This window comes from Bos javanicus, chromosome 1, assembly GCF_032452875.1.
Source record: "Bos javanicus breed banteng chromosome 1, ARS-OSU_banteng_1.0, whole genome shotgun sequence".
Taxonomy (NCBI): Eukaryota; Metazoa; Chordata; class Mammalia; order Artiodactyla; family Bovidae; genus Bos; species Bos javanicus.
The window spans coordinates 139,516,335-139,620,727 of NC_083868.1; the positions used below are offsets into that span (position 1 = coordinate 139,516,335).

Here is a 104,393-nt window from a genome sequence, read left to right on the forward strand (position 1 = left end):
TCCAAGGGATCTTCCTGACCCATAATAAATAAATAAATAAACCACCAAAGTAAAATGTTACAAAACAGAGTTTACTCTTTGCAGGTGAGAAAGTGAGGAATTTTTAACTGCTAAAAAGGAGTTCAGTTCATAGTTAAGTATGAAAGTTGCCCTCTAGATAGGATGAGATGAGCCCATAAGTATGTACCCAGTGGGTCAGAAGAAAGTTAGGAAACAAGAGCTGATTTTGACAATTCCTAGACAAGAGTCTACAAATGGGATGGATCCTTTATAATCCCTTCTTCTGGTCCTCTTACTTTCTGAGATGATAGGAAGACCACATAAGGCAAGGCAAATTACCACACTTTTGCAACTACACTATCATCTTGATTTCAGTTTGTCATAGATTGAGGGGGAGTGGTCAGAAAAGTTAGAAAGAAAAACTTCATAACTAGGTGAACAGATTAAATATAAGTCATGTCTATTTATAATTATTATAATAATATCAGAGCAAAAGAAGATGCTATTCTTTCAGGCATAATATATATGTATATAAATTTATAATGGTATTCTCAATAATTACCTTAGGGTAGGAACATATTGTAGACAGTGAGGGTATTGACAGATTTCCAGCACTTTATTCTAAAATAGAAAATGTATTATGAATATCTGCAACTGAAAAGGTTATTAAAATGTAGGTAGAAACAAAATATTTTCTAAAATAAATCAACTGGTAGACAGTTATGTCAGTTTTTATACACAAACATGAATATCCTACTTTTCAATCTGAAAAGTATGTAATCACTAACACACGGGTCACATTAACAACAAATTACTTCTATAAAAACAAGCTTTTGCTGTTGTTGTTCACTTGCTCAGTTGTGTCCAACTCTTTGTGACCCCATGGACTGCAGCATGCCAGGCCTCTCTGTCCTTCACTGTCTCCCGGAACTTGCTCAAACTCATGTCCATTGAATTGGTGATGCCATACAACCATTTCACCCTCTGTTGCCCCCTTCTCCTTCTGCCTTCAATCTTTCCCAGCATCATGTTCTTTTCCAGTGAGTCAGCTCTTTGCATCAGGTGGCCAAAGTACTGAAAATTCAGCTTCAGCATCAGTCCTTCCAATATTTAGGGTTGATTTCCTTATAAATCAATAAATATTAGGGCTGTTTTTCCAGTTGGCAAAAACAAGACTGGGAGCTGACTGAGGCTCAGATCATGAACTCCTTATTGCCAAATTCAGACTTAAATTGAAGAAATTAGGGAAAACCACTGGACCATTCAGGTATGATATAAATCAAATCCCTTATGATTATACAGTGAAAGTGACAAATAGATTCAAGGGATTAGATCTGAGGGACAGAGTGCCTGAAGAACTATGGATGGACGTTTGTGACATTGGTTGAGGAGGCAGTGATCAAGACGATCCCCAAGAAAAAGAAATGCAAAAATGCAAAATGTTTGTCTGAGGAGACCTTACAAATAGCTGAGAAAAGAAGAGAAATGGAAGGGGAAGAAGAGAAGGGGAAAAGGAAAGATATACCCATTTGAATGCAGAGTTCCAAAGCATAGCAAGGTGAGATAAATAAGCTTTCCTCAGTGATCAATGCAAAGAAATAGAGGAAAACAATGGAATGGGAAAGACTAGAGATCTCTTCAAGAAATTAGAGATACCAAGGGAATTTTCATGTAAAGATGGGCACAAAAAGGACAGAAATGGTATGGACCTAACATAAGCAGAAGATATTAAGAAGAGGTGGCAAGAATACACAGCAGAACTGTACAAAAAAGATCTTCACGACCCAGATAACCATGATGTTGTGATCACTCACCTAGAGCCAGACATTCTGGAATGGGAAGTCAAGTGGGCCTTAGGAAGCATCACTACAAACAAAGCTAGTGGAGGTGATGGAATTCCAGTTGAGCTATTTCAAATACTAAAAGATGATGCTGTGAAAGTGCTGTACTCAATATGCCAGTAAATTTGGCCACAGGACTGGAAAAGGTCAGTTTCATTCCAATGCCAAAGAAAGGCAATGCCCAAAAATGTTCAAACTACTGCCCATTGCACTCATTTATACGCTAGCAAAGTAATGCTCAAAATTCTCCAAGTGAAGCCTCGACAGTATGTGAACCGTGAACTTCCAGATGTTCAAGCTGGATTTAGAAAATTCAGAGGAATCAGAGATTAAATTGCCAACATCTGTTGGATTGTCAAAAAAGCAAGAGAGTTCCAAAAAAACATCTACTTCTGCTTTATTGACTACGCCAAAGCCTTTGACTGTATGGATCACAGTAAACTGGAAAATTCTTACAGAGATGGAAATACCAGACCACATGACCTTCCTCCTGAGAAATCTGTATGCAAGTCAAGAAGCAACAGTTAGAACTGGACATGGAACAACAGACTGGTTCCAAATTGGGAAAGGAGTACTTTAAGGCTGTATATTGTCACCCTCCTTATTTAACTTATATACAGAGTACATCATGTTAAATGCCAGGCTGGATGAAATACAAAGTGGAATCAATATTGCAGAGAGAAATATTAATAACCTCAGATATGCAAATGACACCACCCTTACGAGAGAAAGTGAAGAGGAACTAATGAGCCTCTTGATGAAAGTGAAAGAGGAGAGTGAAAAAGCTGGCTTAAAACTCAGCATTCAAAAACACAAGCTTGGGAAACCAAATATTTTTTTAATTTTGTAGGTTTTTCTTATGTACCAGGTTTAATAAACAGTTCTTATGAAAGTTTTGAATGAATTAAAATCTGGAGGACACCAAACAAACTCAGTTATTTTTGTTATTTCTTGTTTTACAGGGTGAAAGGGTCAACATTCATGTTTACTTAGTGGCTGTCCAGGAAACTCAAAAGATATTTAAGGATCAAGGATATCTTAATAGCTTCATATTTCTAAATTTAGGGCCTGAATTTGGGGAAACAATATTAAAATGAGATGTCAGAAGAGACTGGTCACAGAACAGGAAATAGTTGTTCTCGTGACATCCTTATGAGAAAAAGTGAAAATATGGCATTTAAAATGAACACCACAGCTGCTGCTGTTGAGTCACTTCAGTCGTGTCCAACTCTGTGTGACCCGGTAGACAGCGTCTCACCAGGATGCCCCGTCCCTGGGATTCTCCAGGCAAGAACACTGGAGTGGGTTGCCATTTCCTTCTCCAGTGCATGAAAGGGAAAAGTGAAAGTGAAGTCGCTCAGTCGTGTCCGACTCTTCCCGACCCCATGGACTGCAGCCTACCAGGCTCCTCCGTCCATGGAATTTTCCAGGCAAGAGTACTGGAGTGGGGTGCCATTGCCTTCTCCAAACACCACAGAAGCTAACATAAAAATTATCAAGAATATTAATTCTTACTAAGGAAGGATTTGTACTGCTTTATCTAAAATGGCCTAAGGAACTGCCCTGGTGGTCCAGTGGCTAAGACTCTACACTCCCAACGCAGGTGGCCTGGGTTTGATCCTTGGTCAAGGAACTAGATCCTGCTCGAGGCAACTAAAGATCTTTCGTGCTATAGCTAAGATCCAGTCCAGCCAAATAAATAAATAAATATTTAAAAAACAACAGAAATCTATTTTTTGAATATTAATACACTTTTAAAGTTTTACATTGTTTTTTTTTTTTTCCCACCAGATTTATACCAGAACTCTGTTTATAAATAAAATAAAATGGCCTTAGATATCTGCTTTGGAGCTGGAACATGGAATAAGATTTTCTGTACCACAGATCAAAGCAAAAATCTCTAGACAAAACACAGATGGCAATGACCTAATGACTTTCAAAAGTAAAGCTAGCAGGCAGATTCAGAGAGGGGTCAGAGCTTGAGGAAGTGACTCATGTAAGGTGAGTTTTCCTTATTATTATTATTATTTTATCTTTTCATCATTCCACTCTGACCTGTGGGTTGTCCTAGTTGTGCACAGTGTGTGAATAGCAAAAGACTGAAGATAACCCCTTCCCCATTTTTTTTTTTCCTGGCCGGAGTGCCCAGAAAAGAGCTTCCTTCAAAGCTGAGTGTGGTTTGCAGAGGCCTCCCCATATGCCTCCCCTGCTTGCCCATTTCCCAGGTAATGGCCCTAGCACAGAACTGTCTGAGGATCACATCGGCAGCTTAAGCTGAGAGAGAGACCCCATCTTTCTGGCAGGCAGGAATAATTGGAGAAAGAAGCTCTTATGTTCCAAAGAGTTACTTTTTCCTCTCTCCGTTTTCTCACTGCTTTGTCCTGAGTAGGACTCCCACTGTATAGAGCAGCAATGCCAGCAACTAAAACTCTTTCAGAAATTAATTTTTTCTGAACAAAAGAACAGGAAAGGAGTCACCAGAAGCTGGAGAAAGTAGAGATGATTCTGACTTTGAAAGCCATCTCCAGATTTTAACATAACCTAGAGTCTCAAAAGAGAATATTCCAACCGTCCAGGATGTATTGCATATTTACTCAACATAGCAAGAACCAGGAAAATGTGAACAATTCTCAAGGGAAAACACTATCAACAGAGGCCAAGTCCAAGATTATCCAAATGTTGGAATTATCAGACAAAGCCAGATAAACAATCTTTGAATGAATGGAAAGTTAGAAATTCTCAGTAGAGAAATAGAAAGTACAAAAAGTAATATGAAAACTTTAGAACTGAAAAGATTTGTTATCTGAAATAAAAAACATTCAGAATATATATTAGAATATATATGTAATATATATATTTCACATTATAATCCCTGGAGCAACCAAAAAATATTATATATATATAAAATATAGCCAAAAAGCCTATAGATAAAGTGAAATGGAAACTAAAAATGGTTGAAATAATCCAGAAAAAGACAAGAAGGGGAAAAACTGGAGTAATGAACAAAGGGATTAAAAAATACTTAATAAAATGACATCTAAACATATTAATAATTATATGAAATATAAATGATCTAAAAATACCAGTTAAAAGTTAGAGATGTCTGATTGGCTAATAAAACCTAACTCTACATTGGCCACAAAAAGCCAATTAAAAAAAAAATTGAACTATTGTTGATTTACAAAGTTGTGTTAATTTCTGTTGTACAGCAAAAATTCAGTTATATACATACACATAATTCTTTTTCTTATTCTTTTCCATTATGATTTATCATGGGATACTGAATATATTTCCCTGTGCTATACAGAAGGACTTTGTTGTTTATCCATTTTATATAGAATAGCTTGCATCTGCTAATCCCAACCTCTCAGTCCATCCATCCCCATCCCCACATCCCCTTGGCAATCACCAGTCTGTTCTCTATGTCTGTAAGTCTGCTTCTATTTAGCAGATAAGTTCATTTGCACCATATTTTAGATTCTACATGTAAGTGATATCATATATCTGTCTTAGAAAACCAATTTTTAAATATAATGACATAGGTTAAAAAGAGGAAAAAGATATGTCATAAAAATTCTAAGCAATAGAAATCTGGAATGGATGTACTAATATCACACAAAGTAGACTTTAGAGCAAAGAAGCTTACCAGGGATAAAGAGGGGCATTATACATTGATAATGAAGAAGGAAATGGCAACCCACTTCAGTATTCTTGCCAGGAGAACTCCATGGACAGAGGAGCCTGGTGTGCTATAGTCCTTGGGGTTGCAAAGGGTCGGACTGACTCAATCAGAGAACACACACACATGCACACTGATAAATGGTCAATCACCAAGAATAGTAACAACCACCCTTATGGCAGAAGGTGAAGAGGAACTAGAAAGCCTCTTGATGAAAGTGAAAGAGGAGAGTGAAAAAGTTGGCTTAAAGCTCAACATTCAGAAAACTAAGATCATGGCATCTGGTCCCATCACTTCATGGGAAATAGATGGGGAAACAGTGGAAACAGTGTCAGACTTTATTTTTTTGGGCTCCAAAATCACTGCAGATGGTGACTGCAGCCATGAAATTAAGAGACGCCTACTCCTGGGAAGGACAGTTATGACCAACCTAGATAGCATATTTAAAAGCAGAGACATTACTTTGCCAACAAAGATCCGTCTAGTCAAGGCTATGGTTTTTCCAGTGGTCAGGTATGGTTGTGAGAGTTGGACTGTGAAGAAAGCTGAGTGCCCAAGAATTGATGTTTTTGAACTGTGGTGTTGGAGAAGACTCTTGAGAGTCCCTTGGACTGCAAGGAGATCCAACTAGTCTATTCTAAAGGGGATCAGTCCTGGGTGTTCTTTGCAAGGACTGATGCTAAAGCTGAAACTCCAATACTTTGGCCACCTCATGTGAAGAGTTGACTCATTGGGAAAGACTCTGATGCTGGGAGGGATTGGGGGGCAGGCGGAGAAGGGGGCGACAGAGGATGAGATGGCTGGATGGCATCACTGACTCGATGGACGTGAGTTTGAGTGAACTCTGGGAGTTGGGATGGACAGAGAGGCCTGGCGTGCTGCAATTTATGGGGTCAAAAAGAGTCGGACATGACTGAGTGACTGAACTGAACTGAATTCAATGTGTATTTGGCCACCTGCTACAAAGAGCCAACTTGTTGTAATAGACCCTGGTGCTGGGAAAGATTTAAAGCAGGAGGAGAATAGGACAACAGAGGATGAGATGGTTGGATGCTGCAGTCCACAGGGATGCAGAGTCAGACACGACTACTGTGTAGTAAGTACTGTGTAGTACTCAGGTCAGACATGAGCTACTGAACAGCAAGAACAAATGTGTGTACATCTAAACCTGAAATACATGAAGCAAAATGGAAAAGAATTAAAAGTATAAGTAGATAAATCCATAGTTGTACTCGGACACTTCAACATTCCTTTCTCAGTAGTTGATAGGACAAATGAATCAGCAAGGATATAGAGGACCTGAATAACACTGTGAAGCAATTTGACATAATTTATAGAATATTCCACCAAAACACACACTGTTTTCAAATGCACACAGAACACTGACCAAGATACACCACATCCCAAGGGACATAACAAACCTTAATACATTTAAAAGAATTGAAATAATTAAAAGTATGTCCTCTCTTCATAATAGAAATAGACTACAAATCAATAATAAAAAGATATTTGGAAAACTCCCAAATACTTGGAAATTATAAGTAATCCATAGGATTTACTGAAGTGACAAGGGAAATTAGAGTATATTTAGAGCTGAGAGAAAAGGAAAATATGATCTATCAAAGCTGGTGAAATTCAGCTAACACAGCATAGAGGAACTTCTCTGGAATTACATAGTACAAAATTTAATGCTTTTAATAGGAATAAAGAGTTCTCAGTTCAATAATTTAAGCTTCCACCTTAAGAAACTAAACAAAGCTAAAAGTATATGTAAAAAATAATTTAGATTATTCTAAAATTTATATGAAAAGGCAAAAGACCCAGATTATCTAAGACAATTTTGAAAGAAAAAAAAAAAAAGTGGAAAGAGTCTACCCCATTTCAAGATTTATTATATAGCTACTACATGGTACTGGCAGAGGCAGGGGACCCACAGATAAATTGTACAGAACAGAACCTGGAAATAGACTCACACAAGTTAAGCCTGACTGCTCTGCCCAAAGGCAAAGCAATTCAATGGAAGAAAGGTAGCCTTTTTCAGGAAATGGTTCAGGGACAATTGTACATTCATAGGCAGAAAAGTAATTCTTCAAATGTTTCCCACATTATAAAAAAATGAACTCAAAAGGGATCCTGTACTTACATGTAAAAGTATACAACTTTTAGAAAGAAATATAGGAGAAAGCCTTTGGGATCTGGGCCAAGGCAAAGAGTTCTTAGACGGCATCGAAAGCAGAATCCCTAAGAGGAAGAATTGATAGACTGGACTTCATTGAAATGGAAAACTTCAGCTCCATTAGAGACCCTGTTAGGAGGATGAAAAGACAAACTACAGACAGGGAGAGAATATTTTCAAACCACACATCTGACAAAGGACTAGTGTATATAAAACAAAAATGCTAGTAAATTAGTTGGCACGATGATAAAGAATACGCCTGCCAATTCAACTGACACAGGAGATGCCAGTTCGATCCCTGGGTCGGGAAGATCCCCTGGAAAAGGAAATGGAAACCCACTCCAGTATTTTTGCCTGGAAAATTCCGTGGACAGAAGAGCCTGGCAGGCTACAGTCCAGGGGATGGCAAAGAGTCAGACATGACTGAGCACTGAGCACACTAGTAAGTTATACGCATATACATACACATGTATAAAGAATTCTCAAAACTCAACTGTAACTGTGAAGGTATTTTTATATGGGGTTAAATTTAAATCAGTAGACTCTGAGTGAGGCTGATTTCCCTGCATAATGTGGGTGGGCCTCATTTAATCAGTTAATGAACTGCCAGCCCATCTTGCAGATTTTGGACTTCCAGCTTTCACAACTGTGGGAAACAATTCCTTGAAAATTTCTTTCTGTTTCTCTCTGTCCACTTCTTACTGATTCTGTTCCTTTAGAGAACCCTAGCCAAAACATGGACGGAGGAGCCTGGTAGGCTGCAGTCCATGGGGTCACTAAGAGTCGGACACGACTGAGCGACTTCACTTTCTCTTTTCACCTTCATGCACTGGAGAAGGAAATGGCACCCCACTCCAGTGTTCTTGCCTGGAGAATCCCGGGGACGGGGGAGCCTGGTGGGCTGCCGTCTATGGGGTCGCACAGAGTTGGACACGACTGAAGCGACTTAGCAGCAGCAGCAACCAATACAAATAGTTGCTTGAAGGGAAAATTCCAAGGTTTTTTAATGCCAGGAAGGGGAAGACCATGGTGATTATGCTACTGAATCTTGTCTTCTGGAAAGGCTGAAAAGACACCGTAGCTCTGTATGTGCGTGTGTGCTAAGTCGATTCAGTCATGTCCAACTCTTTGCAGCGCCATGAACTACAGCCCGCTGGACTCTGTGTCCATGGGATTCTCCAGGCAAGAATATTAGAGTGGGTTGCCATACCCTCCTCCAGGGGATCTTTCCAACTTAGGGTCGAAGCCGAGTCTCTTATGCCTCCTGCATTGGCAGGCAGTTTCTTTTACTGCTAGTGCCACCTGGGAAGCCCCATAGCTCTGTACACAGGTGGTCAAAAGAAGTCCCACTGTTCATTTTCAATTAAGCCCAATGGATTCTGATATCTCAGATCCCTTCAGCTCACTGGAGCCCGTTGAGATGAAACAATATCTACTTTATAAGTGTTTACTTACCAACTATTGCTGTAAAGTGGGAAGATCTTCTTTACATATGTTTGAAACCCAGTGCCTAGCATACATTAATTCTCAATAAAAGTTACATCCAAGTTTTCCTTTAAGATTCAAGCCATAAAATTGCCACACCAGGAAAAGAAGACTAGGTCAAAAGGAAGGCAAGAAAAAAATATCAAAGAAATTGAAGACTTTCTACTCTCTCTGCTTAGTATGCTGACGTTAACTTTGGTCAGAAACAAGGACTTCATACCTCTAACTGATTCTGCCAACAGCCTGAGCAAGCCTGAACGTGGATTCACCCCCATGAGCCAGGGCTCAGTTCTAGCTACACTTAGATTTTGGCCTCGAGAGACTCAAAGCAAAGAAACCGGATGAACCCACTGGGCTTCTGATCTGCAGGATAATAAATGCATGTAATATGAAGACCCTGAGATTGTAGCGATTTGTTTTAGCCTCAAAAGAAAACCATATACTATCCATTTCCGCATGTGTGGGCCTTTGCTGGTGCTTCCACTGCTGCCAGGAACACATTTCCCCTATTTCTCCACTTTGTATGAAGTGTATATCCTGAGGTGGGGGGGTGGGAAAGGGTGGGGAAAGTCCAGTTTTCCTGGCTGTTCCTCTCAGCGGCACTTCCCTCATCCCACGGGCGGAGCAGAGTCATTCACATCGTCATCTTTGTGCCATAGAACTCGGCTCCTGCCTTGGTCCAGTACACATGGTCACATGCTTGTTTAATGGCCACTCCTTGCCCCCTCTGACTTTTAATGACTGGTGCCCCTGTCCCTGAGCTTCTCTGGTGGCTCAGATGGTAAAGAGTCTGCCTGCAATGCAAGAGACCCAGGTTCGATCCCTGGGTCGGGAAGAACCCATGGAGAAGGAAATGGCAACCCACTCCAGTATTCTTGCTGGGAGAATCCCATGGACAGAGGAGTCTGGCAGGCTACAGTCCATGGGGTCACATAGTGTCCTTAGCCTAGTGGCTGATAGTCTGTCAATCAGATATTATTGAGCGACTATGTTGTGTTGGGCAGATGCGTCTCAGGTGGGCAGATACAGTGATGCATATATCAAGCCTGAGCCCTGTCCTCATGGAGCTTGCAGGCTACACACAGTCAGGACCCAGCAACATCTGCCAAGCGGACTAAATCAATGCATATTGGAAACAGGAAGCCACAGTCCCCAGGAAGCAGGCTTGGCTGGGTCTCTCTGTCACGGCAGCCACATGCACGCACCAGTGAGCCTTCCTCCTGCTCTGTGCACTGACTGTGGGGCTGGTGTGGGACCGGATGCTCACTTTGGGGCTTTGCAGAAGTTGGTCCAACCCGGACATAGTAATCAGAGCAATGCTTTTCTTTCTTCTTTTAAATTTCCTTTTTCATAAGGGAACTGAAATGAGAATTTTATGCATATATGTTTTCGTTTCCTAAAAACTTTTTCACCTTTTCCTTGACATTGAATCCTCATGAAAAACCTATGGTTATATGAATCCCATTATTACAGGTAAGAATTCTGATTCTTCAAGAGAACTTCTTGATGGACCTGGAGGGTATTTCACTTAGTGAAATAACTCAGGCAAAGACAAACACTGCATGTTATTACTTATAAGTGGAATCTAAAAAATACAACAAAACAAAACAGACTCAGGAATATAGAGAATAAACTAATGGTTACCAGTGGGGAGAGGGAAGTGGGGAGGGGCAAGATAGGGGTATGGGATTTAAAGGTACATTTCACTGTGTAGAAAACAGATAAGCTACAGGGACATTTCATGCAGCACAGGGAATATTGCCAGTATTTTATAATAACTTTAAATGGTGTATAATGTATAAAAATTTTAATAACTATATTGTACACCTGAATCTAGTTTTCAAAATTTTTATAGGTTATACACCTTTTAAAATTATTATAAAACATTGACTATAGTTCCTGTGCTGTATGATATGTCAAGAAGCGGGTTCTATCTCTGTGTTGAGAAGATCCCCTGGAGGAGGAAATGGCAACCCACTCCAGCATTCTTGCCTGGAGAATGCCATGAACAGAGGAGCCTGGCAGGGTACAGTCCATGGAGTTGCAAAAGAGTTGGACACTGCTGAACATGCATGCATGCACATGTCAGTCTAATATATATTGTAAATCAAGTAGATTTCAATAAAAAAATTAAAAATGAAATTAAAAAAAAGATTTCTGATGTTTAGCCTTCCACATAGCATTTTAAGACTTCCCTCACTAAAGCAAAGCAAAGCAAAGCAAAGCAAAATAAACAAACCTAGGTCCCTTGATGGAGACTGCTGGAGGACTGGCCCAAGCCAAAGGAACAGAGGACCAGAAAGGGTTCTACTGGTGACCAAGGGAAAGGTGAGCTTTGGGACAATCAAGGGAAGAGAGAGGAAGGAGGAGTTGACACTGTGGAGTGAGCCCATGATTAATATTATAACTGATTATAAGGGTAAGGATGGATAACCTCCAGAGTCAGAGTTAGGTGGTGATTAAACCGATGGCAAGATTTTGGGATATAAGAAGGAGGAGGTACTCTGCTTGACGTCTTTTGTTGTGGAGCATGGGCTCTTGAGCGCAGGCTCATTAGTTGTTGCACACGGGCTTAGTTGCCCAAGACATGTGGAATCTACAGGCTTTGTAGGTGGCTCAGTGGTAAAGTGGAGAAGGCAATGGCACCCTACTCCAGTACTTTTGCCTAGAAAATCCCATGGACGGAGGAGCCTGGTGGGCTGCAGTTCATGGGGTCGCTAGAGTTGGACACGACTGAGCTACTTCACTTTCACTTTTCACTTTCACGCATTGGAGAAGGAAATGGCAACCCACTCCAGTGTTCTTGCCTGGAGAATCCCAGGGACGGGAAGCCTGGTGGGCTGCCATCTATGGGGCCGCACAGAGTCGGACACAACTAAAGCAACACAGCAGCAGCAGCAGCAGCAGTGGTAAAGAGTCCACCTGCCAATGCAAGAGATGTGTGTTTGATTCCTGAGCCAGGAAGATCCCCTGGAGAAGGGAATGGCAATCCACTCCAGCATTCTGGCCTGGAAAATCCATGGACAGAGGAGCCTGGAGGGCTACAGTCTATGGGGTCACAAAAGAGTCGAACATGACTTACCGACTAAACAACAACAGCAAACATATGGAATCTTCCCGGACCAGGGATCAAACTCATGTCCCCTGAATTGGCAGGGGAATTCTTAACCACTGGACCACCATGGAAGTCCTGTTGTCTTTACTTTTTAATGTACATTTCTTTCGGTTCATGTTTTCACCCTTTGCTTCATTATTGTACTGGGCAACAGGAAGCTTTGATGTGAGTCTTAAGCAGGAGCGCTATCTCAGACATAGAGTCCTTCAGCCTTACTGTGCCCAGGATCTCTCTATCCTGGATGCTCAGCTTCTTTTTGGCTACAGGAAAGCCCTGAGAAGGGTGAACGCTCCAGACCTAAGACCTTGGCTTCTGACAACCTGGTAGAGCATCTGGGAAAGTTCTTCCCTTTAGAGAGCATCAAGCCAGCCCCAAAGAGAGCTCAGGAGGGTGTCAGGCCCCCTGGCTCCTGTATGAAGACACATTTAGCTCCTAGAGGGCCCCACCTCTCCTCCATTATTATTACACTCCCAGGAGGAAAGAGATGGTGGTTCACACCTGAGGGAGGGTCTTCTGAGGTTCTATAACATGGCCTTGTGGTCCGTGGGAATTGAAGGTGATGGCTGAGGATGTCTGACAAAGATGTTCTTACTTCCAATGTTTTCAGGAGCTCCTGAGGAAGGTCAAGTGCAAAGACTGTGAGAAGGATGGTTCTGTCCTTGTTTGTCCTGTGGAACTCTACCAGGAGGAACTGGCTCTGTAAATTATCAAAGAGTAACTTCTTTCACCAATGGGGGACTTTTACCAATTTCAGAACAGATATTATTATCTCTAAAAATATAGATGTCATGAAATTTATAGTGTTCCCTTTTGAGGCTGGAAAATCTAGGTATCAAACACTTAAATCATTTTCTTACACTATAAAAGAAGATTAATGATGTGCCTTTTTAATGATTTTTTTCTAAGATTAAAACTTCATATTTGAAAAAATACTGGTTACCATTCCTATTTTGAACCCCAGCTGAATTACTTTAATGTCTCTGTCCATGACAGATAGTCCCTGTCCACTGCAAATTCTACTCTCTCTTTGTTTAAATAAATAAAATTGATTATTCAGTTTTCTAAGTTGTCTAAACTTGTTGATTTAATTCCAGTGGTTCAATTCATTCTAGAATTTTATTCACTAATGGCATGACACTGCACTTTCTTGCATGAAGGGGTTCTTTTATGGTTGGCAGTAATTCTATTGATAAGAACACAAGAAAATACCCTATTTATAGTTCTGTAGGTGGAACTTGGCTGACATAAGGTGTTCTGATTAGTGTGTATACAGCTTCCAATAGGATGCAAAGTTGAAATATTAATTGTACAATTCTATTGCTTTTGAGCAGATGAGCAGAAAGGAATAGTTCATAGGATCAAATAATTTCCAGAAGTCCTTTTGGTGTGACCAGGGCTTAAAGTATGTGTCAAGATGAACAAAGACATCATTCCATAAATATGGACCATGACCAGAGTCAAAATGATGAAGCAAGATGTCCCTGCTGGGCTCCCATCACTGGCATTCCCTTCCTTCTGCTGTCCCAGCCCAGTGGCCCCAGGCACCCCAGGGACTTCACCATGGCCAAGGCTGTCGTCTCCCATAGTGCCAGGCATGGCTTGAGCACCAGTCTCCTATTGAAGTATACCTGCCTGGAGTCCTACTACATGTCCTAATGTGCTGCCCCTTCTGCCAACAACACTTTACTTTTCAGCATAGATCTTCCATATTTTAGCCTGAATAACTGATAACTGGCTGTATCCAGTGGTGAGGGATGAGAAACCAAGAACAAAGAGATGCCAACTCTTCCTCCTCTTTGGTCTGCATGATGCTATTGGCGTGCTTTGAGTAGGTCACAGCAAGGCAGGCAGGTCTATCCTTAGGGTCTACAGGTGCATGATTTAATACTTACCTGGCAACACCATGTGAGCTTTGGAGGCTTTAAAACAGATGATATGAGGTCTCTGTTCCCAAGTGACGAGGTGACAAACATGTGAGCCAAGAGCCAGCAGCCCCAGCAGAGCAGTGTGGCAAGTGGTGCTGCAGAGCAGGGACAAATGTGGCAGGACACTTAAATCACTAACTCTGAGTCAAGCAGAGAAGGGGGCATTTGATGTGGGTTTTGATGGCTAAATAGGAATTTTCTAGGGATCCAGGGAAGGGAAGAATGGGCAGGAAAGTAATAAGGAATGCCAGAATATTATGTCACAGTGGCAGGTGGTCAGCATGGTTGGTAAGAGGGGCTGGGCAGTGCCTGGCTTGTATTGAGACTGGCTGGGCAGTTCAGTCGCTCAGTCGTGTCCGACTCTTTGCAACCCCATAAATCACAGCATGCCAGGCCTCCCTGTCCATCACCAGCTCCCGGAGTTCACTCAAACTCATGTCCATCGAGTCGGTGATGCCATCCAGCCATCTCATCCTCTGTCGTCCCCTTCTCCTCCTGCCCTCAATCCCTCTCAGCATCAGGGTCTTTTCCAATGGCTGGGCAGTTGGGGTCAAATTAAGAATGGTCTGTTTTTTTAAACCAATGGTCTTTCAATGTGGGCATGCACCTGGCTGGAAGCAAGCACTGTTTTCAATCAAAGGCCTGATTAATTAGGTAAGATTCTTCCAACAGTGGAGCTCAAGGGGAGGCCAAGCATTGAGTGGTTGTAAACACCAGCTAGAGATGTGGAGGCCTAGACTGGGGTGGAATCAAGAGACAAGCGTAGGCAAGATGGATGGACCTGGAGGTTATCATAGTATATGGACTAAGTCAGACAAAAACAAATATCATATAATATCACTTATATATTGAATCGAAAATATGACAAAGGAATTTATTTACAAAACAGAAACAGACTCACAAGACTTAGAAAACAAACATAATTAACCAAGGGTAAAGGAGGGTGAAGGATAAATTAGGAGTTTGATATTAACATACGATGGTGGTGGTTTAGTGAATTAAATTATGTCCAACTCTTTGTGACCCCTGAACTGTAGCCTAGCAGGCCCCTCTGTCCATGGGGTTTTCCAGGCAAGAATACTGGAGTAGATTGCTATTTCCTTCTTCAAGGGATTTTCCCAATCCAGGGATCAAAACTGGGTCTCCTGCATTGCAGGTGGATTCTTTATCAACTAAGTCATCAGGGAAGCCCATTAACATATACATACTACTATAAAATAGATAACTAATAAGGACTTACTGTACAGAACAGGGAACTTTACTCTGTAATAGCCTACATGGTAAAAGAATCTGAAAAAGAATGGATATATGTATAACTTATTCACTTTGCTGTACATCTGAAACTAACACAAGAGTGCAAATCAACTATATTCCAGTATGAAATAAAAATTAAATTAAAAAAAATTAAAAAGGGCGAAAACGACCAGCTTAAGGAAACTGGATTGGCTTTTGTGAGGGGTGAGAGGAGGGGCCTCAGGCATCCCACTGGGGTGTTGGGCTGGATGATGACACTGTACATCCAGGAAGGAGGTCGCAGGTGCTGCTGGCTGGTGGGGAAGCTTGTGAGCTCTGTAATGACGTCTGCTCTGACGGGTCCTTCCCGCTCAGATGGAAAGGCTCTCAAAGGTATTGGTCTGCCCTCTGCCTCTCACTCCTGCTGTGCCTACTTCACAGTTCTGAGAGCCTGGGCAATTGTCACAGAACAGAAAGACGGTAGAACCTTATGGAGAGAGGGAACCAGGGTCCCAGCCCTTCCCAGCATGCCAGATCTCTAAAGGGACATGGCAGAGGGAGGTACACTATGGCTGGGAGGAGCCTGCCCACAGATGTCTGTTGGCGGCATGATTTTGGCTTGAGTTGGCGTTTTCATGCCTGGGCAGTCTATAACGGGAGCCGGTCCATTGAGGGACTGGGTCTCATCCAAATGGGTGGGTCTGGAGCTTCCTACTCTATCACTTGCTTTTTTCTAGGACAAAGCATACAGGAGCTCCGTGTGTCCTTGGTTGCACTGGAGGTGGGGGGAGGCAAGGCGGAAAGTGCTGAGAAAAGCATGTTCTCCTGGTTCCACAGAGAGAAAGGTCCAGTACTTGGGAAAAACTCACACACCCACTCGGCTTACATAATACTCAACAACCCTGTTTCCAAGAGTAGCCACTGTTTTCTGCCCCGTGGACTTTGGGTACAGTGCCATCCACGCATGAGTGTCAAAAACCAAGTTCATGTCTCAAGTGCTTCAACAAGCTTCCTTTCATCTGTGTTCATGAACTTAGATGTCATGTTACCAAATGGATATCATGTAATAGCAGAAATAACAGATGTATCACACCATTATTCATTTCCTTTGATGTATTCTGCTTTAGAATATCATTCTCCAAAGTGAGGACCTTGAAACAACAGTCCTACAGTATGTTCTTCGAAAAGTGGGCTGTGTGTGTGTGTTAGTTGCTCAGTCATGTCTGACTCTTTGTGATCCTACGGACTGTAGCTCGACAGGCTGCTCTATCCATGAAATTCTCCAGGCAAGAATACTGGAGTGGGTTGCTTTTCCCTCCTCCAGGGCGTCTTCTCGACCCAGGGACTGAACCTAGGTCTTCTGCATTGCAGATAGATTCTTTACCATTAGAGCCACTAGGTTACATTATTGGACATATTTGGAAAAGACTGTCATCCTCACGCCCCTCCTGATCATTCATAATACAGGCTCTGAGAAGGCCTGCACTGAAAAACCATATGGACTAGATCTCCCAAAGTTGTTAGTACCTGAGACTCCAGACACTGTTTTAAATATGTTTAAACACATTTTTAATGCCCAGGGGACAGACTTGGGCAAATGCTGCCCTAGCATACACAAACCACAAAGACCTTAAACGTCATGTTCTTAAGTTCAAAAAAAAAAAACAAAAAAACAAAAACAAAAACAAAAACAACAAAGAAGAGTTGAAAAACCATGGGTAATGGACTGCAGGGCTGGTCCTGGACCTCAAAAGATGATCTTACTTTTTTCTACTCCGTGGAAGGGAGCTGGCACACCACTAATTGACACTGGTTTTCCTTGACCCACCCCTGCACACCCACCAGGGGCTAAAGGAAGAAGTGTTTGAAAGGTCGGAGCTGGAGGGGAAGCAGCTTACAGCTTACAGCTTTGGAAGCAAGCGGTGCCCTCAATTCCTTAACCCCCTCCCTGTTTTGTACATCACTTCCCTAACCAACATGATGGTTAGAATTGGAAGGAAACGTCCCTATGTTCAGGTCTAGAGAACCTGAGCGCTTGGGCAAAATCCTAGGGGTGTAAGATGGGATCTCTGGGACAATGGAAGGAAGGAAGTGGGTGTTGAGTGAGCTGGGGGCCCTGTAACGTCTTACAGAACAACTTCTGATCCTGCTTGTTTTGGGGTATTGGAGGTTCACACATACTGCCTTATGATCCAGCAATCCCATTGCTGGGCATACACACTGAGGAAACCAGAAGGGAAAGAGACACGTGTACCCCAATGTTCATTGCAGCACTGTTTATAATAGCCAGGACATGGAAGCAACCTAGATGTCCATCAGCAGATGAATGGACAAGAAAGCTGTGGTACATATACACAATGGAGTATTACTCAGCCATTAAAAAGAATTCATTTGAATCAGTTCTAATGAGGTGGATGAAACTGGAGCCTATTATACAGGGTGAAGTAAGCCAGAAGGAAAAACACCAATACAGTATACTAACGCATATATATGGAATTTAGAAAGATGATAACAATAACCTTGTGTACGAGACAGCAAAAGAGACACTGATGTATGGAACAGTCTTATGGACTCTGTGGGAGAGGGAGAGGGTGGGAAGATTTGGGAGAATGGCATTGAAACATGTAAAATATCATGTATGAAACGAGATGCCAGTCCAGGTTCAATGCACGATACTGGATGCTTGGGGCTAGTGCACTGGGAAGACCCAGAGGGATGGTATAGGGAGGGAGGAGGGAGGAGGGTTCAGGATGGGGAGCACATGTATACCTGTGATGGATTCATTTTGATATTTGGCAAAACTAATACAATTATGTAAAGTTTAAAAATAAAATAAAATAAAATAAAAAGAAAAGGGAGTGTCTAATGTTAAAGTGTTAGTCACTCATTCATGTTCAACTATTTTTGATACCATAGTCTGTAGCCCACAAGCCTCCTCTGTCCATGGGATTCTCCAGGCAAGAATACTGGAGTGGGGTGCCATGGTCTCCTCTAGGGGATCTTCTTGATCAAGAGATTGAATGTGGGTCTCCTGCATTGCAGGCAGAGTCTTTATCATCTGGGCCACCAGGGAAGCCCCTTCTAATGTTAAAAAAAAAGATGGAAAACAATGATGAAGTCTAAACGATGGAGTCTTGGCTCTCAATGATGAATGATACTGGGTGACTGTTATGAGTTTACTAATTGTCCATATACCGTCTTCGGGAAGTGACTGTTTAAGTCTTTTGTACATATTTATGTTCAATTGTTTGTTTTCTTACTGTTGAGTTTTGAAAGTTCTTTGTTTTTTTAAACTTCACCTTTTATTGTATGCAATTCAGAAGTTTTCAGTATATTCATGGAATTCTGCATCCATTACCACTAACTGTATAATATTTTCACCATTTCCAAAGAAATCACACATGCAGTAACTGATGGGTTTCCCTGGTGGCTCAGCTGGTAAAAAATCAACCTGCAAGGCAGGAGACTCTGGTTTGATTCCTGGGTTGGGAATATCCCCTGGAGAAGGACTAGGCTAGCCACTCCAGTATTCTTGCCTGGAGAATCCCTATGGACAGAGCCTGGCGGACTATAGTCCATGGGGTCACAAAGAGTCGGATGTGACTTAGTGACTCAGCACAGCATAGCACATGTAGTAACAGACACTCTCTATTGAGTTTTAAAAAAATATTTGTTTATTTTTGGCTGTGCTGGGTCTTCGTTGCTGCATGGGCTTTTCTCTAATTGCAGAGAGTAGGGGCTACTCTTCTAGTTGTGGTGCAAGGGTTTCTCACTGTGGTGGCTTTTCTTATTGCAGAGCATGGACTCTAGGCATGCAGGCTTCAGTAGTTGCAGTGAGGGGGATCAATAGTTGGGGCTCCCAGGCTCCAAAGTGTGGGCTCAGTAGCTGTGGTGCACTGGCTTATTTGCTCTGCAGCATGTAGAATCTTCCCAAACTAGGGATAGAACCTGTGTCTCCTGCATTAGCAGGTGGATTCTTTACCACTGAGCCACCAGGGAAGCCCTCTATTGAGTTCTGAAAGTTCTTCACAAATACTGGATACAAGTTCTTCCTCATCCCCTCACTTAGAATGAAGTGATTCTTCCTCATCCTCCCATCACATTCTGTTAAACTTCATTCACATCCAGATTCAACTCTTGAAATGAACAGTTACTGATGAGTTGGTCTCTCTTCTGCCACTGGGGCTCCTGAAGGAGAAAGAGAATGACTTTTATCTTCTTCTGTGCCCTCCTCAAAGGATGAGCAATGTGTGAAGACAACGCTCCAGAGTTTATACTTTTGAAATGAAAGTCTGCTCTTGCAAGTGGCCCTCGGGAGTAGATTCTCTACAATGACTCTCTAGGAGCAAAACTCAGGACATGTATAAGTCTCAATTGTAAAAGAATATTTGAGTGTGAAGTTGATTTCAACACCCCCCCAAAATAGTTTCAAGGCAGGTAGACAGCGTCTCTGACAATGATGTGCATACCTCCAAATAATGGCTTTATTGAGAGGAAGGCAAATTCTTCTGGAGGCAATGCTGACATAAGTGTTGGGGACTCTCATATAACCTTCCATCCTGTTGCCCACTGTTCAGATGAGGATACTGGAGGAGCCAACTTCCAAAGCCAGCATCTTGCAGAATTAGAATGAGCGGACTCTCAGTGACCCCACCTTTCTGTCACCTCCCTGACTTGGAAGATGCAAGGTGCAAGGTCTTTAAGATGCAAGGCAAACATCTGTTTGTAGACTTCAGAATCTGGTTATGTTTAGATGTTCCAGCATTCACTGGAGATGTCAAGGGATGCAAGGCAAACACCTGTTTGTAGACTTCAGAATTTGGTTAGGTTTATTTATTAATTTTTTCACTTTATTTATTTATTTTTTTGGAGGCTAATTACTATACAATATTGTATTGGTTTTGCCATACATTGACATGAATCTGCCATGGGTGTACACGTGCTTCCCATCCTGAACCCCCCTCCCACATCCCTCCCCATCCCATCCCTCTGGGTCATACCAGTGCACCAGCCCCAAGCACCCTGTGTCATGCATCGAACTTGGACTGGCGATCCATTTCACGTATGATAATATACACGTTTCAATGCCATTCTCCCAAACCATCCCACCCTCACCCTCTCCCACAGAGTCCAAAAGACTGTTCTATACATCTGTGTCTCTTTTGCTGTCTTGCATACAGGGCTATCAATACCATCTTTCTAAATTCCCTATATATGCATTAGTATATTGTATTGCTGTTTTTCTTTCTGGCTCACTTTACTCTGTATAATAGGCTCCAGTTTCATCACCTCATTAGAACTGATTCAAATGTATTCTTTTTAATGGCCGAGTAATACTCCATTGTGTATACGTGGCGCAGCTTTCTTATCCATTCGTCTGCTGATGGACATCTAGGTTGCTTCCATGTCCTGGCTATTATAAACAGTGCTGCAATGAACATTGGGGTATACGTGTCTCTTTCAAATTCAGGTTTCCTCTGTGTGTATGCCCAGCAGTGGAATTGCTGGGTCATAAGTTAGTTCTATTTCCAGTTTTGTAAGGAATCTCCACACTGTTCTCCATAGTGGCTGTACTAGTTTGCATTCCCACCAAGAGTGTAAGAGGTTTCCCTTTTCTCCACACCCTCTCCAGCATTTATTGCTTGTAGACTTTTGGATCGCAGCCGTTCCGACTGGCATGAAATGGTACCTCATTGTGGTTTTGATTTGCATTTCTCTGATAATGAGTGATGTTGAGCATCTTTTCATGTGTTTGTTAGCCATCTGTATGGCTTCTTTGGAGAAATGTCTATTTAGTTCTTTGGCCCATTTTTTGATTGGGTCGTTTGTTTTTCTGGAATTGAGCTGCAGGAGTTGCTTGTATATTTTTTAGATTAATTCTTTGTCAGTTGCTTCATTTGTTATTATTTTCTCCCATTCTGAAGGTTGACTTTTCACCTTCCTTACCGTTTCTTTTGTTGTGCAAAAGCTTTTAATTTTAATTAGGTCCCATTTGTTTATTTTTGCTTTTATTTTCAATATTTTGGAAGGTGGGTCATAGAGGATCCTGCTGCGGTTTATGTCGGAGAGTGTTTTGCCTATGTTTTCCTCTAGGAGTTTTATAGTTTCTGGCCTTATGTTTAGATCTTTAATCCATTTTGAGTTTATTTTTGTGTATGGTGTTAGAAAGTGTTCTAGTTTCATTTTTTTACAAGTTGTTGATCAGTTTTCCCAGCACCACTTGTTAAAAAGATTGTCTTTTCTCCATTGTATAGTCTTGCCTCCTTTGTCAAAGATAAGGTGTCCATATGTGCGTGGATTTATCTCTGGGCTTTCTATTTTGTTCCATTGATCTATATTTCTGTCTTTGTGCCAGTACCATAGTGTCTTGATGACTGTGACTTTGTAGTAGAGCCTTAAGTCAGGTAGGTTGATTCCTCCAGTTCCATTCTTCTTTCTCAAGATTGCTTTGGCTATTCGAGGTTTTTTGTATTTCCATACAGATTGTGAAATTATTTGTTCTAGTTCTGTGAAAAATACTGTTGATAGCTTGTAGACATTGCATTTAATCTATAGATTGCTTTGGGTAATATATTCATTTTCACTATATTCAGTCTTCCGATCCATGAACATGGTATATTTCTCCATCTCTTTGTGTCCTCTTTGATTTTTCACCAGTGTTTTATAGTTTTCTATATATAGGTGTTTTGTTTCTTTAAGCAGATATATTCAAAGTATTTTGTTTTTTTCGTTGCAATGGTGAATATAATTGTTTCCGTAATTTCTCTTTCTGTTTTCTCATTGTTAGTGTATAGGAATGCAAGGGATTTATGTGTGTTGATTTTATATCCTGCAACTTTACTATATACATTAATTAGCTCTTGTAATTTTCTGGTGGAGTCTTTAGGGTTTTCTATGTAGAGGATCATGTCATCTGCAAATAGTGAGAGTTTTACTTCTTTTCCAATCTGGATTCCTTTTATTTCTTCTTCTGCTCTGATCGCTGTGGCCAAAACTTCCAAAATTATGTTGAATAGTAGTGGTGAGAGTGAGCACCCTTGTCTTGTTCCTGACTTTAGGGGAAATGCTTTCAATTTTTCACCATTGAGGATAATGTTTGCTGTGGGTTTGTCATATATAGCTTTTATTATGTTGCGATATGTTCCTTCTATTCCTGCTTTCTGGAGGGTTTTTATCATAAATGGATGTTGAATTTTGTCAAAGGCTTTCTCTGCATCTATTGAGATAATCATATGGTTTTTATCTTTCAATTTGTTAATGGGGTGTATTACACTGATTGATCTGTGGATACTGAAGAATTCTTGCATCCCTGGGATAAAGCCCACCTGGTCATGATGTATGATTTTTTAAATATGTTGTTGGATTCTGATTGCTAGAATTTTGTTAAGGATTTTTGCATCTATGTTCATCAGTGATATTGGCCTGTAGTTTTCTCTTTTTGTGGCAACTTTGTCAGGTTTTGGTATTATGGTGATGGTGGCCTCATAGAATGAGTTTGGAAGTTTACTTTCCTCTGCAATTTTCTGGAAGAGTTTGAGTAGGATGGGTGTTAGCTCTTCTCTAAATTTTTGGTAGAATTCAGCTGTGAAGCCGTCTGGTTCTGGGCTTTTGTTTGCTGGAAGATTTCTGATTACAGTTCCAATTTCCATGCTTGTGATGGATCTGTTAAGATTTTCCATTTCTTCCTGGTTCAGTTTTGGAAAGTTGTACTTTTCTAAGAATTTGTCCATTTCTTCCAAGTTGTCCATTTTATTGGCAAATAGTTGCTGATAGTAGTCTCTTATGATCCTTTGTATTTCTGTGTTGTCTGTTGTGATTTCTCCATTTTCATTTCTAATTTTGTTGATTTGATTTTTCTCCCTTTGTTTCTTGATGAGTCTGGCTAATGGTTTGTCAATTTTATTTATCTTCTCAAGCTTTTAGCTTTGTTGATTTTTGCTATGGTCTCTTTTGTTCCTTTTGCATTTATTTCTGCCCTGATTTTTAAGATTTCTTTCCTTCTACTAACCCTGGGGTTCTTCACTTCTTCCTTTTCTAGTTGCTTTAGGCGTAGAGTTAGCTTATTTATCAGATTTTTTTTTCTTGTTTCTTGAGGTAAGCCTGTATTGCAATGAACCTTCCCCTTAGCACTGCTTTTACAGTGTCCCATAGGTTTTGGGTTGTTGTGTCCTCATTTTCATTCGTTTCTATGCATATTTGATTTCGTTTTGATTTCTTCTGTGATTTGTTGATTATTCAGCAGCGTGTTGTTCAGCCTCCATATGTTGGAATTCTTAGTAGTTTTTCTCCTGTTCAGTTCAGTCGCTCAGTCGTGTCCGACTATTTGCGACCCCATGTATCACAGCATGCCAAGCCTCCCTGTCCATCACCAACTCCCAGAGTTCACTCAGACTCATGTCCATCAAGTCAGTGACGCCATCCAGCCATCTCATCCTCTGTCATCCCCTTCTCCTCCTGCCCTCAATCCCTCCCAGCATCAGGGTCTTTTCCAATGAGTCAACTCTTTGCATGAGGTGGCCAAAGTACTTGAGTTTCAGCTTTAGCATCAGTCCTTACAAAGAACACCCAGGGCTGATCTCCTTCAGAATGGACTGGTTGGATCTCCTTGCAGTCCAAGGGACTCTTAAGAGTCTTCTCCAACACCACAGTTCAAAAGCATCAATTCTTTGGCACTCAGCCTTCTTCACAGTCCAACTCTCACATCCATACATGACCACAGGAAAAAACATAGCCTTGACTAGACGAACCTTTGTTGGCAAAGTAATGTCTCTGCTTTTGAATATGCTATCTAGGTTGGTCAGAACTTTCCTTCCAAGGAGTAAGCGTCTTTTAATTTCATGGCTGCAGTCACCATCTGCAGTGATTTTGGAGCCCAGAAAAATAAAGTCTGACAGTGTTTCCACTGTTTCTCCATCTATTTGCCATGAAGTGATGGGACCAGGTGCCGTGATCTTCGTTTTCTGAATGTTGAACTTTAATCTGACTTTTTCACTCTCCACTTTCACTTTCATCAAGAGGCTTTTGAGTTCCTCTTCACTTTCTGCCATAAGGGTGGTGTCATCTGCATAGCTGAGGTTATTGATATTTCTCCTGGCAATCTTGATTCCAGCTTGTTTCTTCCTGCCCAGCGTTTCTTATGATGTACTCTGCATAGAAGTTAAATAAACAGGGTGACAATATACAGCCTTGATGTACTCCTTTTCCTATTTGGAACCAGTCTGTTGTTTCGTGTCCAGTTCTAACTGTTGCTTCCTCACCTGCATGTAGATTTCTCAAGAGGCAGATCAGGTGGTCTGGTATTTCCATCTCTTTCAGAATTTTCCACAGTTTATTGTGATCCACACAGTCAAAGGCTTTGGCATAGTCAATAAAGCAGAAGTAGATGTTTTTCTGGAACTCTCTTGCTTTTTCCATGATCCAGCGGATGTTGGCAATTTGATCTCTGGTTCCTCCGCCTTTTCTAAAACCATCTTGAACATCTGGAAGTTCACGGTTCACATATTGCTGAAGCCTGGCTTGGAGAATTTTGAGCATTACTTTACCAGCGTGTGAGATGAGTGCAATTGTGTGGTAGTTTGAGCATTGTTTGGCATTGCCTTTCTTTGGGATTGGAATGAAAACTAACCTTTTCCAGTCCTGTGGCCACTGCTGAGTTTTCCAAATTTGCTGGCATATTGAGTGCAGCACTTTCACGGCATCATCTTTCAGGATTTGAAAGAGCTCAACTGGAATTCCATCACCTCCACTAGCTTTTTCGTAGTGATGCTTTCTAAGGCCCACTTGACTTCACATTCTAGGATGTCTGGCTCTAGGTCAGTGGTTACACCATCGTGATTATATGGGTCATGAAGATCTTTTTTGTACAGTTCTTCTGTGTATTCTTGCCACCTGTTCTTAATATCTTCTGCTTCTGTTAGGTCCATACCATTTCTGTTCTTTATCAAGCCCATCTTTGCATGAAATGTTCCCTTGGTATCTCTAATTTTCTTAAAGAGATGTCTAGTTTTTCCATTCTGTTGTTTTCCTCTATTTCTTTGCACTGATTGCTGAAGAAGGCTTTCTTATCTCTTCTTGCTATTCTTTGGAACTCTGCATTCAGATGCTTATATCTTTCCTTTTCTCCTTTGCTTTTCACTTCTCTTCTTTTCACAGCTATTTGTAAGGCCTACCCAGACAGTCATTTTGCTTTTTTGCATTTCTTTTCCACGGGGATGGTCTTGATCCCTGTCTCCTGTACAGTATCACGAACATCTGTCCATAGTTCATCAGGCACTCTATCTATCAGATCTAGGCCTGTAAATCTATTTCTCACTTCCACTATATAATCATAAGGGATTTGATTTAGGTCATACCTGAATGGTCTAGTGGTTTTCCCTACTTTCTTCAATTTAAGTCTGAATTTGGCAATAAGGAGTTCATGATCTGAGCCACAGTCAGCTCCCAGTCTTGTTTTTGCTGACTGTATAGAGCTTCTCCATCTTTGGCTGCAAAGAATATAATCAATCTGATTTCAGTGTTGACCATCTGGTGACGTCCATGTGTAGAGTCTTCTCTTTTGTTGTTGGAAGAGGGTGTTTGTTATGATCAGTGCATTTTCTTGCAAAACTCTATTAGTCTTTGCCCTGCTTCATTCCGTATTCCAAGGCCAAATTTGCCTGTCACTCCAGGTGTTCCTTGACTTCCTACTTTTGCATTCCAGTCCCCTATAATGAAAAGAACATCTTATTTTGGGTGTTAGTTCTAAAAGGTCTTGTAGGTCTTCATAGAACCGTTCAACTTCAGCTTCTTCAGTGTTACTGGTTGGGGCATAGACTTGGATTACTGTGGTATTGAATGGTTTGCCTTGGAAACGAAAAGAGATCATTCTGTCGTTTTTGAGATTGCATCCAAGTACTGCATTTCGGACTCTTTTGTTGACCATGATTGCTACTCCATTTCTTCTGAGGGATTCCTGCCTGCAGTAGTAGATATAATGGTCATTTGAGTTAAATTCACTCATTCCAGTCTATTTTAGTTTGCTGATTCCTAGAATGTCGACATTCACTGTTGCCATCTCTTGTTTGACCACTTCCAATTTACCTTGATTCATGGACCTGACATTCCAGGTTCCTATGCAATATTGCTCCTTACGGCATCGGACCTTGCTTCTACCACCAGTCACATCCACAGCTGGGTATTCTTTTTGCTTTGGCTCCATCCCTTCATTCTTTCGGGAGTTATTTCTCCACTGATCTCCAGTAGCATATTGGGCACCTACTGACCTGGGGAGTTTCTCCTTCAGTATCCTATCATTTTGCCTTTTCTTATTGTTCATGGGGTTCTCAAGGCAAGAATACTGAAGTGGTTTGCCATTCCCTTCTCCAGTGGACCACATTCTGTCAGATCTCTCCACCATGACCCGCCCATCTTGGGTTGTCCCACGGGCATGGCTTAGTTTCATTGGGTTAGACAAGGCTGTGGTCCTAGTGTGATTAGTTTGACTAGTTTTCTGTGAGTATGGTTTCAGTGTGTCTGCCCTCTGATGCCCTCTTGCAACACCCATCATCTTACTTGGGTTTCTCTTACCTTGGGCATAGGATATCTCGTCACGGCTACTCCCGCAAATCGCAGCCCCTGCTCCTTACCTTGGACGAGGGGTATCTCCTCACCGCCTCCCTTTCTGACCTTCAACGTGGGCTAGCTCCTCTAGGCCCTCCTGCGCCCCCGCAGCCACAGCTCCTTGGACGTGGGGTTGCTCCTCTCGGCTGCCCCCCCTGACCTCGGACATGGGGTAACTCCTCTTGGCCTCTGCCCTTCGGGCATGGGGTCCTCCCGGCTTCTGCCCCTGACCTCAGACATGGGGTAGCTCCTCTCGGCCGCACTTAGTGCGCCGGTCATCGCAGCCACCTGGATTGAGATTTAATCTTACTGCATTGTGGTCAGAAGAGATGCTTGGAATGATTTCAATTTTTTTGAATTTACAAGGCTAGATATATGGCCCAGGATCTGATCTATCCTGAAGAAGGTTCCATGTGCACTTGAGAAAAAGGTGAAATTCATTGTTTTGGGTGAAATGTCCTATAGATATCAGTTAGGTCTAACTGGTCTATTGTATCATTTAAAGTTTGTGTTTCCTTGTTAATTTTCTGTTTAGTTGATCTATCCAGAGGTGTGAATGGGGTAGTAAAGTCTCCCACTATTATTGTGTTATTATTATTTTCCCCTTTCATACTTGTTAGCATTTGTCTTACATATTGCGGTGCTCCTATGTTGGGTGCATATATATTTATAATTGTTATATCTTCTTCTTGGATTGATCCTTTGATCATTATGTAGTGTCCTTCTTTGACTCTTTTTATGGCCTTTGTTTTAAAGTCTATTTTATCTGATATGAGTATTGCTATTCCTGCTTTCTTTTGGCTTCTGTTTGCACGGAATATCTTTTTCCAGCCCTTCACTTTCAGTCTGTATGTGTCCCTTGTTTCAAAGTGGGTCTCTTGTAGACAACATATATAGGGGTCTTGTTTTTGTATCCATTCAGCAAGTCTTTGTCTTTTGGTTGAGGCATTCAATCCATTTACATTTAAGGTAATTATTGATAAGTATGATCCTGTTGCCATTTACTTTATTGTTTTGGGTTCAAGTTTATACACCCTTTCTGTGTTTCCTGTCTAGAGAAGATCCTTTAGCATTTGTTGGAGAGCTGGTTTGGTGGTGCTGAATTCTCTCAGCTTTTGCTTATTTGTAAAGCTTTTGATTTGAATAAGATCCTTGCTGGGTACAGTAATCTGGGCTTAGGTTATTTTCTTTCATCACTTTAAGTATGTCTTACCATTCCCTTCTGGCCTGAAGAGTTTCTATTGAAAGATCAGCTGTTATCCTTATGGGAATCCCCTTGTGTGTTATTTGTTGTGTTTCCCTTGTGGCTTTTAATATTTGTTCTTTGTGTTTGACCTTTGTTAATTTGATTAATATGTGTCTTGGGGTGTTTTGCCTTTGGTTTATCCTGTTTGGGACACTCTAGGTTTTTTGGACTTGGCTGACTATTTCCTTCCCCATTTTAGGGAAGTTTTCAACTATTATCTCAAGTATTTTCTCATGGCCTTCCTTTTTGTCTTCTTCTTCTGGGACTCCTATGATTTGAATGTTGGGGCATTTAACATTGTCCCAGAGGTCTCTGAGGTTGTCCTCATTTCTTTTAATTCTTTTTTCTTTTTCCTCTCTGTTTCATTTATTTCTACCATTCTATCTTCTACCTCACTAATCCTATCTTCTGCCTCCGTTATTCTACTGTTGGTTCCCTCCAGAGTGTTTTTGATCTCATTTATTGCATTATTCGTTATATATTGACTCTTTTTTATTTCTTCTAGGTCCTAGTTAAACCTTTCTTGCATCTTCCCGATCTTGTTTCCAGGCTATTTATCTGTAACTCCATTTTGTTTTCAAGATTTTGGATCATTTTCACTATCATTATTTGGAATTCTTTATCAGGTAGATTCCCTATCTCTTCCTCTTTTATTTGGTTTGGTGGTCATTTATCCTATTTTTTTACCGGCTGGGTATTTCTCTGCCTTTTCATCTTGTTTATATTGCTGTGTTTGGTGTGGCCTTTCCGTATTCTGGCAGTTTGTAGTTCCTTTTTATTGTGGAGGTTCCTTGCTGTGGGTGGGGTTGGACGTATGGCTTGTCGAGGTTTCCTGGTCAGGGAAGCTTGTGTCAGTGTTCTGGTGGGGGAGCTGTATTTCTTCTGTCTGGAGTGCAATGAAGTGTCCAGTAATGAGATTTGAAATGTCAGTGGGTTTGGTGTGACTTTGGGTAGCCTGTATATTGAAGCTCAGGGCTATGTTCCTGTGTTATTGAAGAATTTGCATGGTATGTCTTGCTCTGGAACTTTTTGGCCTTTGGGTTGTGCTTGGTTTCAGTGTAGGTATGGAGGCATTTGATGAGCTCCTATCGATTAATGTTCCCTGGAGTTAGGAATTCTCTGGTGTCGTCAGGATTTGGACTTAAGCCTCCTGCTTCTGGTTTTCAGTCTTATTCTTACAGTAGCCTCAAGACTTCTCCATCTATACAGCACCGATGATAAAACATCTAGGTTAATGATGAAAAGTTTCTCCACAGTGAGGGACACCCAGAGAGATACACAGAGTTACATGGAGAAGAGAAGAGGGAGGAGGGAGATAGAGGTGACCAGGAGGAGAAGAGGGGGAATCAAAGGGGAGAGAGCAATCTAGCCAGTAATCACTTCCCTGTGTGCTCTCCACCATCTGGATCCCTCAGAGATGTTCACGGAGTTACACAGAGAGGAAAAGAGGGAGGAAGGAACCAGAGGTGGCCAGGAGGATAAAAGGGGGAATCAAAAGGAGAGAGAGAGATCCAGCCAGTAATCAGTTCCCTAGGTTTTCTCCACAACCTGGAACACACAAAGAGATTCACAGAGTTGGGTAGAGAAGAGAAAGGGGAGGGAGGAGATAGAGGTGACCTGGTGGAGAAAAAGGAGACTCCAAAGGGGGAGAGAGCAGTCAAGCCAGTGATCTCGCTCCCAAGTAAAAATGGGTACTGAAGACTGGGTTCTTAAAGGTACAAAATTGATAAAAAATACCAAAAAGCAAAGATTACAAATCTAGCATAGAGGTTAGATTCTCAAAAATACAGTATTAAAGGAAAAAATAAAGTCACAAAAATTATAAAAAAATATATATATACATATATATATATATGAAGTTTGCTTTAAAAATTGGGCCTTTTTTTTTTTTCAAAGTAATGGTAGGTTATAAGAATAAAAATTAAAGGAGTAATAGAGGACTTAAAAATAAAAAAAATTTTTTAATTAAAAAAATGATAATAGAAAAAATATATCTAGGACTTTCTCTGGAGTTTTTGTGGACAGTGTGGGGTCAGTTCATTTTCAGATAGTTCCTTGATCTGGCTTACACTTCTCGAGATCTATAGGCCCCTTCCTATGTAGTCAGTGCTAACTGCAGGGTTTTAATCCTTTGCACCTGTCACTTCCAAAGCGGTTCCCTCTGTTTATTTTAGCTTCTTCTGTTTGCTGGCCTCTTCAGTGTCTAATTTCCGCCCTGGCACAAGGGGGTGGTGGTGGTCACTTTTTTAGGCTCACTTGTTCAGTCATGCTATGGGGATGGAGGAACACTGCAAACAAATATTACTGGCATGTGTGGGGAGTGCTCCCAGTGTCTCGGCGACACTGGGTTTGCCCCTGCTCACGGCGTGTGTGCTTTCCCAGTCAGCACTGCTCAGGCTCTAGGTTGCTCTGGCGGGAACTGTCTGAGGCTGGCCCTGGGTTGTATGCACTTCCCAGGTCTAAGCCACTCAGGTTCAGGTACTAGGGTACTCCACAAAGGCACAGACTCAGTTGGGCCTGAGTTTTGTGCCCTTCCCAGGTCCGAGCAGCTCAGGTGACAAGGTGCTTGGCGAGCGTGGTCACTGCGACTTATTGCCTCCCCCGTCCCTGCTGCCCGGTTTTCTGGGTGTATAACCAGAGCGCCTTCTCAGGTGTGCTGTTTGTCTCTCCTGGGGAGCTGATCTCTGGCTGCAACCCTCCTGGCAGATGTTGACGGTTCAGAATCCCAAGGAGTCTTGGTTAGCAATGAAGCCTGCTTGCAGTTTGGTAGATCATGCCTCTCTGGGGCTGCGATTGCCCCTTCCAGCTCTGGCTACCCTCACCTGCCTGTCTCTGGTGGGGGATGGGCCAGTCTGTAGCTGGCTAGCTCTGCTCAGTCCTTTGTTCTGTGAGCGGGCCTGGCAGTGTCTTCAGTTCAGTTCAGTTCAGTCGCTCAGTCGTGTCCGACTCTTTGCGATCCCATGAATCGCAGCATGCCAGGCCTCCCTGTCCATCACAAACTCCCAGAGTTCACTCAGACTCACGTCCATCGAGTCAGTGAGGCCATCCAGCCATCTCATCCTCTGTAGTCCCCTTCTCCTCCTGCCCCCAATCCCTCCCAGCATCAGAGTCTTTTCCAATGAGTCAACTCTTCGCATGAGGTGGGCAAAGTACTGGAGTTTCAGCTTTAGCATCAGTCCTTCCAAAGAAATCCCAGGGCTGATCTCCTTCAGAATGGACTGGTTGGATCTCCTTGCAGTCCAAGGGACTCTCAAGAGTCTTCTCCAACACCACAGTTCAAAAGTATCAATTCTTCAGCACTCAGCTTTCTTCACAGTCCAACTCTCATATCCATACATGACTACTGGAGAAACCATAGCCTTGACTAACTGGCCCTTTGTTGGCAAAGTAATGTCTCTGCTTTTGAATATGCTATCTAGGTTGGTCATAACTTTTCTTCCAAGGAGTAAGCGTCTTTTAATTTCATGGCTGCAGTCACCATCTGCAGTGATTTTGGAGCCCCCTAAAAATAAAGTCTGACACTGTTTCCACTGTTTTCCCATTTTTTTCCCATGAAGTGATGGGACAAGATGCCATGGGTTAGGGCTTTTGGCAGGATAGCTATCCCACAGTCTGAGTTGCTATCTCAAGCTAGTTCACTCAGATTGCCCTCGTGGCATTCAGACCTTTACCCTAAGCAATGCAGCCCACCCCTCCCTGTCCAACCCCTGCTTGCTAGTGGCGGATGCAAGCGTCTCCATTGCTTCTCTGCTGGGAGTTGCCTTTAGGCACATAATCTGTGGGTTTTAATTATTTATTTATTTTTCCTCCCGGTTATGTTGCCCTCTGAGGTTCCAAGGCTCACCACAGACTCGCAGGTGAGAGTGTTTCCTGGTGTTTGGAAACTTCTCTCTTTTTTAAGACTCCCTTCCCAGGATGGATCTCTGTCCCTACCTCTTTTCCTCCCTTTTTATCTTTTATATTTTGTCCTACCTCCTTTTGAAGACAATGGGCTGCCTTTCTGGGTGCCTGATGTCCTCTGCCAGCATTCAGAAGTTGTTTTGTGGAATTTGCTCAGTGTTCAAATGTTCTTTCGTTGAATTTGTGGGGGAGAAAGTGGTCTCCCCGTCCTATTCCTCCGCCATCTTAGGACCGCTTCCCTCCTGGTTAGGTTTAGATGTTCCAGCATTCACTGGAGATGTCCAGGGGAGCATGTCCCTGTGTGAATGATGTGCGCTATGTTGAGAAGTCAGTATGGTCAGAAGTTAGCATACAGCATGAAAGTAAGTGTTAATTGTTCTGTCCTGCCTGACTCTTTGCAACCCTATGGACTATTACCCACCAGGTTCCTCTGTCCATGGGGATTCTCCAGGCAAGAATACTGGGGTGGGTAGCCATTCCCTTCTCCAGGGGATCTTCCCGACCCAGGGATCGAACCCCAGTCTCTTGCATTGCAGGCAGATTCTTCACCGTCTAAGCCACCATGGTAGCCCAGTATACAGCATAATAATGTGTACTATGCAGAGAAGTTAGAGCTGACTCTCAACAGCTGAAAGTCCAAGGGGTCATTTTTTAAGAGTTCTTGGGTTTCTTATGTGTCATAAAACTTCATTGTTCTGGAATAATCCCCTCAATAAAATACTTACATGAAAGTACAAAATACAGAATATACTGATGCAGGTTTATATACACTCTGGCCATGCCCTGAGGGCTGAAGCACTCTATTTTTTCTGAGGTGGCTGGGGTCATCCAAACTCAGCCCTCCTCCCTAACCTGACCTAGCTAACTCTAACCCTCTCTAGCTGAAAGATTGTCTCTGTGGTGCCCCTCAGAGCGTGAAGCTCTTTATTATTTGGGAAGGTGTGGTCCTATCTATTTATAGGAATGAGCAGCCACACTTATTCCAATCTGTAGGGCCATAGCTTTGTCTTCTTAGGACCACATGGGCCAACCTGGCTCTAGCCAGAATCTCCTCACTATCTCTTGTATTGGCAGGTGGGTTCTTTACCACTAGTTCCACCTGGGGAGCCAACATACACCAAACTCTGAGCTAATTTCAGCCACTTTCTCTGAGCTCAGAATATCAGTTCCCAAACCCTTCACCTTGGTCCATGAGAACCTTATTTAAGGCTTCAGGAAACTGCTGATGGCCTGAAAAACCTCACTGGCTCAGTCATTCTAATTGGTAGTGAATTCCCTGGGAGCACCATTTTTCAAGCTTCAAAGAACTTCTAATCAGCTCTCTAATTTGCATGAGGGCCCAGGGACCATCCCACGGATGCTGGTTCCACCAGCTTCTTGAACTAGATGTGCAGGACTCCTTGCTGGCAGCTGTTCTCTAACACAAATGAGAAGTAGGCAACACACCCACCTCCTGTGATCACCAATGAAGGGAAGGATCTTTCCATGCCTCCCACAACACCTGAGACCCAACCTAACAGCATAAGGGGAGTTTTCTCCATCACTCCAGCCCCTCTGCACTCTCTGCCCTTGGTCCCTCCTCCCACCTGTCTATCCAGCAAGTATGGTTCAAGCATCCACTCTGTGCCAGGGTGAACTTGTGCTGGGGATGTGCTGGCCTGCCCTGAAGTCCCTGAGGTTCTGGAAGGGGAGACAAGCACACACAAGGGAGCAGATGGTCTTGGCAGTGCCAAGGGGCAGAAGGGTAGAGTCATGTGATAGGGAGTGATGAAGGTGGAGCATGTGGGCACTAGTGGTGTTCAGGGGAGGCCTGTCTGGTAGGTGGTACCCAAGTAGGATCTGAGTAAAGCCCGGGAGAGTCCCAGGGATATCTGGAGGAGGAACATTCCAGACAGAGGGAAGAGGAGGGGCCCAGACCCTGCCGTGGGAGTGACCTTGACCTGATCAAGAGACACAGGAAGTCGACTTTGGCCAGAGTCCCCACTCTACATGTAGTGAAGCCTTCCAGTCTAAGAAACGGCCCTTTTCCATGGGGCCATCACTGATAAACGTCTTCTGTAGGATCTGTGGGGTGCTGGGTTCCCTACCTTCCTATTAGAGCAGTGCTTTGCAATTAGGGGCAACTTTGCTTCCTTTGGGACACGAACCAGTGTCTGGAGACAGGTGTGTGTGTGTGTGTGTGTGTGTGTGTGTGTGTGTATTCGCACACACACCAGCATGCCTGGCAATGCCTGGCATCTAGTGGGGAGAGGCCAGGTTTCCTGCTAAATACCCCACAACACACAGGATGGTCCCCACAGCAGAGTTCTCTGAGCCAAAGTGTCCACTGCGCCGGGGTTGGGCGCTCTGGTTTGGGTCCGGATGGCGTGGGACTGGCAGTCACGTCCCTGGTGCAGAGAGGAGTGGAGGCGGGGGTGGGGGGTGGACACAGTGCCAGAGATGCCTCTGCTTCAGCGAAACCCTTTCTTCAAGTGGAGCGTAGTGCACTGCACTTACGGCGGGGTGGGGGAAGGGCGGAGGGGGAATCCACCCCAGGGTGACAGGCACAGCAGCCAGAATCCCCCACCTTCCCCCCACCCCCCTCGCCCCTCCTGGAGCTCAGCAAACACCAGCTAGCGTCAGGGCCTCAGCCAGGGGGAACTGGGATCCATCCAGAAGGTGGTGCTTCCCCTTTCCGGACAGGTGTGTCCAATGCTACGCGATTTGTGTACACAGACCACAGTCACCACGTGGTAGTGCTGAGCCACCGAGAGGCAAATTCCAGTCTCAGCCTTCGCTCTGCTTTTTCAGCATTCTCATCTCAGGGGAACACTGGCCTCCACCCCGGGTTCCATGTCCCCAGGCCCTTTTCTCTAGGTCCTGGACTTTCCTTGCTCCGCCGCACACCCCCTCCCCACGCCCTCAAGATTAAAATACATCTGCTCCATGTCACGGTCCCTCGGGATACCAGAAGCGAAGCCCTGAGCCCACGGAGCTGAGGTGTCTGTGACTTGGTACCCACGTTCAGAAAAAGGAGCGCGAGATTGGGAGGGACTTGGCTGAGGAAGCGAGAAAGAGAGAGAGAGAGAGGGAGGAGAGGGGTCCCTGGGGAGACCAGGCTTCACCTCGCTCACTCGTTACGCTCTGCCCGCCCCACCTAACCGCTGTGGAGCCTGCGTCCGCCTGGTCTTGCGGGATGAAAAGCGCTCAGCTGTGAGGCCGTTTCGTTACCCCAGGGAACATGCGGTATCCACCGAGGGCTGTGCAGGAGCGCGGGGGAGGCGGGTAATCGCATCACCCTGACACTAGTGCTGACTCTCATCTGATCAGCCTCTTCCCCGGGGGTCCGCCTGCCACCCACAGCTCCGCCCACTGGATCCCGGGAGCCACTTCCTTTCTCTGCAAGCCCGCAACAGCGGTTCTGCGCATCTTAGGCTTTGGCGCTGCAGCTCACTAAGTATTCGGGGGTCTTCTTCCTCCCTTCCCCCCACGAGAGCTCACTTCATCTTTGCGCCAGAACGATCACGATAACCGTGGCGAAATAAGGCCTGACAGTCTTCCGGGGTTATGGCAGATACGAGCTTAAGGAAGAGCAGTCAGTTCATTTGGCCTGCTGTAGGGCCTGAGCATTGGGAATTAGAAAACTTTCCCACGCAATTTTACTGTGAGGCCAGGGTTGACAACCCCTGAATTGGATGATCATGGACAAGTCCCCCGTTCTTAAAAAAAACAAACAAACAAAAAAAGCGAAAGCAGCTCAGTCTTGTCCGACTCTTTGCGACCCCATGGACTATACAGTCCATGGAATTCTCCAGGCCAGAATACTGAGTGGGTAGCCTTTCCCTTCTCCAGAGAATCTTCCCAACCCAGGGATCGAACCCACGTCTCCTGCATTGTAGGTGGATTCTTTACCAGCTGAGCCTCAAGGGAACATACATGTATATTTTTGTACATGAATATCTGTCTGTCTATATTTTCTCTGCCAGAGACAGCGGGGTCCCCTAGGCACCTTCTCATTCATCTGATCCCTTTCGCGCTCCCCATAGACTGTAGCCTGCCAGACTCCTCTCTCCATGGGATTCTCCAGGCAATGATATTGGAGTGGGTTGCCATGCCCTTCTCCAGCGGATTTTCCTGACCCAGGGATTGAACCTGCAGCTCCTGCATTGGCAGGTGGACTCTTTACCACTGAGCCACCTGGGAAGCCCACATGAGTATCTATCTGTCTATATTTTCCCTGTCAGAGAGAGCTGGGGTCTCCCAGGCACCTTCTCATCCATCTGACCCCCTTCACGCTTCCTAACTTCCCAGCGCCTCAGTTTCCTTATCTGTTAAGTGGGAACAGTGCCTACTTCACTCGGCGGTCCTAAGGATTAAACAGCCCCCGTAACTTGTCCTTCTGTTATCTGACCTCGAATCTGCCCATCACCAAACGGCTCTGAAAATGGCATCTCTTTTCTGAAAGAGCGGAGGCCCTCCTTGAGGCATCTGGGGTTTGGGGAAGCGCGGGACCGCGGGGCCTTCCCGCACAGAGGGTGTTTTGGTTTTTTCGAAGTTAACTTCGGGACCGTTTCCATGGTGGGCAGGGAGAGAAACTCAAGGCTCCCCTCTCCCCTCAAGGTATGTGTGTGTGTGTGTGTGTGTGGAGGGGTTCTGCTGGAGAAGGAAATGGCAACCCGCTTCAGTATTCTTGCCTGGGAAATCCCATGGACAGAGGAGCCTGGCGGGCTACAGTCCCTGGGCTCCCAAAGAGTTGGACACGACTGAGCGACTAAACAATAACAACAACAACAGCAACGGGAATTTGAACAAACTCCACCGCCCTGAATGTCCGGTGCTGCGCGAAAGATGCTCTTCCGCTGGGGGGCCACCAAAGCGGAACAGCGCAGACGGTGCCTGCCGCCTCCCCTGGCGCTGGGCGTCGGGGTCAAGTCACCTCCCGGAGCCCCGCGCGGGGCACTGGTGGGGACTCGGGGGGCCCAGCCATCCCCAGCAGCAGCGCCCCGAGTCCCCGCCCGCCTGCCGGCTCCTCACCTATCAGATTTCCTGTGCGCACCGCGCGCCGCTCCTCCCACCTCCTAAAGGCCAGCGCAGGGGACCGCCGCGCTCCGTCAGGACCCAGCTACTCAAGGGACGGCGCAATGCGGCTCTGAGCTCGGGCATCGGTACGGCCCCGCGCAGGCAGTGCGGGGCGCGCGGTGAGGCCCGGCGGAGCGGCGTGTGGCGCGGGCGGTGCGCGGGCGCGAGAGATGCAGCCCCTGGGGACCTGGAGGCGGGGGCGCGGGCCCGGTGCACTTCTGAGGCTCGCCTAGCCTACTGGGGGCTTGACTTCTCTCTTTCTGCTTTGTAAATTAAGGAAATGGTTACAAGACCATATTTGACCAAACTTGGTCTGTAACAGTGTACTCATTTAAAAAAAATCTACCCCCCCCTTTTTTTTTTTGGTTGTTGTTGTTGTTTTGTTGTTGAGAAGTTCTAACCTATTAGCAGATTTCTGTTATACAACATAGTGTTATCAACTGTCTTCATCCCCGGTGGTTCAGACGGTAATCTGCCTGCAGTGTAGGAGACCCAGGTTTAATCCCTGGGTCCGGCAGATCCCCTGGAGAAGGAAATGGCAACCCACTCCAGTATTCTTGCCTGGAGAATTCCACGACAGAGGAACCTGGTGGGCTACAGTCCATGGGGTCGCTATTGCCGCCTTGTTGTCAGAAACACTAGTTCCTTCACCGCTCTAGCTCCTGGCAACCATTCTTCTACTGTTTCTATGATTTCCACTTTGTTTTTTAAAAATTAAGATTCCACATATAAGTGATACCAGGTAATATTGGCAGCGCTTGTCTTTCTGTGGCTAACTTCACTTAGCATAATGCCCTCTTGGGTCATCCATAGTGTTACAGAGGGCAGGATTTTTTCCCCCTTTTTTAAGGCTGACAGCATGGAATGTCTGTATATCTTTATCTATATCCATATATACACATAAATATAGCATTTCCTTTATCTGTTTGCCTGTCCACACTAAGATTGTGTCTGTACCTTGGCTCTTGTGAATAATGCTGCAGTGAGCACTGGAGTACAGTTAGCTCTTTGAGATGATGTTTTCGTTTCCTTTAGGTTTTATACTCAGAGATGGAATTGCTGGATCCTATGGTAGTTCTGATTTCTTAAGGAACCTCCACACTGTTTTCCACAGTGGCTGCACCAGTTTGCATTTCCATGAACAGTACACGTGTTCTATTACTTTTTTCTCCACATGCTCGAGGACATTGTTATCTGTTGTTCTTTTGATAATAAGCATCCTAACAGGTGTGAGGTGATGGCTCCATTGTGGTTCTGATTTGCATTGCCCTGATGATTACAGTTTTTGAGCACATTTTCACATACCTGTTGGCCATAAGTATGTCCTCTTGGGAAGAAAGATTCCTTGCCTTTTGCCCATGTTTAAATTGGATGCTTTGTTTATTTCTTGTTATTGATAACTAGAGGAGGAAATGGCAACCCACTCCAGTATTCCTGCCTGCAGAGTCCCATGGACAGAGGAGCCTGGTGGGCTACAGTGCATGGGATTGCAAAGAGTCGGATAGGACTGAGAGACTGAGCATGCATGCATGCTATTGGTAACAATGTATTGATTTCTGAAGAGTTATCCCTACTTTCATTACATGCCCAGGAAGTTGGGTTACTGACTGGACATAGTGCAAGCAGAAGACTAGGGAATTAACACTGAATAGAAAGTCTCACAGTTAAAATGAATAAGCCAATCTAAGAAAAAAAAAATCAATTCCTTAGCACTGGGCCCAGACAGCTCCTGCAGAACGTGGGTGTTGTGGGGGTGCTGACAGGCAGGCGATGTGGTGAAAAGACATCTTTTCACTGAGTGCCAGTAGGGTTTTGATTTTGAGTCTCTTTAGCTCATTCCTAAATAACTTACAATTTTATAATCAACATTTTAGTAATATCTCTGCCAGTCGTGTGTGTGTGTGTGTGTGTGTGTGTGAGTGTGTGTGTGTGTGTGCACGCGTTATGCATGGTAAATAGTGCGCCTAACTTTTTAAGGAATCCTGTTTCTGTTTCACTTTCTTTGTTTGTTTGTTTTGGTATCTGACCTGTTGGGGATAAATACAGCTTCCAAAACCCTTTCCAAATCACCAGTAATCAGATATTGTGAAGTTATTTTTTGCTTTCTCTTTATATTAGCATGACAAACTTAAAAAAAAATCCTCATTATGTATTTGCCTTTTGTAAATAATTAGTAGTACCTCCCATTCCCTTGTGTCCCTCATTTACTGTTTCTGCCCCTGCACTTTGACTTGGAGGAGTAGAATTTAATGAAGATAGAGATCTGAGGAGAGTGTCATATTCTAGTGAGCACTAGTGGTGGGGCACAGCTACTGTGTAGAGTATCTTATAGACAGGAAATTCGGCTACTGTGTAGAGTATCTTATATACAGAAAATTCCTAGAGTCACATTTGTGGTTAAATTTATGCTGCTTCTGACCATCCTTACATGTAACAGAATATTTCAGTTAAGTTACATAGTGTGGTAGATGGCCATCTTCTATGGTGTTTCCTCCTCTTTTTTTGTAAACTGATGGGTTTTTATTTTTGCTTTTTAGTTAATTATCTATTTATTTTTGGCTCTGCTGGGTCTTTGTTTCTGCGGGTTTCTGTTTTGCTTTCTCTAGTTATGGCAGGGACTACTCTTCTCTGTGGTGTGCAGGCTTCTCATTGCTGTGGCTTCTCTTGTTTCGGAGCATGGATTCTAGGCACAAAGTAGTTGAAGGCTCTAGAGCACAGCTGAGTTATTAGTGTACTGCTGTACAGGCTTAGTTGGGGCATGTGGGATCTTCCCTGACCAGGGATCAAACCTGTGTCTCCTGTACTGACAGGTGACCACCCAGCCACCAGGGAAGCCCTGGTATTTCTTCTTAAACAGCTACATGTAAGAGGCAAATTGTTTCCAAGAGAGAGCATTTTGTATTTTCCTTTAAGTGAAATAAGTCAGACAAGGCAAATACTGTATGATTTATGTGTGGAATCTAAAACAAACAAGAGAAAACCTCTCCAAAACTGAACCCAGAGATATAGAGAACAGATGGCAGTTATCAGAGGCTGTGAGAGTAGGGGGTGGAGGTGGGTTGGGGGACATTGCCCTAATGGTGCGGGAGTGAGTGATGAGAATGAAGACAGAACATGAAAGCTAGTGCCATGGGTCGGAGACCTGCAACCTCTATTGGACTGAGGTTCAGAGTCCACTTGGAGTCCAGCTTTATTCCTAACTGCAGACTACAAGACTTTCTTTGATCTTATCTTTCTCCAAACACTACACTGACGTGGTCCAGATCTCCTTGTTTTCACCCGAGGCCATTCCCTCCTGGGCTAGTCTTGAGAACAGTCAGCAAGTGTGTAGGCAGTGTTCATGCCTGGTGTTGAACCGGTGTTCCGAGGTTCCGAGGTCCATTCATGATCTCAATCATAATCCTTCCTGGGTCTGCCCTTGGGGTTTGTAACAAGGCAGTTATGCTAAGAAAAGCATAAAAGATAATCACTAACACAGTTGATTAATATACACTGTTTTTGCAGGTGCTATTTCTATGGAATTTCTCAAGGTTGTGAAAGCACATTATTAGGAATTCCCACTACCAGGGTAGGGGGGTGTTAGGCAGAATGAGTGAAGACGCTCAAAAGTTACAAACTTATAAGAGAAATATGTCCTGAGAATGTTATCAATACATGGGGAAAAGTAAATCTCTCTCTCAAATCTTCCTTTTAAGGAATGGATGCATAATCTATTAAGATCTCTTTTTTATGTCTTTTCATTTTTTCTTTCTCTTCTCAAGTCAGTTCATCTTAAATAGTTCCTTTGTTAGGTAAAATTAAGCTCTGATATGTGCAAAGAGGATTTCAATATGAGGTCCATTGACATATAACTCCTATAAATGCAAGTTGAGTATAAAAATATTTCACTAAATCGTTACCTTAAAAAATTGAGAAGTACAATGCTGTCTTTGGAAAGAGTCTTCCACACATGGGCACCCTTTCTTCTGTAGGATTCCTCAGTTGGTGTTTTGAATAAACAAGGATCACAATTAATGTCTGATTTTCTGAGAGGCTGCATGCCTGTCCCAGTCTTCCTTGCAGGGGTGACAGACTCATCCTTTCATGAAACGACCAGTGTGCAGCCCTCCTTCCTCAGTCCTGCTTGCTCATCTGCAGGCAGTGGACAAGTGCAGACTTAGGTCAGTTCAGTTCAGTTGCTCAGTCCTGTCCGACTCTTTGCGACCCCATGAGTTGCAGCACGCCAGGCCTCCCTGTCCATCACCAACTCCTGGAGTTCACCCAAGCTCTTGTCCCATTGAGTCGGTGATGCCATCCAGCCATCTCATCCTCTGTCCTCCCCTTCTCCTCCTGCCCTCAATCCCTCCCAGCATCAGAGTCTTTTCCAGTGAGTTAACTCTTTGCATGAGGTGGCCAAAGTATTGGAGTTTCAGCTTTAGCATTAGTCCTGAAAGTGAAAGAGGAGAGTGAAAAAGTTGGCTTAAAGCTCAACATTCAGAAAACTAAGATCATGGCATCTGGTCCCATCACTTCATGGGAAATAAATGAGACTTAGGTCAGTTCGGACCAATTCTGGAAGGGAGTCGGGGGCTCCACTGCCGCCTACCTGGGCATGGATTTGGACTTGGACTTCAAGCCAGGCGCTGGTGTCCCAGGAGAGTCCTTTGTTTCTCAGGATGCTTGTCTATTTTGACCCAGCTTCCAATCAAATTTTCACTTGGTTCTCTGCCAGAAGGTAGATCCTTGTCGCGGATCCACATTCCAATGGTCTTGAAACTCAGCTTGACCCTGGTCAACCTCTCTCCCCAGATGCCTGGGAGGCTGCCTAAGATGAACCTGGAGACTTTGAACTACCTCATTCCTTGCTCTCTGAATATAACTGTCAACACCAGTCAGCCACTCACTGACTTTGTTGGGTAGAGGCCTTGTTTGATCTACTGCCACCCTGCCCCCAACTGATGCTCTTGGGTGATCCCAGCTTTGTAACCTCCTGTGGTGTTCTGTTGACCTCCTCTGCTGCTGCTCCCCACCTCCAGGAAAACCCTCTGAATGGGTAGGGGCTTCTTCCAGCCCTCTTAATTCCAGACTCTTCTCCTTTGCCCTTGGCCTGAGCTTGCTTCTGTGACTGGCCTCTTGTGGGTTTTGACAAGACCTCACTTATTAAGGGACTGAACCTGTGTCTGAAGAGGCAAGGGATGGGTAAGGTGGCTTCTAGACATTTTGACAACAAGTGTGATCTTCCTTGAAAACTGGATTAGGAGGTATGGGTATTGTGGAATGAGATGCACTTGGAAGAAGGTATCAACCAGAATTTTTATATCTAATTTTGAGTGGTTTCCCATAGTCCCAATAGAAGAAACAGAGTGAGAAGTGGAGTGGGACCACGCTGGGTAAAGGAAGCAGCTGGTCATTTATTCAAACATTCGTGGAGAGATAAAAATTATGGATGCTGGACCCAGATGCCCGAGTTCACATCCCAGCTGTGTCAGGTACTTGTTTGGTGATCTTGGGCAAGTTACTTCATTTCTTCCTGCCTCACTTTCCTCAGTAAAGAATCTGCCTGCAATGCAGGAGACCTGGGTTCCATCCCTGGGTTGGGAAGATCCCCTGGAGAAGGGAGTAGCTACCCACTCCAGTATTCTTGCCTGGAGAATATCTTGGACAGAGTAGTCTGGCAGGCTATAGTCCATGGGGTCACAAAGAATTGGACACGCCTGAGCAATTAACACTTTCACTTTACTCTAATGAGATGGGAGACAATAATGGTATTTATTTCCTTGGGGGATAGTTTTGAGATTAATGGTTTCATAGGTGTAAAGTTTTACAGTAGTGCCATTATGTAATACATGTTACAGAAGTTACAGCTATTAATGATATTTGCCTTTTATGTGCCAATCCTTTAGCCATGTTGTATACAGTTGCTGCAGGTCAAGGATGAGAAATAAAAATAAAGTAACAAAGCTAGTTTTCTTTTATTAAATTAAAAAAAAAAGCAATTGTCTCCCAAATGTGCCCAAACTATTTTGAGCAGTAGTAGAATTGCTGGACACTCCAGTACTCTTGCCTGGAAAATCCCATGGACGGAGGAGCCTGGTAGGTTCCTGGTAGGTTCGAGACCATGAGGTCGCGAAGAGTCGGACAAGACTCAGCAACTTCACTTTCACTTTTCACTTTCATGCATTGGAGAAGGAAATGGCAACCCACTCCAGTGTTCTTGCCTGGAGAATCCCAGGGACGGGGGAGCCTGGTGGGCTGCCGTCTATGGGGTCACACAGAGTTGGACATGACTGAAGTGACTTAGCAGCAGAATTGCTGGAATAAAATAACTAATGTCAGGGCTGTAGTATTTAATTTGATGTCTCAGTTTTGGTCTCTAAACCCTTTCATTTAACTTCTGACTCTCTGTAATTATTTCAAGCCATTCCTGGGCATTACTATTTAAGTTTTCAACTCTTTCTATGCTATTTCTCACCATTTCTAATTTATTTATTAGTTTTGTAGAGGTGTTTTGCTCTCAGGATGTTTCCTGAATTCTGTAGTTTCCCTTTGTAATCTCCTTTCTTTGCCTTGTCCTCTCATGTTTTCTTTCTTGTTTTGCTGATTTTATGTTCTTAATTTTTCATAGTGGATCATTTATTGGAAGAACTTTTTTTTCTTTTTGTAACTTAGAGTGTGGTCAACACTTTTAAAGCCTGAAGTGAGTGATAGGACACAGATAGCTTAATTTTAAAAAATGTTTTGGCCACACCTTGAGTCATACAGGGTCTTAGTTCCTTGACCAGGAATTGAACCCATGCCCCCTGCATTGAGAGTACAGAGTCTTAACCACTGGACCAGGGATGTTCCACAGACAGCTTTAAAAGAGTTAAGAAGTACTAATCACTCCAGTTTCTAATGAAATATTACAAATTAGGTTCAAGGCAAAAAATGCGTGATCTAGAGACGGAATCAAGGGTGGAGAAATAGCCACCCAGAGGTACTTCTCTTGTGTTGGCTATCACCAGCACCTGTTTGAGAACTTCTCACCCATTTCTGGGAGAATATTTCCTTCCAGGCTGGCTTCTGCACTTGGTTTTCCTTCTTTACTTTTGTCATAGTTGTGTGTATTTGCTCTGCCATTTCTTTTTATGTCAAGTATATTTAAGAAGGGCAGCTTCAGCTGTACCTTCCAACTTAATTTGAGTGACTTGTCCTTGATGGCTTCTGTCCTTGTGCGAGAAGTGTTTTCTTTCTGAGCTTCAGTTTGCATCCTGGACATCATGCTTTATCTGCTTTTCTGTTGCCTGAGGAGATCAAGGAGGAGAAAGTATAGCTGGTTGTTGTTGAGGCACTAAGTCATGTCCGACTCTTTGTGACCCCATGGACTGAAGCATGCCAGGCTTCCCTGTCCTTCACTACCTCCCAGAGTTTGCTCAAGTTCATGTCCATTGAGTTGGTGATGTTACTAACCATCTCATTCTCTGTGACTCCCTTCTCCTTTGTCCTTCAACCTTTCCCAGCTTAGGGGTTTTTTCCAATGAGTTGGCTCTTCACATCAGGTGACCAAAGTGTTGGAGCTTTAGCTTCAGCATCAGTCCCTCCAATGAATATTCAGTGCTGATTTTCTTTAGGATTGACTGGTTTGATCTTGCAGTCCAAGGGACTCTCAAGAGTCTTCTCCAGTACCATCATTCAAAAGCATCAATTCCTTGGCACTCAGCCTTCTTTATAGTCCAACTCTCAATTCCATACGTGACTACTGGAAAAGCCATAGCTTTGACTATACGGACCTTTGTCAGCAAATGCTGTCTTTGCTTTTTAATATGCTGTCTAGGTTTCTCATGGCTTTCTTTCCAAAAGGCAAGCATCGTCTAATTTCATGTTTATAGTCACCATCTGCAGTAATTTTGGAGCCCAAGAAAAGAAACTCTGTCACTGCTTTTACTTTTTCCCCTTACATTTGCCATGAAGTGATGGGACCGGATTCTATGAGCTTAGTTATTTTTTAATGGTGTAGCTGGAGTTGTGACTAATCATGATGTTATGATTGGTGGATTTAATATCTGTTTTTCCTGTCATTTTATTCAAAGTTGCTTGGAAAGTTCTTCTAAATTCACAATATGACAACAGCATTCTTGTATGTTTGTGTCTCCTTTTGCTCACAGGTGTGTTCCCTTTAGAGTACATTTCTAGAAGACAGTAAATGGATAAAAAGGCATGTTAACTCCATCTTTCTAAGGTGGTTGTACTAATTTATGCCCCCACCTGCTCAGTGTACAGTTCTGTTTCTCTGTAGCCTCCTCATTGCTTAGATTTATTGGACTTTTATGAACATATGGGATGCATGTATCTTTTTGAATTATAATTTAGTCTAGATATATGCCCAGGAGTGGAATTGCTGAATCATGGACTTTAAAATTTTTGTTAATTTAATGGGTGTTAAATTTTATAGTTTTTTTATGCTGATTTTAAAAAAAATATTTATTTTTAATTGAAGGATAATTGCTTTGCAATATTGTGTTGGTTTCTGCCATGTCAACTTGAATCAACCACAGGTATATATATGTCCCCTCCCTCTTGAACTTCCCTCCCACCTCCTACCCCTGTAGGTTGTGACAGAGCCTGGGTTTGAGTTCCCTGAGTCATGCAGCAAATTCCCACTGGCTATCTAAATAGTAACTCTGTTTTAAAGTGCATTTGCCTTATTCTAGTAGAGCATCTTTTCATCTATATATACATAATAATAAAAATGTATATGTATACATATATATGTAATGACTCATCTATGAATGGTCTGTTTATGTCTTTTGCTCATTTTTCATGTGGGGGTATCTTTTTGATCTAGAGAAGTCTTTTTTACACATTCTAGATCCTTCATGTCAGTAATATACATTGTAAATATCTACTACTAGCCTATGGCTTATATTTTTTCATTTTTAATTTGCTAATTTTCATTTATGGCTTGTGCTTTTTTTTCTGCTTTAAGAATTCCCTCACTTTTTACCAATAGCCTTGTATATTTTCTTCTAATCATCTTTACTTCTTGCTTTTTATGTTCAGATTTTTAATTCTCTTTGAATTTACTTTTGCTGTTGTTGACTTAAAAAAGACACACTGTGTAAGAGTTGGTAGTTAAGTTTTATTTGGGGCAGAAATGAGGACTGCAGCCCGGGAGACAGCACCTCAGAGAGCTGAGAAACTGCTCCAAAAAGGTAGTGGTGGAAGGTCAGTATACGTGATTTTGGTGAAGGGGAAATTCAATGCATTAAAGCACTTATCTTACAAAAGGTTTTCTGTTAGTCTTGGGTAGCTGATGTCACCATGAAGGGATTTAGTGCTTTTCTAGATATGAGATTGGGGATTGGGGCCACGAAACCAGGTCCTGAAAATATCTATCTAAAAGCCTGTTCCACCAGTTTTCATGGAGCACAAAGTACCTCATTCTCCACCCTGAACTCCCTTCAGGGCCTATTGAAGGCCAACAGCTGCAGCAGTGTAGGATTCAGTCTCTGCAGAGGCAGATGGCAAATGCCCTTGGCGAGTGGCAATTTGTAGTTGACAGTATGTTGTAAGCTAGGATTTCAAATTTAATTTTTCCATTGAATTATCACTAGCCCCAGATCTCATTCAGTAGTCAAGTCCTTTCCTTGGTGATTTCTGATACCATTTCTCTGTGTATATATGTAGATTTCCAGGCTGTCTCTTCTCTTTTATTGGTTATTTTGATCTGCTCAGGCTGCCATAGCAAAAATACCATAGACTGGGTGCCTTAAACAACAGAAATGTTTTTCTCACAGTTCTGGAGGCTGGATGTGGGATATCATGGTGTCAGCAGAGTATGGTTCTCATGAGAACCCTCTTCCTAGCTTTCAGATGGCAGACTTGTGGCTGTGTCCTCACAAGAGAGTGAAATCTTGCCCTTCCTCTTCTCAAAAGATCACCCTGTTGAATTAGAATCCCACCCTATGACCTCATTTATTCTTAATGACCTTCTAGAAGCCCCTGTCAAATTGAGTTTAGAGCTTTTTGTGGGAGGAAACAGTTGGGTCCATTTTTGTTGTTTAGTTGCTCAGTCGTGTCTGACTCTTTGCAACTGCATGGACTGCAGCACCCCAGGTTTTCCTGTCCTTCATAACTCCTGGAATTTTCTCACACTCACATCCATTGAGTAGGTGATGCCATCCAACTATCTCATTTTTTGTCACCCCCTTCTCCTCCTGCCCTCAATGTTTCCCAGCATCAGGGTCTTTTCAGTGAAGCATTTTAACTATATATAATTTGAAGTTTTTCAGCATTTTTTTATCAATTTCTCTATCATGATGAGGACCTTAGCACACTTTAATTATCAAACAACTGCTCTCCTTTATTTTTCAACTGTTTGTGGAGTTTGGCTATAATTTTTCAGACATGAAAAATTAGTTCTTTGCATGGATATAAATTAATTAAATTTAATCACATATTTGGTCTACTTCTGTGCCATTTTTGTATCCCTTATTGATAAAGGTGAAAGAGGAGAGTGAAAAAGCTGGCTTAAAACTCAACATTCAAAAAACTAAGATCATGACATCTGGTCCTATCACTTCATGGCAAGTAGATGGGGGAAAATGGAAACAGTGGCAGATTTTCTTTTCTTGGGCTCCAAAATCATTGTGGACAGTGACTGCATCCATGAAGTTAAAAGACAGTTGCTCGTTGGAAGAAAAGCTATGACAAAGCTAGACAGCGTATTTAAAAGCAGAGATGTCACTTTGCCGACGAAGGTCTGACTAGTCAAAGCTATGGTTTTTCCAGTTGTTACGTGTGGATGTGAGAGTTGGACCATAAAGAAGGCTGAGCACCAAAGGATTAATGCTTTTGAATTGTGGTGCTGGAGAAGACTCTTGAGAGTCCCTTGAACTGCAAGGATATCAAACCAGTCAATCCCAAAGGAAATCAGCCCTGAATATTCATTGAAAGGACTGTACTGGAACTGGAACTCCAATACTTTGGCTGCCTGATGTGAAAAGCCAACTCACTGGAAAAGACCCTGATGCTGGGAAAGATTGAGAGCAGGAGAAGGGAGCAACAGAGGATGAGATGGTTGGATGGCATCACTGACTCAGTGGACATGAGCTTGAGCAAACTCCTGAAGACAGGGAAAGACAGGGAAACCTGGTGTGCTGCAGTCCATGGGGTCGCAAAAAGTCTTAGCAACTACTTGATGTCATGTGGTGTGCAGTGTGGGCAAGCCTGCCCCACTCTGACGGAAAGGATTCCATGTTCCCACTCACCCTGACCTTGGCTTCTCTTCAACCCCTGATTCTTTTTATTTTTTTATTAACAATTTTATTGGAATATAATATCCACAGCATATATTTTTTGCATAGAGTTTACAATTCAATGAATCTGACATTCTTTTTTATTAACTTGTGTAAATTATATTTAAATTAAGTTGACTACCTTAGCCACAATTCCAGGACATTTAGTGCATCCTCCATGGTTTGCATCCATTTTTCCTGTCTAGTTGCTGAACGTTTCATCATTTCAAAGAGAAACCCTATACCCACTATCATTCACTTCTCCCCAGAGCCCCTGGCCCTTGGGAGCCCTCATCCTGACTTCTCGCTATGAGTTTGACCATTCTAGGAACCTCACGTAAGTATTTTCCCTTGTGTGACTGGCTTATTTCACTTAGCATCATGTCTTCAACCTTCACTCATGTTGTAAAGTGTATCAGAATTTCTTTTTTTTTCAAGGCTGAATATTATTCCATTGTATGAATATGCCACATTTTGTTTATCCATTAATTTGTCAGTGGGCACTTAGGCTGCTTCTACCCTTTTGGCTATTGTGAATAATGCTGCTATAAACATGGGTGTACAAATATTTTTTCAAATCCCTGGTTTCATGTCTTTTGAGTTTATACTCAAAGGAGAATTACTGGATCATGTGGTATGCCTGTCTTCTTATTTTAAGAATTGCCATACTGTTTTTCACAGTGCCTCATCATTTTATATTTCCACTAGCATTGCACAGGGAAGCTTCTAATTTCTTCACATACTTGGCAGCACTTTTTAATTTTTAAAAATCTGTGTTTTTATAATAGCCATCCTAGTGGGGTGAAGTAGTAGCTCACTGTGGATTTGATTTGCATTTCTCTAATGATTAGTGGGGAAAACCACTGGACCATTCAGGTATGACCTAAATCAAATCCCTTATGATTATACAGTGGAAGTGAGAAATAGATTTAAGGGACCAGATCTGATAGACAGAGTGCCTGATGAACTATGGACAGATGTTCGTGATTCTGTACAGGAGACAGGGATCAAGACCATCCCCATGGAAAAGAAATGCAAAAAAGCAAAGTGGCTGTCTGAGGAGGCCTTAAAAATAGCTGTGAAAAGGAGAGAAGCCAAAAACAAAGAAGAGGAAAGATATAAGCATCTGAATGCAGAGTTCCAAAGAATAGCAAGGAAAGATAAGAAAGCCTTCCTCAGTGATCAATGCAAAGAAAAAGAGGAAAACAACAGAATGGGAAAGACTAGAGATCTCTTCAAGAAAATTAGAGATACCAAGGGAACATTTCATGCAAAGATGAGCTCAATAAAGGACAGAAATGGTATGGATCTAACAGAAACAGAAGATATTAAGAAGAGGTGGCAAGAATACACAGAAGAATTGTACAAAACAGAGCTTCACAACCAAGATAATGACGATGGTGTGATCACTGACCTAGAGCCAGACATCCTGGAATGTGAAGTCAAGTGGGCCTTAGACAGAATCACTACGAACAAAGCTAGTGGAGGTGATGGAATTCCAGTTGAGCTATTCCAAATCCTGAAAGATGATGCTGTGAAAGTGCTGCCCTCAATATGACAGCAAATTAGGAAAACTCAGCAGTGGCCACAGGACTGGAAATGGTCAGTTTTCATTCCAATCCCAAAGAAAGGCAATGCCAAACAATGCTCAAACTACCACACAATTGCACTCATCTCACACGCTAGTAAAATAATGCTCAAAATTCTCCAAACTAGGCTTCAGCAATACGTGAACCTTGAACTTCCAGATATTCCAGCTGGTTTTAGAAAAGGTAGAGGAACCAGAGATCAAATTGCCAACATCTGCTGGATCATGGAAAAAGCAAGAGAGTTCCAGAAAAACATCTATTTCTGCTTTATTGACTATGCCAAAGCCTTTGACTGTGTGGATCACAATAAACTGTGGGAAATTCTGAAAGAGATGGGAATACCAGACCACTGACCTGCCTCTTGAGAAACCTATGTGCAGGTCAGGAAGCAACAGTTAGAACTGGACATGGAATAACAGACTGGTTCCAAATAGGAAAAGGAGTTCGTCAAGGCTGTATATTGTCACCCAGTTCATTTAACTTCTATGCAGAGTACATCATGAGAAACGCTGGACTGGAAGAAGCACAAGCTGGAATCAAGGTTGCCGGGAGAAATATCAATAACCTCAGATATGCAGATGACACCACCCTTATGGCAGAAAGTGAAGAGGAACTAAAGAGCCTCTTGATAAAAGTGAAAGAGGAGAGTGAAAAAGTTGGCTTAAAGCTCAACATTCAGAAAACGAAGATCATGGCATTCAGAAAACTAAGATCATGGTCCTATCACTTCATGGGAAATAAATGGGGAAATAGTGGAAACAGTGTCAGACTTTATTTTTCTGGGCTCCAAAATCACTGCAGATGGTGACTGCAGCCATGAAATTAAAAGACGCTTACTCCTGGGAAGGAAAGTTATGACCAACCTAGATAGCATATTCAAAAGCAGAGACATTACTTTGCCAACAAAGGTTCGTCTAGTCAAGGCTATGGTTTTTCCAGTGGTCATGTATGGATGTGAGAGTTGGACTGTCAAGAAAGTTGAGCGCTGAAGAATTGATGCTTTTGAACTGTGGTGTTGGAAAAGACTCTTGAGAGTCCCTTGGACTGCAAGGAGATCCAACCAGTCCATCCTAAAGGAGATCAGTCCTGGGTGTTCATTGGAAGGACTGATGCTGAAGCTGAAACTCCAATACTTTGGCCACCTCATGCGAAGAGTTGACTCATTGGGAAACACTCTGATGCTGGGAGGGATTGAGGGCAGGAGGAGAAGGGGATGACAGAGGATGAGATGGCTGGATGGCATCACTGACTCGATGGACGTGAGTTTGAGTGAACTCTGGGAGTTGGTGATGGACAGGGAGGCCTGGTGTGCTGTGATTCATGGGGTTGCAAAGAGTCAGACATGACTTAGCGACTGAACTGAACTGAATGGTTAGTGATGTTGAGCATCTTTTCATGCATTTATTTGCTGTCTGAATATCTTTTGTGGAGAAATGTGTATTGAAGACTTTTGCCCATTTTTAAATCAGGGTGTTTGTTTTTTGTTGTTGATGAGCCCCTATTTGTTAACAGGTAAGATATTTTTACTGTCATGAACTTTACTTTGGGGAAAGATATTGACTGGCACTTTGTTTATTTTCTGCTTTTATCTTTCTATCATAGTTCCCCATCAGTTATTATTTATTGCTGTCCTAGTTCGTCCTGTTCTCAGAGTTGACCCAGCAGATCTATTCCTTCTCTTCCCTTCCCACATTTCTTGTTTTGGACTCTTGTCTTTTTAACTGTTGATTCCTTGGATGGAGAGTTTTACTTAAGCCAGCTGTCCCATGTTGCTTTCTTTTTCTTCCTAAGGATTGTCATCTGCTTTCTGATTTTAGCCACAATTCCTCCACTGAAGCTGCATATCGGAAGTCCAGGAGCTTCTGACTCCACATTTTTTTTTTTTTGTATGATTGGCACTAATGATGATTTCTTCCTTCTTGAGGCTCCTTTGGTCCCTGGGACACTTCTCTGTGAAGGGAGTGAGCAGTGGGGTTTAGAACTATGGGCCTTTGCCTGGCTGTAGATGCCAGCTTTGAGCATGAACTCACTCTAGGACCCAGGCTAGTGACTTCATTCTGTGGGATTCCCCGCAGTGAAGGAGAACGTTAACACCCACCTCAGAGATGTGTGATGAACATGGAATGAGTTATCACATGAAACCTGCTTAGACACAGTAGTTCACACACAGGAAGTGTTAATTTTCAGCCACTACTGGGACAGTACAGTTGGTCCTCTGTATCAGTGGGCTCTGTATCATTGAATATTAACCAACTATGGATAGGAAATATTCAGGAAGAGAAATTATGAAAAGTATCTAAAAGCAAACCTTGAAGTTGCCTTGTACCTGCCAGTGTTGATGTAGCACTTGGATTGTATTAGAGATGCATCATCTCTAGTAATCTAGGGATGATTTAAAGTGTACAGGAGGATGTGCATAGGTTATATGCAAATACTTTGCATTTTATAAGAGAATTGAGCTTCCTTGAATTTTGGTGTCCGCAGGGGTGCTAGACCCAGCCTCCCGTAGACACCGAGGGGTGAATATAACTGGTTTTCCTCTTATGTGTCCAGTTGATCCCTTTTCACCTCCATTTGTTCCCCTCCTGACTCTTGTTTACTAAATAATTCTGTTCTTTGCTCCTCATTGTTCTTTTCCTAGACATTGTGTTGCTCTTGTCATTTCAATGTACACCTTTATGCAGGCAGATTCTCACCAGGTCACCTCTCTACCTTTTAAAAGGAGACTTCTTGTAGCATGAAACTGCTAAATAGACATATTTTGGGGAGGACATTTTGACCCTTGTCAAAGCACTCCATGTCAGCTGCCCCCTTACCGTCTCATACACAGCCATGTCAGTTCCACATAAAGCCTGGACAAATTTGATCTTTCACTTTTTCCATAAATTGCATTTTTTAAATTTTTTGAGTTTTTTTTTAATGTAGACCTTTCTTTATAAAGCCTTTGTTGAATTTGTTACAATATTGCTTTTGTATTATTTTTTGATTTTTGTGGCCGAGACGTGGAATCTTAGCTCCCTGACCAGGGATCAAACCTGCACCCTCTGCATTGGAAGATAAAGTCTCAACTACTGGACTGCGGGGCAGTCCCTGAATTGCATTATTTTGAAGATGAAATCACAAGTGTCACCCTGCACCATGCACCTTACAGGACCATGTTAAGTGATTATATTCCGAGCGAATGTAAGAAGAGATGGTGGGGCTTTATAAATCAAGCAAACTAATGTCATGGAAGTCTTAGGAATGATCTAGAATAGAGCCTGGAGCTTACTAGTTCCTATTCTGTGAGGTACTTTATTGACTTTTGCAAAAACTTTAGGAGGGAGGTAGTATTATCTTCTCTTTTAAGAAAATTTCCATTTCTCATTTATAGAGAAAATAGGCTTAAAAAGGTAGATATGCCTGGAGTCTCATAACTATCAAGTGACTGACTTAAGATTTGACCCAGTTCCTTGGGTTCCAAACACAGAACTCTTAACATCTTGATTGTCTTTTATATGTATCATTTCCCGTTTTCCATTTCTCATTTTATTCTTTCCTATCCCCCTTCCTATATTTCTTAGATACTCTAGAGCTTAGTTCCTTTCAAAGAGATGATGTGTGTGATTTCTCAATAATATCTCATTTTAATGTTTGAATGAATTCAATCCTGCTTTTAGCTTTATTCTCTCTCTTTTCTGTGATTTTCATTTGTTGTCTAAATTCTTTTATGAGCTGAATCCTTTTCTTTCCTTCTTTTCTTTAATAACGGAAATACTTAAGGCTATACATTTGCCTCTGAAAGCAACTAGAGCACATTCTAAAGGATCTTATTTAGTGTTCTTTTTTGTTTTATAAGTAATCTGTTATTACATCTTTAATATCTCCTTTTCACCTCATAGTTAATTTTTGTTTATTTCTAAGGGACTGGGATTTGATGATCTTTTTAAAAAGTGTTAGTTGCTCAGTCATGTCCAACTCTTTGTGACCCCATGGACTGTAGTCTGCCAGGCTCCTGTCCATGGAATTTTCCAGGCAAGAATACTGAAGTGGGTAGCATTCCCTTCTTGTTAAACTTAATGTTACTTCTTGGTTTTAGTTTATTGCTGTGATGATGGTCCATTGTTTTCCTCTTAAGTCTGTATACAGTTATATTGCTATTTAGAAATATGCGTAGTTATAATTATGGAAACGCTGGTTTGAAATGAAAATGAGCAGGATTTGAAAACAGTGCTTATAATTCACTTACTTGAGTCTAAATTTTGAGTTCTTGTTTCTCCAACTGATGTGCTTTGTTTCTTTTATTATTAAAATAAAATACATATTCTCAATAAAATTCTTAGGGCACATTTCTAGCTTTGGTTTTTATAGGAAAATGGTTCCAGCCTGCTCTGTAACAACCAGCATGCAGTGAAAAAATGAAGAGCTGTTGTTAAGTTGAACAGTAGTTCTAGCTAACAAACCCATCAACGTTTAACAATTTTAATGAGCTTTTCCAAAGTGTCATATTTTCACTTTGAGTCTTTTCACATTAAAATCTATGGTCTTCCTGCCAATGTTATATTTAATGAAGCTGTGTGCTTTCAGGCAGATTTGGATCAAAGCGAATGTGAGTGAGCTGGAAGCAGAATCCATTACAAACCCAAGTGTCTGAGGGGAAATTTCCTGAGCATGTGGGACTCAGTTCTATTCATTCCTTTGGGGCAATCTTAGCCACGGTCCGCAATGTCCCAGGGCAGTGAGTCATTCAGGACTACTTGGGAATTAGTAAGTTAGGTCAGTGAAATGTTTCTCTCACATATTTCTCCTTCTTCCACTGATTCATGGTGTCTGTGCTGGGTTTCCAAGGGAGAAACTGTGAAAGACACAAGGAAGTGACTGGCATTTGATCCAGGAAATGATGTTTGCATGTTAGTATTTTCTTTTTCTTTTCAGGAAAGGTGGTTTATGTAGATTTACTGACAAACTATGATGACCTAGAGGTGGCAGAGGAGTGTTGACTTAAAAAAAAAAAAAGTCACAACTTAGAAAGTGAGAATTATGTTTTATTTGGTGGGAATTTTTAGGACTTCAAGCCTGAGAGACAACATTTCAAGTGACTCTGAGAGAACTGTTCCAAGGAAGTGAAGAGGGGACCCAGGTTATATAGAAGTTTTGCAGCAAAGGGCAGGTAGTCTGAACATCAAAAGATTATTGTTAGTTAAGGAAAAGCAGATATCTCAAGGAATTTAGCACTTTTCTCTGTATGGGAAGATGCAAGAGTCTGGGCTCACTGAAATAATTTCCTTTCATATGCATCTTAGCTGTCTGGGGCCAGTTGTTGTTCAGTCACTCAGTTGGGTCCGACTGCAACCCCATGGATTGCAGCACGCCAGGCTTCCTTTACTATCTCCCGGAGTATGCTCAAACACATGTCCATTGAGTCAGTGATGCCATCCAACCATCACCCCCTTCTCCTCCTGCCCTCAACCTTTCCCAGCGTCAGTCTCTTTTCCAATGAGTTGGCTCTTCATATCAGGTGGCCAAAGTATTGGAATTTCAGCTTCAGCATCAGTCCTTCCTATGAATATTCAGGGTTGATTTCCTTTAGGATTGACTGGCTTAATCTCCTTGCTGTTTAAGGAACTGTATCCTGTTTGTGTGTGTGTGTGTGTGTGTGTGTGTGTGTGTGTGTGTGTCCCTCCCCCCATAGCCTTAGGGAGTGGGTGGGCTGCCAGATCATACGTTTTACTCTTCCTGGGTAACCTCAGGGCTCAGAAATTCACATTTGGAGGGCCGGAGTTGCTGATGGCTGTGACAATCTTGTTTATTGATACAGCAGGAAATACTCCATTTCTTAGGAAGGGGGGGCAGTTCTGGAGAGGTAAGATGTGGTAGGAAAAACTAAGAAAGGAGGGGACACAGCTGAATGGAAGTACTCCCATCTGTTTTCAACTCTTGAATGTTGTAACCATCTGTCTGCTCTTCAATTACTGTTCCTGCCTTTCGAGATTTCTTTAAACGGAAATAAAAACCTAGTGGGCAAAAATTATGGAAAAAACCATTTTCCTTTCAAAATATTCATAGAGAGAGGAGGAAGTCTGTCCTGACAGATCTAAATGCAGTATGGCTTGTGGGCGGAATTCTGCCCAATACCCCGCTATTGTGTTTGCAGCTTAGCAAAGCTTGCACAGGTGCATTGCTGATATTCAGGCAATTACTGCTTTGAGTAATTTTATTCATTTATTCACTTAGTAAATGCTGAAGTGTTCTAGGGATGACATATCAAGGGGCCAGAAGTGAGGGTCTTAAAGAATAGAAATTGCTTGTCTCACAGCTTTGGAGGCTGGAAGTCTGAGGTCAAGGTGTCTGCAGGACTGGTTTTGAGATCTGTGAGGGGGGAATCTATTCCAGGCCTCTCCTTTCATTTTTCCTTTAAAACTTTTTTTGTTTGGAGAATAATTGATTTACAATGTTGTGTTGGTTTCTGCTGTACAACAAAATAAATCAGCTATAAGTATACATATGTCCTCTCCCTCTTGAGCTTCCCTCCCACCATTCCCCATCACCACCCTCCTAGGTCATCACAGAGCACAGAGCTGGGCTCCCTGTCTTATACAGCAGCCTCCCACTGTCTGTCTGTTTTACATACCATTCAGTGGCTAAGTGGTGGTGACTCTTTGCGACCCCATGAACTGCAGCATGCCAGGCTTCCCTGTCTTTCATTATTTCCCAGAGTTTGCTCAAACTCATGTCCATTGAGTCAGTGATGCCATCCAACCGTCTCATCCTCTGTTACCTCCTTCTCCACCTGTCCTCAGTCTTTCCCAACATCAGGATCTTTTCCAATGAGTTGGCTCTTTGCATCAGGTGGCCAGAATATTGGAGCTTCAGCTTCAGCATCAGTCCTTCCAATGAATATTCAGGGTTGATTTCCTTTAGGATACACTGGCTTGATTTTCTTGCAGGCCAAGGTACTCTCAAGAATCTTCTCCAGCACCACAATTTGAAAGCATCAATTCTTTGGTGCTCAGTCTTCTTTATATAAGGTCTAACTCTCATATCCATATGTGACTACTGGAAAAACTATATGGGCCTTTGTTGGCAAAGTGATGTCTCTGCTTTTTAATATGCTGTCTAGATTTGTCATAGCTTTTCTTCCAAGAAGTAAGTGTCTTTTAATTTTGTGTCTGCAGTCGCTATCTGCAGTGATTTTGGAGCCCAAGAAAAAAAAATGTCTCTGTTTCCGCTTTTTCTCCATCTGTTTGCCATGAAGTGATGGGACCGGACGCCATGATCTTTGTTTTTTGAACGTTGAGTTTTAAGCCAGGTTTTTCACTCCTCTTTCACCCTCATCAAGAAAGAGGCTCTCTATTTCTTCAGTTTCTGCCATCAGAATGGTATCATCTGCATATCTGAGGTTGTTGATATTTCTCTCAGAACTCTTGATTTCAGCTTGTGATTCATCCAGCCCAGCATTTTGTATGAGGCTCAGATGGTACAGAATCCACCTACAATGCAGGAGATCCGAGTTTAATTCTTGGGTTGGGAAGATCCCCTGGAGAAGGGAATGGCAACCCACTGTGGTGTAGTATACTTGCTTGGAGAATCCCGTGGACAGAGGAGCCTGGCAGGCTACAGTTCATGGGTTGCAGAGAGTCAGACACGACTGTGACTAACACTTTCATTTTCACTCTGCATAGAAGTTAAACAAGCAAGGTGACAATATACATCCTTGATGCTCTCCTTTCCCAATTTTGAACTAGTCCGTTGTTCCATGTCCGGTTCTAACTGTTGCTTCTTGGCCTGCATACAAGTTTTTCTGGAGGCAGGTAAGGTGGTCTGGTATTCCCATCACTTGAAGAATTTTCCACAGTTGGTTGTGATCCACATAATCAAAGGCTTTAGCATAGTCAATGAAGCAGAAGTAGATGTTGTTTTGGAATTCCCTTGCTTTTTCTATGATACAACGGATGCTGGCAATTTGATCTCTGGTTCTTTTAGAAAAGGCAGAGGAACCAGGTATCAAATTTTACACATGGTAGTGTAAGTATGTCAATGTTAGTGTATGCGTGTCAGTGGTAGTATGTGTGTGTCCGGGGTAGTGTGTGTCTGTCTGTGGTAGTGTATGTGTGCCCGTGGTAGTGTGTGTGTGTCAATGGTACTGTATGTCTGTCTGTGGTAGTGTATGTGTGTCTGGGGTGGTTATGTGTGTGAGTGGTAGTGTCTATGTCAATACTACTGTCTCAATTCATCTCACTTTCCCTTTTCTCCAACTGTGAACAAGTCCTTTCTCTATGTCTGTGTCTCTATTCCTGCCCTGCAAATACCATCAGTACCACTTTTTTAGATTTCATATCTATGTGCTAATATGCAGTACTTGTTTCTTGCTTTCTGACTTGCTTCACTTTGTATAACAGGCTCTAGGTGCTTTGATGACAATTTTTGACATTCCTTGGCTTATGGAAACATCACCCTGATCTCTGTCTTCATTGTCACTCGATGTTCTGTGTGTGTGTGTGTATGTGTGTGCATCTCTTCACTAAGGACCCCCGTCATATTGGATCAGGGACCACTCTGCTCCAGTATGAGCTCATCTTAAGTAGGTACATCTGCAGGGACTCTGTTTCCACATCAGGCCACTTTCTGGGGTCCTGAGGGTTAGGACTTCATATGGATTAGGGGGAAGACAATTCAAATCATTAACAGTAATATTCATTTACACATGCAGTAAATGTTTAGTTTGATAGCCATAAGTATGTTTTCTAAGTCTGTGAGTCTGTTTCTGTTTTGTAAATAAGTTTATGTGTATTATTATTATTTTTAGATTCTGCATGTAAGTGATATCATATGACATTTGTTCTTCTCTGTCTGACTTAATTCACTCATTATGACAGTCTCTAGATCCATCCGTGTTGCTGCAAATGACAATATTTCATTCTTTTTAAAAGGCTGAGTAATATTCCATTGCCACTGGAAAGTTTTAAGTGCTTGAATGACACTGTTGGACTTGTGGTTTTGAGAAGTTCAGAGTCATGCAGCATAGAGGCTGGAGTGGAGGCGATTAAGTCTAGTGTTCATGAGATAAAGCAGTGAAAATGGGTTTGAGTTTGCTTCTTGTGGGCAGATTCAAAGACCCTTCAGCCTGAAAAAAGGAGTGGGATTTGAGATGTCTATGGATGTTCATAGGCTTTTGGATTTGGAGTATGGAATAGGCTTCCCAGGTGGCACAGTGGTAAAGAATCTGCTTGCCAATGTGGGAAATGCAAGAGACTCGGGTTTGATCCCTGAGTTGGGAAGGTCCCCTGGAGAAGGAAGTGGCAACCCATTCCAATATTCTTGCCTGGGAAATCCCATGGACAGAGGAGCCTGGTGGGCTATAGTCCATGGGGTGGCAAGAGTCCAACACAGCTTAGTGGCTGAGTGAGCATGTATCAAAAAGTGTGGAAAGACAATATGGATTGAGGGATGATTTTGAGTATAACCAGTGAAGTGGATAAGTGAGACTATGTTAAGTAAGAAGAGAGGGTCAAGAGCACACCTCAATTTTACGGGCAAGATGAGGACAAGAGCTAACAAAGGAGAGTCAGAATGAAAAATCAGAGTGCTTAGAGAAGAAGCAGATGAGCAGCTCTCAGTTCCAGTGTGTGGTATCTAATTCCCTGACCAGGGATTGAAGCCAGGCCCCTTGCATTGGGAACAGAGTCTTAGCCACTTGACCACCAGGGAAATTCCGGTGGCTCAGCCTTGACACTATATCTTTTATAGTCTCATCTGATATATATGAAAATATCAGCAGTTTGATAGCCAAAAGGCATTTAGAATCTTTACTGAAATCTTTTATTTATTTATTTTTGTCTGTGTTGGGTCTTTGTTGCTGAATGCAGGCTTTCTTTAGTTGCATGGTTTCTTTTGTTGCAAAGCTCAGGCTCTAGGTGTGCGAACTTCAGTAATTATAGCATGTGGGCTCAGTAGCTGTGGTTCTGGGTCTCTAAAGCACAGGCTCAATAGTTGTGGCTTGTGGGCTTAGTTGCTCTGTGGCACGTGGAATCTTCCTAGACCAGGGATCAAACTTGTGTCCCCAGCATTGGCAGGCAGATTCTTAACCTCTGGGCCACCAAGGAAGTTCCCTGAAATCTTTCGAAGAGCACCAGAGGCGATTCCATTCATAATGCAAAACAAGAGTTTAAATTCTCCCTCCTCTTCTGCTTTCTGAGTTACCCTGTCCCCTTGCTCTAAATCCTCCACTGTGTCTCCAACCCTCCCTATCCCTTTCATTGATCCTGGCACCTCTTATCTTCCATGTTGGTTTTCTTCTGTTCTACTGGAAGCTCTCTACCTTTTTCGGTATTTCTCAATTCTTCCCTCATCTGTGGCCCATAAAGGACAGAAATGGTATGGACATGATAGAAGCAGAAGATATTAAGAAGAAGTGGCAAGAATACACAGAAGAACTGTACAAAAAAGATCTTCATGACCAAGATAATCATGACAGTGTGATCACTCACCTAGAGCCAGACATCCTGGAATGTAAAGTCAAGGGGGCCTTAGGAAGCATCACTACAAACAAAGCTAGTGAAGGTGATAGAATTCCAGTGGAGCTATTCCAAGTCCTAAAACATGATGCTGTGAAAGTGTGACACTCAATATGCCAGCAAATTTGGAAAACTCAGCAGTGGCCACAGGACTGGAAAAGGTCAGTTTTCATTCCAATCCCAAAGAAAGGCAATGCCAAAGAGTGCTCAAACTACCACACAATTGCACTCATCTCACACACTAGTAAAGTAATGCTCAAAATTCTTCAAACCAGGCTTCAGCAGTACGTGAACCATGAACTTCCAGATGTTCAAGCTGGTTTTAGAAAAGGCAGAGGAACCAGAGATCAAGTTGCCAACATCTGCTGGATCATGGAAAAAGCAAGAGAGTTCCAGAAAAACATCTATTTCTGCTTTATTGACTATGCCAAAGCCTTTGTGTGGATCACCACAAACTGTGGGAAATTCTGAAAGAGATGGGAATACCAGATCACCTGACCTGCCTCTTGAGAAATTTGTATGCAGGTCAGGAAGCAACAGTTAGAAATGGACATGGAACAACAGACTGGTTCAAAATCGGGAAAGGAGTACGTCAAGGCTGTATATTGTCACTGTGTTTATTTAACACATACAGAGTACATTATGAGAAACACTGGGCTGGAAGAAGCACAAGCTGGAATCAAGATTTCTGGGAGAAATATCAATAACAACAGTATGCAGATGACGCCACCCTTATGGCAGAAAGTGAAGAACTAAAGAGCCTCTTGATGAAAGTGAAAGAGGAGAGTGAAAAAGTTGGCTTAAAGTTCAACATTCAGAAAACTAAGATCATGGCATCTGGTCCAGTCACTTCATGGCAAATAGATGGGGAAACAATGGAAACAGTGTCAGACTTTATTATTTTGGGCTCCAAAATCACTGCAGATGGTGATTGCAGCCATGAAATTAAAAGATGCTTACTCCTTGAAGGGAAGTTATGACCAACCTAGATAGCATATTAAAAAACAGAGACATTACTTTGACAACAAAGGTCTGTCTAGTCAAGGCTATAGTTTTTCCAGTGGTCATGTATGGATGTGAGAGTTGGACTATAAAGAAAGCTGAGTGCCAAAGAATTGATGCTTTTGAACTGTGGTGTTGGAGAAGACTCTTGAGACAAGTCCCCTGGACTGCAAGGAGATCCAACCAGTCCATCCTAAAGGAGATTAGTCCTGGGTGTTCATTGGAAGGACTGATGTTGAAGCTGAAACTCCAATACTTTGGCCACCTGATGCGAAGAGCTGACTCATTTGAAAAGACTCTGATGCTGGGAAAGATTGAGGGCAGGAGGAGAAGGGGTCAACAGAGGATGAGATGGTTGGATGGCATCACTGACTTAATGGACGAGTTTGGGTAAACTCTGGGAGTTGATGATGGACAGGTGTGCTGCGGTTCATGGGGTCACAAAGAGTCAAACATGACTGAGTGACTGAACTGAACTGTGACCTTAATTCCATGCAAGGAACATGTTGGTAATGACAGCATTCTTGGCAGAGTGGGTCAGAGGAATAGCCTGTCAGTATTCCTCTGTTAACTGTTTGCTGACCTGAAGCAGGTTAATGGTGACTTTTGCTAGAATGCTTTTAGATAAGCAACAGGAGCAGAAGCAGATTTCAGTGTGTTGAAGATTAATTCATTGCTAGATAAGTCCGTCCAAAGTGGGGAGTGGAGACTATTTTTTTCCGGAAGCTTGATTTGGAAACAAGAAAATAAGAGGCTTACTAGAAGATGCCAGGTTACTTAGATAAAGTCCCTTAATCTTTTTTTTTGGGGAGGGGGGAGGAATGAAGTTTTGTTTTGCAACCATACTTAAAGCAGAAATTCATGTAGGTAGTGGCTATTATCTTAAGAGAAAAAACAATACCATTTGCATTCCTTGTTATCAATATATATTGTCATTGGAACTGATGAGGAAGAAATACACAGTATCCTTCCCCCTCCCCAGCCAGAAACCTGGATCCCAGAACAGGAACATTTCTACTGTGTGTGTGTGTGCTCAGTTGTGTCTGACTCTTTGCAACCCCATGGACTGTAGCCTTCCAGGCTCCTCTGTCCATGGGTTTCTCCATGCAGGAATAGGGAAGTGGGTAGCTGTTCCCTTCTCCAGGGGATCTTCCTGACCCGGGGACTGAACCCACGTCTCTTGTGTCTCCTGCATTGGCAGGTGGGTTCTTTTCCACTCAAACCACCTGGGAAGCCCCACTTTCTACTTAGAGATGTTTAAACATTATGAGAACAGGGTGAGCTATGAGGGGGAGTCCACCTTGAGGGGAAGGAATGAGGAGAGTGATAGGGAATGATGCAGGGAAAAAGTGTCCTTTGTTTTATGATCATAGACTTCCCCCAGATGATTTATTCAGCAAATATTTGTGCATCTCCCACCATTTCCTTCCAATTGTGCTGTTCCTTGGGGTTCCTGGGAATGTAGCAGGTGGACAGAATATCCCATCATTCCCTTGCTAATTTTTTTTCCTAACCCAAAAATTCCCAATGGGAACTGGCTATTGAATTCTTCTATTAAAAGACTGAGTCCTTTAGGTCTGTAAACAGGGGAATGGTTGCATGTTTGCTGTAGTTGGGGAGGCAGATGTAGACAGGTGGCTCCTTCCATCACAGGAGACTAGTTGTGTTTATACCTGGGCCCCTTGGTAATAATTAGTGAAGTTGCTCAGTCGTGTCTGACTCTCTGCGACCCTGTGGACTGTAGCCTACCAGGCTCCTCTGTCCATTTCCTCCTCCAGAGGATCTTCCCAACCCAGGGATCAAACCCAGGTATCCCGCATTGTAGGCACACACTTTACCGTCTGAGCCACCAGGGAAGTCCTTTGGTAATAATGGCCTCCCAAAAAGTACGTGTGATACCCGTCAGCATACCTGTCACCACTATGGTAGGTAATCCCAAGTTTAAACATGTAAGGAAAGGTCAAGTTTAAATTAGTGAATGTTGTGCAGTGGCATTCACTTTCTTTGCTTCTGCACTCTATATGGTCTGGAAATACAGGATGGTTAACAGACATTGCTATGGAAGGGTCTTGACAAGGTCTGAACTAGGGTCTGAGTAGGAATGTCCATAACCAGCACAATATTTATATACATGTCGCAGTTGGGAAGCTTGTATCTAGCGTGTCATGTGGAAATTTGCTTTCTTGAGAAGACTGCAGAGATGTTTGGTCAATCTTTCCTCCTAGTTGCTAATTCTCCACAAATGTTTACTGTTTACTCTTCACGGTGAGTTTTGTAAATGAAAATCTGGGTTGAACAGTCTTGGGAGTTTGAGTGAAGCCTCTTGGCAACTGTGTAGGTCAGTGTTTGAATAAAAAAGAAAGGGTTCTTAACTCTCCCCCATCAGTGAATTTCTTGGCCGAGTGTCATGGCTTCAACATTTTGTCTAGACCCTGGGGACAGGGTCTGCTTCAGGCCAGGCCAAATGATCTTGAACTCAATGGGCAGAAGTCATGCTATTGCTACTGCCATTTAGTTACTAAAGAAAAGAAGAAAGAAAGTGAAAGTTGCTCAGTCCTGTCTGACTCTTTGCAACCCCATGGACTATAAAGTCCATGGAATTCTCCAGGTCAGAATACTGAAGTGGGTGGCCTTTCCCTTCTCCAGGGGATCTTCCCAACCCAGGGGTAGAACCCAGGTCTCCCACCTTGCAGGCAGATTCATTACCAGCTGAGCCACAAGGGAAACCCAAGAATACTGGAGTGGGTAGCCTATCCCTTCTTCAGGGGATCTTCATGATCCAGGAATTGAACTGCGGTCTCCTGCATTGCAGGCAGATTTTTTACCAGTGAGCTATCAGGGAAGCCCATTTAGTTACTAAGTCACGTCCAACTCTTTGCGACCCCGTGGACTGAAGTAGCCTGCCAGGTTTTCTGGCCATGGGATTTCCCAGGCAAGAATACTGGAGTGGATTGCCATTCTCTTCTCCAGGAGATCTTCCTGACCCAGGGATAGAACCCATGTCTCTTACATTGACTGACAGGGTCTTTACCACTGAGCCACCAAGGAAGCCTTGCAGAGGTCACAAGGTTTTCTGTATGTTTGCTAGAAAAACAAAGCTCCTTTCCTAGCCACAGGTCATCAGTAGAATCTGCCCACTTTCTTAAAGACAAACAGTGAGTAACAACAGGCTGGAGGAAGCTATGTGATTACTATACAGGAAAAGATGACAGACATAAAGAAGTATTGGTCATCTTGGGTAGACATCATGCCCTTGTTATAAGAGCATCCACTGTGAAATCAGATTGTCCTACCACACTTCCTGCGGTGACATCTAGGGCCTGAAATAGCTCACAGTTCAAAGCTATCTTTCAGCACAAGATAGATGGTGATAATCATAATTACCAGGGGCTGCTCAAGAGTGGGCCTGACTGTGTGGATGAGATTGCCTGTGTTTGGATTCAGTTTTTCCCTGTCTGTGTGTAGATTTCTTTGGCTGTTGGCTGTCATGCTTGAGAGTGAGCTGCTGAGTGATGAAATCCGTGGTGAGAAAGTCATCCCACACTAAAAGGGAGTTGCTGATTGAGGGTTATCTGCTTGTGCTGTGGAGGGGCGGGTCTGTAAGTCAAGAGGCTGTTCTGCCAGAGATTTATCTGCTTCTGAAAAAAGTCACTCGGCTATATTGACAAGTGACATAGGCTTTTGAATTTTGTCTCCAGACAGCAATGGTTTATTATGTGTCTGCAGCCATGAAATTAAAAGACACTTGCTCCTTGGAAGAAAAGCTATGACAAACCTAGACAATGTATTAAAAAGCAGAGACATCACTTTGCCAGCAGACATCTGTATAGTCAAAGCTAAGGTTTTTCCAGAAGTCATGTATGAATGTGAGAGTTGGGCCATAAAGAAGGGTGAGTGCCAAAGAATTGATGCTTTCGAACTGTGGTGCTGGAGAAGACTCTTGAGCATCCCTTGTGTAGCAAGGAGATCAAACCAGTCAATCTTTAAGAAAATCAGCCCAGAATATTCACTGAAAGGACTGAAGCTGAAGCTACCATACTTTGGCCACCTGATGCCATTGGAGGAGGAGCCGACTCATGGGAAAAGACCCTGATGCTGGGAAAGATTGAGGGTAGGAGGAGAAGGGGGCGACAGAGTATGAGATGGCTGGATGGCATCACCAACTCAATGGACATGAGTTTGAGCAAACTCTGGGAAGTAGTGAAGAACAAGGAAATCTGGTGTCTATGGGGTTGCAAAGACACAACTGAGTGACTGAATAACAACAAAAATTACTGTGTGTGCTCTATTCTCTAAATGAAGACAATCTTTTCTCTGTCTCTCTTTTATTGAAATGTGGCTGATTTACAATGTTGTGTTAATTATTGCTGTACAGCAAAGTGACTCAGTTATACACACAGATATATTCTTTTTCATAGTCTTTTCCATTATGCTTTATCACAGGATATTGGATATAGTTCCCAGTGCTCTATGGTAGGACCTTGTTGTTTATTCATCCTATATATATATATATAAGTTGGCATCTGCTAATCCCTACCTCCCACTCCACCCCTCTCCCACCCACCTCCGACTTGGCAGCCACCAGTCTGATCTTTATGTCCCTGATTCTGTTTCATAGACAGGTTTGTTTGTGTCATATTTGAGGTTCCAAAGTGGTACCTCAAAGTGGTACCATAGGGTGTCTGTCTTTCTCTTTCTGACTTACTTCACTTACTGTGATGATATGGTAATATTTGCAGTTGGGGCTTTTGGGAGGTGACTAGGTTTAGACTTAGTGCATTCTCTCTGCCTCTCTCTCTCTCCCTCTTCTCTCACCTGTGCCACGTGAGGACAGAAGGAGAAACTGGCCATCACAAGCCAGGAAGAGGGTTTTTGCTGCAACCCAGCCCTACTGCCAGCCTGATCTCAGACTTCAGCCACGGAATCTGTGAGAAAATAAATGTCCGTGGTTTAAGCCTCCATGTCAACGGTGTTCTGTTAAGGCAGCTTGACTGCCCTAAAATAAAAAAATTCAGAGTTAACTTTTTCTTAAAGAACAATATGTGTACAGGAAAAAAAAATACCATAACTACAAGTTTCATTGAATTTTTACACACTGAATGAATTCATAAAACATCATTTCCCCTTTGTTTTTAAACTAGCTGCATTGCCTATACTTATTTGTTCACTTTGGCAAAACTAATACAACATTGTAAAGTTTAAAAATAAAAAATAAAAAAAAGAAATAACATATTTGACTCTTCATTAGGATTTCATCCGTGACGTGTCCTAATGATATCTTTAGAACATCATAATTGTTAGTGCATTTAATGTTTAAAGTCTACATGTGAAATAACTAAGCTTGTTTTTTCCTTCTGTCTCAATATGGGTTGGGAGACGGGTGGAATTTCCATTAGAGCATTATTTCTGGAGTACCATATAGAATGCTATTTATTTTGAACAACTTAAATTCCAACAGCAACAGGCTTCATTACCTTTATTTTTTCTCCTTTTGTTCCATTAGAAGTTCAAATAGATACAACATATGCATTATTATAGTTGCTGTTCAGTTCGCTTGGTCGTGTCCGACTCATTGCGACCCCGTGAACTGCAGCACTCCAGGCTTCTCTGTCCTTCACCATCTCCTGGAGTTTGCTCAGATTCATGTCCATTGAATCAGTGATGCCATCCAACCATCTCATACTCTGTCACCCCCTTCTCTTCCTGCCCTCAATCTTTCCCAGCATTAGGGTCTTTTCCAGTGAGTCAGCTCTTCACATCAGGTGGCCAAAGTATGGGAACTTCAGCTTCAGTGTCAGTCCTTCCAATGAATATTCAGAGTTGATTTCCTTTAAGACTGACTGGTTTGACCTCCTTGCAGTCCAGGGGACTCTCAAGAGTCTTCTTCAGTACCACAGTCAGAAAGCATTAATTCTTCAGCGGTCAGCCTTCTTTATGGTCCAACTCTCACATCTGTACATGACCAGTGGAAAAAAACATAGCTTGGACTATACAGACCTTGCTGTCTAGGTTTGTCGTAGCTTTTCTTCCAAGGAGCAAGTGTCTTTTAATTTCATGGCTGTGGTCACCATCTACAGTGATTTTTGGAGCCCCAAATCATAAAATCTGTCACTGTTTCCACTTTTTGCCCATCTATTTGCCATGAAGTGATGGGACCAGATGCCATGATCTTCACTTTTTGGATGTTGGGTTTTAAGCCAGCTTTTTCACTCTCTTCTTTCACCTTCATCAAGAAGCTCTTTAGTTCCTCTTTCCTTTCTGCCATTAAAGTGATATTATCTGCATATCTTATGTAGCTGATATTTCTCCTGGCAATCTTGATTCCAGTCTTGATTCCAATCTTGCCTGTGAGTCTTCTAGCCAGGCAATTCATATAATGCATTATTATTAACCAATGAAATTATCCTGCTTTGGTGTATTTTAAGTTGCTAAGTGCTAACTTACTAACAATCATGGCTTTCTTCTGGCCATTTCTTTTCTGTGATAATAGTTAAATACTGTAAAACAGAACTGGAGACTAAATGTGTTCTCAAAGCTCAGCGTCTGCTTGTTCTGAGACCAGAGATCATTGGTGTGAATCTCAGTGCTCTATTTTCTCAGCTACTTGGGGTGGTTGGAGCTGCCATGTTCAAGCGGGAGGCTTCTATGTTCTATTATGGATGGGAAGAGAGGTCCCCCCACCCCAGGACTCCAGACTCAGCAGTTCATAAAGCCTAGAGAAGCTCTGGACTAATTCCCTGATGTCCTCAGAAAAGTCAGACTCCTCAACACCGTGCTGGTCTCCAGCCTCACTTCCAAGCGTCCCCTTTGTCCCTCCTAGATTCCTGCTTCTGCCTGTGGGCCTCCCTGGAGCAGCAATCCTGAGCATTCTCAAGTAGGAGTTCTCTCCTCTGTGCTGTGAAAGCAAAGCCAGAGTGGGATGCAGATAAAACAGCAAGAACAGCTTTTATTCCAGAAGTACTGTCATAGGGGAAACTTGACCTTGGCACAGAGCTGGGCTCAATTCTGAGTACTGAGGATTTACAGCCAAGGAAGAGGTTGGGGGGGGGGGGTGGAGTGGGTTCGTGGTTGGGGAATTACTGTGAGGAAACACTAGGGGTCAGGGAATTCTGGCCAAACTGAATTTGACAGGATGATTGCCGAAGGTGGGCCTCAAGTTTGGGGGAAGGAAATTTGACCAGATAATAATAAAAAACTTATTTATTTGTTTGTGTTGGGTCTCAGTTGCAGCATGTGGAGTCTTCACTAGGTTATGTGGGGTCTTTCGTGGTGGTGCATGGTCTCAGCAACCAGGCTTAGTTGTCCCGAGGCATGTGGGTTCTTAGTTCCCCGACTGGGGATTGAACCTGTGTCCCCTGCATTGCAAGGTGGATTCTTAACCACTGGACCACCAGTGAAGTCCCTTGACCAGATATTGAGGGTGAGGGATTCTAGGTAAACCCACTTAGCAGGATGCTTGATGAAACAGGGTGACACAAAGATGGCATGGGAGTCCAAGGCTGAGGTCTTGCTGAGAAGGGGGTTCAGAGAAGGCTGATTGAAGTTCTGTCAAGGATGGCCTTTCAGGTTCACAGGCAGGTTCTCCTTGCTGTGTCATGTCCATAGTTACAGCTATGCTCATCCTTAGGGCTGTGAGCACCTCAAAAGTTTACTTTCTTTATCCTTGAGCCCCAGCCCCCTGGACCCCGCCCCTCCTCTGCAAAGGAGACACTCAGAAGAGGTTTTTTGAGGCAGTGAAAGCACCCAGGGTGTGAGGGCCCAGGGCTAGCTCCCTCTTGAAAGCCAGAGGCCACATGGAAGCTCTTCCAGTGGGAAGTGTTCCTGTCCTAGCTGGTCAGCCATAAAGGACAAACATACAATGCCCCTGAGTCTGTGTCATTGGGGACACTTCACCAATATAATTTCCTGCAGTCCCAGCAGCAGGAGTGGTGAATGGTGAATGGGATTTTTGTTCACGGTCCTTGGTTGAGGTTGTGAGGTGATGGGAAAGGCAGAGGAAGAAACCATTTGTTGTGGGTCTGGATGTTCAAATTCCCTTCTCCCAGAGAGGAGGCCCCAGATGCCCTCTGAACACCTCTGGGCCCAGAATCTGGCCAGTGGCCTGGCAATGACCCACAGTGTCACAGGCAGCTGGTGTGCATGGCCACAGTCCAAGGACACCTCTCAGGGGAAGGGAGGGGGGCCTCCACGGAGCTGGCACAGGGAGCCAGAGCAGATGGTTTTGAACATTTTTGAAATGCGAGAGGGGTTGAAATACAGTTGATGGCTTATTTTGTTAAGTAGAAAAAAATTTTTTAAATGGTCAGCTACCATCACCCTTCCCCCGCCCCCATAAAATTGAAAAATATATTTTACCCCCCGAAAGTGGTAAAAATGTGCAAAGCTTCCACTCCACACAACCTCAGCCCTGGTGCCCAGGCCCTTGAGGGAGGTCAGATAAAAACAAGTATTAAAACCTTCTTAGTGGGACTGGAAATGTGGGGGTGATGTCACCCAGTGCTTCAGATAGCCACAACTGCTATCTTTCCTCCTGTTTCCCTGGTGTCTCGGTGGTAAAGAATCTGCCTGCAATGCAGAAAACTCGGGTTCGATCCCTGTGTCGGGAAGATCCCCTGGAGAAGGAAGTCATAACCCACTCTGGTATTCTTGGCTGCTGAATCCCATGGACAGAGGAGGCTGGCAGACTTCAGTCTGTGAGGTGGCAAAAGTTGGACATGACTGAGCATGCATGCATCTTCCCTCTCCTGGGATCATGGCCATCATGGTTTTGAAGCATGACCATCCCTCAGTTCGGGTGTGACAACCTGTCTACCAGTGGTGACAGAAGACCCTGAGCACCAGAGCTGGTCCAGCACCTTGAAAGGGAAAAAAAATTACATTCTTTTTGTCATGAACCTTTCATTGAAACAGCACTTCCTTCCGTCATGAATATGGCACTGTGTTAGGTTCCTAGGGCTGCCGTAACAAAGTGCCGCACACTGAGGGCTCAGGACCCGAGGAGATAGGATGGTGTGGCTGTCGACAGATGCTTATCTTCTCATGGGGCTGGCGGCTGGAAATTTGCAGTCAGGTGTGGGCAGGGCTGAGGCTGTGGGGAGAGCCTGTCCCAGTCTGGTTGCTGGTAATCCTTGATGATCCCTGTCTGTAGACATATCACCACCATTTCTGCCTTCATCTTCACTTGGTGTTCTTCCAGTGTGCCTATCTGTGTCCAAATGTCTTTTAAAGTTTTATTTATTTATTTATTTTATTTTTGGCTGTGCTGGGTCTTCCTGATCCAGGGGTCGAACCCACGTCTTCTGTGTCTCCTGCCATGCAGGCCTAGTCTTTATCACTGAGCCCTCAGTGAAGCCTGAGTATTATTTTGGTACACTTTAAAAAGTATTTTGATGCATTTATTTCAAAATAATTGATTTCCTTGGTTATCTTGTATCTTTTGTTTTATGAACTGTGTTGAAAGTTTCCATAATATAAAAATGTTTGAGAAGGGTTTGTGGCTCCCGCTGGCTTCAGGAAGAACTCAATTCCACAGAGAACCGTTAGGAGGCCCAGTTCTCTTCCTCTCACTGGCCCTGCAAGAGGTGGCCACTGTCCTCTGAACCCACCAGGCTGTGTTTTCTCTCTGGTGCTCCCAGACCCTCCAGGGCTGTGGCCTGTGATGCGAGCATCCAGCCAGGGGTGGAGCTCTGGGGCATCCCTGGACCACTCTTCCCACGCTCCTCCGGGCTGGGGTCATCCCTGGGTAGGGCACCCTCTGCTTGTTGTGACAGAATCCCCTTGCAAGGTGGACTTGAAAAGGAGGACTGAGGTGACAGTGTGGAGTGTCTCCATCCTGCTTCAGTTAGAAATCAGGAGGATGACATTTCCCTCTGCACTCATCTGGAGCTCTTGTGGTTGTACTCTTAGCAAAACTGGACATGGGCAGATGAACAGGAGAAAAAGAAACAATTTTACTTCCTATATACCAAAATCTCATAGAATTGGGACTTGAGAAGAGGTCAAAGCAGGCAGCCTTTAAACTTTTGAGACAAACAATAGACTCCTGGGATGTTGACAAGATAGAGAATCTCAGGTTTTGGGTGCTACTTCGTGAAGAATCTAGACAGCGTCTGGGCTGGAGTAGTAAATTAAAGAAGCAACAAGGTTTGTTTATATCCACTTTTCTGCCCCAGATTCTTCATTTCTGGAGATAAAGGTGTCTCTCTAGTTCCAGATTCAGAGAGGGCACCTTTCACATGAGAAATTTTTTGATTTTGGGGGGACAGTAAGGAGGGTCAGAGTGTCCCTTGCACTGGCTGCTTATTAAATAACTGTAATTCAAAGTAATCCATATGCCATTGAAACATATTTTGGAGTGACCTGCCGTAAGCTCCAAAAAGTCATGACAGAAGTAATTGCCACCAGATATCCAATGGTTTCCAACCATATTGAGAGGCAGGCATGGTTCTCCCCAGTTGGAGACATAGACACAAGTGGGTAGTATTTAAATACTTTGTCTCAAATAACACTCTCTTGTGATCTAGCCTGATGTGAACAAGATCTTTTGTTTCCAAATTCCTCCATCTTTCCATCCAAGCAGGGTGCCTGAGGTTAACAAAAGAGGACTTTTAAGAATCTGCTCTGCAGCGTCTTAAACTGATCTAAAATGGAAAATGGAGTGCATACTGATTTGGCAATTATTGAAATATTGGAGCATCATCATAGCAACCACATACTTTGATTTGGAAGCCTGCCTTTCATGTCTGGCCAACTGGTATGTTACAGCAGCCTTCCAGGCCAGCAGCCGTCCAGGCTTCAGAGTTTGCAGAAAAAGTAAAGCCCAGACTTCCTGGGGTTGTGTTAATCCTGTTTTAAATTTTCTCTATATTGTGGTGTTTTGACATTAAAAAAGCATCATAATATAAGAAAAATCTTTCTAGGGACTTCCCTGGCAGTCCAGTGGTTCAGACTCTGAGCTTCCATCCACATTAGGGAGGGCAATCTGCTTTATCCAGACTCCTGATTCAAATTTTCATATCATCCAAAAAACAGCATCACAGACACAACCAGCATGTCTGACCAGATTTTCAGGCACCTCCTGGCTCCGGCAAGCTGACACACAGTCATTGCCCTGCAAGAACTGTATTGCTCCCGTAGCTTCAGACGCTGACTCCTGGCCCTCCTTCGATGGGCCGAGGCTGGACTCTGGCTGGGCGCTGAGAGCTGTGGCCTAGCGTGGGCTTGGGGCAGTTGTAGAGAGCCTCATTCACATGGCTTTATCCAAGTGATGCCCACTGGTGTTTTCAAAGGGGCCAGCCTAGAGTGGAATCACCGGGGACACACTAAAATGCAGATTCCTGGGTGCCAGACCTGCGTTATGAGTCTGTGTGGGATGGAACCTTTTTTAAAAAACAATTTATTTTATTGAAATGAATATAGTTTTATATAGTTGATTTACAATGTTATGTTAATTTCCACTGTCCATTGAAGTGATTCAGCTTTATCTGTATATACATTCTCTTTTGTATTCTTTTCCGTTACAGTTTATCACAGGATATTGGATACAGTTCCCTGTGCCATGCAGTAGGTCCTCGTTGTTTATCCATTCTGTATATAATAGTTAGCATCTGCTAATCCCAAACTCCAGTCTGTCCTTCCCCTAACCCCTTTCCCTTTGGAACTCTGCGTCTGTCCTCTACATCCGTGAGTCTCTTGCTGTATCATAGATACGTTCACATGTGTCATATTTTACATTCCAGATATAAGTGACACTGGGTGATATTTGTCTTTTTCTTCCTGACTTACTTCACTTCACCTCTAGGTCCAGCGATATTGCTGTAAATGGCATTATTTCATTTTTTTTTATAAAGGAATGGAAGCTTTGATCTTGCATTTTTAACCAGCCTCTTGGGAGATTCTTATACCTGAGTTTGAGAGCCTCTGGGTTGTTCAGGCTGCATGTTGCTTGTTCTTTCTGCTTTCCCCACAATGCCCTTCTGCTCTCTAATGGCCTGGGGGATGGTGAGAGTCTTCTCAGATGTATGAGGATGGCGGGTCTGGAGCAGGTGTGCTGAAGGTGAAACCCAGCCCTCTGAACTGCTCACTGTCCTCTGTGAGTCCTGGGGCTGGGATTCCCAATCCCTGTTCTCATCTGTCACATCACACCTGCCCTTCAAGAATGAGCTTGAATACCACATCTTCCTTGTGGCCTATCCAGCAGGCTGGACAGTTCTCTTTCCTTTGAGGTCACAGGCCCCTTGATTGTGTGCTTCAGCCCCAGGCACTGTCTCTGGCCTCAGAGTGGACCATTGCTGTCCATTCCAGATCTTTCCCTTCAGCAGGCGGTCCTCCCACCAGCCCCCTTAAACTTAACTTTCTAGATAATCCCCTTGGCTTCCCAGCCCTCAGGCTGTGGACCTCTGATGCCTTTGTCTCCAGGCGCTGCAACCTCAGGAGGAGGGTTGGATTCTGGGTCCTGGTGACGCACCATATACTCAATCAGAGGTGCAGATGTAATTGGGGGTGCAAAGTAGAACATTTGGAGAGCTTGCTTCTTGGTCTCTGCATTGTAGGCAGGAAGTTTCTTCCAACCGCACATGAAAACAAACAGCCCCAGCGAGCTTTGGCCAGTTGGATGGTCAGGCGTGGCGCTCTTCCTGCCCCCTGGATGCTGAGCATCCCTTCCTGGGGACTGAGATTCATATGGAGGGTCCCAGGAAAGGGCACAGGATGGGGGATGAGATCCGAGGGTTACTACTGAAACAACTGCTGAGGAAGAGCAGACTTATCCGAGAAAGGTAGCAGAATTGAAAAAGAGCATCTTTTGCCTGCATTGGCTTTTATGTTTCTTTCTAAAGCATACTGCAGGAGAAAATGCAATTTGGTTTCCCTTCCCCCTTCCCCCGCCAAAATAGACTACACATCCTAGCCCTGCAAGTACAGTCTCACAAAAAAAGGGACAGACTTCTTAGCCTCTTACAGCATCAGCTCAGCATCATTCTCAAAGTCCATTTGCCTCCTGGGGTGATTTCTCTGAAGTTGGTGGGGACTCCAGCTGATTACGAGCTCCACTGGGGGACCCAGGAGAACAAGAGCTGGATTAAGTTGACCTCCAGAGAGTCGGCTAGTTGTTCCATTTCTTTTATGGGGAATGTATTTGGAACAGATTTTTCCTTAATGAAATTTCAAAGTGCTCTTTTGCTGTCAAAATTACCGACCCTTCTTTGTTTCACACAGTGGGTTTCTTTTCTTGCCCTTTTGTCCTCTTATCCAGCATGATATTCTGAAAACACAGACATTGAGTTGAGAATTGATGTGTTTCCTCCCTATGTTAAGCCTTTAAACATCAGCCATGGACTCTACTATGTGACTGTAACTAACTTAGTTGTCTGCTGTGTCTCTTTAAAAAGTTCTGGAATGCTGTCCTAACCCACTAAGCTAAAAGGATTTTCAGATATTTGCATGCTCGTATTATTGTCAACAGAGCAACCATGTGGTGGGATGTGTCTTGATTGGACCATTTTACAGATGAGAAAAGTGAGGCTGGGGAATAATGTCCTACCGATGAGTAGTGCATCGGCACTATGGCAAATGCCTCAGCACAGCAAATAGGAAAGAGCTGCTGCTGAGGCATGAGCAATTTGAATAACACTGTTCTTGGTTTTTCCTCATAGGGCTTCCCAAGGCAGAGAATCATCATTTTCTGGCAAATAAACCAAGCCCAAGACCTAATTGTGCTGAATGTCATATGCTGACAGCTCTTGGAATCCACCCTTTGGCTTAGCTTTCAAACAAGAGGTTCATCTTACCCAGGAAAAGGGTGAGTTATTTGCTTTCTTAATGTTATAATGCTGACATGGATGATCCTGGATTTGTGGAGAATAAAAGAGATAGGTGAGCAAAAGAACATGCATGCATGTAAAGTCGCTTTAGTCGTGTCTGACTCTGTGGGACCATATGGATTTTAGCCTGCCAGACTTCTCTGTCCATTGGATTCTCCAGGCAAGAATACTGGAATGGGTTGCCATGCCCTCTTCCAGGGGATCTTCCCCACCCAGGGATTGAACCTATGCCTCTTACATCTCCTGCATTGGCAGGTGAGTTCTTTATCACTAGTGCTACCTGGGAAGTCCAGCAAAAGAATAGGAGATTTAAAAAGTAACCTAAAAAAAAAAAAAAGAAAAGAAAAGAAAAAAAAAAAGCCACTGCTTTGCACAGATGGAATTCCAAGGTAGTAGTACACATTGAAGACTGGTCTTGCTTCTTTCTGGGAGTGATGAAATGGTGCTTAAATCAGTCAAAGAAGAATGCCAGGGGTCTGTACATTTGGGTCTAGGACATATGCTTTCCAGCCTTGCAGGTTCTCTAGCTAGATGCCATTATGGAGTCAGAGAAGGGCAGAACTGGAAGGACAGACCTAGTGAGCTGTGTGGTTCCATGTCCTTCTAGATCAGGGATCCGAGACTCCCGCCATGAAGGAGCCAGGACCACTGCCTGGTTCCTGTGGTCCCAATCTTCCACCAGGGAGTGAGAGACAGTGGCACTCATCTCTGCCTCCCTGTGGAATCTCATCACTCCACTTGTGTCTGCAACAAGACTCCAGAGTTTCTAAAACTTGAGCTATGAAGCATGGGTCTCGTCTCGTCCCCCATCTCAGCCACCCAGGGCAAAGCTATACTCCTGCTTTTTGAGGTCTAACCATTTGATTGTTTTCCTTTCAGATGGCTTACATGAAGATGAGATGGGTATATATTTCCCTGATGGTCCTGGGAGTCTTTTGTCTGTATTATAACCTGGAGGATCTGAATCCTTTTAAAGGAGAACCAGTGATTTTCAAGAATGAACTTGGGGACTTCCTTCAGCTCCCAGATATAGATTGTGGGCAGGATCCCCCCTTTCTTATACTGCTGGTAGCTTCATCTCATGAGCAGTGGTTTGTCCGCTTGGTCATCCGGAGCACATGGGGAAAAGAAAAGATCATAAAGGGAAAGCGGATAAAAACATTCTTTCTCCTGGGAACTTCTCCCAGTAAACACATCTCAAGAGAAGTAGCCAAGGAGAGCCAGAAGTTTCGTGATATTATCCAAAAGGACTTCACAGATGATTATTTCAATCTGACCCTGAAGACCATGATGGGGATGCAGTGGATCTACAGCTTTTGTCCACAGACAACTTTTGTGATGAAAACAGACTCTGACATGTTCGTCAATATCTACTATCTTACTGAACTGCTCCTGAAGAAAAACAGAACAACTCGGTTTTTCACCGGCTTCCTAAAACTGAACGAGTATCCCATCAGGAAACGGTTCAATAAGTGGTTTGTCAGTAAGTACGAATATCCGTGGGACAAGTACCCACCCTTCTGCTCTGGCACTGGCTACGTTTTCTCTAGCGACGTGGCGGGTGAGGTGTACCATGTTGCCAATAGCGTGCCCTTCATTAAACTGGAAGATGTCTTTGTGGGGCTCTGCCTGAAAAGACTGAATATCAGACTGGAGGAACTTCACTCCGAGCAGACTTTCTTCCCTGATGGGTTACCGTTCACCACCTGCCGTTATAAGAAGATCGTGGCCTCCCATCATATCAAGCCACGAGACATCCTGAGGTACTGGCAGGCTCTGGAAGGTTCCCTGCCAGAAGAGTGTCCAGATAACTGAGGGGAGCCTAGAAGTGCCTGTGGACCACCTCGGTGATGGCTTTTGAAAGATCTTTGATGGTGTGGCTGAGACTCCCCAGGTCAGGGTGGGAGCAGGGAAGGAAGAGGCAGAACACAAGGTCCTGCAGCCTTCCCGGTCTAAACATAAATGCCACCACGGATGAAGCCCCATTTGGTACCCAAGCCATAATAGACACCATATCTTGAGCACCTACTCTGAGGCACTAACTCATGTGCAGCTGCATCTTCTCATGTCAGGAGACAGCATCCACATGGAGTGGTGGGTGTCACCATTGCCACTTCACAAACAAGGAGACAGCAGCTTAGAGAGGGATGGGGACCTGTCTCAAGGATGACAGCCGGCAGACACCAGAGCGAGGGGGAGAGCCCAGTGTCATCAGATCCCAGGCGGCAGCCCCCGTCTCAGTCCACCCTTGTGAGCTGCCTCCTGGGAGAGGATGGTGGCCATGGGGGCTTCAAGGGGGGCCTTGCTGCTGGCATCCGTCAGTCCCTTGTAAGAGTCCCCTCTTCCTCCTCAAGTCCCATTCTTGTGCTTTTTAGTGCAGAGACTTGGGTGAACCAATGCCCCCCGTCCCTCCGGTACTGAGTTCCCTGGGTTCACGATGAGTCTGGCTGGCCTGAGACCCTGTTAGCAGCTTGGCACTCAACTCACTACAAAGACATTGCTGCAGTGGCTGCAGCTCTACCCCCAGGAAACACCCAGTTCTGGATAGAATCCAGTCTTTAGAAACCAGATTCAGCTCAGAAATCACTGTGAAGCTTGGCCTGCTGTACACACCTGTTGGCCCTTCTGCTGAGTGGGGGATCCCTGAGAGAACAGCATTTCTTCCCTGGTGTCCATGGTGACCCCGTCTGTTGGCTCCATCTGTCCTTGGTCTGCACTTCAGGTCTCCAAGTGCACACTGGAGGGTGGTTGGATGCGTCATCCATGAAGGATGCTGGGAGCTTTTCTGGGAACTGGGAATGATTTAAGTCAAGACCCTCTCAAGCAGCCCCTGGGATGTGGAACGCTGAACTGAGTCTTGGTCCAAGGTGCGTCTCCCTGAGTGCGTGTCCTAAGCCCAATCCCAGCTCAGCGTCACTGCATTCCTCAGATGGCCAAGGAACAGATGCATTTTGTGATATGGACTTTAGTATGCATCTCATGGGGGTTTGGAAGAGCCTGTTCTGCAGGGTTGTGTGGAAACAAAACACTTTTTTTTTTTTTTTGGCAGAATCTGCCCATTCAGCCACTGTCACACTGACATACAAAGCCATCTTGCTCCCAATCTCCAGGAGGATCAGTTCTTACTTTCTACTTTATTGCACCGAACTTTAGCAGCACTCAGAGCCGAGGCCTCACATGATTGTGAAACTTACAAATGTTGAATGAAGCTCTGACCTGAATGGTCACATTCTGCTGCAGAATGGTTACAGCCGGGTTGATCTGCAAAATGGCATCTTATTTTGCAGTGTTTTTCATTTCTGGATGGAGCTGCTTCTTGGTGGATGTTTTCTTATCCCAGCTTCTCTGAATGTGCTGGGTCGTGTTCAGAAAAGCTACCTTCTCAGGTGGGAAAATTAGGGACTGAGCTTGTTTTCTGAAGCCTGGATTTAGCAGGGCCAGTCCTCAGTCCCGTGGGACAGACTCCTTCTGATTTGGGGGATAACGGTGGGCTTTGGGCTTTGAGGGTGAAGGAGCCTTTGGCAATAGGGCTGCGTTTGTGCTTAGATGTCCACCTTGTCTGGTGTGCATGTCCATGTGGCCGCTGGGCTGGGATGGGAGGTTCATCTCACTCAGGATCTGGTCTCAGCACCTGCCCAAAGCCCTCTCCATAGGAGCACAAGCACACACTCAGCTCCACCCTCTGTGTGCTCTGAAACAGTTTTCTGCAAAACACATCCCTTGCCGCCATCCCCAATTCTATTTCTTTATATAATGAAGACCTTTTATACTCTAAGGAAAAACATGTTTTGTGACTACAGAACTTGAAGGCACCTTTGAGCTCATTTGGTCTGGCATTTACATAGGATGAAAATAAAGCTCAAAGAGACCCAGAGGCTTGCCCAAGACCTCACAGCTTGTTTGTCATGGAGTGCAGGTTTCAGCCAGAGGTGTAGTCCGTGATGCTGTCTTGCTTGTATGTGAGAGTAAGAAACTGTGAAAGTGCAAATTAGGAGACAAGGTGAGGCCTCTGGGTGCTTCCAATAGCACCCAGAGTGAATTTCAGAATGGGACTGGAGAGGAGCCAGGCTGCTGTCTTCACTCACAGGTCCAGGGAGGAATGGTGCTCATGTGTGCTCAGGTGTGTATGCTCAGTTGCTAGGTCATGTCTGACTCTGTGATCCCAGTAACTGTAGCCCGCCAGACTCCTCTGTCCATGGATTTCTCCAGGCAAGAATACTGGAGTGGATTGCCATGCCTCCTCCAGGGGGTCTTCCCGATCCAGGGATCTAACTCCCATCTCCTGTGTCTCCTGCCTGGGCAGGTGGGTTCTTTACCACTGAGCCACATGGGACGTCCATGACACTGATGGCCAAGGCTAATTGCCAGACACCGAGATAAGGGCTTCACAAGTATTACTTCCTTAAATGCTCACAACTACTCCCCAGGAGGTGACTACCCACTTTCCTGCTTTTCAGTTCAGTTCAGTTCAGTCACTGTCGTGTCCAACTCTTTGCAACCCCACGGAATGCAGCAGGCCAGGCTTCCCTGTCCATCACCAACTCCTGGAGCTTGCTCAAATTCAGGTCTATCAAGTCAGTGATGCAATCCAACCTTCTTTACAGATGAGTAACCGAGCCATGAAATTAAAAGACACTTACTCCTTGGAAGGAAAGTTATGATCAACCTAGATAGCATATTCAAAAGCAGAGACATTACTTTGCCAACAAAGGTTCGTCTAGTCAAGGCTATGGTTTTTCCTGTGGTCATGTATGGATGTGAGAGTTGGACTGTGAAGAAGGCTGAGTGCCGAAGAATTGATGCTTTTGAACTGTGGTGTTGGAGAAGACTCTTGAGAGTCCCTTGGACTACAAGGAGATCCAACCAGTCCATCCTAAAGGAGATCAGTCCTGGGTGTTCTTTGGAAGGACTGATGCTAAAGCTGAAACTCCAGTACTTTGGCCACCTCATGCAAAGAGTTGACTCATTGGAAAAGACTGTGATGCTAGGAGGGATTGGGGGTAGGAGGAAAAGGGGTCGGCAGAGGATGAGATGGCTGGATGGTATCACCGACTCGATGGACGTGAGTCTGAGTGAAGTTCGGGAGTTGGTGATGTACAGGGAGGCCTGGCGTGCTGCAATTCATGGGGTTGCAAAGAGTCGGACACGACTGAGTGACTGAACTGAACTGAACTGAACCATGGCAGAGAGAGCATGACCAGCTAGCTCAAGGTCACATAGCTGAAGTGTTCTTGGAAACACCACATGTGTTGGTCACAATCAGCACTGCCGCCCCTAGGCAGTCAGTTGGCCTGAGGGATGCAGTCTGTGTTCAGAGGGAGGCAGGTGCCCCCTCCCTTGGGGGTTCAGGCTGCACGTCTGGCCCTTCCACAGACTTCCCACACCACACACCCCCTCCCTTTAGGACATGAACCCCAAGTCCTCCGCTGGGCTGGAGACTGTACAAAGGAACCAGAGGGGCTCCCATAGGGCTGGTCTCTCCACTTGGGGGCTTGATCCCAGCTCTTCTAACCTCTGCAGAGCAAGCCCCTTGCTCAGGTTGTACTTTCACCCTCTCTGTGTTTTCCCCTTCTGCCAACTCAGCCCCCACACACCCAGACAGGCTGTTGTTTCTGATCTTCCAAACCATCATAAGCCCATTCCCTTCACTGTCCCATGTCTGCTCCTTTGGCTCTTCTGCCCGAGATGGTTTTCCATATTTGTCCTCCTAAATTTGTCTCCTCTTCATCTGAAATCCCCTCTAATCAGACTCTGGTGCCTGGCTCCACGAGATGGTTCTCACTTAAGTCACTGATGACCTGAGAGATGTGGGTTCCAAGGTCAGGTCTGTGTTCTCATTGTGCTGCCTGCACTGCTGGTCTTGCCCACTTCTGGGGCACTGGACGCTCTGGACTCTCCTTCTCGCTGGTCCCTCCTTTGCTTGTTCCATCTCCTCACTCTGCCTTGGCCTCATTTATTTCCCCTCATTGTACTCCGGTGGTCTCATCCAGCCCCATGGTTTAAAATATCCTCTTGTGCCGAGGGTGCCCATTTATCTCCAGCCTGGGGCTTTCTCTTGCTCTTCAGCCTCATAAATTTCATGGCCTACTTGACGTCACAAGGTGAGCAAATATACAACTGCACTTGTCCTGAACTGTCTCCCCCAACTCCTGATCCACACTGCCTGCAGCCTTCACTTCCTCAGGTGATGACCCTTCCATGCTTCAGTCTTTGTTGTCATTCAGTCGTGAAGTTGTGCCCAACTCCTTGCGACCCCTTGGACTGCAGCATTCCAGGCTTCCCTAGCCTTCATTATCTCCTGGAGTTTGCTTAAACTTGTGTCCATTGAGTCAGTGATGCCATCTAACCATCTCATCCCTGCCCTGCTTCTCCTTCTGCCCTCAATCTTTCCCAGCATCAGTCTTGGAGCCTCAGCTTCAGCATCAGTTCTTCCAATGAATATTCAGGACTGATTTCTTTTAGGATTGACTGGTTTGATCTCATTGCAGTCCAAGGTACTCTCAAGACTCTTCTCCAGCACCACAATTGGAAAGCATCAGTCCTTCAGTGCTCAGCCTTCATTATGGTCCATCTCTCACATCCATACATGACTACTGGAAAAAGCATACCTTTGACTAGATGGACCTTTGTTGGCAAAGTGATGTCTCTGCTTTTGAATATGTTGTCTAGGTTGGTCATAGCTTTTCTTCCAAGGAGCAAGTGTATTTTAATTTCATGGCTGCAGCCATCATCTGCAGTGATTCTGGAGCCCAATAAAATAAAGTCTGTCACTGTTTCCATTGTTTCCCCATCTATTTACCATGAAGGGATGGGACCAGATGCTGTGATCTTCATTTTTTGAATGTTGAGTTTTAAGCCAGCTTTTTCACTCTCCTCTTTCACCTTCATCAAGAGGCTCAAGGCAGACACTTTGAAGGCATCTGTGACTCTTCTCTCTCAACCAGTGCATCGGCTCTGCCTTTGTTTTATATCCAGAAGCCAATCGTTGCCCCCACCTGCCCCCACCCCAAACCCCCATCATCTGGGACTTGTGTCCCTGCAGTAGCTTCTACCTGGGCTTCTGGCCTCCATCATTGCATCCTCTTCATCTGTTTCCTAAGCAGCATCCAGACTGCTCCTTTGAAAATATGGACCAGAGCATCTGACTTCTCTGCTCCAAACCCATCTCTGAGGAAACCCTCCAATGATGTCCCATCTTTTAAATCATTGTCTGCCTATGTTATCTCCTTACCTCCTCCCTTCCTGTTTTCCCCTCACTTACTCTGGCCTCCCTGAAAGGGAGTACTATTCCAGCCGCACTGGCCTTCTTGCTCTTCCTGGGATGTCCCAGGCACACTCTAATGACCTCAGGGCCTCTGCCAGGGTCATCCTTTCTTTGGACAGTCTCATGGCCCATTTCTTTGTTTCTTTAATGTCTTTAGCCATACATCATCCCTTCTTTAAAAGCCTCATCCTGACCACTTTCTATGGAATTGCAACTCATCCCACCTGGTGCCCCCTTGCCTTGTTATGTTGTTTCATTGCACTGATCAATTTCTAACAGAGTATAGCATATTTACTTATTATCATGCATCTATTTTGGTTATTGTTTATAGTTTGCTCCAGTTGAACAAAAGCTTAGTGCAAGAATGGTTCTTTGTTTTCTCCACTGAGGTACCTTACATTCTTAGCATAGTTCCTGGTACAAAGTCTATACTCAATAAATATTTGCTGAATGGACATGTGATGACCTTTGTGGCCATTTTGAGGTGATCTTAAAGGGGAAGCAGGGAGCCTCAACTGAAAGGTGAAGGAGTTCTAAAATGTAGCCAACACTATGGACCCAACATGTAGTTCCAGTATCAGTCAGTAAATGGGATGCTGAAATCCTATTTTTACTGAAAACTGGGACCTGAAAACCTAGAAATGCTATATAGTAGTGCTTCGTGACTTCATGCCCTCTCCTGTTAAGGAATAGGAAGTCTCTCACATTGAGAAGTAAATAGAATTCTATAATGTAATTTGTGTGCCTGCCCACATCCCCTAACCCCATCTTATCTCATCTACAACCTCCTTCTGTTGCTGGTGGTGGTTTAGTTGCTAAGTCATGTCTGACTCCTGTGACCCCATGGACTGTAGCCTACTAGGCTCCTGTGTCCATGGGATTTTCCAGGCAAGAATACTGGAGTGGGTAACCATTCCTTTCTCCAGGGGATCTTCCTGATCTAGGAATTGAAACTGGGTTTCCTGTATTGTAGGCAGATTCTTTACCTACTGAGCCACCAGGGAGGTCCTCCTGTTTTCATGATTATTGAAATTTACTTCTTTTTCTCAACTGCATCTGACTTTTACTCCTAGGAGAATGACAACAATAAACCAAGTTGTCAGGAAATAGACGTCATTTCTAAAAATGGTGACAGCTGGAACAGAAGGTACAAAGGCAGTTTCAGATGAAGGTAGAATTGCGGTGCTTCCAAACTTCAAGAGGTTTTAGAGCTCATCCCTTTAGTTTATGGGTGAAAATCAAGATTTGTAGAATTAGAGCTTCAAGGCTGCACTCAGAGGGGTGCTGACCCTCAGTCTGATGCTACACCCACAATTGTGTGCTGACTTTTTCCTCCTTATGTAGTTAATTCCTGTTGTCTTAAAGCACACCATTGTAGCAGCAGAGCACTCTATAAAAAAGGGAGGAAGGAAAACTCCAAACCAACAAAACTCACCAGACCTCCTCTCCTGGAGTTCCCCAGTAGCACCTGCTCCCAGACATTCCCCAGGTGCACCCAAAAGGCACATCAGAAACACACTCCTCAGTCTCCTGCCCCTGAGCCCTGTCTTCCCCAGAGTTTCCAGTTGTAGGGAACGTTGCCACCGACCATCTGCTCTTTCAGTTCTGTGACTTCCCTCTGCTCTCTGCTGCCCTGCCATGCCTGTTGGTCGCCGATCCCTGTGGTTTTGACAGCATCTCTCCACGTCCATCGTTGCAGCCTCAGTGCAGGCCACCATCTTGGGTCAGCTGGCGTTGCGCAGCATGTTTCTAACTGATCTCACAGATCTAATCACGGTGCTTTCCAACCTCTCTTCCACTTTACATCCAGAGTAATTAAAAAAAAACTTTATTGGAGTATAATTGATTTACTATGTGTGTGTTAGTTTCAAGTGTACAGCAAAGTGATATATATGTGTGTGTGTGTGTGTTTTCTTTTCCAGATTCTTTTCCATCATAGGTTAATGTGAAATGTTGACTATAGTTCCCTGTACTATACAGTATGTCCTTGCTGTTTATTTTATTTGTGGTGGTGTGTGTCTGCTAATCCCAAACTCCTAATTTACCTGCCCCCCCACCCCCCACCTTCCCCTTTGATAACCATGAATTTGTTCTCTAAGTCTGTGAGTTTATTTGTTTCATAAATAAGTTCATTTGTATCATTTTTTTTTAGATTCGACATATAAGTGATATCATATGATATTTTCTTTCTCTGACTTACTTCACTTAGTGTAATATGCTCTAGATCTATCCATTTTGCTGTGAATAGAGTAAATTTTTTTTTTTTTTTTTAAAGATGATCTGATTAGGAAACTCAAAGACTCAGGGAAGCCGAACAATTTCCCCCAGGGAATTCTGTCCTCTTGTCCATGAGCTGCCGGCTATTTCAGAGATCAGCCTGGTGACCCCAGCTCCTGCTGGGCCCCATAGCAATGTTCCACTGATCCCTGAAGGCTGGCATAAAGTGCTAACATGCACTTTTAAAACAAAACAAATTAATTTTCATGGGAGTTCTTGGATCCTCTTGAACGTGGCTACTCTGGGGGTGGGGCTGCCTGGGTTTGAATTTTACCACCCTCTCTCACTCAACAAGCAAGTCACTTATCTTGACTTCTTTTTTTTTTCCATCTGAAAAATGGGACAATAGTTGTTCTCACCTCACAGTGTTATTGTGTTAGTCAAGATGATGTGTGTGTGAATTGATCGGTAACTTGAGTGGTTCTGCTGAAGGTCAGTGTCTGGACTTGGATTTTGGTGCATTTTATAGTGATCTGTGGGCCAATCAAGAGATCTTTGGGGTGAGTCTTTAAGACTTTGTTCAGCTTTGGCTCCTTTATGTCTTTCTGATGTTCCCTGGCACTCCTGAAGAAGTTCTTCTATCCGTTGTGTTCTTCAGCATTGCAGAGTACAGTGTTTCTGACTCAGTTCATTCAAAAGGTATGACAGCCTGAACAGGTGATAAACAAATGGAGGGGAGGTGCCTTTGAGGTTATCTGCAGTCTAAAAATGGAGAAGGCAATGGCACCTCACTCCAGTACTCTTGCCTGGAAAATCCCATGGATGGAGGAGGCTGGTAGGCTGCAGTCCATGGGGTCGTGAAGAGTCAGACATGACTGAGCAACTTCCCTTTCACTTTTCACTTTCATGCATTGGAGAAGGAAATGGTAACCCACTCCGGTGTTCTTGCCTGGAGAATCCCAGGGATGGGGGAGCCTGGTGGGCTGCCGTCTATGGGGTCACACAGAGTCAGACACAACTGAAGTGACTTAGCAGCAGCAGCAGTCTAAAAAATAGCCTCCTTTTTCAGATAAGAAAATCAAGACTCAGGAAAGTGGAGTGACTTTGTCAAGTCCTTCAATTAGCAGCATCTCCAGGAGCAGAAACCAGCATCAGAAAGCTCATGTCAGCCATTCATTCATCTGTTAATTCACTCTTTGGGCACATATGGTCAGTGTTTTTTACAAGACACCAGGAATGAGGGTCAAGCTGAGGTTCACGGCCATGGGTTCTGCAAACAGAGTGGTAGCTGGGCAAACACACGATGTCAAGAGGATAGAGGGGGTGTCTGTTCCCTTGGCAACTGAAAGAAGCAGTGTTTGTTTAGTGCCATCTCGGTTGATAGATGCCAGAAACCTTTTTCACATCTGCTGTCTCGATTTCTCACAGCTGCCATTCTTATTATGAACAACCCCCTGGTTTTGAGTTGAGGTTCAGAGTGACTCATTGACTTGACAGGGAGGCTCAGATGTGAAGAGACCACCCCTCCCCCACCTCTTGGCCTTCAGTGCCTCGCCTTTCACCAGCGGGTGGTAGGTGAGCCCTCCCATGGTGCTTAGGGACTGGCAAACCTCCTGAGTCTCTCAGGAAGCTCAGCTCTGCCCCCGGCCCAGCTGTCCAAGGGGTCTGCCATCTTGTCTTTGTTCCACTTGCCACCATTTCTTTCCCAAGTGTCGACAACATCTCTGCTCCTTGCCTGTCCTGTGTGACCTGGGATTCAGCCCTTTGTCATCAGTGGTGTCCCAGGAACCTCCTCTTTAGCTGGGTCCTCTGACCTGTCCTGTCCTGGCCAGCCCTGTCCTGAGCTCACTCAGCTCTCCATCTGATGGTTTGAACAAGTGTCTGACTTCAGAACATGAACCCCTCCAGGCCAGCCCAGCTCACTTTCCACCTCTGTTTACCCAAAGACCTTGCCAAAGAAGCCATCCTTCAAAATAGTGTGGATTCGACACTACAGGCATTGGCTTCTATCAGCGTGTGCATGTGAGTGTGTGCCTGTGTGGGTGATCTGAGGCTGTAAGCAGAGGCACTCAGTCGTGGCCAGTTTCTGTGTGTTACTTCACCTCCCCAATTCTGTGAAGAGCAGTAAGAGGAGAGGTGGCGTTTGCTCACGTGGGAGGTAAAGAGCCGGAGCCCCCAGTGTTCTCAGTTCCCGGGGCGTCAGTGGGAGTCTGAGAGGTCCCTTTGTCCTCTGTGACAGAGCAGGTACATGCTGCACTGGGTGTGGTGGGAATCGAGGCTGTAGGAATGGTCTAGAGTCACCTTGTTCAGAGATTTTCCAGACTCCACTTTTCAAGCAGGATATTTAGAAAAAGTGAAAGAAAGTGAAAGAGATCAAACAGCATCTTGAATTTGGATGTATGTCTCAGAAGCAAGAAGTAGTGTGCACACACTACTATTTAGAGTGGTCTGTGCCTCTGAGCCCTGATACGTGGGCTAAAGGGAAGAGACCAGGTTGGGGCGGGTCTCATGGGCTCTCCAGGCAGAAGTCTATGGCTTTACCAGAGATAAGTAATTAACAAGCTTTAATACAACAGCTGCTGTTCCTCCTGATTTTAAAAATAGATGAGATGCTTACCTCTCCTTCACATCTCCCACTGGGAAGTATTTGTCTTCTCTCTCTCTCTCTCTTTTTTTTTTTAAGAATTTATTTCAGTATTTGTCATATCAAGACGGACATTTAAGCAATTTCCCAGGCGTGGTCAACTTCTTACAGGCATCCCTTCTCTCTGTTAGGCCCCCTGCCTGGTAGGGAGGAGATACTTCGTCAGTTAGTTTTGGGGTTAAATATTTGGGCAGAATGGTGGACTGGAGAAAAAGATGAAGTGAACTCCAGGTCCCTTCAAACACTATTCTTGAAGCCTCTTTTCTAGATTGTTGTTGACACATATTTTTATTTGTTTGGTTCTATAAGACCCAGAAGTCTGTATGTGAGCTTGAGCTGAGGTGTGTTAGAAATAAACTCCCAACGATGTGTCTGGGAGATGAACTGTACTGACATCCTCTCTTTTGAATTTGATGGGAGGATTTGTAGCTTGTGGGAAGTTAGAAACCTGAGTTCCTTTATTTTGCTGCTTTTTAAGTATGACTATGAGGGAAGAACTCTTTGCTCTCAGATCAGAAACTGAGCAGTGAAGCCACCTTCCCCCTATATGGGTTAAAGAACTGTGAAGGCTGGACGAGCTGAGAGGACAAGGAAGCAGGGTATGTCCCAGTGCCTGCCGTTTGGAATAGAGACAGACAAAAAAATGAAGTTTTAATTAATTTTAAAACTGAATTCTTCTCTTATCAGACACAGTCAGCCTTAAGCATAAGTAGAAAAATGAATTCCATAGTGAAACATAGTTTTTGGAGGCATGCAGTTTTGCCTTATCTGTTTGTCCCATTGCCTATTTATTCTGGCTGAGTACACAGAGTTCGGGTGGCTGGGGTGGCCTTTACCCAGCCTGGCCCAGAGTTCCTGCTGCACATGCTGTGGGGGAGGCCATGCAAGGTCTTGAGTCCCCAAACAAAGAGGCAAACCAGGAATTCCCTTGTAGTTCAGTGGCTAAGACTCTGTGCTCCCAATGCAGGGGACTGGGGCCTGATCCCCATCAGGTAATTAGATCTGTCTTACTGCAACTAAGACCCAGTACAGCCAAATAGATAAATATTAAAAAGAAAGAGAGAGAAACCAAAGAAGTAGTGATACCCTTAGTTAAATTATGCTCTGGAAAATGTCAGATAGCAGGGGTGGGGGGAGGGGATTGATCTGTTTTCCGTCTGGTTAAATAAGACATCAAGAAAAATCCATCATGCCTGGAAATTATTTAATGCCAATTGAGAACACTTCATGGACAAAATTTGCTTGTTTCAGAGGTCCCCAACTTCTTTGGTACCAAGGGCTGTTTTCCTGGAAGACAATTTTTCCATAGACCTGTGGGGGGTGGGGAGGGATGGTTTGGGGATGATTCAAGCACAGTACAATTATCATGCACTTTATTACTACTACATCAGCTACACCTCAGATCAGGCATTTGATCTTGGAGGCTGGGGACCTAAAAGACAAGAAGTAAAAATAAAACTCTATACTACTGACTGATAACCTGAAAATGTTGTCTCCTTGTATTTTAGGAGAATTTACTAGACTCTTTTATGTCATCATATTTTGGAAGTAGGCATATGTATTTATTTATGATATATTAATGATATTTATCTTTAATAAAATTAAGCTATTATGATAGCAGAGTTCACTTAACTTGGTTTGTTCTCAGTTGTCGATGATGTGATAAACTTGTGTTCTGGAAAGTCAGCAATGTAAGATTTAAACTGGACAATCTCCTCCCCCACCACATTGATGTTTTCTATATTTTTTTTGTTTGGGGAAAATACTTAAAAAATTCAACTTTGATTTTATATGTTTAGAAAAATAAGCTGAACAACCTTGACATGCTTATCATTGAAAGAGATGGGGATTCCTTGTTTCCCTTGAGGTTTGGAAGCAAAGACATGGGGCTTAACTCTTGCGGGTCCTGAGGGTACAGTGTTTGGCGAGAGGCAAGAGATGAGGTCTCCTGTTGGGACTCATAAGCCCGGGGTTTTAGGGGCAGGCACCCTTTGCGATTTTCTTTCTCTCAGGTATATTTCTATTTTTTAAAACTATCATTTAAGAACTCAAGCCTTGCGAACTGATACAACTGTACCTTGAGAATTTTCCTGGTGACTCATCTCTGAGCTAGAGCTTGAATCCTTGACCTTTCAAAGTGTCATTTACATGAAAATAAAATGATCAAAACAGATGTATTTTTCGACTTGAGTGTGTATTTGCCACAATTCCTGTGGGACTGCAGACCTGCAGGTCACCATCCACCCATGCTTCCTGCAGACACCAACCTAAGCCCATCTCAGACTCGAGATAGAAGTTGGAGGGAGTTTTCTGGTAAGCAACCTGTGACTTCTAAACATGACTTCTAAAGATGGTGTGCTTGACCCAGAAAACCCCACAAAGTCATACAACTCAAAAGGTTCAGATCTTTGTGTTTACTTTGAGAACATTTGTGAAACTGCCCAGGCCATTAAGGGTATGCATATCCAAAAAGCCACCATGTATCTGAAGGATGTCACCTTTAAGAAGCAACATGTGCCATTCCGTCATTAGAATGGCGGAGTTGGTAGGTGGGCACAGGCCAAGTAGTGGGGCTGGATGCAGGGTTGGTGACCCAAAAAGAGTGCTGAATTTTTACTGCACGTGCTCAGAAATGCAGAGAGTAGTGCTGAACTTAAGGGCTTAGATGTAGATCCTCTGGTCATTGAGCACATCCGGTGAACAAAGCTCCCAAGATCGGTGCAGGCATACAGAGCTCATGGTCAGATCAACCCATACATGGGCTCTCCCTGCCACAGTGAGATGATCCTTACTGAAAAAGGACAGATTGTTCCTAAACCAGAAGAGGAGGTGGCACAGAAGAAAAAGATAGCCCAGAAGACACTGAAGGAACAAAAACTTATGGCCTGGGAATAAATACTGCAAAAATAAATGCAAATAAGGGCAAAAAAAGAAGTTGGAGGAATCAGGCAGGGGGTGCAGGCTGTGTGTCAGGGGGTGTGGAAGCCTAGAGACAGGCAGAGGATGGGACAGCTTCAAAGTCATGCCTCTGTGCTATTCTTAGTCTCTCAGTCATGTTTGACTCTGCAACCACATGGACTGTAGCCAGCCAGGCTCCTCTGTCTGTGGTGATTCTCCAGGCAGGAATACTGGAGTGGGTTGCCATTCCCCCCTCCAGGGGATCTTCCCAACCCAGGGATTGAACTCAGGTTTCCAGAATTGCAGGTGGATTCTTTACCATCTGAGGCATCAGGGAAGTCAAGGATACTGGAGTGGGTAGCCCGTACCTTCTCCAGGGGATCTTCCTGACCCAGGAATTGAACCAGGGTCTCCTGCGTTGCAGACGGATTCTTAACCAACTGAGCTACCAGGGAAGCCCGCCCCAGTGCTGAATCAAATCATAGAGACAAGAATTTTGGGTGAAGTAGAAAAGAAGAGCTTTATTGCTTTACCAGAAAAAGGGGGAACACAGAGGGCTTGTGTCCTCAAAACTGTGTATCTCACCTGGGAGGATTTGGTGAGGAGTTTATTGCAATGTTTCAAGGATGGGGTTGATAGGTTCAGGGTGTGTGCAGGTTAAACCTGGCCCCAAGTGGTCGCCTTCATTTGGTAAGGGTTTCTCAAATGGTAAAGAACCTTCCTGGAATGCAGGAGACCTGAGTTTGATCCCTTGGGTAGGAAGATCCCCTGAAGAAGGGGATGGCAATCCACTCCAGTATTCCTGCCCGGAGAATTCCATGGACAGAGGAGCCTGGCGGCTACAGTTCATGGGGTCCCAAAGAGTTGGACATGACTGAGTGACCAACTTTTACTTTCAGTTTTGGGACACAAAGAAGGTCATAGAGGCTAGGGTCTGTTCCACAAAATAAGGAATGAGTGACACAGGAAGGCTTCCATGCCCAGGAGCCCCACAGGGTCCTGCTTGGTTTCAGAAGGATGGGTGACCACACAGCCAAGAATTCCCCTCCCTCCAGTGATGAGATGGGACTGTTCTTGGTCCCCTGAAAGGCCTGACCTGCTCCTCCTGATGGTCCCTTCACAGACTCCACTCCCACTACTGTCACTTCCCCCATCTGCAGTGCCAGTCATGCCTCCCTTCTAGAACATTCCCACAACACACAAATGTGCTCTCACTCTCCACTCAAAGACAGCTCACTGGACTTCCCTCCTTTCTCAGTACGGTCCCTTCCTCTATTTTTCCTTAATATTATCACCTCTCCAAAGAGCAGCCTTCCCACCGCCCTTCCTCAGCTCCTGTTCTCCCTCACCTGGCCACTGTTCTGATTATCCTGGTGGAGGCACCCGTGACCCACCTGCCCAGCACCTGCATCTTTTTGGAACCCTCAGCACCCTTTAACCCTGCTGAGCCCAGCCTGCTCCCTCAGGCTCCCCTCATCCAAGTCCAAGATCACGTGCTCTGCTGGATTTCCTCCCACCTTGACCTCTCCTCCCTGGTCTCTGCTGGTTCCACATATGTTTCCCAGGCTGGCCAGCCAGCGTTGGAGAACTCCAGGATGAGGTTGCAGACCTCTTCTCTTCCCTGTCATTGACACTCCCTCTGAGTCAAATCGAGGCAGGAGGCAGATGCCACCCCCCTACCCTCCTTCCCCAGGGTAAAGCAATTGAAGATTCATTCTCTATTGACCGAAACTCCCAGACAAGAAAGCAGGGCAATTAAGGGAGGAGGCTGGACCCTGCACAGACCACATACTTCTCATTCCCTAAGTCAGGAGACCTCCCTGACCTCACATGTGCAGAAAAGGCCCCCAGGAGGCCAAAGGAGAGTTATGTCAAGGATGTTCTACCCACAGGCCTTTTCAGTAGGATTCATCTTGGCTAAGAGATGCATGCATACACATGGGAGGTTCCTGAGATATACCAAATATGGCCTGTGAACCAGAACAAATCAGAATGACTGGCCAAATGGAACCCAAAAGAAATAGCCCATAAGAATAATTTAAATGCCACGAGGGTGAGACTCAGGGACTTTCCCTCTGAGTCCACATGTGTATCTATTCACATGCACTGCACTTTTCTCCTCTTAACAAATACTTTACTTGCTTCACCACTTTCCATCTTTATATAAATTATTCTCTGCAAAGCTGAAGGCTAGGGCCCCTGTCACTGACCACTGGTCTTGTGGCTAGGATCCAATGTGACCCAGCCTCAGTCTTGGGCTGGGAACCCAGGCCCTACTCCAGGTTGTTGCAGGCTGAGGCCACCCAAGATCAAAATACCTCTTTTCACATGTACTAGTCTGCTCCTGCTGCTGTAACAAAATACCATAGAGCAGGAGACTTAAACTACAGACATTTATTTGCTGTCAGCCCTGGAGGTGAAATTCCTAGATCAAGGTATTGTTGGCAGTGCTGGTTCCCTCTGAGGCCTCTTGGCTTCCTGCAGTCCCTGACCATTTTGGCACCAGAGACTGGTTTCATGGAAGATGGTTTTTCCATGGACTTGGTGCTGGGGTTGAATGGGGACAGATGGGTGGGCAGAAGCAGGAGGGAGCAGGGGAGGAGGATGGTTTTGGGATGATTCAAGCACATTGTCGTGCACTTTATTCCTATTGTTATTACATCAGCTTCACGTCAGATCATCAGACATCAGATTTTGGAGGCTGGGAACCTCTGTGTAGACAATTACCTTCTCCCTGTGACCTCAGGTGGTCCCTGATCTATTCTGATGTCTTATAAGGACACCCAGTTATAATAGGTCATGGCCCACCCTAACGACTTCATTTTATCTTAAAGACCCTACCAGCAAAGACTAGATAACCTTATTTTCTTCTATTGAATCAAGTTCTCTGCCAGTGGACAGAGGCCATGGACCCTGGGAGTTGCACCTGCAGAAGGAGGAAGCATCTTTTGAGCTTCTGTTCCTTCATTCAGAGTCCTCTGACCGGTCTGCTTGTGACACAGGCCCATGCCTGGGTAAATCCATGTTGCAGTGGGTAGGGGTGGTGGAGGGAGAGGGAGTTCTGATGGGCCACATCTGAACTGTGGTTCATTCTTATGGCCCTGCAACGTTGAGGGTCATAGATGGTGACTGATACAGTCTCAGTGGAATCACATGAATTAAGACAGAAGCTTTATCCAAAGGAAAGAATGCTACCCATGATACCCAAAGCTCAGCTTCTTTGAACACCATTGCTGAACCAAATCTCAGAGACAGAGTTTTGGCTGAAGTAGAAAAAGAGAGCTTTATCGCTTTGCCAGGCAAAGGGGACTATAGAGGGCTAATGCCTTCAAAACCAACTGTCCCAACTTGGGGAAGACAATGGGAAGTTTTATAGTAAAAGAGGGCATGATCAGCTCATAGACATTCTTCTGATGGGTTGGTGGTGAGGTAAATAGGAGTCGTCAACGTTTAGGTCTAACTGGTCTAAAGAATCCACGTGCAATGCTGGAGACCTGGGTTTGATCCCTTGGTTGGGAAACTCTGGAGAAGGGAATGGCTACCCACTGCAGTATTCTTGCCTGGGGAATTCCATGGAGCCTGGTGAGCTATAGTCCAAGGGGTCGCAAAATGTCGGACACGACTGAATGACTAACTAAACATTCACGACTGAATGTCTTACACATGATGGTGTATATATGTCAGTGCTACTTTCACAATTCTTCCTACCATCTCCTTCCCCTGCTGTGTCTACAAGTTTGTTCTCTACATCTGCATCTCCATTTCTTCCATATAATAGGGTCATCAGTACTATTTTTCTAGATTCTATACATATATGCATTAGTATATAATATTTGTTTTTCTCTTTCTGACTTACTTCACTCCAGAGGCATATATATAAAGCAGTTAGATGCTTAGATTTCCAAGTGTACCGACTGCCAACTGCTATGTGTTCATTCATCAAATTTTTGTTGAACATTTATTGTTGTGGGCCAGGGTTCTTGCCCTCTATAGAAAGGAAATGATTTGTAGACAGGTGTTCACAGTGCAGTGTGATAAGGGCTTTGGTAAGTGACATGCAAGGTACAGTGTGTGCCCATAGAGAGGTACTGATGTATTCTTGAGGGACCAGGAGAGCTCTCCAGAAAAAGTGAACTCTAACCTGAGACCTGTGTGAGACTCAGCCTCCTGGGAGGAGCTGGAAGGCTTCAGGGACAAAAAGTTGTGTGTGTGGAAGGGCTGGAAGTCAGTAGGAGCATGGTGAGTTAGTGGGGGGAATATTGTCAGAGTCCAAGGGGAAGGACTAAGTGATGACTTGCTCTGGACTCAATGTCTGTCCCCCTCAAATTCATATATTGCAGCCCTTACCCCTAATGCGATGGTATTTGGAGGAGGGATCTTGTGGAGGTGGTTAGATTGGGAGGATGGAGTCCTCGTGATGGGGTCAATGCCCATATAAGCAGCGATGTGAGAGAGAGAATGTCTCTCGCATAGGAACTGAGCCTGCTGGGGTCTTAGACTCTGAGCCTGCAGAATGGTAAGGAATAAACATCTGTCCTTTAAACTACCCAGTCTATTGTATTTGTTATGGCAGCCTGAGCTGAAAAGGACAAGACTAGATAATTTGGAGCCAGATAATGAACAACTTTATAAGATATGGTGGGATCAAATTCTAAAATGGTCCTCCAAGATCTCCCACCCTAACTTCCAGAACTGTGAATATGATGAAACACCACAGCCATGATTATGTTGCATTACATGGATAAAGAGATTTTGCAGTTGTAATTAAGGTCACTAATCAGTTGACTCTGAGTTAATGAAAAGAGCTATTATCTGGGCGGTGGGTGTGTGGGTGTGCATGTTCAGTTGTGTCTGACTCTTTGCAACCCCCTTGACTGTAGCCCGCCAGGCTCCTCTGTCTATGGAATTCTCCAGGAGACTGGCAGTCCAGTGGTTAGGACTTCAAGCTTCCAATGCAGGGGAAGTGAGTTTGATCCCTGGTCAGGGAACTAATATCCCACAAGTCTTGTAGTACAGCCAAAAATAAAATTAAGAAAAAAAAAACACAGAGAGTTTTTCCTGGCTGGTGGCAGAAGGAAAAGTCACAGTGATGCCAAGATTGAGGAAACAGCATACTATTGCTGGGTTAAGGGTGGGGCAGCCATTGTCAGGGAATGTGGGCATCTTCAGCTGACAGCCAACACAGAAGTTGGACTTCAGTCTTAGAGCTTCGAGGAAATGAATGTACCAAAAGACTGGATGAGCCTGGAAGTGAATTCTTCCCCCAAGCTTCCAGATAAAGATCCAGCTTGAGTGACACTTTGCAACAGTGAGAGGTCCCTAGCAGAACCCTCTCCAGAAAACCCAGACTCGTCACCTGCAGAGCTGTGAGAGAATAAATGTTATGAGGCCATTTGCTGCACAGCAATAGAAAACTCACATTCAAGTCAAGTTAAAAAGAAAATAGATGTAAAAATCATAAATTAGCCCTCATGCCCCGCCCAAAAAAATTGGCTTTGAGAGTACTTCCTTAACTTGATAAATGCATACTGATTATTTTTTACATCTCAATGTTCATGCAAAAGGAGAAGGGGACAGCAGAGGATAAGATGTTTAGATAGCATCACTGATTCAGTGGATATGAATTTGAGCAAACTCTGGGAGATGGTGAAGGCCTGGGAAGCCTGGCATGCTGGAGTCCATGGGGTCGCAAAGAGCTGAACACAGTTTAGTGACTGAACAACAACATTAGCACATATTTTTAGGCTGCCCAGCATCTGAATCTCCTTCCTACATCTGGAATATCCACTTAACTGTGAGTGTCAGTGAGACCCTGGTCCCATTTACCACTCTAGAAAGTCCCAAAATCCAGATCCCACCCCATGCCCACCCCAGCTGCTTTGGGACTTGAGTTTCATGGATATGATGCTCCACCAGTGACCTTGATCAGGAACAGTTTTCACAAAGAAGCGGGACTGGTGTTGGGCTGTCTCTGGTGGGAAAGGGAAGAAGCTTCTAGCCAGTACCCTCACCAGGTTGTCCTTGGAAACTTTCCTGGGCCCTGGCTTCCCATATCACTCCTTGGTTCATGCCTATTCTCTAAGCTTGCTTTTCTCAGCCTTCTCATTGATTCTGTTAGAAGCTGGATATCTCTCTTTTGTTGTGACTTTTGTGATACATTTAGCCTGAAACAGTTTCTGTGGCTTGTAACCCTAAACCAACCAGTCCATTCTAAAGGAGATCAGTCCTGGGTGTTTTTTGGAAGGAATGATGCTAAAGCTGAAACTCCAGTACTTTGGCCACCTCATGCGAAGAGTTGACTCATTGGAAAAGACTCTGATGCTGGGAGGGATTGGAGGCAGAAGGAGAAGGGGACGACAGAGGATGAGATGGCTGGATGGCATCACCGCCTCGATGGACATGAGTTTGAGTGAACTCCGGGAGTTGGTGATGGACAGGGAGGTCTGGCATGCTGCAATTCATGGGGTCGCAAAGAGTCAGACACGACTGAGCAACTGAACTGAACCCTAAACCCTAATTGGTGTATACAGAAAGCTCAGAGCAAAATTCAAACCTAATGGTGAAATGTGAGAACACCTTTGAAAGCGGTGTTTCTGAACTGGGACAGAGGCAATATTGCCCCTCAGGGACATCTGGTAATGTCTGGAGATGTTTTTGGTTGTCATGACCTGCAGGAGCAGAGGGTATGGTTGGGGTGCAGGCCCTGTGCTATAGCGTCCAGTGGGTGGAGGCCAGGAATGCTGATATACCTCATATAGAGCCAGTAGTGCTGAGACTGAGAAACCCTGCCTGCTTTCCTTTTCTTTTCGCACTCATGTATGAAATATAGGGCTTCCCAGGTTGTGCTAACGGTAAATAACCTGCCTGCCAAAGCAGGAGTCATAAAAGATGTGGGTTTGATGCTTGAGTCAGGGAGATAGCCTGGAGGAGGGCATGGCAATCCATTCCAGTATTCTTGCCTGGAGAATCCCATGGATAGAGGAGCCTGGTGGGCTATAGTTCATACAGCTGCAAACAGTCAGACACAACTCAAGCAACTTGGCATGTACACATATGAGATATAATAAAAATAATAAATCAAATAAGTGAGCAAACCAAACCAAACCAAAACAAAAAAGATACAGAGAACAGAGTAGTCATAACCAGAGAGGAAGTGAGGTGGAGGAAGGGCAAAATGGGAAAAGGAGGTCGACTATAGGGTGACCTGTAAAACTAAACATTTGGCAGCAAACATGCTATATAGCTTGCACTGAAGTCAAAAGATAATGTTTTATTCATGAAACATAAAATGTTATAAACCAGTGCCTCAATAAAAACTACTTTTAAAGAAGGATCCTCTATGTTTAGCAAAGGAGAAGGCGATGGCACCCCACTCCAGTACTCTTGCCTGGAAAATCCCATGGATGGAGGAGCCTGGTGGGCTGCAGTCCATGGGGTCGCTAAGAGTCGGACACAACCGAGCGACTTCACTTTCACTTTTCACTTTCACGCATTGGAGAAGGAAATGGCAACCCACTCCAGTGGTCTTGCCTGGAGAATCCCAGGGACGGGGGAGCCTGAGGGGCTTCCATCTATGGGATCGCGCAGAGTCGGACATGACTGAAGTGACTTAGCAGCAGCAGCAGCATGTTTAGCAAAGTGGAATAAATGAGTATTAAATTGATTACTCAATTAACTGACAAATTAATGCACGAGGAAAATAAGATCCACACGTGTTAATCTACCCAGATCATGCAGTTCCTTTGTATTGAATTACATCACCTTAAAGGCCTTAAAATTTATTTGGATACATAGTTCAGCAAAGGGAAGAAACCCTGCTTTAAAGGAAGAAACAAGACAGGAAGCTTAATTTACTGTTTCAATAACATTCTACTCAATGTTATAGTAAAGAATTTAGAAAACAAAGCAATGAAAAACAGATATAAGGACTGTAATGGAAAAAGTGAGATGAAGAAGCATACATCAAAATGACATACTGATATTTTATATAAAATTCATTAAGGATGCATGACCCAGATAAGCACAGACAGAGGGAGCAGCAAGTCACCTTGACTTCCTACAGAGCTGGAAAAGAATGCTATTGTTTAAGAAGTTATACTGTTAGAGTCAGAAGAAAGAAAGAAATTGATCTTTACAGTCAAGCAGGCACGCTGGTCTTTGGGCAGCTCTGGTTAATGTGAAATGCCAACACCCGGTACTCAAGGGAGGAGGCCCAAACAGACACAGAGACAGAATTCTATGTAATTTTTTTCTTGTTTTGCCCTAGCATATGTATTTTATTTTATCAACTTGCACAGAGAGACTTTGCAATGGATGGAGCCGTTTGAGTAGAGCTGTCTGGGAGGCAATAGATTGTACAGGTCTGAGAGCCCAGGAGAAACATCTGAGCTGGAAACCTATATCTAGGAATTAAGAGCATATTAGAAGTAATAAGAATAAATGAAAAAACAGCTCAAAAGTCAGCACTGAAAAAACAAAGATCATGGCATCTGGTCCCATTGATATTGCTATTGCTATTGCTAAGTCACTTCAGTCGTGTCCAACTCTGTGTGACTCCATAGATGGCAGCCCACCAGGCTCCCCCATCCCTGAAATTCTCCAGGCAAGAAAACTGGAGTGGGTTGCCATTTCCTTCTCCAATGCATGAAAGTGAAAAGTGAAAGTGAAGTTGCTCAGTTGTGTCTGACCCTCAGCGACCCCATGGACTGCAGCCTTCCAGGCTCCTCCATCCATGGGATTTTCCAGGCAAGAGTACTGGAGTGGGGTGCCATTGCCTTCTCCGCTAGTCGCATTACTTTGTGGCAAATAGATGGGGAAGTAATCGAAACAGTGACAGACTTTATTTTCCTGGGCTCCAAAAACACTTGCTCCTTGGAAGAAAAGCTATGACAAACCTAGACAGCATATTAACAAGCAGAGACATTACTTTGCCGACAAAGGTCTGTACAGTCAAAGCTGTAGTTTTTCCAGTAGTCATGTATGGATGTGAGAGTTGGACCATAAAGGAGGCTGTGCACCAAAGAACTGATGCTTTTGAACTGTGGTGTTGGAGAAGACTCTTGAGAGTCTCTTGGATTGCAAGCGGATCAGATCAGTCAGTCCTAAAGGAAATCAGTCCTGAATATTCATTGGAAGGACTGAAGCTGAAGCTCCAATACTTTGGCCACCTGACAGGAAGAGCCAATTCATTGGAAAAGACTCTGATGCTGGGAAAGATTGAGGGCAGGAGAAGGGGGCCACAGAGGATGAGATGGTTGGATGGCATCACTGACTCAATGGACATGGGCTTGAGCAAACTTCTGGAGATGGGGAAGGACAGGGAAGCCTGGCGTGATGCAGTCCATGGGGTCACAAAGAGTCAGACATGACTTAGTGACTGAACAACATATCCTGTGATGTAGATATGGGTTTGTACATCTTCTTAATTGTTTTAGTGATGCTACACAGGTGGTAGCAGGTGCTACAGGTGGTAAACTTTACTACTATTTGTGTGTTTGAAAATTATGGCTTTACATTTGCATGTTAGTTCAACTGGACATAAAATTCTAGATTTGCAATTATTTTCTTTCAACATTTTGAAGATAACACTCCATTATGTTTATGTGAAATTTCTGTCAGTCTAGTTGTGTGGCCTTACTAAGGTGTGGGTGTAGATGGAAGAATGGTGGTCAACATTCCATAGATATAACCTGTCACAAATGCCCTTGCTTCATAGTAAACTATCAAAGTTTTCTGGAGAACCCACAAATAACTGAAATTGGATTTTTTGGATAGACTTATTTGAATTCCTCAAGGATGAAACACCCAAATTCCCACCTTACTAGTTATTAACTAGTCAATTTACCCCCACCCCCAAAAAGCATAAGATTTATTACCCCAAGACTGAAGTTTTTCTCCCTAGCCTCATTCTCTCTCTCTTTTTTTTTGTAGACTTTCTTTTTGATTTATTATGTAATGACAGACTGATGTGATTGAAATGAAATTAATATTAGACATACTTAACATTTTATATGCTATATGTCATCATATTGGCAAAGTACATAGATCACATTATTATTATTATTTTTTATAGATTAATGGATCATAAGTGTGTGAGTTTATTTCTGGGTTTTCTTTTTTTTTTTTACTTTACAATATTGTATTGGTTTTGCCATGCATTGACATGAATCCACCACGGGTGTACATATGTTCCCCATCCTGAACCCTCCCACCTCCCTCCCCATCCCATCCCTCTGGGTCATTCCAGTGCACCAGCCCCATGATGCACCCTGTATCATGCATCGAACCTGGACTGGCGATTCATTTCACGTATGATAATTTACGTTTCAATGCCATTCTCCCAAATCATCCCACCCTTGGCCTTTCCCACAGAGTCCAAAAGACTGTTCTATACATCTGTGTCTCTTTTGCTGTCTTGCATACAGGGTTATCATTACCATCTTTCTAAATTCCATATATATGAATTAGTATACTGTATTGGTGTTTTTATTTCTGGCTTACTTCACTCTGTATAATGGGATCCAATTTCATCCACCTCATTAGAACTGATTCAAATGTATTCTTTTTAATGGCTGAGTAATACTCCATTGTGTATATGTACCACAGATCTCTTATCCATTCGTCTGCTGATGTACATCTAGGTTGCTTCCATGTTCTGGCTATTGTAAACAGTGCTGTGATGAACATTGGGGTACACGTGTCTCTTTCAATTCTGGTTTCTCAGTGTGTATGTCCAGCATTGGGATTGCTGGGTCATATGGCAGTTCTATTTCCAGTTTTTTTAAGGAATCTCCACACTGTTCTCCATAATGGCTGTACTAGTTTGTATTCCCACCAATAGTGTAAGAGGGCTCCCTTTTCTCCACACCCTCTCCAGCATTTATTCGTTTTGAATAGCAGCCATTCTGACTGGTGTGAAATGGTACCTCACTGTGGTTTTGATTTGCATTTCTCTGATAATGAGTGATGTTGAACATCTTTTCATGTATTTGTTAGCCATCTGTATGTCTTCTTTAGAGAAATGTCTGTTTAGTTCTTTGACCCACTTTTTGATTGGGTCGTTTATTTTTCTGGAATTGAGCTGCAGGAGTTGCTTGTATATTTTCGAGATTAATTCTTTGTCTGTTGTTTTGTTTGCTGTTATATTCTCCCATTCTGAAGGCTGTCTTCTCACCCTGCTTATAGTTTCCTTTGCTGTGCAGAAGCTTTTAATTTTAATTAGGTCCTATTTGTTTATTTTTGCTTTTATTTCCAATATTCTGGGAGATGGGTTATAGAGGATCCTGCTGGGGTTTATGTCGGAGAGTGTTTTGCCTATGTTTTCCTCTAGGAGTTTTATAGTTTCTGGCCTTACATTTAGATCTTTAATCCATTTTGAATTTATTTTTGTGTATGGTGTTAGAAAGTGTTCTAGTTTCATTCTTTTACAAGTGGTTGACCAGTTTTCCCAGCACCACTTGTTAAAAAGATTGTCTTTTCTCCATTATATATTCTTGCCTCCTTTGTCAAAGACAAGATGTCCATAGATGCATGGATTTATCTCTGGGCTTCCTATTTTGTTCCATTGATCTATATTTCTGTCTTTGTGCCAGTACCATACTGTATTGATGACTGTGACTTTGTAGTAGAGACTGAAGTCAGGCAGGGTTGATTCTTCCAGTTCCTTTCTTCTTTCTCAAGACTGCTATGGCTATTCAAGGTTTTTTGTATTTCCATACAAATTGTGAGATTATTTGTTCTAGTTCTGTGAAAAATACCACAGGTAGCTTGATAGGGATTGCAATGAATCTATAGATTGCTTTGGGTAGTATATTCATTTTCACTATATTTATTCTTCCAATCCATGAACATGGTATATTTCTCCATCTATTTGTGTCCTCTTTCATTTCTTTCATCAGTATTTTATAGTTTTATATATATAGGTCTTTTGTTTCTTTAAGTAGATATATTCCTAAGTATTTCTTTTTTTTTTTCGTTATAATGGTGAATGGAATTGTTTCCTTAATTTCTCTTTCTGTTTTCTCATTGTTAGTGTATAGGAATGCAAGGGATTTATGTGTGTTGATTTTGTATCCTGAAACTTTATTATATTCATTGATTAGCTCTAGTAATTTTCTGGCGGAGTCTTTAGGGTTTTCTATGTAGAGGATCATGTCATCTGCAAACAGTGAGAGTTTTACTTCTTCTTTTCCAATCTGTATTCCTTTTATTTCTTTTTCTGCTCTGATTGCTGCTGCCAAAACTTCCAAAACTATGTTGAATAGTAGTGGTGAGAGTGGGCACCCTTGTCTTGTTCCTGACTTTAGGGGAAATGCTTTCAATTTTTCACCATTGAGGATAATGTTTGCTGTGGGTTTGTTATATATAGCTTTTACTTGTTGAGGTATTTTCCTTCTATTCCTGCTTTCTGGAGGGTTTTTTTTTTTTTATCATAAATGGATGTTGAATTTTGTCAAAGGCTTTCTCTGTATCTACTGAGATAATCATATAGTTTTTGTTTTTCAATTTGTTAATGTGGTGTATTACGTTGGTTGATTTGTGGATGTTAAAGAATCCTTGCATCGCTGGGATAAAGCCCATTTGGTCATGATGTATGATCTTTTAAATATGTTGTTGGATTCTGTTTGCTAGGATTTTGTTAAGGATTTTTGCATCTATGTTCATCAGTGATATTGGCCTGTAGTTTTCTTTTTTTGTGGCATCTTTGTCAGGTTTTGGTATTAGGGTGATGGTGGCTTCATAGAATGAGTTTGGAAGTTTACCTTCCTCTGCAATTTTCTGGAAGAGTTTGAGTAGGATGGGTGTTAGCTCTTCTCTAAATTTTTGGTTGAATTCAGCTGTGAAGCTGTCTGGACCTGGGCTTTTGTTTGCTGGAAGATTTCTGATTACAGTTTGAATTTCCATGCTTGTGATGGGTGTGTTAAGATTTTCTATTTCTTCCTGGTTCAGTTTTGGGAAGTTGTACTTCTCTAAGAATTTGTCCATTTCTTCCAAGATGTCCATTTTATTGGCAGATAGTTGCTGATAATAGTTTCTTATGATTTTTTGTATTTGTGTGTTGTCTGTTGTGATCTCACCATTTTCATTTCTAATTTTGTTGATTTGGTTTTTCTCCCTTTGTTTCTTGATGAGTCTGGCTAATGTTTTGTCAATTTTATTTATCTTCTCAAAGAACCAGCTTTTAGCTTTGTTGATTTTTGCTATGGTCTCTTTTGTTTCTTTTGCATTTATTTCTGCCCTAATTTTTAAGATTTCTTTCCTTCTACTAACCTTGGGGTTCTTCATTTCTTCCTTTTCTAGTTGCTTTAGGTGTAGAGTTAGCTTGTTTATGTGATTTTTTTCTTGTTTCTTCAGATAAGCCTGTATTGCTATGAACCTTCCCTTTAGCACTGCTTTTACAGTGTCCCATAGGTTTTGGCTTGTTGTATTCTCATTTTCATTCATTTCTATGCATATTTTGATTTCTTTTTTATTTCTTCTGTGATTTGTTGGTTATTCAGCAGTGTGTTGTTCAGCCTCCATATGTTGGAATTTTTAATATTTTTTTCTCCTGTAATTGAGATCTGATCTTACTGCATTGTTGTCAGAAAAGATACTTGGAATGATTTCAATTTTTTTGAATTTACCAAGGCTAGATTTATGGCCCAGGATGTAATCTATCCTGGAGAAGGTTCCGTGCGTGCTTGAGAAAAAGGTGAAATTCATTGTTTTGGAGTGAAATGTCCTATATATATCAATTAAGTCTAACTTGTCTATTGTATCATTTAAAGTTTGTGTTTCCTGGTTAATTTTCTGTTTAGTTGATCTATCCATAGGTGTGAGTGGGGTATTAAAGTCTCCCACTATTACTGTGTTATTGTTAGTTTCCCCTTTCATAAGTGTTAGCATTTGTCTTACATATTGCGGTGCTCCAATGTTGGGTGCATTAGATCAGATCAGATCAGTCGCTCAGTCCT

The 104,393-nt window shown here is 43.6% G+C and overlaps 1 protein-coding gene across 2 annotated transcripts; it reads left to right on the forward strand.

The window, feature by feature from the left end:
- Nucleotides 1–36,837: 36,837 nt before the first annotated feature.
- B3GALT5 (beta-1,3-galactosyltransferase 5) lies at nt 36,838–89,708 on the forward strand. Of its 2 annotated transcripts, none has more exons than XM_061421948.1 (3): nt 36,838–37,375; nt 75,248–75,393; nt 76,295–89,708. In XM_061421948.1, exon 3 carries the CDS (start codon nt 76,295–76,297, stop codon nt 77,228–77,230), a length of 936 nt encoding a protein of 311 aa, XP_061277932.1. In that variant the 5' UTR covers nt 36,838–37,375; nt 75,248–75,393; the 3' UTR covers nt 77,231–89,708. The 2 variants fall into 2 exon arrangements, with proteins under 2 accessions (XP_061277932.1, XP_061277939.1); XM_061421955.1 differs by having other exon boundaries at nt 36,838–37,342.
- The last annotated feature ends 14,685 nt before the right edge of the window (nt 89,709–104,393 follow it).

Bases quoted from the DNA above. Each gene is read 5' to 3' on its own strand.
- B3GALT5 (XM_061421948.1), top strand. From the start codon at position 76,295: ATGGCTTACATGAAGATGAGATGGGTATATATTTCCCTGATGGTCCTG.